This window comes from Ranitomeya variabilis, chromosome 6, assembly GCF_051348905.1.
Source record: "Ranitomeya variabilis isolate aRanVar5 chromosome 6, aRanVar5.hap1, whole genome shotgun sequence".
Taxonomy (NCBI): Eukaryota; Metazoa; Chordata; class Amphibia; order Anura; family Dendrobatidae; genus Ranitomeya; species Ranitomeya variabilis.
This window is the reverse complement of record NC_135237.1, coordinates 93,308,439-93,452,617: the sequence shown is the minus strand read 5'-3', so window position 1 is coordinate 93,452,617 and position 144,179 is coordinate 93,308,439. Positions and strand designations below refer to the sequence as shown.

At 45.0% G+C, this 144,179-nt stretch overlaps 2 protein-coding genes across 4 annotated transcripts; one reads left to right on the top strand and one right to left on the bottom strand.

Annotated features, from left to right (window-relative positions):
- The first annotated feature begins 15,448 nt into the window (after positions 1–15,448).
- HNRNPA2B1 (heterogeneous nuclear ribonucleoprotein A2/B1) lies at positions 15,449–28,061 on the top strand. 3 transcript variants are annotated; one of them, XM_077268796.1, is made up of 12 exons: positions 15,449–15,612; positions 15,907–16,017; positions 20,784–20,930; positions 21,011–21,221; positions 21,298–21,399; positions 21,479–21,565; positions 21,803–21,868; positions 22,948–23,076; positions 23,442–23,576; positions 23,742–23,830; positions 25,013–25,118; positions 27,907–28,061. In XM_077268796.1, the coding sequence occupies exons 1-10, from the start codon at positions 15,607–15,609 to the stop codon at positions 23,810–23,812; spliced, it is 1,065 nt and encodes a 354-aa protein (XP_077124911.1). In that variant the 5' UTR covers positions 15,449–15,606; the 3' UTR covers positions 23,813–23,830; positions 25,013–25,118; positions 27,907–28,061. The 3 variants fall into 3 exon arrangements, with proteins under 3 accessions (XP_077124911.1, XP_077124909.1, XP_077124908.1); XM_077268794.1 differs by having other exon boundaries at positions 27,904–28,061; XM_077268793.1 differs by having other exon boundaries at positions 23,997–25,118; positions 27,904–28,061.
- A 46,578-nt stretch (positions 28,062–74,639) lies between these two features.
- Positions 74,640–120,633, bottom strand: NFE2L3 (NFE2 like bZIP transcription factor 3). The gene is made up of 5 exons (XM_077268792.1): positions 119,804–120,633; positions 88,224–88,385; positions 87,567–87,647; positions 83,775–83,876; positions 74,640–81,182 (listed from the first exon to the last, which is right to left on the bottom strand). Exons 1-5 carry the CDS (start codon positions 120,311–120,313, stop codon positions 79,950–79,952), a joined length of 2,088 nt encoding a protein of 695 aa, XP_077124907.1. The 5' UTR covers positions 120,314–120,633; the 3' UTR covers positions 74,640–79,949.
- Between the last annotated feature and the right edge of the window lie 23,546 nt (positions 120,634–144,179).

Below are 144,179 nucleotides of genomic sequence, written 5' to 3'. Positions count from 1 at the left end.
CGTTTTTTGGATGGATTCTAATAGATATTCGTTAGATCCGGTTTGATCAGCAAAAATTAACGTTAGATCTCCTTTCCTTCCCGAGATATTGGGGGTGTCAGGTGGGGGGGTTAGCTACGGGTTACCCCCCCCTACTTTTAAATTTGCCATTTTTTGGATGGATTCTAATAGATATTCGTTAGATCCGGTTTGATCAGCAAAAATTAACGTTAGATCTCCTTTCCTTCCCGAGATATTGGGGGTGTCAGGTGGGGGGGTTAGCTACGGGTTAGCCCCCCCTACTTTGAAATTTGCTGTTTTTAGGATGGATTGTAATAGATATTCGTTAGATCCAGTTTGATCAGCAAAAATTAACGTTAGATCTCCTTTCCTTCCCGAGATATTGGGGGTGTGAGGTGGGGAGTTAGCTACGGGTTAGCCCCCCCCCCCCTACTTTGAAATTTGCCGTTTTTTGGATGGATTCTAATAGATATTCATTAGATCCGTTTGAGCAGCGGTCTGAGGTGTAGATGGAGAAGAGGAGGGGTCCAAGGACAGAGCATTCGGGGAAGACCAACAGAGAGAGAGTGAAGTGAGGAGTTGGTGAGTGAGTGGTACAATCTGAAAGTTCGGTCAGTGAGTCATTGTCGCCCCCCGTGATGCCTACAGGCCCGCCTCTCCACAATTATCGCAGCACACTGCTCCCCTTCCCCACCGCGACACATCCTGATGCTGCCCACAACTGGCCCCTGCCGAAGTCGCCGCTGCTCAAACAGATCTAACGAATATCTATCAGAATCCATTAAAAAAACCAGCAAATGTCGGGGGGTAAAAAGTAGGGGGGTAACCCGTAGCTAACCCCCCACCTGACACCCCCAATATCTCAGGAACGGCAGGAGATCTAACGTTAATTTTTGCTGATCAAACCGGATCTAATGAATATCTATCAGAATTTAGAAGAAAAAATGCAAATTTCAAAGTAGGGGGGCTTGTTTTTTGCGTAGCAAGTTGTATTTTTCCTTGACACCACTTTGGGGTGCATATAATGTTTTGTATAACTTTTATTTATTTTTTAGGAGAGGGAAAATTAAAAAAAAAATAATTACGCTAATGTTTTTTGAGTTTTATTTTTAGTTAATTTCCCGTGCGTTAAAAATAACAGAATTACTTTATTCTCCGGGTCAGGTCGGACACACCAATACCAAATTTATGTAATTTTATTTTTTTTTACTACTTTTAAAAAGTAAAACCGTTTTTTTTAAATAATAAGAGAGGATTTTGCCTCGCCGCATGCGCAGCCCCGTAGCGCTTTTATTAGTCTGACTACAGAGCTGTTGGATGCCTCATTTTTTGCTGGAAGAGCTGTAGTTTTTATTCGGACCATTTTGGGGTATATCCGATTTGTTTATCGCGTTTTATGACTTTTTGACTCAAACAGAGAAAAAAAATAGAAATTATGGCTTTTTTTTTTTTTTGTGGCGTTTACCGTGTAGAATAAATATTAAAATATTTAATTTTGGGGGGTTGTGATCCCAGCTGACGGTAGGACAGCTGGGATCCTGCGATTGCCGACGGGGCTAGCTGGGGCTGCCATTCCCGCGCCCGACATGAAAACTCTATGTCGGAGGAATAAGGCCCGACTAGCCTCGTCGGCAAAAGTCAATGGCCGGTCATCAAGGGGTTAAAAATGCCTGTACATAGACTAAACAAAAACTCATGTGGTCTCATTTTTAATCAATTTAATTATCAGAAAAATAAATCTTACTTATTAGTACAGTGAAAAACACAAGTAAAAGTAATACCTTACAGAAATAGATATTTAACAATGGAAACCTGAAAGTTTAGGACTGCAAATCCCTGTAATATAAATAGAACACATATATTTTAACATCTAGACGGAGTTCCTGAGTTATCGGTGTTTGACTTATACAAAAAACAGAGAAAATTACTAATGTGACTAGATATAAATGTATTCAAATGTTTAATATCATAGCATACCAATAATAATTTACAATAAATATTCACGAAAGATGTAGGCTGTATCTAAAGAATAGAAGGACTGAAAATTCCCATGAGTGCAAAGTAACTCAAACAAAAGAAAGAAGAACACCATAAGACCCCAACACCGGGGTGTTACTGTTTTTCTTCTTCTTTCCTTTGTTTGAGTTATTTGGCACTCATGGGAATTTTCAGTACTTCTATTCTTTAGATACAGCCTACATCTTTCGTGAATATTTATTGTAAATTATTATTGGTATTCTATGATATTAAACATATTTGAATAAATTTATCTCCATTTCCCTTATAGTTTTTATCCACTCATACAAAAACCCTACTTAGGAATGGAAAACAGTCTTTGGATAGAAAGAAGTGCGTGGCGGTCAGAACGCTCCGAGGCTGGCTTTAGCTCCTAGTAGATGCTGTAGCTGTGCTCAGCCTGTGAGGAGCTGATTCAAGCAAAAGTCTTTGTTTTGTTGTATTCAGCCTCTTCTTTTTGACAGAGGAGCTGAATGAAACCCCCCTGACCCCCAGCCTTAGCTTTACAAGAAGTGTTTTAAAGAATAGCTTAACTTTCAAACCAGTTTAACTCAATTGGCTTCCCCACCCTCATTATAACTTACCTTAAGGTACCGTTACACTAAACGACTTACCAACGATCACAACCAGCGATCGTGATCGTTGGTAAGTCGTTGTGTGGTCGCTGGGGAGCTGTCACACAGACAGCTCTCTCCAGCGACCAACGATCAGGGGAAAGACTTCGGCATTGTTGAACCTTCTTCAACGATGCCAAAGTCCCCAGGTAACCAGGGTAAACATCGGGCTACTAAGCGCAGGGCCGCACTTAGTAACCCGATATTTACCCTGGTTACCATTGTAAAAGTAAAAAAAGAAACACTATATACTCACATTCTGAGTCTGTCACGTCCCCCGGCATTCACGCGCTGCTGCCGAGAGCTTTTCTGCACTGCACGCCATAAAGCAGAGCACAGCGGTGACGTCACCGCTGTGCTCTGCTTTACGGCCGGCGCTGACAGTCATTGCAGGGAAGCTGATGGCGGAGGACGTGACAGACATCGGGATGTGTGTATGTAGTGTTTTTTTTTTTTTTTTACTTTTACAAAGGTAACCAGGGTAAATATCCGGTTACTAAGCGCGGCCCTGCACTTAGTAACCCGATGTTTACCCTGGTTACAAGTGAACACATCGCTGGATCGGTGTCACACATGCCGATCAAGCGATGACAGCGGGTGATCAGCGATGAAATAAAGGTCCTGATTATTCCCTACGACCAACGATCTCCCAGCAGGGGCCTGATCGTTGGTCGCTGTCACACATAACGAGATCGTTAGCGGGATCGTTGCTACGTCACCAAAAAGCGTGACGTTGCAACGATATCGTTAACGAAATAGTTATGTGTGAAGGTACCTTTAGTCCTGCCAGTTTTGTGTTCCTACACTGTGGTATCAGCCATGGTTCTTGCCATTTACACCCACTCTGTCTACCTGACATCCACCCAATATTTTCTCTGGCAAGTGTCTACATGTGTAGTCACCCAAGATAGCATCAGCCCCAATCGGAGGCTTCCTTTCCTCTGAAATCTGATTACCAATAAGGAAAGGAAGGCTCTGATCACTTCTGGTGCAATCTTGGGTGACTGACTACATATGTAGTCACCAGCAAGATGAAATATCTGGTGGACATTGGGGAGACAGTGCAATGCAGCGGCCAGTTGCGCTGTACTGCTGCAGGACTAAGTAAAGTCATAACAACAAGGCCCGAGGAGACAATAGAGGTAAACTTGCTTAAAAGTTTAGCTACTCTTTAAAGAGCGACTGTCTTTACTCATTTGTTATACCTGTAAACAGGAAAAGCTACATTTTAACATATATTACAACTTCTGCATTTCCACATAATTTATTTGGGTCTACGTTTTTTACAGAGTAGCTCATGTCGTCGTAAACTTCCCAACAACTGTCCTTTCTTCTACAATAAGAAATGTAATGGTTTCCTTGAACATGCATTATAATGGCTCCTAATGTATAACGTATATCTGATATGATCACTTGAGTGGGGAATTCAGAGATCCGTTGCTTTATCGGTAAACCAACACGTGGCTCTATTATAAGATGTGGTCCTGGTTTGTAGATAATCGTAGTACGTTGGCTGCAGTTGGGTGTACATGGTTTATTAATGACCTTAGATGAAATTTGCATAGCATGCTCAAAACCATGTTTTACATCATTAATTCAGAAAAAGGAGGAGGGGGGAAGAGGAAGGGTTGAAGCTTGACACGCCGAGACATGCATCTAAGAACCGTTGCAAATAAATGTAACTGATGGGTGCCGTACCTGCCGGTGATTAACAGCTGCTGTAGACGAAGGGAAAAATGGGGATTTCCAGCACATCCATCCAGTTTGAGTAAAATAATCAAAATTTATTTAGAACATTTTAAAAAACAACATTAAAAAGAAAGAGAGAGTTCCTCTCTCTTTCTTTTTAATGTTGTTTTTTAAAATGTTCTAAATAAATTTTGATTATTTTACTCAAACTGGATGGATGTGCTGGAAATCCCCATTTTTCCCTTCGTTTTACATCATTAGTGTTGATTGGCCAAAAGATATTGCATCGTTCTTTGTTGTTTTTACATGTGACATTTTGACATGTAGATATTTCTGTTGAACTGGGGATGTCTTTTAAAAACACTTCTACTGTATGGCCAATGTAATCTTCTGCATCCAAACTCGTAATTCCACCTACAAGTGTGTGGCTTGTGTAATTTTCCAGTATCAACTGAGCTCTCTTTCTGTACATGTTTTGATTTGCTCCAAATTCCACAAAATACTTAACAACACCCAAAAATGGGTTTTTAGAGTTAATTATGAAGTTTCTGTATGAGTCATAATCAACAAACATGGTTGACAAACTATGCAGCAGAGAGTCAAATGGACATGTATTATTGACCTTATACACGTTATTATTTATATTAATGGTGTTCAAGAGATTCCCATTGCGCAGGATACCTAAAACTTTTCGTGTACAAGGATCATCAATTATTTGACATATATTTGGATACGGCGTTAAATATGTTGGTCTCTTCTTGAAAGGTATATTCAGTGGGGAAAGTAAATCCTTGGACTTCAATGATTTATCACCTTCATTTTGTGCTATGGGAGCATGTACAATTTTCAATTGAGAGTTGGTTTTACCCCGCCAACATTCTTCTTCCCTAAGCTCTACCACACTCTGTTCTGTGTTCCTACTTTCTAAAACACTTGTTTCTTTCGTAGATTGTTGAAGAGGCAGGAGAGTGTCTGTCAGTTTCTTTATGTTTTCACTAACCACTTCTTTTTCATTACTTTTTTCCTGCTGCCTATGTTTGTCTATGGCAGATTCATCGATGACCTCTTCCTTTTGCAATGTTACTAAACTGTTACTTTCTGTGACATGTACAGCAGCTGCTATTTTTGAGCGCCCACACAGAGCACTTAAATGTAATGCAACAAATTTGTCAACTCGCATTGGAGTTTGAATATGCTGAAGAATGGAGTTCTTCAAAAGGCCAAAATCTCCCTCAACTGATGCAGAAGAGGCTGTTTTATTTGGTGATTTAAAAACTGGTTGCATCACAGATGTCCAAATAGGAAAATACTTCAGAAGCTGAACTAGTTTATGAGAAAAATCTGGACAGAAGTAAGGGTTTGGCTGTTCCCCCTGTTCTAGACTTGCAGTTTCTGCTTCTTGCACAATGTCATTTAGCCAACCTGACAGTGGCTCACTATAGTTCTTTTCATTTTCATCACTGAGTATTTCAGTCTCCTGACAATTCTCCATATACTCATCAATAATTCTCAAGTTCCCAGTCTCGATGCAATGGCAAAGGTATGCCTTTGATGTTTTATATTTTGATGTTTCACGATCACTGACATTACCTGTTGTCTCAGATACACAAAGAATAAAGGTACTGAGAACAAGTTGTTTAAGAATGTCAAATGATTCACACTTGACCAGAAGTCCAACACATCGTATATAGAACTTCCTCACAAGTTTTGCATTTTTTGGAAAGCACTTCCACCGACATACAGTTTTAATCAGGTGGGCAACATCTCCTCGTATATAGCATTTCGGTTTTTCACTTCTATTGCCAAGTAAGAGGAACAAGCAAGTCCTCAAGTATGTGTTAAGGCTACAGTCATTTAGAGCTCGTGACAATGCACCAAGTAATGCATGAGAAAAGTCACAGACACATTCTTTAGGCAATTTCTGTACATCCTTTATCCATTTTTCCAGCCAAAAAGTTATAGTTGGAGTATCTTGAGTTTCACTCAACATTTGAGATACACTCATTTGTGTATTCTCAAAGTTAATAACAATCTCATATAAAAAAATATGAGCAGACAATTTTTTTTCTCGTTTTATTTTGCATACCAAACTCCCTGTGGCATCTACTTGAATGCGAGGGAAGCAATGCTTTGAACAATACTTCTTAAAAATATATATTTGTTCCTTTGACCAATAATGAACAAAAAAAACCATCATATGAGATAGTATGAATATCTCCTGCATACTTATGAGTACTCTTCATCTGAGACAGTGATAAAACTGGATCTTTCAACTTTGGTGTACCAAACATCCTATCCATAGCTTCTTGCCTAGCATCTTGACAAATTCTTAGTGATGGTATGGTTGGTGGTTCCTTTTCTCCAAATGCTATTTCGGAATCAATTGTTTCTCGTCTCCAATTGGAGGGTAAAGTTTTTAACATTTCTTCTCCAAGTTTCCTTCTCTTCTCACCTCTCAACTGATTTTTTTTGGAATGTGGTATGGGTCTTGTGTCAGGGGCTCGAACATGAAGAATTAAAGGGTTTCCCAGATCAGGTTCCTCTTCTGCAGAAATATGCACTGCTGCTTTGCACTCTGTGCAATGCCCATCTGCAGTTAAGAACTTTCTTGCTTTGTCTTCACCCATATGAACTTTGTTCCTCCTAAAGGAGAAGGCACATGGGAGTCCATGCTGTTTATAAAGAACCTCTGTTATAATAGAAGTCCATGCGTGTTTTTTGAGCACCCTGCGCCTCTTTTTGCTGTCACCCTCATTATAGAACACTGTTTTGGGCTTGATCTCTAAGTATTGGTCATAAGGGATTAATACATGCCATAGAAGTGTTGGTTCTTGTCCCTGTGTGCGCACAAAGCCACCCTCTGAAGAGTGTTCGTCTGAAGAGTTTTCATCAGATGTGCTTGTGTCAGGCCACAACTCCTTAGGTTCTGTATCTTTTGATTGAGGCAAGATGTTATGTTCCATACGTAAGAATGTCTGCAAATCATACCTATTTTGAAATACATAGTCATGTATCTGTTTGGGTTTAAATATAGCCTGGGAAGTTTCTGATTCCTCCATCAAGGAGCTATATTTCTGCAAGGAGGGGTGAGAACATACTTCCCTCCAGATAGGATCAGAGGCTGACTTTAACTTTCCATTAGCATTGAAAATGCCAGGATAAGATTTTAATGTTTTTTTTAATGTCTGACTATCAATAGAGGGTTTTCGTGGCATCTAAAAACAAAAATAGGAAAACAATTAAATGGATAAGCTAGTATGTTTTTTTTTCTTGTCACTATTAAGATATTAAAAGGTATATGTCTAGTTTCAAAAAACATTATTATTGCATGTAACATGGAAAGTGATCCTACTTAATCGCCAATACACCAGGGACATCTCAGTGTTTTGGTTGGAATGTCATTGTAAAGTTGAACTGTCATCAAAAAATGGATTTTGTTAAAAGGGTACCGGAACCTTCTTTTAATTTTTCATTTTTTTTAATTCTGTCATGCTTTGGCTGCTGGCCACAGCATGACAGTAAGGTATGTGCTTTAGTGCTGTGGGACATCTGTCCCCAACGCCGCTGCACTGGTCGGGGGCCCCCCTAACCCGCCGAATCTGGTGAGTGGAAACCTTCAATGAGCTGGTGATGAACCAGGTCATTAGGCATTACACCGCCGCTGAGGCCCGCCCACCCACAGCCATTGAACGGGCCAAGAGCCGACGTCGCATGACGCGGCAGTCTGCTGCATCATGTGATGTTGCAGGGGGCGTGGCCTTCATTCCAGGAAGCGGCCACATCGCAGCCACTCCTGGCCTGCCCCCAGCGCGAGGACCTAGACTCATTTATCATTTTGCCAGATCAGTCAAGCGATTCCTGGCTCTGGCGGTGGGAGGAGGGGTGATGTGGCATTTGCAGCAGCACTGCGGGCTGCAGGAGGCCTGGAGCACAGCTGCAGCTGCACACAGTTTTCTGTCATGCTGTGGCCATCAGCCACAGCATGACAGAATACAGAGTAAAGGTTCAGGTACTCTTTAAGGCTGTGTCCATGCTCACAATTTTTCCCCATCAATGACTGCCATCATGGCAGGAAAAAAAAAGGCGACGTGACGGTCCCATTCACTTTAAATAGGACTATCATTACCTTTTTTTCCCCCACTACTTCACCGTCCCGTCATGTCATCGTAAGACTGGGTGGGAAAGTAGTGGGGAGAAAATGCTGCTCGCAGCATTATTCTTGCCGTCATTCCCTGATGGTCAGAGCACTGCCTGTCGTCTGCCCCTCAGAGAATTAATAAGTTTCAATGCAGTTTCAGGCCGCCGACTATCATTTCTCTGGCATCTCCTCTGGTCCATGAGCTGGAGGTGGTTGGATAGCTGACATCTGGCACACTCTTGTGTACTTGCAATCTGCACATGAGCCTGCATGGAAGTAAACAGTGCCAGCAGGGGAGTTCCTCAAGTATAGTGGATGATGTCGGCCATCTAAACACATAAGCTGGAGGAGGAGACAGATAAGATAATTAGCTGCCTCAGACTGCATGCCTCTGCACACCCATCAGTCTGGGAATGCCTCTTTAATGGGCATCATGCTTCTTCTTATTATTATTATTTATTTATATAGCACCATTAATTCCATGGTGCTGTACATGAGAAAGGGTTATAGATATCACTTACAGTAAACCAGTTTACAGTGACAGACTGGTACAGAGGGGAGAGGACCCTGTCCTTGCGGACTTAGATTCTATTCTTTTTCTTTTGTATTTATATATGTTGGTGTGCTTAAAGGGAATCTTCCACCTAATGCTACCCTATGCAGCTGTCAGCAGGCCTGTATTGTCCTGCAGACACACAGAAGAATGACACCAGTGGCGCTCCACTCCGAGGTGCCGTCTGGGTGCTGCAGTGCCCGGAACTGAGCGCATGCCAGCTATCTAATAGCACGATTAGGCTGGCCATGTGGTCTGTGGTCACTAGACCCAGCTCTGCTGCCAGTTCTTAGCATTTCAGTGAAGCATTTAACACTTGTGTGAATGACTAATATTCTATATATGAATAAATTGGCCAACACAAATAACGTAATGGAGAAGCTTGAAGTAAAGGACTGGTTTGCAGCTACTTGGCACATTTTCCTATTGTGCACTTATGTGCTTAAGGCTACTTTCACACTAGCATCGGCCCGTCGCAGTGCGTCCGCCCAACGTACTGATGCATACTGTGAAATTGCAGCACAACGGGGGCAGCGGATGCAGTTTTACAACGCATCCGCTGCCCCATTGTGAGCTCCGGGGAGGAGGGGGCAGAGTTCCGGCCACGCACCCGCGGTCGGAAATGGGGGACACGACACACACAAAAAGTTACATGTAATGTTTTTTTGTGCCGACGGTCCGCCAAAACACGACGCAACCGTCGCACGACGGTTGCGACGTGTGTCAATGTGTTGCAATGCGTCGCTAATGTTAGTCTATGGGGAAAATACGCATCCTGAATGACGCATAGCGACGTGCGTCGTACGACGCTAGTGTGAAAGCAGCCTAAAGTGGGATTTAATTTCCTAACACACAGCTCTCTACATCCATTCTCCTGCTGCCATCCATATCTGCATACATTGATCAGCAGATCCATACACACACTCATGCACAGATAAAGATAGGATAGTTACAAACAGTAGATCAGACCTTCCTGCATAGAAATATGCCATACATAGGAAATCAATACCTACCTTCACATTTAGTTAGTGAACACACTTGTATGAGGATGTGTTTCTCTGCCTGCTCTTATGACTGAAGTGAAAATGAGCATCCAAAGAAAGGGTCAAACAGAGGGTGGGATCAAAATCACTCAAAAGTTGATACATTGTGTTGATAAAACTACATGCAAATGTAAAAGGAGCTAAGTTGGTTTTCAAGCCATTGCCCCACCTGGTTTTTCCATATATGGTTTTCAATGGCATCATGCAGTGCTTAGGGAGCTGATAAGCATGTGATCGGCTCCATCATGCTGTGTTCCTCTGTTCCACTGCTATCCCACCTGTTAACTTTCAGGTAACTTTTGATATGTCATAGTGGCATATTAAAGTTTATCTGCTGACTTAAGGTACCGTCACACTCAGCGACACTGCAGCGATATAGACAACGAGCCGATCGCTGGAGCGTCGCTGTTTAGGTCGCTGTAGAGACGTCAAACACAGCAGCTCCACAACGATGCAGGAGCGATCCTGTGACGTAGCGGTGACGCACTTACCGTTCTCACAGGTCGTTAGCTCCATGTAAAACATTGCTGACATCGTTGCTTTTGCTGTCAAACACGACGATACACGCCGACCTGACAACCAAATAAAGTTCTGGACTTCTAGCTCCGACCAGCGATATCACAGCAGGATCCAGATTGCTGCTGCGTGTCAAACACAACGAGATCGCTAACCAGGACGCTGCAACGTCACGGATCGATGTCGTTCTCGTTGTAAAGTTGCTGAGTGTGAAGGTACCTTTAAGCTACTTTCACACTAGCATCGGTACGGGGCCGTCGCGCTGCGTCGGCACGACGTACCGACGCATACTGTGGAAGCGCCGCACAACGGGGGCAGCGGATGCAGTTTTTATACGCATCCGCTGCCCCATTGTGGGAGGAGGGGGCGGAGTTCGGAAATGCTGCACACGACACACCAAAAAAGTTTTTTGGTGCCGACGGTGCGACGCAACATGACGCAACCGTCGCACGACGGTTGCGACGTGTGTCAATGCGTCACAATGCGTCACTAATGTTAGTCTATGGGGAAAAAACGCATCCTGCAGACAACTTTGCAGGATGTGTTTTTTCCCCTTAACGATGCATTGCGACGTGCAGTGCACAACGCCAGTGTGAAAGAGGCCTTAGGCTAAGTTCACACTGCTTAAATATGACACCTGTTTTGTCTGAGCCGGAATTAACCCCTTCTTAACTTTTGGATTTTCCGTGTTCGTTTTTCGCTCCCCTCCTTCCCAGAGCCATAACTTTTTTTTATTTTTCCGTCAATATGGCCATGTGAGGGCTTATTTTTTGCGGGACAAGTTGTACTTTTGAACGACATCATTGGTTTTACCATGTCGTGTACTAAAAACGGGAACAAAATTCCAAGTGCAGTGAAATTGCAAAAAAAGTGCAATCCCACACTTGTTTGTTGTTTGGCTTTTCTGCTAGGTTTACTAAATGCTAAAACTGACCTGCCATTGATTCTCCAGGTCAGTACGAGTTCATAGACACCTAACATGACTAGGTTATTTTTTATCTAAGTGGTGAAAAAAAATTCCAAACTTTGCTAAAAAAAAAAAGTGCCATTTTCCGATACACGTAGCGTCTCCATTTTTCATGATCTGGGGTAGGCTGAGGGCTTATTTTTTGTGTGCCGAGCTGGCGTTTTTAATGATACCATTTCAGTGCAGATACGTTCTTTTGATCGCACATTATTGCAGTTTAATGCAATGTCGTGGCGACCAAAAAACGTAATTCTGGCGTTTCGAATTTTTTTCTCGCTACGCTGTTTAGCAATCAGGTTAATGCTTTCTTTTATTGATAGATCGGGCGATTCTGAACGCGGCGATACCAAATATGTGTACGTTTGATATTTTTTTTTTATTTATTTTGAATGGGGCGAAAGGGGGGTGATTTAAACTTTTATATTTTTTTTACTTTTTTCACATTTTTTTTAACTTTTTTTTTTACTTTTGCCATGCTTCAATAGCCTCCATAGGAGGCTAGAAGCTGACACAACTCGATCGCCTCTGCTACATAGCAGCGATCATTAGATCGCTGCTATGCAGCAGAAATGCAGGTGTGCTGTGAGCGCCGACCACAGGGTGGCGCTCACAGCTAGCTGGGATCAGTAACCATAGAGGTCTCAAGGACCTCTATGGTTACTATAAAGAAGCATCGCTGACCCCCGATCATGTGACGGGGGTCAGCGATGCGCTCATTTCCGGCCACCTGGCCGGAAGCGCCGGTTAAATGCCGCTGTCAGCAATTGATAGCGGCATTTAACTAGTTAATAGCGGCGGGTGAATCGCGATTTCACCCGCCGCTATTGCGGGTACATGTCAGCTGTTCAAAACAGCTGACATGTCCCGGCTTTGATGCGGGCTCACCGCCGGAGCCTGCATCAAAGCGGGGGTTCTGACCTTGGACGTACTATCCCGTACAAGGTCAGAAAGGGGTTAAACTCTGAATGTGGTACTGCAGGGGCTCCTTGGTGTCTCCTGCTGGTGGGGTGACGTCGCCCCTCCAGTGTCCTATGCCAGGGAAACGCCAGGGAACCACAGACAAGCCCTGCAGTACAAGACCCACAGGTAGCCGACAGCAAGGGAGGCCGTGAGTACCCGTGCCGCTGCAGTGAAGTGGTAGGACGATATGCAGGGGAGCACTGCTCACCGGCATTTCTCTGTTGTGGCAGTGTAAGGATTACCTGAGCTTTCCCGCTGGCAGGGTGACGTCAACCCACCAGCGTTCTGCAGTCTGGGGAAATCCCAGGGAACCCCTTCAGCACCATACATCACATGCTCACATTGGATTACAGATCAGGTACTACCAGGGGTCAAGTTCTGGGAAAAAAGTGTGGGAACTCACCCAAGATTTCCTACTTGCCCCCACTCTGATGAGAGTTACACCAACGTAGTAATAAAATAATACTGCCATACTGTGACTAAATAAAACACCATGCAAAGACCAATATTACCCCCTTACAGTGACCATAGATAGGCAGAAACTAGCTCCACAGGCGCTCTGCAGACCGCACTAGTGATTGTTACCTTTAGGCCTCTTTCACACGATCATATGCGTATTGCGCGCGTTAAAAATACAGCGTTCTCACTGCGTATTTACCGTCGTATTTCACGCAGCCCAGTGATTTGTATTAATGGGCTAATCGTGTAATATGCTACAAAATAGAACATGCTGTATTTTTTTTTACACGCATTTGCGTATGCGTGAAAATAACACATGAGAATAAACGCATCGGTTTCAATGGGTACATTTCATCGTGAAATACACATGCGTGAAAAACAGAGTATTACACAACAAATCTAAGATCATGTGAAAGAGGCCTTATATCGAATGGTCACATGCGATGTTTGCTGTTACTGGGGTCATTTGCTTTTCCTATTTCTAGTCCAGACCGCCACAATGAATTTTCCCAGCCGCTACTTGTCTCTGTAGGATTTTGCATTCAGACAGCTACGGGTTAGCCCCCTCCCCCAGAAAAAGATTGTAAATATCTCGGGAAGGAAAGGAGATCTAACAATAATTTTTGCTTATCAAACCGGATCTTACGAATATCTATTAGAATCCATCCAAAAAACGGCAAATTTCAAAGTAGGGGGGCTAATCCGTAGCTAACCCCCCACCTGACAACCCCAATATCTCGGGAAGGAAAGGAGATCTAATGTTATTTTTTGCTGATCAAACCAGATCTAACGAATATCTATGAGAATCCATCCAGAAAATGGCAAATTTCAAAGTAGGGGGGGGCTAACCCGTAGCTAACCCCCCACCTGACGCCCCCAATATCTCGGGAAGGAAAGGAGATCTATCGTTAATTTTTGCTGATCAAACCGGATCTAACGAATATCTATGGGAATCCATCCAAAAAATGGCAAATTTCAAAGTAGGGGGGGCTAACCCGTAGCTAACCCCCCACCTGACACCCCAATATCTCGGGAAGGAAAGGAGATCTAACATTAATTTTTGCTGATCAAACCGGATCTAACGAATATCTATGAGAATCCATCCAAAAAATGGCAAATTTCAAAGTAGGGGGGGGGGCTAACCCGTAGCTAACCCCCCACCTGACGCCCCCAATATCTCGGGAAGGAAAGGAGATCTATCGTTAATTTTTGCTGATCAAACCGGATCTAACGAATATCTATTAGAATCCATCCAAAAAACGGCAAATTTCAAAGTAGGGGGGGCTAACCCGTAGCTAACCCCCCACCTGACGCCCCCAATATCTCGGGAAGGAAAGGAGATCTATCGTTAATTTTTGCTGATCAAACCGGATCTAACGAATATCTATTAGAATCCATCCAAAAAACGGCAAATTTCAAAGTAGGGGGGGCTAACCCGTAGCTAACCCCCCACCTGACGCCCCCAATATCTCGGGAAGGAAAGGAGATCTAACGTTAATTTTTGCTGATCAAACCGGATCTAACGAATATCTATTAGAATCCATCCAAAAAATGGCAACTTTCAAAGTAGGGGGGGGTAACCCGTAGCTAACCCCCCACCTGACATCCCCAATATCTCGGGAAGGAAAGGAGATCTAACGTTAATTTTTGCTGATCAAACCGGATCTAACGAATATCTATTAGAATCCATCCAAAAAATGGCAAATTTCAAAGTAGGGGGGGCTAACCCGTAGCTAACCCCCCACCTGACGCCCCCAATATCTCGGGAAGGAAAGGAGATCTAACGTTAATTTTTGCTGATCAAACCGGATCTAACGAATATCTATTAGAATCCATCCAAAAAACGGCAAATTTCAAAGTAGGGGGGTTAGCTACGGGTTAGCCCCCCCTGAAATAGATCGTAAATATCTAATTTTGTAGGGGAGATCTAACGTTAATTTTGGTTGATCAAACCGGATCTAACAAAGATCTAACGAATGGAATCATTTTTTACCCAAATTCTCAATAAGGGGGGGCTAACCCGGGGGTGGTCATTTTCTCTGCAGTACATTTATACCATGTAATGACCCTGTAGATCAGCGCTCACATTGCACTGAGAATGGTATGTCCTGACATCAGGTACACGCTGCTCTCCATTGTACCAGTGCGGTAATGTGATGGACCCTGCACAGATAACAGTAAATACACGAGCGTCAATCAAACAATGGACGACATTAGCCCCAGTCCCCGTCCCATAATCCCGCCTCCCCCACGGACACGGACAGACGTAGACCGGTCCTCCTCTGTAGCGTTAGGGCGTAGCCTTATTCACAGAGCAGCCAGCGCTGTTTGTATCCCGCAGCCTCCATTTCCCGGCGCGCTCTTACGTAAACGGCGCGGCTCCTGCTCTGCTGGGAAAGATATTAGAACGGCAGACGTGAGAATGACAGCGGTAGGACACGCCCACTGCCCTAGTCTTCGCTCGTATTGGCTGTGCAGACACAAGATATGGCCGCTTATGGGCGTGACTAACCGTCGGCTAGGGAAAGTTCTAGAAGGAGGTCTGTCCGGGCGCCATTAAGCGCAGAGCCGTCGCTGGGGAGAGGCGGACTCGTCGCTTCATCGCATAATTTATTTTCTTTTTATTTATCTCCGCTTGTGTGTGGGCCGCCATGGAGGTGAGTTATGTTGGCTCCGCCGGGTTTTCCGTTACTCCCCTCAGGGCTGCTGTGAGATACCGGGGTGAGAGCTGTCGTGACGCGGCAGGTAGTGGCTGATGCTACACCGGCTCCGCTTGTTCCTTCTCAGTCGCCATCTTGTCTCCTCAGCCCCGTGATGGCGGCCGCCCGCCCGCCCGCCGCGTTGTGCTCGGCTTTTCCCGGTCTCCTCAGCTTCTCCTGACAGGAATTCTCTTTATAATTTGCCCTTTATTATAACACGCGGCGACTTGTTTATTCTGTGTTGTTTTGCAGAGGGAGAAGGAACAGTTCCGTAAGCTGTTTATCGGGGGCCTGAGCTTCGAGACCACCGAGGAGAGTCTGCGGAAGTACTACGAGCAATGGGGGAAGCTGACGGACTGCGTGGTAAGCGGAGCAGCCTGCTGGGGTGGGAGGCTGACCATCCAACAGTAACGGAGCGTTCTGGTCCTACAGTGACCGTCATCAGTCAGATAGCAGTGTGCACAGGGCTACAGGCAGAAAACAACGCTCAGGATCAGCTGCACTAAATAAGAGATCTGCTTCCAGCATTTACCTAGTGCCAAGTTTTCTACAAGATTTACATGGAATAGGATGCTACTTGGGCACCAACCACATGAGTGCCGTAATTACCAGTTTTGATGGGGTTGGTAGTGGTGGCTGTGGTTGGCCCTGGCTGTCACTACTGGCCGGCGTCGGACACTTTGTACTATTGTGTCTGGGGTAGAAACTGCTCTTGTGCTGTTTTTACAATACTTTGAAGTAGAACCACTCATTGGCTCCATTTTCATCCACCCTGTACCCCGGTGTCAGATGGCCATAAGCCAAACCACGACTCTTGACTCCCCAATTTCCCTGACTTCTGACTCCAATCCACAGCTCTGGTCGCTACTGAGCATGTACATAAAGTGCAGCACAGATTCATCTCCGCTAAAAGCCCAGATCATTAGATCAGGAACAGAACAGACATTTATAGGACATTTCACAACTTCCCTAAATTATGAAAACATTTACAGCACACCCTGCATTATACTACTGAACCCTATTTATTATATATTTTATGATACAGTCCATTTAATACTGATTCCGCCACTACCTGACTGCTGCCAGCTTTCTCCAGTAGATCAGTCCATGCGTGCCCAGCACATAATACCGTACTTTCCCTGCAGAGGGAGCCGAAGATTTCTCTTGACCTGCTGCTCAGTCCCCTTCCTATAACTGCAGCTTGTTTCCTCTCGCTTGTGCTTTGCTTTTTGGCAGATACTTTCCTGTACGTAATCCTCCGGTGTTACGTTTATTCCTGCTTATATGGTGCACAGGGTGTAAATGTAACACAATATAATGCAAGCTTGAAAATCCTCAGCATCCGGTTATGTCCACTGGTCCTTGTGTTTGTAGTGTTATTTATGTCTTGCGTATGAATTGTAAATTCTACACGTGGTGTATGAGAATAGTGACTTCTGTTACTGTGTCGCATGTGCTTTTATTTTAAGGTCACGTTCACATCACGTTTGGCATATAATGCCTCTCGCAGCATACTAACTCCCAACGCATGAAGACGGAAACTCCCTCGTCTTCTCCAGGCTTTGCTCAGTGGACAATTTAACAAACTACCCTCTCCCGCTCTCTGACCACAATCTTCTTTCATTCTCTATCAAGAACTGCTATCCCGCTCAGGTCACCCCCACGTTCCACACTTATATAAACATATCGGCCATTAACACCCAGAAACTTATGAAGAACTTGCAGTCCTCATTGGCCCCTATCTCCTCCCTCTCATGTCCTGATTCTGAACTGAAACATTACAATGAAACCTTGCAAAGTGTCCTGGATGAAATTGCACCTCCTATACATAGAACATCTCGGCACAGACTGCAACAACCATGGCACACGCTGCAAACACGTTTCCTGCAGCGGTGCTCCAGGTGCGCCAAAGTCTGTGGAGAAAATATAATCTACCTGAAGATTTCATCCATTATAAGTTTATGCTTAAAACATACAACTCTGCCCTTCACCTCTCCAAACAAACCTATTTCAACACCCTCATCACCTCGCTGTCCAATAAACCTAAACTTATCTGACACTTTTCATTCCCTACTCAACCCAAGAGTGCAGGCCCCAACCACGGATCTCTGCTCTGACGATCTGGCCAATTACTTCAAAGAAAAAATTGACCATATCAGACAGGAAATTATCTCCAAATCCCCTCATACCATGCACTGTCTTCCCTCCCCCACTGCATGTAGCTCACTCTCTGACTTTAAACCAGTCACAGAAGAAGTAATCAGTCTCCTTGCATCTTGCCCGACCACTTGCACCAGTGACCCCGTTCCGTCACATCCCCTGCTGTCACCTCTCGCAAAAAAAAAAATAATAATAATTCAACCTCCTTTTTTTTTCCCTGTAGCTTTCCCTCCTCATTTAAGCATGCCATCATACATTCATTACTTAAAAAACCATCCCTCGACCAAAACTGTGCCGCTAACTAGAGACCTGTCTCTAATCTTCCCTTCATCTCTAAATTATTTATTATAAACTCCTCAAACGCCTGGTCCACTTCCGTCTTATCCGATATCTCTCAGATAACTCTCTTCTCGACCCTCTTCAGGGTATGTGCACACGTTGCGGTTTTTACTGCGGATCCGCAGCGTTTTTCCATGCGGTGTACAGTACCATGTTAACCTATGGAAAATAAAAACCGCTGTGCACATGCGGAAAAACGCATGGAAGCGCAGCGGTTTAATTTCCGCAGCATGTGAATTCTTTGTGCGGATTCTGCAGAGGTTTTACACCTGCTCCATATTAAAAAAAAAAAACCACAGGTGTAAAACCGCAGTAGAATCTGCACTAAATCCGCAAGAAATACGCAGTGTTTTTGCCCTGCAGATTTATCAAAATCGGTGCGGAAAAATTCGCACACCAGTCCGCAGCGTGTGCACATAGCCTCAATCTGGTTTCTGCTCTTTACACTCTACTGAAACTGCCTTCACTAAAGTAATGATCTACTAACAGCTAAATCTAATGGTCACTACTCCATGATAATTCTCTTGGATCTCTGCAGCATTCGACACTGGATCATCAGCTCCTCACTATGCTACACTCCATCGGCCTCAAGGACACCGTTCTCTCCTGGTTCACCTCCTATCTGACCGATCCTTCACTGTATGTTTTGCTGGTTCCTCCTCCTCTCACCTTCCCCTTACTGTTGGGGTTCCTCAAGGATCAGTCCTAGGCCCCCTCTTTGTTTGTCCAATAGGGGTGGTATACAATCAGTAGATTTGGTTTCCAGTACCATCTCTATGCTGATGACACCCAAATATACACTTCTCCTGATATCACGCCTGCCTTTTTAGAAAACGCCAGTGATTGTCTTACCGCTGTCTCTAACATCATGTCTTCTATCTGAAACTGAACCTTTCAAAAACTGAACTCGTGTTCTTTCCCTCTACTAACCTACCTTTGCCTGACATTGCCATCTCCGTGTGTGGTTCCACCATTACTCCCAAGCAACATGCCCTCTGCCTTGGGTCATACTTGATTTCGAGCTTTCATTCACCCCCCACATCCGATCACTGGCTCGCTCTTGTTATCTGCACCTCAAAAACATTTCTAGAATCTGACCTATTCTTACTTTCGACTTTGCAAAAACTTAGTGTTTTTACTGTCTCCCTTATTCATTCTCATCTGGACTATTGTAACTCTCTACTAATCGGCCTCTTACCAAACTCTCCCCTCTCTAATCTGTCCTGAATGCTGCAGCCAGGATCATATTCCTCACCAATCATTACACCGATGCTTCTACCTTGTGCCAGTCATTATACTGGTTACCCATCCACTCCAGAATCCAGTAGAAACTTATTACCCTCATCCACAAAGCACTCCATGGCTCCGCACCACCCTACATCTCCTCCCTGGTCTCAGCCGACCACCCTACCTGTGCTCTCCGTTCTGCTAATGACCTGAGGTTAACATCCTCAATAATCAGAACCTCCCACTCCCGTCTCCAAGACTTTTCACGTGCTGCACCAATTCTTTGGAATGCACTACCCAAGTTAATACTATTAATCCTCAGTCTTAGGCTACTTTCACACTGGCGTTTTCTGCAATGCGTCGTTTTGCCGAAAAAAACGCATCCTGCAAAAGTGCTTGCAGGATGCGTTTTTTTTTGCATTGACTTACATTAGCGACGCATTGCCATCAGCGACGGTTGCGCTGTGTTGTGGCGGACCGTCGGGACCAAAAAACGTTACATGTAACGTTTTTTGCTCCCGACGGTCCGCTTTTTCCGACCGCGCATGTGCGGCCGGAACTCCGCCCCCACCTCCACGCACTTCCCCGCACCTCACAATGGGGCAGCGGATGCGCTGGAAAAATGCATCCGCTGCCCCCGTTGTGCGGCAGAGACAACGCTAGCGTCGGGGACCTCGGCCCGACGCACTGCGACGGACCGAGCCCGACGCTAGTGTGAAAGAAGCCTAAAGCGTGCCCTAAAAACGCATTTGTTCAGACTGGTCTACGCCTCAACGCATTAACCTAACTATACCTGTGGGACCCATTCAAATTTTTTTTACCATAACCAGGTTCCTCGCATCATGTTCTCACATGCTTCATGCATTTATTAGCCCTCTGTGTCTGTACTGTTACATACTTAGGCTGATAACCAGTTCATGCAGCTTTACATGAACACCCGATTCTTACACTATGGCTGGTCTGAACAACAAAAGCAGTTGCCATCCACCTCTCGTGTCTCTCCTTTTTCCTCAGTTTGTAAGCTTGCGAGCAGGGCCCTCATTCCTCTTGGTATCTGTTTTGATCTGTGTTTATTGTTATGCTGTAATGTCTATTGTCTGTGCAAGTCGCCTCTATAATGTAAAGTGCTGCGAAATATGTTGGCGCTATATAAATAAAAATTATGATTGTGTGAAATGGATGCCTCTGAGGAACACCATATAGTCATCTAAGGGCTTGGGCTTTTTTTTTTTTTTTTTGTGTGTGCATCAAAATTGCCAGTGTTGATTCAAATTCCAATATGCTTATTTTTTGTGCCTTTTTGGAATAAAGAATAACACAATAATTTCAATAAGCATTAAAATATCAGTTGTCTAAAATTAAAATAGAGATTGTATATAGTATAGTTCTTTTTCCTCCTATAGGTCATGAGGGACCCTGCAAGCAAAAGATCCAGGGGCTTTGGGTTTGTGACTTTCTCCTCTATGAATGAAGTTGACGATGCCATGTCCTCCAGGCCCCATTCTATTGACGGAAGAGTTGTGGAGCCCAAGCGAGCTGTAGCAAGAGAGGTAATTACATGTTTACATCTTCTGATGTCATGAGGTCTCCTGTTGCGTCTATTTTGTCTCACTTGGGTTCTCTTTCCCAGGAATCTGCGAAGCCCGGAGCACATGTTACAGTTAAGAAGCTCTTTGTTGGCGGCATCAAGGAAGACACTGATGAACATCACCTCAGGGAATATTTTGTAGAATATGGAAAAATTGACAGCATTGAAGTTATCACAGATAAACAATCTGGCAAAAAGAGAGGCTTTGGCTTTGTGACATTCGATGACCATGATCCTGTGGATAAAATTGTCTGTGAGTGTCTTATTCTTTGCTCTTATGTTATTGTCTCGAAGATGCTATCAAGCAACCTAAACGGAATCTCTTGTAGTGCAAAAGTATCACACCATAAACGGACACAATGCAGAAGTCAGGAAGGCGTTATCAAGGCAAGAAATGCATGAAGTACAGAACACTAGGAGCAGCAGGGGAGGTATGCATCCAGCCATTATGTGCAGGTTTACAGTCTTCAGGCTTATGAAGCACATTCTGAATGTATATTTATTTTGTAGGTAACTTTGGTTTTGGTGACTCCCGTGGTGGCGGCGGTGGCGGAAACTTTGGCTCAGGACCTGGCAGCAACTTCAGAGGGGGTTCTGGTACGTCACAATATATTATTTACGATTATAGACCTGTTTATAGCGCAAATAATGCATTTGAAGTCTCCAAACTAAAGAATATATTGAAATCTTAACTTCCTAAAGCATTGCGTCGTGAAAATGTATGTTGAAACGGGTGATACTAGCTCCTTTACATGGAGACTATACATAATTTAGCATTGAAGTGAAATTTAATAATTGCCAAACTTTAACACCATCACTCTTTTCCTCTGATAGATGGCTATGGTGGTGGTGGTCGTGGATATGGTGACGGCTACAATGGATACGGTGGTGGTCAAGGAGGTAAGTTTTATTTTTTTCCTGTAGCTAAATTCTTAAGTTTTAAATTCTCCTCAAATTCTTGTATGCTTTTCATGAACTGTAAATTAAATGGCAAGGAGTTGATCTAAGTTCTAAAAAAATCGGAAAAACTGTTTCAAAATCAATATCTGATATAGTCCTTGGCAGTAAATCTACACTTCAAGTGTGGAGCTATAAGCCTGATATGTGTACACACGCTTGTACAAATGCTCTTACCTACTGTACTGTATATTAATATGTGACAGGTTTTTCTGAAATTTCTGCAAGTTCTCCAGTGACCTGGCTTGGCTTTGATTTGACATTAAAGGGAACCTGTCACCCCGCTCAGGCGTTTGTAACTGAAAGAGCCACTTTGTGCAGCACTATTGCTGCATTACGACAAGGTGGATTTTTACAAACGCCTGTACACGCTGAAATAGACACTTATAAAAAGTGTCCCCTCATACCATTAATCCGTACCGGAGGCGGGACTTTGTTTCCTAATGAGACGCCGCACAGCCGTCACTCTGGGCCTGTGCGCGCCGCCTCCTCTTCCTGGATTATCGTCCCCGGCGCCTGCGCTTTAACTAAGAAGGGCAGCGCAACTGCGCATGCCCGGAAAAAAAATTACAGTGCAGGCGCCGGGGACGATAATGCTGGCAGAGGAGGCGGCGCCCGGAGTGACGGCTGTGCGGCGTCTCATTAGGAAGCAAAGTCCCGCCTCCGGGACGGATTCAAGGTATGTGGGGACACGTTTTATAAGTGTCTATTTCAGCGTGTACAGGCGTTTGTAACTAAAAAGCCACCTTGTCAGAATGCAGCAATAGTGCTGCACAAGGTGGCTCTTTTAGTTACAAACGCCTGAGGGGGGGGTGACAGGTTCCCTTTAAGGACAGGAATTTCTTCTAAATCGATTCCTAATAGTATCAGAATTTTCTACTGCAAAACTGTAGCTCTCTACAACACGAACTAGCAGCAGGTCACAAAGTGTCCTATAAATAAATGTTTATTGGCTCTGCTCTTAACTCAGTGCAGTAAGAAGATTGTTGTATTGTGTTACTGACATTGTTACATTCATCCAGGTGGAAACTTTGGTGGCGGACAAGGTTATGGTGGTGGACGAGGTGGATATGGTGGTGGTGGCGGCGGCGGCCCTGGCTATGGAAATCAAGGTGGTGGCTATGGCGGTGGATATGACAACTATGGTGGAGGTAATGTGGTGACTTCAGTGATGAAGGGACACGAAGCATAGAAAACGCACACAATGAGCCATTTCTGTGATCTTTGGCTTTAATTGAAAAAATAAAATGATAAATGCATAAAAAAATAAAATCTTAAGTTGTTCAGAGATGTCCTTACTACCCCTTGTCTGATAACTAGCTGCAGCAATAGCTGCCTCTATCTTACTGCAGTAGATAGTTAAGCCCAGACTCAAAGCTGGGGAATAAACCCCTGCAGGATCTCGTCTACAAGCCTTTGTAAAGTTGGGACCGTGCAGACCGTTTAGGGGGGCAAAACTATCCCTTATAGTTTCTCTGCAAAGTCAACTTTGCTGACAACTCGCTTGTCACCTTAGGAAACTACGGTGGTGGTGGTGGAGGAAACTACAATGACTTTGGAAACTACAATCAGCAGTCATCAAACTATGGCCCAATGAAAAGCGGAGGTAACTTCGGTGGCAGCAGGAACATGGGAGGACCATATGGTGGTGGTAAGCTACAAACACTCGTGATTGCCACTTGTGTGACAATACCTAAAAGAAAAAACATGAATTTGGGGATGTTTCAGAAATTTTGTAACTGGAAATGTATTAGGTGTGTTACCCCAAAATAGTCAATGGATTTCTGTGTATATGTATTTGAATTATTTTTCCTAGGAAACTATGGTCCAGGAAGTGGAGGTGGAGGCAGCGGCGGTGGATATGGAGGAGGGAGAAATCGCTACTAATTTCCAGTCAACACCTGGGTGAGTGAGGTTTCTAACTGGGCACAGTAGCTGTAATTGAATTTTGTTCATATAAACACATTTGGTTAGCTACAGGCTAAGCTTATCAGGATAGTATTGTCTTTTAACTGGCTAGATGGATCATATCATAACCTATTCTTTTTACTCTTTACTTCTGTTGAAACAGGCTTCACTGTATAAATAGGAGAGGATGAGAGCCCAGAGGTAACGCAGCTGCAGGTTATCGAGATTACAAAGTTTAAGGAGTCATTATCTCAGTCATGCATAGAACATGCAGTGATATGACAGAAGACACCAGAGCAGATGCAGAGAGCCATTTTGTGAATGGATTGGAATATATTTAAGTACTTTACCTTACAATGGAGGAAGGACTGTAAAATACGCCTTTTGAGTCAGTTTACTAGGTTTTTAATTGTTTCTTTGTAGTGGTCTTTGTAAAGAGTGCAGCAGCATTGCTTTTTGATAATGTTAAATTTTTAAGTTCCAGGTAACGTGAACCTTTTTTTAAGATTTCTGAACAGTTCAAAACTAGCCAGGATCATGGTGTAATATGAGACTTTTTATGTTTCCTTTAAACTTTCAGTGTGTGTGTAGTTAAGCTGTTGTACACTTTCATTTAATAAAATAATTCGAAAGGAAATCTTGTCTCTAGATGTATGCCTTTGTCATGCCAAAGGAAAGGAATAGCCATGAGTATCGTGTTACCATACTGTTCAGTGTTTGTGTTCTGCAAGTCTTAGAAAAGTATTTAGATAACAAAGGGGATCTCTGCAAAGAGAAGCTCCTGTTCAGATCTTTTAGATGCAGCTGCTTCTTCCGTGGCAAGTAAAAGGCGATATTTCCAGCGAGGTACTCAACCCAGAGACACAGGTCTAGTAGAAGAGAAGCCTTGAACGATTTCTAAGTTCAGTCGTTATACACTGAGCTAAAGTTCTGGAAAAAAAGTTTGTGCTACACTAGATTAAGGATGTCTGCGAAAGCTGAGGGGGTAGAGCAAAGTAGTGCTAAGCTTCAGTTAAACCTCTGTAGGTAAGATCCTATTTTCTTTTATTCAAAGAGATGATTGAGTTTACAGTTTAGCTAATGAATTAGCTTTTAACCATTAATTTGTCATTTTTTTTAAAGTCCAACATAACCATTTGCAAGATTCTTAGTACGGTTTTTCTTTTGCTGGAATTCTAGCAGTGACTTGAAAAATGGACAAGCAGTCTGACATAGGCTGACCTACGTCGCAACCAGTGAAATAGTATACATGTGAATGCGGCCCAAACCTATGGAATTCTTACAGGTAAATTTTCTCAGCATGCTGTGTTGTGTGTTCATGCGCCCTCACCTTGCTTTTGATCCACATTTTTAAGTCAGGTGTGCATGATTTCAGATGGCATCTGCCTTTAAAGCCTCCTACAGCACAGGCTGGGCTTCTTGACATTGCTATGGTTTAGCTGAAGACTTCCTTCTTGGTGTAGCAGTAAGCATGCTAAAGACTACTGCTTGCATATAAAATAATGGAAACCTTAAAGAGCCACTCCTCTATTTTGTTTTTATTGCAACCCTGGAGTGGTGCTACTAATCTTAAGTTACCTGCCCCTAGTTTTACACTTATCAGTCACACTCTTCATCTTTTATCAGCAGTTTGTGACCTGCCGGATCACTCCATTGTGTGCTGGGCAATGCGAAAGTCATAACTCAATTTAAGTCTGAGAACCAGACGTTCGCAGACTTGCATTAAGAACTTGTGACCGTTACTTCTAAGTCTTTTGTACTCTCCTTCCTCTGCTCTGGCGTGGAGTCTGCCCCTTCTCCCGGGGTCTGTTATTGTCGAGAGCTCTGCAGACAATAACTTATCTTGGCGACAGCCAGAGTTGATGGCATGAGCTGCTGGGCCCAGGTATTGTCTGTACGACTGTCGACGTGACGCCAGAGCTGCATACAATAAGGTACCATGAGCAGCCGTGGAGACTCGGCGCTGGAGCTGAGGAAGGTAAGTGACAATTTGTCACCACAGTAACACTCTTGCAGTTGGCCCCTGGATAAAAGGAAAAGGCTTGTTAAATATTTACAATCTGAAATGTTTAATATATGACCCTGACTGGTGAGGCAGGTTTGGTGGTGTGGGGCTCCACCAACATCTTGTGAAAGCCTGGAGCCCCCCGCACATCCATTCCTGCGATGCAGTTATTTCCTGAAAATCCCATCCCAAGGCTGGTGCTACAGGTTCGGTGGTGTGGGGACTTCGGTGACGTTTTGTGAAAGCCTGGAGCCCCTGAACTTCCATTGCCTTGATGCTGTGGCCTCCGGGAAAATGGCCTCCGGACGGAGGTGGCGCATGTGCAGATAGAGATCATTGCTGAGATCTCAATCTGTGCATGCGCTGCTTCCGGTGGCCATTTTCCCGGAGGCCACGACATCAAGGCAATGGAAGTGCAGGGGCTCCGAGCTTTCCCAATGTCGCCGGAGCCCCCGCACCACCGATCTGCCGCATCGGGATAGGAGTGAGATTATCGCCCTGCAGCGTCAGACCACCAGAAGAATCGCCCGACTCCTGCTGCCACCTCGCTAATTGTAAGTATGTTACATTCCGACTATAAGATGCACCCGTTTTCCCCCAAAATGTGAGGGGGAGGAAGTGTGTCTAATAGTCTGAAAAATACAGTATATTGCACGTTAAGAGTAAGACTCAAAATTGTTTAGGAAACCCTCCCATCAAAACTTGTATCTTCTTAAAGGGCACCTGTCACCCCCAAAATGGCTGGTGAGGTAAGCTCACCGGCATCAGGGGCTTATCTACAGCATTCTGTAATGCTGTAGATAAGCCCCCGATGTTACCTGAAAGAGGAGAAAAAGACGTTAGATTATACTCACCCAGGGGCGGTCCCGCTGCGGTCCGGTCGGATGGGTGTCTCCGATCCGCTCCGGCGCCTCCCATGTTCATTCCATGACGTCCTCTTCGGGTCTTTACGCCGAGGCTCCGGCGCAGGCGTACTTTGTCTGCCCTGTTGAGGGCAGAGCAAAGTACTGAAGTGCGCAGGCGCCGGGCCTCTCTGACCTTTCCGGCGCCTGCGCACTGCAGTACTCTGCTCTGCCCTCAACAGGGCAGACAAAGTACGCCTGCGCCGGAGCCTCGGCGTAAAGACCCGAAGAGGACGTCATGGAATGAACATGGGAGGCGCCGGAGCGGACCGGAGACACCCATCCGACCGGACCGCAGCGGGACCGCCCCTGGGTGAGTATAATCTAACGTCTTTTTCTCCTCTTTCAGGTAACATCGGGGGCTTATCTACAGCATTACAGAATGCTGTAGATAAGCCCCTGATGCCGGTGAGCTTACCTCACCAGCCATTTTGAGGGTGACAGGTTCCCTTTAATATATTGCAGTCATCATATTATGTAGCACTGTGTACTTACAATTGCTCATTGTGCCCTTCTACCCAGCTAATTCTTCTTTTCTATTAGGTCTATGACATCATGTGACTAAAAACTGACTAGCTGACTCCTTCTAAGCTCTAGGTAGAAACAGGTACATTTTCACTGTAGGAGTCAGTCACTGCAAAAGTCCCATTCAGATGGGAGGAGGGAGCAGCTGGGTCAGGAAGTGAAGAGGTGAATGATCAATGCTGGGACAAGACTTCCTGTTTCTACAGAGCAGATAAAAGAAGAATTAATTGGGTAAAAAGGCAAAATGCGCAATTGTAAAGTACACAGTGCTATATTAGATGAACGACAATATGTTAAGACAATAAAAACTCTAAAGGAGTGCTTCTTTAAGATGGGCACATTCCACTTTGTTCTCATGTTGCTCAAAATATTTGTAGTGGAAGAATCGAAAGTATTACGTGTCATTTGGCAGTACACCATAAACCCCCTGCCTCGGTTCAGATGCAAAAATTGCACAAGACTTCTGGTGTCCCAGCAAGTTATACAAACTGAGGTTATATTGTACTGGGCTACAGGCAGTTCTCTTATAGAAGGAACATTTATTGCAGTTTATTACAGATTTTATGATTGTGGATGTGATTGTACTTGTGGTCCCCCCCCCCCCGCCAATATAACACAATATTATGTTCTTTGTCTAGCAGGTAACGAGGTTGAAGATCTGAAAGGGAATGCAAATAACAGATTTGACCTATTTGTCAATGTAACAGAAGAAGCATGCCATCATAAAACATTGTGCATACATAATTTTTATAGCTGTGAAAATTTTTTAAATAAAGAATTTTATATTTTCCTTACAGACGGAGTAAGTGTTTTTTTTTTTTTTTTTCTTTACACATGGTAAATTCAGTATTGCCAAATCTTACTTCCTTTGCCATATTTAGGTTGTCTAGCAAATCATGCAAGGATATCGCTATTCAAGGAGCCATTTGCATGGAAGTGATGTCTTAAAACTACAAAAAGTGGAATAAAAGCGCACACAAATAATCCCAGTAATGGCACAAAATATTGTTTCATTTTACTAGTAGTAAAACTGCGAATGAAGATTGTCTCCTGCGATCATTTACTCCCTCTCCATACCCTGTTTTGTTGCATTCAAATTTCATCCCTGGGCCTGTTTTTAGTTTTTTTTTTTTTTGTGCAAATATGTATGGGAATATGTGGGGGAATGCTTCTGTTTGGGCGCACGGCATGACTTGGAAGGGAAGGTGCGCCATTTGACTTTGAATGCTAAATTTGATGGAACAATTAGTAGATGCCATGTTGTGTTTGAATAGCCCTCGGATGGGACCTTATCTAGATGTGTATGTGAAGCACCTGTGGGTTTCAAGGTGCTCAATAAGTTTATAACGTTAAGCCGTGAAAATAAATTAATATTTTTCCCACAAAAATCTATTTTAGCTACAAATTTTGTATTTTCACAAGGGCAAAGGGAGAAAATAAACCCTGAAGTTTGTTGTGCAAGCTCTCCTGAGTTCATCGATGCCCCATATGTGGTCAAAAATTACTTATGAGGCACAGTGCAAAGCTCAAAAGGGAAGAGGCAGCATTTTACAGTGCAGATTCTGCTACACTTGTTTGAGGGTGCCATGTCACATTGGCAGAGCCCCCGAGGTGGCAGAGCCCCCGAGGTGCCAGAATGGGAAACCCCCCCCCCCCACCCCCAATAAGTGACCCCATTTTACCAATGAAACCTCTCACTGAATTCATCTAGGGGTGCAGTGATTATATTGACGCCACAGGTGTCACAGACTTATACCATTGGGCAGTGAAGAAAAAATAATTTACATCTTTACTAGTGATGAGCAAGTATACTCATTTTCCCGAGCACGCTCGGGTGATCTCCGAGTATTTGTTAGGGTACCGTCTCACAAAACGATTTACCAACGATCACGACCAGCGATACGACCTGGCCGTGATCGTTGGTAAGTCGTTGTGTGGTCGCTGGGGAGCTGTCACAGACAGCTCTCCAGCGACCAACGATGCCGAGGTCCCCGGGTAACCAGGGTAAACATCGGGTTACTAAGCGCAGGGCCGCGCTTAGTAACCCGATGTTTACCCTGGTTACTGTCGTAAATGTAAAAAACAAACAGTACATACATTCCGGTGTCCGTCAGGTCCCTTGCCGTCTCCTTCCCACACTGACTGACTGCCGGCCGTAAAGTGAAAGCACAGCGGTGACGTCACCGTTGTGCTCTGCTTTCACTTTACGGCGGCACTCAGTCAGAGCGGGAAGCAGACGGCAAGGGACCTGACGGACACCGGAATGTGAGTATGTACCTTTTTTTTTTTTTTTTTTTTTTACATTTACGACGGTAACCAGGGTAAACATCGGGTTACTAAGCGCGGCCCTGCGCTTAGTAACCCGATGTTTACCCTGGTTACAAGCGAACGCATCGTTGGATCGGTGTCACACACACCGATCCAACGATGACAGCGGGAGATCCAGCGACGAAAGAAAGTTCCAAACGATCTGCTACGACGTACGATTCTCAGCAGGGTCCCTGATCGCTGCTGCGTGTCAGACACAGCGATATCGCTGGAACGTCACGGATCGTACCGTCGTAGCGACATAAGTGCCACTGTGAGACGGTACCCTTAGTGTTCAGAGATATAGTTTTTGTTGATTCAGCTGCATGATTTATGACTGATAGCTTGAATACATGTGTGGATTCCTTAGCAACCAGGCAACCCCCACATGTACTTAGGCTGGCTAGCAGCTGTAAATCATGGAGCTGCTTCAACAAAAACTAAATCTCCGAGCAGTCACAAATACTCGGAGACCACCCGAGCAAAGAGTATAACTCGCTCATCACTAATCTTTACCACCAAGATTGTGTTAGGCCTCTTTCACCCTTCTGTTTTTTTACAATCGGTCACAATCCGTCAAATGTTGAAAAGACAGATCCTGTGCAGATTGTAAAAAAAAAAAAAAACCGGGTGCACTGGGTCCGTTTTTTGACAGATCCGTCGAGGTTATGTGCACATGTTGTGTATGCATCTTTGCCGCGTTTTTCCGCTGCGAAAACGCATACACAACCCAGGTTAAAAACAAAAAAATCGTGATATTCTTACCTTCCGGCGTCACCCACGGCCTTCCCGATGCTCGCGATGCTGCAGGCAGCTCCCATTCCCAGTAATGCTACATCAGCGGGTCATTTCGTAAGGCATTACTGGGAACGGGAGCTGCCGGCAGTATCGGGAAGGCTGCAGGTGACGCCGGAAGGCAAGAATATCACGATTTTTTTAATTTTTAACATCTTTTTACTATTGATGCAGAGGCAGCATCAATAGTAACATAGTAAGGCCGAAAAAATACATTTGTCCATCCAGTTCAGCCTATACTCCATCATAATAAATCCCCAGATCTACGTCCTTCTACAGAACCTAATAATTGTATGATACAATATTGTTCTGCTCCAGGAAGACATCCAGGCCTCTCTTGAACCCCTCGACTGAGTTCGCCATCACCACCTCCTCAGGCTAGCAATTCCAGATTCTCACTGCCCTAACCGTAAAGAATCCTCTTCTATGTTGGTGGAAAAACCTTCTCTCCTCCAGACGCAAAGAATGCCCCCTTGTGCCCGTCACCTTCCTTGGTATAAACAGATCCCCGGAGAGATATTTGTATTGTCCCCTTATATACTTATACATGGTTAGTAAAAAGAGAGAATTTCCCTGACGGGAAATTCTTTCGCGCATGCTCGGTTTCAAAAGACTGCATCAGTCGCTGGATTCCTGCTTTTGACAGTCACTGAGCGATTTTCTGACATATAGAAAAAGCTTTCCTCTGTGCTTTGTCTCCGTCTCACGGACAACAATTTTACGACGGATGCATTGCACAACAGATGAAACGGAAGGCCATCCGTCGCTAATACAGGTCTATGAGAAAAAAATGGATCCTTAAAAATTACACCAACCCAGTGATCTCTCGGCAGAAAAAAAAAGAGATGATCTGCCAAAGATAATAAAATGACCAAGGTCTAGCGTATACCCTGTAGATATTCCTGTCACCTGCCTTACTGTGGGGGTTGGCACCCTAGATAACGATTTTTTGGTGCCCCCACTCAACGTGGACTACCCCTCACTGCCCTATCACCCTATTATAAAGGTGGGAAAACAATAATATAAGAACAGAGATGAAGAGAAGCAAAAAAATGGTCACAAAAAAAATTCAAAAAACACAATATAATCAAAATTAGCAAAAAAGACAAGAGCAGGACAAATTACTTCAGAGTTACAACCCTTACACTACGATAGTTGCTAATTACCGCTAAATTGCAGTGTGTATACTGCCAGATTTGCCATATATGTATGCCCATTCGGCATCCAACAATATCAAAGAAAAAAAGTGCCTACATCGCACATCATAACATCCTTTATGCCACCCAACTGCAGTCTGTCATCTGTCAGTTTAGACTGTGCCCATAAATGGGGGCTGACAAAATCAGTCAACAATCCAGGATATATCCTTAATAGAAGGAGAGGGTCCACGGATCAAAGGAGACGAGATGATGGTCATAAAAGATCCAAAGGGTTCCTGTTCGTTACATCTTCCCGAAAGGATTGGAAGCCCTCCAAATGACTTTTTTTTCCCCAGGTGGGAGGAAGGCTCTCCAACTTCCTTCCAGCCTGGGAAAGAATATTGTCCAGTCCCTGTATCATCAACCTGATGGGGACAGGTTTGAGGCTAGAGTTCGGGAGATATCCCCCAAATAACTTTATCGTTACGGCCCCGCGGGTGTCCATGTCAGAACAAAAAACCCTAGAGACGGAAGTTCTATGCCTCTTAAGAAAGAATGTCCTGCAGTATGTGCCAGCAGGGGAAGGGTTATATTCTCCGCTGTTCCTAATAAAAAAGCCAGATGGTTCTTACAGAACCATCTTCATCTTAAGAGGCCTGAACAAATATTTAAGAATCCCGAAGTTCAAGATGGAGTCGATAAGGTCGGCGATTCAGCTGCTCTTTCCGGATTGCTATATGTCCGTCCTGGACTTAAAGGACTCGTATTATCACGTGCCACTTCATGCAGCGTTCAGAAAATTCCTCAGGGTGGTGGTGGTATCGGTGGAAGGCGTTGTAAAGCACCTCCAGTACAGGGCACTTCCACTTGGCCTTGCAGTGGCTCCTCGAGTTTTCACAAAATTAATAGCGGAGGTTACTGCCCGCCTGAGGCAGAGAAACAGATTAGTCATCCCGTACTTGGACGATTTCCTAATAGTAGGCCGTTCCTTTACTCACTGCCACAGTCAGGTGGAGGATATAGTCGTTATCTTGAGAAACTTAGGTTGGTGTTTAAAACTGGAAAAATCAAGGTTGCGGCCGCAGAGGATGCAGGTCTTTTTAGGACTCTTGCTCGACTCCCACCAGCAGGAATGTCGGCAGCCGGAGCAGAAGAATGAAAAGTTGTCCAATCTCATCTCCAGGGCAGTAAAAAATCCAGTAATGGCTCTCAGGAGTGCGATGTCACTCCTAGGTTCCTTAACTTCATGTATCCCAGCAGTGAAGTGGGCCCAGATCCATTCAAGAGACTTACAGGGATTCGTTCTCAAAAGCCAGCGCGTGTTGCAGGGGCATCTAGACTGTACGCTAACTCTACCACAAGAAGTTGTGGATTCTCTTCACTGGTGGCTGAGGATAAAATCCCTTCAGGAGGGGGTCCCGTGGTTTCCCCACATCTCCAGGATAGTCACCACAGATGCCAGTCCCAAGGGGTGGGAGGCACATCTGGAAAGCCACTTCCTTCAGGGAACATGGTCACTGTTAGAGAAGAAAGCCTCCTCAAATATGCTAGAACTTCGGGCAGTCGAGAATGCATTACATGGTCTTCTGCCATTCCTGCAGGGCTGTGATGTAAGAATACTGTCGGACAACCAGGTCATGGGGTCATATTTAAATAATCAGGGGGGTACACGGTCCCAGACCCTAATGCAGGTATCCAAACGAACTTTCGACCTAGCAGAAAGCAACATCCTTTCACCATCGGCCCTCCATATCAGAGGGACAATGTGACAGCAGACTTTCTGAGCCGCAGGCCGCTGCTACAAGGCGAATGGTCCCTCAAGACGGCAGTATTCAGACATTTGGTAGAGATGTGGGGAGAACCGGAGATCGACCTTTTCGCCACCAGACACACCCAAGGTAGAAAAATTCTGCTCATTAAATCCGAGAGAAAAACCCCATGCAGTAGATGCCTTCCGGATCAGATGGAAGTTTTCCCTGGCATATGCTTTCCCCGGTCTGTCTCATACCAGCGGTTATGGCCATATTTAGAGATTATGCTGCCCTAGGCACTTTTAGTTTTGCCTCCCCCATTGGTGAGTATGACACTATCGGCAGTGACTTTGGCAAAAATCGCTGATGTGAAAGTAACCTTTTGCAGCAGTTCCGGCAGTTTTTCCACATCTGCCGCGTAACGGATCACTTACGGCAACAGTTCGGTCAGCCTCATTGATTTCCTATGGGACTTGCAGACATATGCGGTTTTGCCGCGATCCGGTAAATGCGGTACTTGCAGCAATGGGGAAAAAAACGCTACTAGCAGTGGTTTTTTTTTGTCTCACCACAAGTGCAAAACTGCAAGTGCTGCACATGTCCGCAAGCAGCTATCACTACCTGTCCCTGCACCTTGCTAGCTCATCCCTCTCTGACCTAAAACTACACTATAAAGCTTTAGAAAAACAAGTAATTAACTGACATATTCCTACGATAATGAGGGCTCCAGGCTACGGCGTAGACTGGGGCCGGCTTTTTCTGGGTCTCCATTCTCTCTGTGTGCACACCCTCAGTCCCTGCCTCCCTGCCTGTGCTGCACTGTGCACAGACATCCCTCCACCGGACCCGGTAATCGACGCTCGCAGTAGCATACCCGCAGAGGTGTAGCTCAGTGGCGTATCTAGGGGGGGCAGCCGGGGCATTTGCCCCGGGTGCAGCCGGCAGGGGGGCGCAGCGTCTCCCCCGGCGGCTGCATTCTGCCGCCCCCCGCACTGGGAGTCAGCTGTTCTCTGTGCCGACTGTCAAGCTGACAGCCGGCACAGAGAAGCTGCGGCGCGCCGGCTCCCAGTATTCAATTGTACTCGTATCTGTGATGCGAGTACAATTGAAGCTCTGACTGCCGGGTCAGAGCGAAGCCAGCAGCGTGATCAGGTCATGTGATCACGCTGCTGACGTCACTCACCTGCGCGGCAGAGCAGGAGCTGCAGATCGAGCAGGAGACACAGAGCGGTGGTAAGTGCTCCAGTGGAGCTGAAGACACCGAAGGTGCAGGGGGGGGGATTTACTGTGAGTGGGGATGGGGGGCATATATTGTGGGGGGGATTTACTGTGAGTGGGGATGGGGGGCATATAATATTGTGGGGCAGGGATTTACTGAGTGGGAATGGGGGGCATATATTGTGGGGGGGATTTACTGTGAGTGGGAATGGGGGGCATATATTGTGGGGGGGATTTACTGTGAGTGGGGATGGGGGCATATATTGTGGGGGGGATTTACTGTGAGTGGGGATGGGGGCATATATTGTGGAGGGGATTTACTGTGAGTGGGGATGGGGGGCATATAATGTGGGGGGGATTTACTGTGAGTGGGAATGGGGGCATATATTGTGGGGGGGATTTACTGTGAGTGGGAATGGGGGGCATATATTGTGGGGGGGATTTACTGTGAGTGGGAATGGGGGCATATATTGTGGGGGGATTTACTGTGAGTGGGAATGGGGGCATATATTGTGGGGGGATTTACTGTGAGTGGGAATGGGGGGATATATTGTGGGGGGGATTTAGTGTGAGTGGGGATGGGGGGCATATATTGTGGGGGGAATTACTGTGAGTGGGGATGGGGGCATATATTGTGGGGGGATTTACTGTGAGTGGGGATGGGGGGCATATAATATTGTGGGGGGGATTTTCCTCTGTACCGTTTCCTCATACATGCCCCCCATTCCCCATACTGTTTCCTCATACATGCCCTTATTCCCCTGTACTGTTTCCCCATCTCCCCCTTTGCTCTTCATTTTGTGTCCTCAAAACTCCCCCACACATTAAATCCCCCCATCCCAACTCCAATTCTCCACACACATAATAAATCCCCTCATCCACACTCAAATTGTCCCCACACGCAATAAATTCCTCCATCCCCACTCCAATTCTCCCCATACATAATGAATCTCCCCATCCCCACTCAAATTCTCCACACATAATAAATCCCCCCATCCCTACTCCAATTGCGCCCCTGTGCACTTAATCTTTGATGTCTTCAGCTCCACTGGAGCACTTACCACCATTGTTCGCCTCTGCAGCGCGAGTGAGCGACGTAGCGTGATCACATGACCTGATCACGCTGCTCACATCGCTCTGACCCGGCAGTCAGAGCCTCAATTGTACTCACTTCTGTAAGATGCGAGTAAAATTGATTCCTGGGCAGGGGCGGACAATGATAGCTTGGGGCCCCTGTGCAAAAACTGTGTCTGGGGCCCCCCTCCTTTTATGGCGACAAAGCTATATATAGCCACACACACGTGTATATGTACGAGTATAAGCCGAGGCACCTTATTTTGCCACCGAAAACTGGGTAAACTTATTGACTCGAGTATAAGCCGGGTATGTATTGTCCCCTCATTCCTATTCCGGTATGTGTGGTTCCCCCATCCTGTCCTGCTCTATGTGGCTCCCCCTGTTGTATGCATGGCTCCCCTGTTGTATACATGTCTCGGCTCCCCCATCCCATCCCTGTATGCATGGCTCTGTTCCCCCTCCTCCCATCTTGTATGCATGGTTCGGCTCCCCCTCCTCCCATCTTGTATGCATGGCTCGGCTCCCCCTCCTCCCATCTTGTATGCATGGCTCAGCCCCCCATCTTGTATGCACGGCTCAGCTCCCCCCATCTTGTATGCATGGCTCAGCCTGCCCGCAATCTTGTATGCATGGCTCAGCTCCCCCCATCTTGTATGCATGGCTCAGCTCTCCTCCATCTTGTATGCAAGGCTCGGCTCCCCCTCCTCCCATCTTGTATGCATGGCTCGGCTCCCCCTCCTCCCATCTTGTATGCATGGCTCAGCTCTCCCTTCTCCCATCTTGTATGCATGGCTTGGCTCCCCCCTTCTCCCATCTTGTATGCATGGCTCGGCTCCCCCCCATCTTGTATGCATGGCTCAGCTCCCCCCATCTTGTATGCATGGCTCAGCTCCCCCCATCTTGTATGCATGGCTCAGCTCCCCCTTCTCCCATCTTGTATGCATGGCTCGGCTCCCCCTTCTCCCATCTTGTATGCATGGCTCGGCTCCCCCCTTCTCCCATCTTGTATGCATGGCTCGGCTCCCCCCCATCTTGTATGCATGGCTCAGGTCCCCCCATCTTGTATGTATGGCTCAGCTCCCCACATCTTGTATGCATGGCTCTGCTCCCCCCATCTTGTATGCATGGCTCAGCTCCCCTCATCTTGTATGCATGGCTCAGTTCCTCCCCATCTTGTATGCATGGCGCAGTTCCCCCCCATCTTGTATGCATGGCTCAGCTCCCCCCCATCTTGTATGCATGGCTCAGCTCCCCCCCATCTTGTATGCATGGCTCAGCTTCCCCCCCATCTTGTATGCATGGCTCAGCTTCCCCCCATCTTGTATGCATGGCTCAGCTTCCCCCCATCTTGTATACATGGCTCAGCTCGCCCCCCCATCTTGTATGCATGGCTCAGCTCTCCCCCATCTTGTATGCATGGCTCAGCTCCCCCCATCTTGTATGCATGGCTCAGCTCCTCCCCCATCTTGTATACATGGCTCAGCTCCCCCTCATCTTGTATGCATGGTAACCCCAGACCTTAATAAAAAAAAAATTAAAATTGCTGAGGTGCCGCCCCCCGCATCCTGGCGCCCTAGGCACGTGACCTCAAGTGCCTAGTGGCAAATACGGCCCTGCCAGCGGTCCTCAGGAAGATCAGGCAGGACAGTGCGAGGGTAATACTCGTAACCCCCTTTTGGCCCAAGAGGCCCTGGTTCTTCTGGCTGAGGAGTATGTTAATCACGGATCCCTGAATGCTTCCGGAGATCCAGGACCTTCTGGCTCAAGGACCTGTGCTTCATCCTCAGGTGACTGGGCTGCACTTAACAGCCTGGAACTTGAGAGGTCGGTGCTAGAGGATAAGGGATTCTCGGCCAGCCTGATTTCCACCTTGCCTGCTTGTAGGAAACCGGTCACTACAAGAATTTATGGTAGGGCGTGGAAAAGATTTTTGTCATCTACGGGGTGTTCTCCAGAAGGGAAAGTGCCCATGAAAGAGATTCTGGAGTTCCTTCAGAGAGGGCGAGATCAGGGTCTGTTGCTAAGCACGCTAAAGGTATTGTTGTCAGTGTTGGGGGCATTTTATAATTACAACTTAGAGGGCATTCGGTGGGTGGTTAGATTCATTAAGGTGTGCACTAGATCCAGAGCAGCCCAGATAGCCAGGGTCCCTCCATGGGACTTAAACTTGCTCCTAAATGCCTTGACTGAACCCCCATTTGAGCCTTTAGCAGATGCATCCATAAAACTGATTACTTTTAAGACCATACTCCAGGTTGTCCTTATGTCAGCACATAGAATTGGAGACATACAGGCCCTTTCAGCAGATCCTCCCTTCATGGTAGTAATGAATGATAGGGTAGTCCTGGAGCCTGATCCAGCCTATTTGCCCAAAGTAGTGTCGAGGTTCCATAGATCACAAGAGATAGCCTTACCTTCCCTTTGTCCTGACCCAAAGAATGATAGGGAAAATAAATTTCATACCCTAGATGTCAGGAGGTGCCTTCTTCACTATTTGCAGGCAACAAAGTCTTGTAGGAAGGATAGGGCTTTGTTTATCCCCTTCCAGGGTTCTAGGAAGGGGATGAAAGTCTCGAAGGGTTCCTTGTCCAGATGGATAAGGGAAGCGATCAAGTTAGCTTATATATGTGTGGGAAGACCGGTCCCGGAAGATCTGAGGGCCCACTCCACAAGGGCGATGGCAACTTTTTGGGCAGAAAGGGCAGATGTGTCTATCGAACAAATCTGTAAGGCAGCTACGTGGTCATCACCTTCCACTTTCTATAGTCACTATAGACTGGATCTTTCCGCCCCTTCTGATTTAACTTTTGCAAAAATGGTTCTACAAGCTGTGGTCCCTCCCTGATAGAGTAATTCTCTGTAATTCTCTCGGTGCTGTCATGGGTGCTAGGAAAACACGTATATTACTTACCGGTAATGTGTTTTTACGAAGCCCATGATAGCATCCGTATATTCCCTCCCGTTACTAAGCTTTTCACCCTTTGGTTGGTGGGTCGTTGTATATAGTTACCACTTTCGTCGCCGCAGCTGCATGATTTCGGCCGGCAGAGTCATGTGAGGGCTTGTTTTTTGTTTTTTAAGCCGACGTTTTTATTGGTACCATTTTCTGGGACATTACATTTTTTTATTGCATTCTATTCTGATTTTTGGGAGACAGAATGAACAAAAACACCTGCAATTCAGGAATATATATATATATATATATATATATATATATATATATATATATATATATAATATAATATATATATTAGATGGTGGCCCGATTGTATCACAGCAGGTATTCTAGAGTATGCATGTCCACGTAGTATAATGCTCCATGCAGTTATGGCCCCATAGATGCCCCATATAATGCTCCGTGCAGTTCTTTATGGCCCCATATAATACCCCATATATTGCTCCATGCAGTTATGGACCCATAGATGCCCCATATAATGCTCCATGCAGTTATGGCCCCATAGATGCCCCATATAATGCTCCATGCAGTTATGGCCCCATAGATGCCCCATATAATGCTCCATGCAGTTATGGCCCCATAGATGCCCCATATAATGCTCCATGCAGTTCTTTATGGCCCCATATAATACCCCATATATTGCTCCATGCAGTTATGGACCCATAGATGCCCCATATAATGCTCCATGCAGTTATGGCCCCATAGATGCCCCATATACTGGTCCATGCAGTTATGGCCCCATAGATGCCCCATATAATGCTCCATGCAGTTATGGCCCCATAGATGCCCCATATAATGCTCCATGCAGTTCTTTATGGCCCCATATAATACCCCATATATTGCTCCATGCAGTTATGGACCCATAGATGCCCCATATAATGCTCCATGCAGTTCTTTATGGCCCCATATAATACCCCATATATTGCTCCATGCAGTTATGGACCCATAGATGCCCCATATAATGCTCCATGCAGTTATGGCCCCATAGATGCCCCATATAATGCTCCATGCAGTTATGGCCCCATAGATGCCCCATATAATGCTCCATGCAGTTATGGCCCCATAGATGCCCCATATAATGCTCCATGCAGTTCTTTATGGCCCCATATAATACCCCATATATTGCTCCATGCAGTTATGGACCCATAGATGCCCCATATAATGCTCCATGCAGTTATGGCCCCATAGATGCCCCATATACTGGTCCATGCAGTTATGGCCCCATAGATGCCCCATATAATGCTCCATGCAGTTATGGCCCCATAGATGCCCCATATAATGCTCCATGCAGTTCTTTATGGCCCCATATAATACCCCATATATTGCTCCATGCAGTTATGGACCCATAGATGCCCCATATAATGCTCCATGCAGTTCTTTATGGCCCCATATAATACCCCATATATTGCTCCATGCAGTTATGGACCCATAGATGCCCCATATAATGCTCCATGCAGTTATGGCCCCATAGATGCCCCATATAATGCTCCATGCAGTTATGGCCCCATAGATGCCCCATATAATGCTCCATGCAGTTATGGCCCCATAGATGCCCCATATAATGCTCCATGCAGTTCTTTATGGCCCCATATAATACCCCATATATTGCTCCATGCAGTTATGGACCCATAGATGCCCCATATAATGCTCCATGCAGTTATGGCCCCATAGATGCCCCATATACTGGTCCATGCAGTTATGGCCCCATAGATGCCCCATATAATGCTCCATGCAGTTATGGCCCCATAGATGCCCCATATAATGCTCCATGCAGTTCTTTATGGCCCCATATAATACCCCATATATTGCTCCATGCAGTTATGGACCCATAGATGCCCCATATAATGCTCCATGCAGTTATGGCCCCATAGATGCCCCATATACTGGTCCATGCATTTATGGCCCCATAGATGCCCCATATAATGCTCCATGCAGTTATGGCCCCATAGATGCCCCATATAATGCTCCATGCAGTTATGGCCCCATAGATGCCCCATATAATGCTCCATGCAGTTATGGCCCCATAGATGCCCCATATAATGCTCCATGCAGTTCTTTATGGCCCCATATAATACCCCATATATTGCTCCATGCAGTTATGGACCCATAGATGCCCCATATAATGCTCCATGCTGTTCTTTATGGCCCCATATAATACCCCATATATTGCTCCATGCAGTTATGGCCCCATAGATGCCCCATATAATGCTCCATGCAGTTCTTTATGGCCCCATAGACGCTCCATACAGCATTGTGCCACATGTAATACTGCTGCAATAAAAAAAAAAAAATCACATACTCACCTCTTGTTGCTGCTCCTCAGCGTCCCGTCTCTCCGCACTGACTGTTCAGGCAGAGGGCGGCGCGCACACTAATACGTCATCGCGCCCTCTGACCTGCACAGTCACTGCAAGAGGACGGGAAGACGGAGCGGAGCCCGGCGGATGGAACGCGGACAGGTGAATATGAAATACTCACCTGCTCCTGGCGCTCCTGACGCTGTCCCTGCCTGTCCTATGGTACCGCAGCTTCTTCGCGCCTGCGCGAGAAGGACCTGCCATGACGTGACGGTCACATGACCGCGACATCATGGCAGGTCCTTCTCGCGCAGGGCCTGTGATGACGTCACGGTCACATGACTGTGACGTCATGGCAGGTCCTTGTCGCACACCAACCTTAGCACCGGAACCTGCTGCTTGCATGGACCGGTCACCGGAGCGTCGGAAAGGCGGCCGAAGGTGAGTATATAATGATTTGTTATTTTTTAAAATTATTTTTCACATTAGATGTTTTTACTATTGAGGCTGCATAGGCAGCCTCAATAGTAAAAACTTGGTCACACAGCGTTAATAGCGGCGGTAACGGAGTGAGTTACCCGTGGCATAACGCGGTCCGTTACCGCTGGCATTAACCCTGTGTGAGCCGGGACTGCAGGGAGTATGGAGCGGGCGCCGGGCAGTGACTGCAGGGGCGTAGGGAGGAACTAATCGGACTGTGCCTGTCGCTGATTGGTCGTGGCAGCCATGACAGGCAGCTGGCGAGACCAATCAGCGAATGAATAACCGTGAAGGAAGTTGCCGACAGAAAGACATAAGTATCCCTTAGACAATTATATATATATATATATATATATATATATATATATATATATATATATACAGTATATACATACATACATACATACATACATACATACATACATACATGTGAGGAATGCCTGTTTGTTAGGGAACAACAGCCGTAAATCATGCAGCTGAGGCGATGAAAACTAAATCTCCGAGCACTAACAAATACTCGGAGATCACCCGACCGTGCTCGGGAAAACCTGTGCAACAAGTATACTTGCTCATCACTAATTTTATATGCCGTTCATCGTGCAGTGTAAGTGATTAGGCGACTTGATTCTTCGGGTTTGCACGATTACAGCAATACTAGATTTATATTGGGTTTTTATGTTTGGCTGCTGTCACACACTAAAAGACACTTTTTATTGCGAAAACTAGTTTTTGCATCACCATATTTTGAGAGCTATAATTTTTCATATTTCGGCCGACAGAGTCATGTGAGGGCTTGTTTTTGTTTTTGAAGCTGACATTTTTATTGGTACCATTTTCGGGGACATGACATTTTTTGATTGCATTCTATTCTGATTTTTGGGAGACAGAATGAACAAAAACCTGCAATTCAGGAATATATATATACATATATATATATATATATATATATATATATATATATATATATATATTTTTTTTTTATTTTTTTTTTTTTTTGCATCGCTTTATTCTGTGAGCTATAACTTTTATTTTTCTGCTGATGGAGCTGTATGGTGGCGTGTTTTTTGTGGGACAAGATGACGTTATCAGCGGTTCCATTTTTATTTACATCCATCTTTTTGATCACATTTTATTGCACTTTTTGATCAGCGGTATGATGATAAAGCATTGCTTTTTGCCTTGTTTTTTATCCTGATGGAAGACCGCAGGGAGCCCCCTGCACAATGCCCCTCTATGTCGCTGTCACTAGTGACAGCGGCATCAGAGAGGTTAAATGCTAGCACCGATCGTGGGCGTTGTCAACCCTTACCCGATTGCCGAGGAGGTGCTTAGCGTGAGGCTGCACAATCGGTGCGCCATACTAGTACTTCTGTTTGTGGGCACGCATCTCCTACAGAGCAGTACTCGTTAGAGGTTAAAGTAGTTTTCTGATGGAGAGCAGACATATGAAGTGTGTGTATACAGAGTAATTAACAGGTGTTGGCAGGCAGGGCGGTGGAGTCGGTAAAGGTACCTTCACACGAAGCGACGCTGCAGCGATAGCGACAACGATGTCGATCGCTGCAGCGTCGCTGTTTGGTCGCTGGAGAGCTGTCACACAGACCGCTCTCCAGCGATCAACTATGCCGAGGTCCCCTGGTAACCAGGGTAAACATCGGGTAACTAAGCGCAGGGCCGCGCTTAGTAACCCGATGTTTACCCTGGTTACCAGCGTAAAATCTAAAAAAAACAAACAGCACATACTTACATTCACGTCCCCCTGCGTCCACTTCCTGACTGACTGAGCGCCGTACAGTGAGAGCAGAGCGGTGACGTCACCGCTGTGCTGCTTTCACTTTGCGGCGCTGAGTCAGAGGAGGAAGCAGACTGCAGGGGACGCATGTAAGTATGTGCTGTTTGTTTTTTTTACATTTTACGCTAGTAACCAGGGTAAACATCGGGTAACTAAGCGTGGCCCTGCGCTTAGTAACCCGATGTTTACCCTGGTTACCAGTGTAAAATATCGCTGGTATCGTTGCTTTTGCTTTCAAACACAACGATACACAGCGATCGGACGACCAAATAAAGTTCTGGACTTTATTCAGCGACCAGCGACATCACAGCAGGATCCTGATCGCTGCTGCGTGTCAAACGAAACGATATCGCTAGCGAGGACGCTGCAACGTCACGGATTGCTAGCGATATCGTTATAATGTCGTTTCGTGTGAAGGTACCTTAAGCCAAACTTCCAACTCCTCAATTTCCCTGGCTCTGACTCCAACACACTGCCTCACTACTGAGCACGTACATAAAGTGCATCACAGATTCATCTCCACTAAAAGCCGAGATCCTTAGATCAGGAACAGAACAGACGTGTATAGGACATTTCATAACTTTCCCAAATTATTATGAAAACCCTAATAGAACATCCTGCATTGAACTACTTACTGTACTCAATTTATTTATTTTTGCAGTTGGTCCATTTTATATTGACTCCTCCAAAATGGACACCGACTCTACAGCCCTGTTTGCAGGGCAAACTTTGACTGTACAGCCTAATTATCAGGTGCTAATCAATGCAAGGTGACACTATCTGCCCCAAGGCAGACAGTAGGGCTACATGTCAGAGACCGCATATGGCAATGGTAGGGCATGGAAAATATTGCAATATCTATAAAATCAGAGTTTGACACAATCCATGAATATATCTGATCGGGGTCCATATTGGCACCTGTGAGTAAAATAGCTAAAGTGCTGGTATCTGCTGACCCACAAGAGTGCAATAGCTCCCCAAATTATGGGTTTATCATATTCATGTGTTGTATGTATACAATTGTAGAAGAACGTATGGCCATATTGTTTCACTAGGAGGTTCCTGTGCAAACATATCGGCTGTTCGGTAATGTGTGACCCAGTGCAGACATGTCTGTCCTATCTAAACGGAAAATACTGGGAGCAAAAAACATGGTGTGGATGTGAGAACTGACTGAGCTCAACTCATCATCAGCCTATTGCGATAGGTGAATAGATGAGCGACTGTGGAAAGCGGAGTCACCCTTTACAGTATCATCCAAGCTGAGTGGTGTTTGTAATAATTTGGTGGCAGCGGGAGTGCTGTTCATGAACAAGGCTGAAGCAGCTCAGACTCTAGTCAGCACGTGACAGCAGATCGCGTACTTGTGGTGGTGTGATGACCCCTGGAACCAGAAAGTGGATCCAGATGCTAATGGTGGACAGTCCCTTTCATGACTGTGGATTTAGAATGGGATGTAACAGATTGTGGAGGCGCCCTAATACTTTTGTCCATTTAATGTATGGTACATACAAAGCTTCTGGTGATTGTACAGATACTGGGTCCACCCAAAGTAGACCCATTCACCTTATTTGGTTGGCACAGGATAAATCCTGTTGTGCCTCATTCATTAGCCCATAATAATAATAATTATTATTATTTATTTATGTAGCACCATTAATTCCATGGTGCTGTACATTAGACTGGGATACATCAAAATAAAAATATCACTTCCAGTAAACAAAACTAACAATGACAGACTGATACAGAGGGAAGATGGCCCTGCCCTTGCGGGCTTACATTCTACAGGATTATGGGGAAGGAGACAGTAGGTCGGGGGTTGCAGTAGCTCCGATGGTGTTGAGGTGACCGTGTGGTCATTACAGGTTGTAAGCTTTTTTGAAGAGGTGGGTTTTCAGGTTCAGTTTGAAGGATACAAATGTGGTGGATAACCGGACGTGTTGGGGCACAGAATTCCAGATGATGGGGAATATCCGGGAGAAGTCTTAGAGGCGATTAGGTGAGGTGCGAATAATCATGGGGGAGAGAAGGAGGTCTTGGGAGGGCTGGAGATTACGTGAGGGAAGATATTGAGAGATTAGTTCGGAAATATACGGAAAAGTTATGGATGGCTTTGTAGGTCAGTGTTAGTAATAATAATAATCTTTATTTTTATATAGCGCTAACATATTCCGCAGCGCTTTACAGGTTGCATATATTATCATCGCTGTCCCCGTTGGGGCTCAAAATCTAAATTCCCTATCAGTATGTCTTTGGAATGTGGGAGGAAACCGGAGTACCCGGAGGAAATCCACGCAAACACAGAGAGAACATACAAACTCTTTGCAGATGTTGTCCTTGGTGAGGTTAACCACTGCGCCACCGTGCTGTTAGTAGTTTAAACTGGATTCCTGGGAAATTGGGAGCCAGTGAAGGGATTTGCAAAGAGGGGAAGCAGGAGTGTAGCGAGGAGAGAGATTAATTAGTCGGGCAGCAGAGTTAAGGACGGACTGGAGGGGTGCGAGAGTGTTAAGGCCCCGTCTCACACAGCGACGCTGCAGCGATACAGACAACGATGCTGATCGCTGCAGCGTCGCTGTGTGGTCGCTGTGTGGTCGCTGGGGAGCTGTCACACAGACAGCTCTCTCCAGCGACCAACGATCAGGGGAACGACTTCGGCATCGTTGAAACTGTCTTCAACGATGCCGAAGTCCCCCTGCAGCACCCGGGTAACCAGGGTAAACATCGGGTTACTAAGCGCAGGGCCGCGCTTAGTAACCCGATGTTTACCCTGGTTACCAGCGTAAATGTAAAAAAAAACAAACACTACATACTCACCATCTGTTGCCCGTCAGGTCCCTTGGCGTCTGCTTCCTGCTCTGACAGTGCCGCCGTACAGTGAGAGCTGAGAGCAGAGCGCAGCGGTGACGTCACTGCTGTGCTCTCACTTTACGGCGGCTCAGTCAGAGCAGGAAGCAGACGCCAAGGGACCTGACGGACATCAGATGGTGAGTATGTAGTGTTTGGTTTTTTTTACATTTACGCTGGTAACCAGGGTAAACATCGGGTTACTAAGCGCGGCCCTGCGCTTAGTAACCCGATGTTTACCCTGGTTACCAGTGAAGACATCGCTGGATCGGTGTCACACACACCGATTCAGCAATGTCAGCGGGACCTCAACGACCAAAAAAAGGTCCAGGCCATTCTGACACGACCAGCGATCTCGCAGCAGGGGCCTGATCGCTGGTACGTGTCACACATAGCGAGATCGCTACTGAGGTCGCTGTTGCGTCACAAAACTTGTGACTCAGCAGCGATCTCGCTAGCGATCTCGCTATGTGAGACGGGGCCTTTAGAAGGTAGGCCACAGAGGAGGATGTTGCAATAGTCGAGGCGGGAGATGATTAGGGCATGCACAAGCATTTTGGTAGAGTGAGGGTTGAGGAAAGGACTGATTCTGGAAATATTTTTGAGCTGGAGGCAACAGGAGGTGGCGAGAGCTTGGATGTGCGGTTTGAAGGACAGGGCAGAGTTAAGGGTTACTCGGAGGCAGCGGATTACCGGGACAGGGGAAAGTGTGAATTCATTTATTGTGATAGATAGATCATGTAGGGAGGGTATGCGACAGGAGGAAAGATAATTAGTTCAGATTTGCCCACATTGAGTTTAAGGAAGCGAGAGGAGGAGGAGGACATGGCTGACAAACTCTGGGATTCTGGAGAGCAGAGAGGTGACATCTGGGCCAGAGAGGTAGATCTGAGTGTCATCAGCATATAGATGGTACTGGAAGCCATAAGACTTTGAGTTGTCCCAGGCCAAGGGTACAGATTGAGAAGAGAAGGGGTCCTAGGACAGAGCCTTGAGGGACACCAACAGAGAGGGGGTGAGATGAAGAGGTAGTATGGGAGTAGGAAACGCTAAATGTGCGGTTAGTAAGGTATGAGGAGATCCAGGATATTGCAAGGTCTTTGACATCAAAGGAAGAGAGGATCTGTAGTAGGAGGCAGTGGTCAACTGTGTCGAAGACAGAGGACAGGTCTAGAAGGAGGAGTATAGAGAATTGGTTGTTAGCTTTGGCTGTAAGTAAGTCGTTCATAAGTTTGGTCAGGGCAGTCTCAGTGGAATGGTGGGGACAGAAGCCAGATTGTAGGTTGTCGAAGAGCGAGTTAGATGCAAGATGAGAGGAAAGTTCAGCGTGGACGTGCTGCTCAAGGAGTTTGGAAGCAAATGGGAGCAAAGATATGTGGCGGTAGCTGGACATAGCGCTCGGGTCAAGGGATGGCTTTTTGAGGATAGGCGTGATTATGGCATATTTGAAAGCAGAGGGGAAGGTACCAGAAGTTAGTGATAGACTGAAGAGATGGGTTAGGGATGGGATTTGTTGTGAATTTGCTTTTTGGCTCCCTCTAGTGGTTACTAGTGATTTGACTCTGGATATGTCAGTCATCCCTTGTATGCTCACCTGGGCCGTTAGTTCAGGGGTGTTGCTATATAAGCTCCCTGGACCTTCAGTTCAATGCCTGGCAACGTTGTAATCAGAGCTAATCTGTTGTGCTCTTGTCTACTGATCCTGGTTCCTGCTAGATTAAGCTAAGTCTGCTTTCTTGCTTTTTGTTATTTGTTTTTGTTTGCATTTTTGTCCAGCTTGTACTTAATCTGTATCCTGTCCTTGCTGGAAGCTCTAGGGAGCTGGTGTTCTCCCCCCGGGCCGTTAGACGGTTCGGGGGTTCTTGAATTTCCAGCGTGGATGTTTGATAGGGTTTTTGTTGACCATATAAGTTATCTTACTACATTCTGCTATTAGTAAGCGGGCCTCTCTTTGCTAAACCTAGTTCATTTCTATGTTTGTCATTTCCTCTTACCTCACCGTTATTATTTGTGGGGGGCTTGTATCCTACTTTTGGGGTCCTTTCTCTGGAGGCAAGAGAGGTCTTTGTTTTCCTCTTCTAGGGGTAGTTAGTTCTCCGGCTGGCGCGAGACATCTAGCGACCAACGTAGGCATGTTCCCCGGCTACTTCTAGTGTTGGCGTTAGGAGTAGATATATGGTCAACCCAGTTACCACTGCCCTATGAGCTGGATTTTTGTACTTCACAGACTTACCTATTTCTCTGAGACCCTCGCCATTGGGGTCATAACAGTTTGCCAGGCCAGTATTAAATGTTAAATGCATTGCAGAAGCGGGATTATAAGAAAGAAAATTCTGAGTTTTTTTTTTTCTCTCTCTCATTTTTTTTTCTTTTCCCCTTTACCTCTGAGTGGCTCAAGCTTGCTGCAGACATGAATGTCCAGACCTTGATTACAAGTGTGGACCAGCTTGCTGCTCGTGTGCAGGGCATACAAGATTATGTTACCAGAAATCCTATGTCAGAACCTAAGATACCGATTCCTGAATTGTTTTTCGGAGACCGATTTAAGTTTAGAAATTTCAGGAATAATTGTAAATTATTTTTGTCCCTGAGACCCTGTTCATCTGGAGACTCCGCTCAGCAAGTGAAAATTGTTATGTCTTTTTTACGGGGCGACCCTCAGGATTGGGCCTTCTCGCTGGTGCCAGGAGATCCGGCATTGGCGGATATTGATGCGTTTTTTCTGGCGCTCGGTTTACTTTATGAGGAACCCAATCTTGAGATTCAGGCAGAAAAAGCCTTGCTGGCTATGTCTCAGGGCCAGGACGAGGCTGAAGTGTATTGCCAAAAATTTCGGAAATGGTCCGTGCTGACTCAGTGGAACGAGTGTGCACTGGCCGCAAATTTTAGAAATGGCCTTTCTGAAGCCATTAAGAATGTGATGGTGGGTTTCCCTATTCCCACAGGTCTAAATGATTCCATGGCCCTGGCTATTCAAATTGACCGGCGGTTGCGGGAGCGCAAAACCGCAAATTCCCTTATGGTGTTGTCTGAACAGGCACCTGATTTAAGGCAATGTGATAGAAAAACCGCAAATTCACCTATGGTGCTGTCTGAACAAACACCTGATTTAATGCAATGTGATAGAATCCTGACTAGAAATGAGCGGAAAATTCATAGACGCCAGAATGGCTTGTGTTACTACTGTGGTGATTCTACACATGTTATCTCAGCATGCTCTAAACGTCTAACTAAGGTTGTTAGTCCTGTCACCGTTGGTAATTTGCAATCTAAATTTATTCTATCTGTAACTTTGATTTGTTCACTGTCATCTTATCCTGCCATGGCGTTTGTAGATTCAGGTGCTGCCCTGAGTCTTATGGATCTGTCATTTGCCAAGCGCTGTGGTTTTGTTCTTGAGCCATTAGAAAATCCAATCCCTCTTAGGGGTATTGATGCTACGCCGTTGGCAGAAAATAAACCGCAGTTTTGGACACAGGTTACCATGTGTATGACTCCTGAACATCGGGAGGTTATACGTTTTCTTGTTTTGCATAAAATGCATGATTTGGTTGTTTTGGGGTTGCCATGGTTGCAGACCCATAATCCAGTCTTGGATTGGAAGGCCATGTCAGTGTCAAGTTGGGGATGCCGTGGAAATCATGGGGATTCCCTGCCCGTGTCTATTGCTTCTTCTACGCCTTCGGAAGTTCCGGAGTATTTGTCTGATTATCAGGATGTTTTCAGCGAGTCCAGGTCCAGTGCACTGCCTCCTCATAGGGAGTGTGACTGCGCAATAGAGTTGATTCCAGGCAGTAAGTTTCCTAAGGGAAGATTATTTAACCTGTCGGTAGAGTTGATTCCAGGCAGTAAGTTTCCTAAGGGAAGATTATTTAACCTGTCGGTACCTGAACATACCGCTATGCGTTCATATATTAGAGAGTCTCTGGAGAAGGGGCATATCCGTCCTTCTTCTTCCCCTCTTGGTGCGGGATTCTTTTTTGTGGCCAAAAAGGACGGATCTTTGAGGCCTTGTATTGACTATCGGCTCTTAAATAAGATCACTGTCAAATTTCAGTATCCTTTGCCGCTGTTGTCAGACTTGTTTGCCCGGATTAAAGGTGCCAAGTGGTTCACCAAGATAGATCTTCGTGGTGCGTACAACCTTGTGCGCATTAAGCAAGGAGATGAATGGAAAACCGCATTCAATACGCCCGAAGGTCATTTTGAGTACTTGGTGATGCCTTTTGGGCTCTCTAATGCGCCTTCAGTTTTTCAGTCCTTTATGCATGACATTTTCCGGAAGTATCTGGATAAATTTTTGATCGTTTATCTGGACGATATTCTGTTTTTTTCTGATGATTGGGACTCGCATGTAGAACAGGTCAGGATGGTTTTCAAGATTTTGCGTGAAAATTCTTTGTTTGTTAAAGGCTCAAAGTGTCTCTTTGGTGTACAGAAGGTTCCCTTTTTAGGGTTCATTTTTTCCCCTTCTGCTGTGGAGATGGACCCAGTCAAGGTCCGAGCTATTCATGATTGGACTCAGCCCTCGTCAGTTAAGAGCCTTCAGAAGTTCTTGGGTTTTGCTAACTTTTACCGTCGTTTTATCGCTAATTTTTCTAGCATTGTTAAACCTTTGACGGATATGACCAAGAAAGGCTCTGATGTAGCTAACTGGGCTCCTGCTGCCGTGGAGGCTTTCCAGGAGTTGAAACGCCGGTTTACTTCGGCGCCTGTTTTGTGCCAGCCTGATGTCTCACTGCCCTTTCAGGTTGAGGTGGATGCTTCGGAGATTGGGGCAGGGGCCGTTTTGTCTCAGAGAGGTCCTGGTTGCTCTACTATGAGACCTTGTGCCTTTTTCTCTAGGAAGTTTTCGCCTGCAGAGCGAAATTATGATGTGGGCAATCGGGAGTTGTTGGCCATGAAGTGGGCATTTGAGGAGTGGCGTCATTGGCTCGAGGGTGCTAAGCATCGTGTGGTGGTTTTGACTGATCACAAAAATCTGATGTATCTCGAGTCTGCTAAACGCCTGAATCCTAGACAGGCCCGCTGGTCATTGTTTTTCTCCCGTTTTGACTTTGTGGTCTCGTATTTACCAGGTTCGAAGAATGTGAAGGCCGATGCTCTGTCTAGGAGCTTTGTGCCTGATGCTCCTGGAGTCGCTGAACCTGTGGGTATTCTTAAGGAAGGAGTTATCTTGTCAGCTATTTCTCCGGATCTGCGACGTGTGTTGCAGAGATTTCAGGCTGGTAGGCCTGACTCTTGTCCACCTGACAGATTGTTTGTGCCTGCTAGGTGGACCAGTAGAGTCATTTCCGAGGTTCATTCCTCGGTGTTGGCAGGGCACCCGGGAATTTTTGGCACCAGGGATCTGGTAGCCAGGTCCTTTTGGTGGCCGTCCTTGTCTAGGGATGTGCGGTCTTTTGTGCAGTCCTGTGGGACTTGTGCTCGAGCTAAGCCTTGCTGTTCTCGTGCCAGCGGGTTGCTCTTGCCCTTGCCTGTCCCGAAGAGACCTTGGACACACATCTCTATGGATTTCATTTCTGATCTTCCGGTGTCTCGGGGCATGTCTGTCATCTGGGTGATATGTGATCGTTTCTCCAAGATGGTCCATTTGGTTCCTTTGCCTAAGCTGCCTTCCTCTTCCGATCTGGTTCCTGTGTTCTTCCAGAATGTGGTCCGTTTACACGGCATTCCTGAGAATATTGTGTCGGACAGAGGATCCCAGTTTGTTTCCAGGTTCTGGCGATCCTTTTGTGGTAGGATGGGCATTGATTTGTCGTTTTCGTCCGCTTTTCATCCACAGACTAATGGACAAACGGAGCGAACTAATCAGACTCTGGAGGCTTATTTGAGGTGTTTTGTCTCTTCTGATCAGGATGATTGGGTGACCTTCTTGCCGTTGGCTGAATTTGCCCTTAATAATCGGGCTAGTTCCGCCACCTTGGTTTCGCCATTTTTCTGCAACTCTGGTTTCCATCCTCGTTTTTCCTCGGGACATGTGGAGCCTTCTGACTGTCCTGGGGTGGATTCTGTGGTAGATAGGTTGCAGCAGATCTGGAATCATGTGGTGGACAACTTGAAGTTGTCACAGGAGAAGGCTCAGCGTTTTGCCAACCGCCGCCGCGGTGTGGGTCCCCGACTTCGTGTTGGGGATTTGGTATGGCTGTCTTCTCGATTTGTTCCTATGAAGGTCTCCTCTCCCAAATTTAAGCCTCGCTTCATTGGTCCGTACAAGATATTGGAAATCCTTAATCCTGTGTCCTTTCGCCTGGATCTTCCGGTGTCGTTTGCCATTCACAACGTATTTCATAGGTCCTTGTTGCGGCGGTACGTTGTGCCTGTGGTTCCTTCTGCTGAGCCTCCTGCTCCGGTGTTGGTTGAGGGCGAGTTGGAGTACGTGGTGGAGAAGATCTTAGATTCTCGTCTCTCCAGGCGGAGGCTTCAGTACCTGGTCAAGTGGAAGGGCTATGGTCAGGAGGATAATTCCTGGGTGGTCGCCTCTGATGTGCATGCGGCCGATTTAGTTCGGGCCTTTCACGCCGCTCATCCTGATCGCCCTGGTGGTCTTGGTGAGGGTTCGGTGACCCCTCACTAAGGAGGGGGTACTGTTGTGAATTTGCTTTTTGGCTCCCTCTAGTGGTTACTAGTGATTTGACTCTGGATATGTCAGTCATCCCTTGTATGCTCACCTGGGCCGTTAGTTCAGGGGTGTTGCTATATAAGCTCCCTGGACCTTCAGTTAAATGCCTGGCAACGTTGTAATCAGAGCTAATCTGTTGTGCTCTTGTCTACTGATCCTGGTTCCTGCTAGATTAAGCTAAGTCTGCTTTCTTGCTTTTTGTTATTTGTTTTTGTTTGCATTTTTGTCCAGCTTGTACTTAATCTGTATCCTGTCCTTGCTGGAAGCTCTAGGGAGCTGGTGTTCTCCCCCCGGGCCGTTAGACGGTTCGGGGGTTCTTGAATTTCCAGCGTGGATGTTTGATAGGGTTTTTGTTGACCATATAAGTTATCTTACTACATTCTGCTATTAGTAAGCGGGCCTCTCTTTGCTAAACCTAGTTCATTTCTATGTTTGTCATTTCCTCTTACCTCACCGTTATTATTTGTGGGGGGCTTGTATCCTACTTTTGGGGTCCTTTCTCTGGAGGCAAGAGAGGTCTTTGTTTTCCTCTTCTAGGGGTAGTTAGTTCTCCGGCTGGCGCGAGACATCTAGCGACCAACGTAGGCATGTTCCCCGGCTACTTCTAGTGTTGGCGTTAGGAGTAGATATATGGTCAACCCAGTTACCACTGCCCTATGAGCTGGATTTTTGTACTTCACAGACTTACCTATTTCTCTGAGACCCTCGCCATTGGGGTCATAACAGGGATTAATGTGGTGATGAGGAGGTGGGATGGGGTCAAGTGCACAAGTGGTGAGGTGTGATTTGGAGAGAAGATGAGCAAGCTGTCCTTCAGTGATTTTGGAGAGTGAAGTTATGGGGTTTGGGCATTTGTCTGGCATACAAAGGGGTTGTGGTGGTCGGACAACAAAGACTTGTCTTATTTGGTCTATCTTATTTTTGAAGTGCGTGGCAAAGTTCTCGGCAGAGATTAGGGAAGTCGGAGGGGGCAGTGGTGGGCGGAGGAGGAAGTTAAAAGTGTAGAACAATTGTTTGGGGTTGTGGGATGAGGAAGATACAAGGGATGTAAAGAAGGCCTGTTTAGCAGAGGTAAGAGCTGATTTGAATGTGAGTGTTGCTTGTTTGAGTGCTGTGAAATCATCTTGCGAATGCGTTTTCTTCCAACGCCGTTCTGCAATTCTGGATACTTGCCGAAGCTTTTTAGTGATGTTCTTGTGCCAGGGTTGTCTATTGATTCGTTGCACTCTGCTATGCATGACCGGGGCGACTGTGTCGATGGCTGATGCAAGAGTGGCATTGTAGAAATTAGTGGCCGTGTCTGTGTCATGGAGTGAAGCTATGGAGGACAGTGGCCGAATAGTCAGAGAGTGTGCGAGTGTCTAGATGTGCGAGGTTTCTGCAGGGGTGCACATGCTGCTGGGCATGGGTGACAGGTGTGGAGGACAGTGATGAGAAAGTGAGTAGATGGTGCTCAGATAGAGGGAGAGGGGAAGTTGTGACGTTAGATAGGGAGCAGAAACGGGTAAAGACCAGGTCTAATGTGTGTCCGTCTGTGTGGGTGGCTGAGGAGGACCACTGAGTAAGTCCAAAAGATGAAGTAAGGGACAGGAGTTTGGAGGCTGCTGATTGGTGGGTGTCAATGGGGATGTTTAAGTCACCCATGATGACGGTGGGAATGTCAACAGAGAGAAAGTGAAGAAGCCAGGTGGAGAATTGGTCAATAAAGGTAGTGGTCGGGCCCGGAGGTCGGTATATGACGGCCATTTGGAGGTTGGAGGGAGAGTAGATGCGGACATAGTGGACTTCAAAAGAGGGGAGGATAAGGGAGGGAAAAGGTGGAATTGGGTTAAAGGTGTAGTTAGAAGAAAGGAGAAGACCCACTCCTCTACCATGTCTGTTGCCAGGGTGAGGAACGTGGGTGAAGTGCAGGCCGCCGTAACATAGCGCAGCAGGGGAGGCTGTGTCAGAGGGTGTCGGCCATGTTTCAGTGAGGCTCAGGGAGGAAAGATGAGAGGTAAAGAGGTTGTGAATCACGTGGAGTTTATTGCAGATGGAGCAGGCATTCCAGAGACAGGGAGCAGGGTGGTGGGTGTCAAGGGCACAGGTGTGAGGTGGGCAAGATTTTGGGTGTTTATATTGGGTTGGGAGCGATAGAAGGGGATAATAATGGGAGGTATGACATGTGGCGGTCCAGGATTGGGAGATATGTCACCAGCAGTGAGGAGAAGCAGAAAGAGACACAGCAGGTGGGAGAAGAGTGGGCGGCTTGTTTTGTGCTTTAGTAGGAGAGATCTGAGGTTGAGGAGCAGGTCAGCGGAGGTCAGGTGGGGAGGCAAGAGGGATCGAGAGATTATTACTTGGTTAGAGGGTGCTGGGGTTTGGGGATAGCGAAGGAGAGCGAGGAGTAATGGAGCCAAAACTGTTAGAGCATGTGTCAGCATGGTGAGAGTAAGTTTGGAGGAAAGAGAAAGAAATGTAGTATATTTAATAACCGTGGTTAGGAGTACCTTCTGTTCACTTCTGGCATATTTTTGCTGTATCCTTTCAGAGACATCCTTATGGAGACAGACCAGTTATATATATAACCAGTTATATCGGTTTTAATTTCACCAGAGTAGTTTAAAGGGAATCAGTCATGTGCTTCATACTGCAAGAACCATGGGTAGCGTGGTCAGACAGGATCCCTTATTGCTGCCATCTATGTTTTACTCTAAGTCACTGCAGTTTTGAAGAACAAAACAGCAGGCAGACGGAGACCTGTAACAAAAGGGATGGCCGCAAGTAGGGAGCCTGTCTGATTCATGCTGTCAGTGGTCCATAAAGCATACATTGCAAGACAGGTTCTCTATGAGCATGGCCAACATGGGAACAGGTGAATCCCCCATGCAGGAATGGTTCCTCTAGCTCCCTAACTGGCACAGATAACGGCAACAGCTCATCATCCGGGATATTCTATAGAAATGGGCAAATTTCTGGAGAAGGAAAAGATATTTGCATGTGGCTGAACAGCACTGCCTTCTAGTATACAAATAAGCACCCATTGTAGCCATCCCGGCCAGATGAGCGGCAATCTGCGGAGAACGTTACTGTTGTGAATGTGTCCAACATGCCAGATTCGATTTTAAGGCTGAATTAAAAAAACAACAAAACAACATTTCGTTTGTGAATTTTCACCTTTTCAGTTCTTGCACAAATAGTAATATTGTTTGCAGAAAGAACAGGACCTATGCACGACCTCTGCCAATTGTGCACTGTGGCCCCACTCAGTTGCATAAGTAAGCGGAGCTGGAATACCCTTTTAATTCGCAGAATGCTTTGTACTAGCATATAAAAAATTCACAAGACCAGCCTGTTCTGACCCCAATGGCGAGGGTCTCAGAGGAACGTGGAAGTCTGCAGAATACAAAAATCCAGCTCATAGGGCAGTGGTAACTGGGTTGACCATATATCTACTCCTAACGCCAACACTAGAAGTAGCCGGGGATCATTCCTACGTTGATTCTAGATGACACGCTCCAGCCGGAGAATCTAGCTACCCCTAGTAGAGGAAAACAAAAGACCTTTCTTGCCTCCAGAGAAGGGGACCCCAAAGCTGGATAGAAGCCCCCCACAAATAATAACGGTGAGGTAAGAGGAAATGACAAACACAGAAATGAACCAGGTTTAGCACAGAGAGGCCCGCTAACTGATAGCAGAATAAAGAAAGGTAACTTATATGGTCAACAAAAACCCTATCAAAATCCACACTGGAAATTCAAGAACCCCCGAACCGTCTAACGGTCCGGGGGGAGAACACCAGCCCCCTAGAGCTTCCAGCAAAGGTCAGGATATAGATATGGAACAAGCTGGACAAAAATACAAAACCAAAACAAATAGCAAAAAGCAAAAGGCAGACTTAGCTGATATAACTGGAACCAGGATCAGTAGACAAGAGCACAGCAGACTAGCTCTGATAACTACGTTGCCAGGCATTGAACTGAAGGTCCAGGGAGCTTATATAGCAACACCCCTAACTAACGACCCAGGTGCGGATAAAAGGAATGACAGAAAAACCAGAGTCAAAAAACTAGTAACCACTAGAGGGAGCAAAAAGCAAATTCACAACAGTACCCCCCCCTTAGTGAGGGGTCACCGAACCCTCACCACGACCACCAGGGCGATCAGGATGAGCGGCATGAAAGGCACGAACTAAATCGGCCGCATGAACATCAGAGGCGACCACCCAGGAATTATCCTCCTGACCATAGCCCTTCCACTTGACCAGGTACTGAAGCCTCCGCCTGGAGAGGCGAGAATCCAAGATCTTCTCCACCACGTACTCCAACTCGCCCTCAACCAACACCGGAGCAGGAGGCTCAGCAGAAGGAACTACAGGCACAATGTACCGCCGCAACAAGGACCTATGAAATACATTGTGAATAGCAAACGACACAGGAAGATCCAGACGAAAAGATACAGGATTAAGGATTTCCAATATCTTGTAAGGCCCAATAAAACGAGGTTTAAATTTGGGAGAGGAGACCTTCATAGGAACAAAGCGGGAAGAAAGCCATACCAAATCCCCAACGCGTAGTCGGGGACCCACACCGCGGCGGCGGTTGGCAAAGCGCTGAGCCCTCTCCTGTGACAACTTCAAGTTGTCCACCACATGATCCCAGATCCGCTGCAACCTATCCACCACAGAATCCACCCCAGGACAGTCAGAAGACTCCACATGACCCGAAGAAAAGCGAGGATGGAAACCAGAGTTGCAGAAAAAAGGCGAAACCAAGGTGGCGGAACTAGCCCGATTATTAAGGGCAAACTCAGCCAACGGCAAGAATGTCACCCAATCGTCCTGATCAGCAGAGACAAAACACCTCAAATAAGCCTCCAAAGTCTGATTGGTTCGCTCCGTCTGTCCATTAGTCTGAGGATGGAAAGCAGACGAAAACGACAAATCAATGCCCATCCTACTACAAAAGGATCGCCAGAACCTGGAAACGAACTGGGATCCTCTGTCTGACACAATATTCTCAGGGATGCCGTGCAAACGAACCACGTTCTGGAAAAACACAGGAACCAGATCGGAAGAGGAAGGCAGCTTAGGCAAAGGAACCAAATGGACCATCTTTGAGAAGCGATCACATATCACCCAGATAACGGACATGCCCTGAGATAGCGGAAGATCAGAAATGAAATCCATGGAGATATGTGTCCAAGGTCTCTTCGGGACAGGCAAGGGCAAGAGCAAACCGCTGGCACGAGAACAGCAAGGCTTAGCTCGAGCACAAGTCCCACAGGACTGCACAAATGACCGCACATCCCTTGACAAGGAAGGCCACCAAAAGGACCTGGCCACCAGATCTCTGGTGCCAAAAATTCCCGGGTGACCTGCCAACACCGAGGAATGAACCTCGGAAATGACTCTGCTGGTCCACTTATCCGGGACAAACAGTCTGTCAGGTGGACAAGACTCAGGCCTATCAGCCTGAAATCTCTGCAACACACGTCGCAGATCCGGAGAAATAGCTGACAAGATAACTCCATCTTTAAGAATACCAACAGGATCAGCGACTCCAGGAGCATCAGGCACAAAGCTCCTAGAAAGAGCATCGGCCTTCACATTCTTTGAACCTGGTAAATACGAGACAACAAAATCAAAGCGGGAGAAAAACAATGACCAGCGGGCCTGTCTCGGATTAAGGCGTTTAGCAGACTCGAGATACATCAGATTTTTGTGATCAGTCAAGACCACCACACGATGCTTAGCACCCTCGAGCCAATGACGCCACTCCTCAAATGCCCATTTCATGGCCAACAACTCCCGATTGCCCACATCATAATTTCGCTCGGCAGGCGAAAACTTCCTAGAGAAAAAGGCACAAGGTTTCATAACCGAGCAACCAGGGCCTCTCTGCGACAAAACGGCCCCTGCTCCAATCTCTGAAGCATCCACCTCAACCTGAAAGGGAAGTGAGACATCGGGCTGGCACAAAACAGGCGCCGAAGTAAACCGGCGTTTCAACTCCTGGAAAGCCTCCACGGCAGCAGGAGCCCAGTTAGCTACATCGGAGCCCTTCTTGGTCATATCCGTCAAAGGTTTCACAATGCTAGAAAAATTAGCGATAAAACGACGGTAGAAGTTAGCGAAACCCAAGAACTTCTGAAGACTCTTAACTGACGAGGGCTGAGTCCAATCAAGAATAGCTCGGACCTTGACTGGGTCCATCTCCACAGCAGAAGGGGAAAAAATGAACCCCAAAAAGGGAACCTTCTGTACACCAAAGAGACACTTTGAGCCCTTGACAAACAAAGAATTTTCACGCAAAATTTTAAAGACCAACCTGACCTGCTCCACATGCGAATCCCAATTATCAGAAAAAACCAAAATATCATCCAGATAAACAATCAAAAATTTATCCAGATACTTCCGGAAAATGTCATGCATAAAGGACTGAAAAACTGAAGGTGCATTGGAGAGCCCAAAAGGCATCACCAAGTACTCAAAATGACCTTCGGGCGTATTGAATGCGGTTTTCCATTCATCACCTTGCTTAATGCGCACAAGGTTGTACGCACCACGAAGGTCTATCTTGGTGAACCACTTGGCACCTTTAATCCGGGCAAACAAGTCAGACAACAGCGGTAAAGGATACTGAAATTTGACAGTGATCTTATTTAAAAGCCGATAATCAATACAAGGTCTCAAAGATCCGTCCTTTTTTGCCACAAAAAAGAATCCCGCACCAAGAGGGGAAGAAGACGGACGAATATGTCCTTTCTCCAGAGACTCCTTGATATATGAACGCATAGCGGTATGTTCAGGTACCGACAGATTAAACAGTCTTCCCTTAGGAAATTTACTGCCTGGGATCAAATCTATAGCACAGTCACAGTCCCTATGAGGAGGCAGTGCACTGGACTCAGACTCACTGAAGACATCCTGATAATCAGACAAATACTCCGGAACTTCCGAAGGCGTAGAAGAAGCAATAGACACAGGCAGGGAATCCCCATGAATACCCCGACAGCCCCAACTTGAGACTGACATAGCCTTCCAGTCCAGGACTGGATTATGGGTCTGTAACCATGGCAGCCCTAAAACAACCAAATCATGCATTTTATGTAAAACCAGGAAACGTATCACCTCGCGGTGTTCAGGAGTCATGCACATGGTAACCTGTGTCCAATACTGCGGTTTATTTGCTGCCAATGGCGTAGCATCAATACCCCTAAGAGGAATAGGATTTTCTAATGGTTCAAGAGTAAAACCACAGTGCTTAGCAAAAGACAGATCCATAAGACTCAGGGCAGCACCTGAATCTACAAACGCCATGACAGGATAAGATGACAGTGAGCAAATCAAAGTTACAGACAGAATAAATTTAGGTTGCAAATTACCAACGGTGACAGGACTAACAACCTTAGCTATACGTTTAGAGCATGCTGAGATAACATGTGTAGAATCACCACAGTAGTAGCACAAGCCATTCCGGCGTCTATGAATTTTCCGCTCATTTCTAGTCAGGATTCTATCACATTGCATTAAATCAGGTGTCTGTTCAGACAACACCATGAGGGAATTTGCGGTTTTTCTATCACATTGCACCGAATCAGGTGTCTGTTCAGACAACACCATGAGGGAATTTGCGGTTTTGCGCTCCCGCAACCGCCGGTCAATTTGAATAGCCAGTGCCATAGTATCATTCAGACCTGTGGGAATGGGAAAACCCACCATAACATTCTTAATGGCTTCAGAAAGGCCATTTCTAAAGTTAGCGGCCAGTGCACACTCGTTCCAATGTGTCAGCACGGACCATTTCCGAAATTTTTGGCAATACACTTCAGCCTCGTCCTGCCCCTGAGACATAGCCAGCAAGGCCTTTTCTGCCTGAATCTCAAGATTGGGTTCCTCATAAAGTAAACCGAGCGCCAGAAAAAACGCATTAATATCAGCCAATGCCGGATCTCCTGGCGCCAGCGAAAAAGCCCAATCCTGAGGGTCGCCCCGTAAGAACGAAATAACAATTTTTACTTGCTGAGCAGAGTCTCCAGATGAACAGGGTCTCAGGGACAAAAACAACTTACAATTATTCATGAAATTCCTAAACTTAAACCTGTCTCCGGAAAACAGTTCAGGAATCGGTATTTTAGGTTCTGACCTAGGATTTCTGATAACATAGTCTTGTATGCCCTGCACACGAGTAGCCAGCTGGTCCACACTTGTAATCAAGGTCTGGACATTCATGTCTGCAGCAAGCATAGCCACTCTGAGGTAAAGGGGAAGAAGTAAAAAAAAACAACTCAGAATCTTCTTTCTTATAATCCCTCTTCTGCAATGCATTAAACATTTAATACTGGCCTGGCAAACTGTTCTGACCCCAATGGCGAGGGTCTCAGAGGAACGTGGAAGTCTGCAGAATACAAAAATCCAGCTCATAGGGCAGTGGTAACTGGGTTGACCATATATCTACTCCTAACGCCAACACTAGAAGTAGCCGGGGATCATTCCTACGTTGATTCTAGATGACACGCTCCAGCCGGAGAATCTAGCTACCCCTAGTAGAGGAAAACAAAAGACCTTTCTTGCCTCCAGAGAAGGGGACCCCAAAGCTGGATAGAAGCCCCCCACAAATAATAACGGTGAGGTAAGAGGAAATGACAAACACAGAAATGAACCAGGTTTAGCACAGAGAGGCCCGCTAACTGATAGCAGAATAAAGAAAGGTAACTTATATGGTCAACAAAAACCCTATCAAAATCCACACTGGAAATTCAAGAACCCCCGAACCGTCTAACGGTCCGGGGGGAGAACACCAGCCCCCTAGAGCTTCCAGCAAAGGTCAGGATATAGATATGGAACAAGCTGGACAAAAATACAAAACCAAAACAAATAGCAAAAAGCAAAAGGCAGACTTAGCTGATATAACTGGAACCAGGATCAGTAGACAAGAGCACAGCAGACTAGCTCTGATAACTACGTTGCCAGGCATTGAACTGAAGGTCCAGGGAGCTTATATAGCAACACCCCTAACTAACGACCCAGGTGCGGATAAAAGGAATGACAGAAAAACCAGAGTCAAAAAACTAGTAACCACTAGAGGGAGCAAAAAGCAAATTCACAACACCAGCCATTTGATCCAAATATCCGCTTTTGACTTGTAATTATGGGTAATACGACACTATAAGACCATTTTCAGTATGTGTAAGCCAAAATCATAAAAGGAACAATCAGAGGAAAAGTATAATAGAAACACGTCACCACTTCTGTATTTGTCACCCACTCCTGGTTTTCAAATACTGATGCAAAATACTGAACATGTGGACGTGGTCTAAAATTGTGCTAGCAAAGGGAGTCGATCAGCCACCCAAAAACTTTTTTAAGTACCTACATAGCCATGGAGGGGGGATTGCTCCTAAAAAATAAAAAAAAATCATACCTTTGTGTTCATAATCTGTCCATTTTTATCTTCAAATCTTTAAATGGAACCAGCCAGTAGATTCTGCTGCCAAAACAATGAGCAACTTGACTCGGACACTGACTGCTCTATGGCAGCCAGGTATGTATTACTTTGAAACATGGTGGTTTCGGCGGAAACCGAGTTTGAAAAACCAGCCAGGACCACGCGTCTCGGATGACCAGTTTAAAAGGCAGGTTCCTCGCGACTTCTCCCTACCCACTCACATAGATTCATAGATCCCTCCCTATGTGTGTGTGTAGGGAGAGATCTGTAATTGTAGGTCTAGGTGAGCGGAGTATGAAGGAACTGCCTCTCGGATTAGTCATCCAAGACACATGGTCCCCCGGATGGCTTTTGAAAGTACATTTTCTCGCAAATTTCCCACGCAGCATTGCCATAAAGCGAGAGAGTGAACTACAGTAACCTCTTCAGTGATGCACTGCAGGAGCCATTGTCTCCTGTCAGTTCATCACTGGGAGGCCCTATAGTGCAGTGACATCACCCGATGTCACTGTTCTATAGGGGAGATCATCCTGGGACACTCGTTATTAATTGGACTGCGTTGGACAGGGAGTATACGGTTGATTTATTTTAATTTTTTGCAGGCGAACGAGGGCGTCGCAGGAATTAGGCATGTTTGCAAGTATGGCGAAATTAAGAATATTAAAATACTTTATTCTGGCTGTGTCTTTTTTTTTTTTAACTCTTTCACTACTCTTTCTTTAACTCTTTCACTGTCTTATTGAGACCTCTCCATTATTAACCCAGCTTAATGTCACCTTACAATACAAAGGTGACATTAACCCCTTATTACCCCATATCCCACCCCTATACGGGAATGGGGAGAGGCTAAGTGCCGGAATTGGCACATCTTACAGATGCACTATTTCTGGGGCGGCTGGTATTTGTAGCCGGGGGGCAATATCCATGGCCCCTCTCTAGGCTATGAATATCAGCCCGCAGCTGTCTGCGTAGCCTTTCTGGCTATAAAATATAGGGGGACCACACGTCATTTTTTTGGGGGGTCCCCATATTTTAATAGCCAGTAAAGGCTTTTCAGACAACTGCGGGCTGATATTCATAGCCTGGGAAGGGGCCATGGGTATTACCCCATTCCCAGGCTACAAATATAATGCCCCTGGCCATCGGCTTTCCCCTCTGGCGCAGATAATTGCGCAGGAGCCCACGCCATTTTTTTTCCTGTTTTTTTAAAAAATGTAACATATTGATCATTAACCCCTTCCCGACCCATGACGCCACGTAGGCGTCATGAAAACCCGTGCCAATCCGACCCATGACGCCTATGTGGCGTTATGGAATGATCGCGTCCCTGCAGATCGGGTGAAGGGGTTAACTCCTATTTTACCCGATCTGCAGGGAGAGGGGGAGTGGTACTTCAGCCCAGGGGGGGTGGCTTCACCCCCCCGTGGCTACGATCGCTCTGATTGGCTGTTGAAAGTGAAACAGCCAATCAGAGCGATTTGTAATATTTCACCTAAAAAACTGGTGAAATATTACAATCCAGCCATGGCCGATGCTGCAATACCATCGGCCATGGCTGGAAAACCTGAAGTGACCCCCCCCCACCGATCGCCCCCCCAGTGCTCCGTTATGGGGTCCGGTCCCCTCCGTCCTGTGCTCCGCTCCCCCGTCCTCCTGCCCGCTCCCCCCCTGCTCCTATGTCAACCCCCGGTGCTCCGACGCCCCCCCCGTGCCCCGATCTCCCCCCTTATACTTACCGAGGCTCCCGGTGTCGGTCCGTCTCCTCGCTGGGCGCCGCCACCTTCCAAAATGGCGGGCGCATGCTCAGTACGCCCGCCGAATCTGCCGGCCGGCAGATTCATTACAAGTACATTTTGATCGCTGTGGTAGGTTCTATCACAGCGATCAAAATAAAAAAATAATAAATAAACCCCCCCCCTTTATCACCCCCATAGGTAGGGACAAAAATAAAATAAAGAAAATATTTTTTTTTCTTTTTCCACTAGGGTTAGGGTTAGAACTAGGGTTAGAACTAGGGGTAGGGGTAGGGGTAGGGTTAGGGTTACGGGTAGGGTTAGGGGTAGGGTTATGGCATGTGCACACAGAGCGGATCGGCCGCGGATCCGCAGCGGATCGGCCGCGGATCCGCAGCGGATCGGCCGCGGATCTGCAGCGGATCTGCAGCGGATCCGCAGCGGATCCGCAGCGGATCGGCCGAGGATCCGCAGCGGATCGGCAGCGGATCCGCAGCGGATCCGCAGCGGATCGGCCGAGGATCCGCAGCGGATCGGCAGCGGATCCGCAGCGGATCCGCAGCGGATTGGCAGCGGATCCGCAGCGGATTGGCAGCGGATCCGCAGCGGATCCGCAGCGGATTGGCCGCAGATTCGCAGCGGATTGGCCGCGGATCCGCAGCGGATTGGCCGCGGATCCGCAGCGGATTGGCCGCTGCGAATTCGAAGCAGTTTTCCATCAGGTTTACAGTACCATGTACACCTAAGGAAAACCAAATCCGCTGTGCCCATGGTGCGGAAAATTCCGTGCAGAAACGCTGCGTTGTATTTTCCGCAGCATGTCAATTCTTTGTGCGGATTCCGCAGCGTTTTACACTTGTTCCTCAATAGGAATCCGCAGGTGAAATCCGCACAAAAAAACACTGGAAATCTGCTGTAAATCCGCAGGTAAAACGCAGTGCCTTTTACCTGCAGATTTTTCAAAAATCGTGCGGAAAAATCTCACACGAATCCGCAACGTGGGCACATAGCCTTAGGGTTAGGGTTGGAATTAGAGTTAGGGTTGGAATTAGGGCTAGGGTTTGAAATAGGGTTAAGATTAGGCTTGTGGTTAGGGTTACGGATAGGGTTAGGGGTGTGTTGGGGTTACAGTTGTGGTTAGGGTTGGGATTAGGGTTACGGTTGGGATTAGGGTTAGGATTAGGGTTGGAATTAGGGTTACGGGTGTGTTGCGGTTAGGGTTGTGGTTAGGGGTGTGTTGGGGTTAAGGTTGTGATTAGGGTTATGGCTACAGTTGGGATTAGGATTAGGGGTGTGTTGGGGTTAGTGTTGAAGTTAGAATTGAGGGGTTTCCACTGTTTAGGCACATCAGGGGTCTCCAAACGCAACATGGCGCCACCATTGATTCCAGCTAATCTTGCGTTCAAAAAGTCAAATGGTGCTCCCGCCCTTCCAAGCCCCGACGTGCGCCCAAACAGTGGTTTACCCCCACATTTGGGGTACCAGCGTACTCAGGACAAACTGGGCAACAACTGTTGGGGTCCAATTTCTCCTGTTACCCTTGCAAAAATAAAAAATTACTTGCTAAAACATAATTTTTGAGGAAAGAACAATTATTTTTTATTTTCACGGCTCTGCGTTATAAACTTCTGTGAAGCACTTGGGGGTTGAAAGTGCTCACCACTAGTGTTGAGCATTCCGATGCTGCAAGTATCGGGTATCGGCCGATACTTGCTGTATCGGAATTCCGATACCGGGATTCCGATACTCTTGTGGTATCGGGTATCGGGTATCGGAACAACATTTTATTTTAATTCTCTCTTTTACACATTTTAACATTGTTAAAATGTGTAAAAGAGAGAATTAAAATAAAAAATATCGCTATACTCACCTGTCCGACGCAGCCGGGACCTCAGCGCAGGAACCGGCAGCGTTGTTTGTTTAAAATTCCCGCTTTTACATGGTTACGCGAACTCCCGGCTTGTGATTGGTCAGGGCGCCCATGTTGCCGGGCCGCGGACCAATCACAGCAAGCCGTGACGAAAATACGTCACGGCTTGCTGTGATTGGTCCGCGTCCCGGCAACATGGCCGCCATTAACCAATCACAAGCCGTGACGTCACGGGAGGCTGGACTTGCGCGCTTTTGAAAAAGCGCGCGTGTCCAGCCTCCAGTGACGTCCCGGCTTATGATTGGTTGCGCCGCGATCAACCAATCACAAGCCGGGAGGCTGGACACGCGCGCAATTTTAAAATGCGCGCTTGTCCTGCCTCCCGTGACGTCACGGCTTGTGATTGGTTAATGGCGGCCATGTTGCCGGGCCGCGGACCAATCACAGCAAGCCGTGACGTATTTTCGTCACGGCTTGCTGTGATTGGTCCGCGTCCCGGCAACATGGCGCCGTGACCAATCATAAGCCGGGACGTCACTGGAGGCTGGACACGCGCGCTTTTTCAAAAGCGCGCAAGTCCAGCCTCCCGTGACGTCACGGCTTGTGATTGGTTAATGGCGGCCATGTTGCCGGGACGCGGACCAATCACAGCAAGCCGTGACGTATTTTCGTCACGGCTTGCTGTGATTGGTCCGCGGCCCGGCAACATGGGCGCCCTGACCAATCACAAGCCGGGAGTTCGCGTAACCATGTAAAAGCGGGAATTTTAAACAAACAACGCTGCCGGTTCCTGCGCTGAGGTCCCGGCTGCGTCGGAGAGGTAAAGTATAGCGATATTTTTTATTTTAATTCTTTCTTTTACACATTTATATGGTTCCCAGGGCCTGAAGGAGAGTTTCCTCTCCTTCAGACCCTGGGAACCATCAGGAATACCGTCCGATACTTGAGTCCCATTGACTTGTATTGGTATCGGGTATCGGTATCGGATTGGATCCGATACTTTGCCGGTATCGGCCGATACTTTCCGATACCGATACTTTCAAGTATCGGACGGTATCGCTCAACACTACTCACCACACATCTAGATAAGTTCCTTCGGGGGTCTAGTTTCCAAAATGGGGTCACTTGTGGGGTGTTTCTACTGTTTAGGCACATCAGGGGCTCTGCAAATGCAATGTGACGCCCGCAGACCATTCCATCAAAGTCTGCATTTCAAATGTCACTACTTCCCTTCCGAGCCCTGACGTGTGCCCAAACAGTGGTTTACCCCCACATATGGGGTATCAGCGTACTCACAACAAACTGTGCAACAAATATTGGGGTCCAAATTCTCCTGTTACCCTTGTGAAAATAAAAAATTGCTTGCTAAAACATCTTTTTTGAGGAAAGAAAAATGATTTTTTATTTTCACGGCTCTGCGTTGTAAACTTCTGTGAAGCACTTGGGGGTTGAACGTGCTGACCACACATCTAGATAAGTTCCTTGGGGGGTCTAGTTTCCAAAATGGGGTCACTTGTGGGGGGTTTCTACTGTTTAGGCATATCAGGGGCTCTGCAAACGTAACATGATGCCCGCAGACCATTCCATCAAAGTCTGCATTCCAAAACGTCACTACTTCCCTTCCGAGCCCCGGCATGTGCCCAAACAGTGGTTTACCCCCACATATGGGGTATTAGCGTACTCAGGAGAAACTGGACAACAACTTTTGGGGTCCAATTTCTCCTGTTACTCTTGCAAAAATAAAAAATTCTGGGCTAAAAAAATATTTTTGAGGAAAGGAAACACATTTATTATTTTCACGGCTCTGCGTTATAAACTTCTGTGAAGCACTTGGGGGTTCAAAGTGCTCACTACACATCTAGATAAGTTCCCTTGGGGGTCTAGTTTCCAAAATGGAGTCAATTGTGGGGAGTTCCTACTGTTTAGGCACATCAGGGGCTCTGCAAACGCAACCTGACGCCCGCAGAGCATTCCATCAAAGTCTGCATTTCAAAACGTCACTACTTCCCTTCCGAACCCCGACGTGTGCCAAAACAGTGGTTTACCCCCACATATGGGGTATCAGCGTACTCAGGAGAAACTGGACAACAACTTTTGGGGTCCAATTTCTCCTGTTACTCTTGCAAAAATAAAAAAATTCTGGGCTAAAAAAATATTTTTGAGGAAAGGAAACACATTTTTTATTTTCACGGCTCTGCGTTATAAACTTCTGTGAAGCACTTGGGGGTTCAAAGTGCTCACTACACATCTAGATAAGTTCCCTTGGGGGTCTAGTTTCCAAAATGGAGTCAATTGTGGGGAGTTCCTACTGTTTAGGCACATCAGGGGCTCTGCAAACGCAACCTGACGCCCGCAGAGCATTCCATCAAAGTCTGCATTTCAAAACGTCACTACTTCCCTTCCGAACCCCGACGTGTGCCAAAACAGTGGTTTACCCTCACATATGGGGTATCAGCGTACTCAGGAGAAACTGGACAACAACTTTTGGGGTCCAATTTCTCCTGTTACCCTTGGGAAAATAAAAAATTGTGGGCTAAAAAATCATTTTTGAGAAAAGAAAAATTATTTTTTATTTTCATGGCTCTGCGTTATAAACTTCTGTGAAGAACTTGGGGGTTCAAAGTGCTCACCACACATCTAGATTAGTTCCTTGGGAGGTCTAGTTTCCAAAATGGGGTCACTTGTGCGGGAGCTCCAATGTTTAGGCACACAGGGGCTCTCCAAACGCGACATGGTGTCCGCTAATGATTGGAGCTAATTTTCCATTCAAAAAGCCAAATGGCGTGCCTTCCCTTCCGAGCCCTGCCGTGCGCCCAAACAGTGGTTTACCCCCACATATGGGGTATCATCGTACTCAGGACAAACTGGACAACAACATTTGGGGTCCAATTTCTCCTATTACCCTTGGGAAAATAAAAAATTCTGGGCTAAAAATCATTTTTGAGGAAAGAAAAATTATTTTATTTTCACGGCTCTGCGTTATAAACTTCTGTGAAGCACCTGGGGGTTATAAGTGCTCACTATGCATCTAGATAAGTTCCTTGGGGGGTCTAGTTTCCAAAATGGGGTCACTTGTAGGGGAGCTCCAATGTTTAGGCACACAGGGGCTCTCCAAACGCGACATGGTGTCCGCTAACGATTGGAGCTAATTTTCCATTCAAAAAGTCAAATGGCACGCCTCCCCTTCCGAGCCTTGCTGTGCACCTAAACAGTGGTTTACCCCCACATATGAGGTATCGGCATACTCAGGAGAAATTGCCCAACAAATTTTAGGATCCATTTTATCCTGTTGCCCATGTGAAAATGAAAGAATTGAGGCTAAAAGAAATTTTGTGTGAAAAAAAAGTACTTTTTCATTTTTGCGGATCAATTTGTGAAGCACCTGGGGGTTTAAAGTGCTCACTATGCCTCTAGATGAGTTCCTTGGGGGGGTCTAGTTTCCAAAATGGGGTCACTTGTGGAGGAGCTCCAATGTTTAGGCACACAGGGGCTTTCCAAACGCGACATGGTGTCCGCTAACGATGGAGATAATTTTTCATTCAAAAAGTCAAATGGCGCTCCTTCCCTTCCGAGCCTTACCATGTGCCCAAACAGTGGTTTACCCCCACATGTGAGGTATTGGTGTACTCAGGAGAAATTGCCCAACAAAATTTAGGATCCATTTTATCCTGTTGCCCATGTGAAAATGAAAAAATTGAGGCTAAAATAATTTTTTTGTGAAAAAAAAAGTACTTTTTCATTTTTACGGATCAATTTGTGAAGCACCTGGGGGTTTAAAGTGCTCACTATGCATCTAGATAAGTTCCTTGGGGCGTCTAGTTTCCAAAATGGGGTCACTTGTGGGGGAGCTCCAATGTTTAGGCACACGGGGGCTCTCCAAACGCGACAAGGTGTCCGCTAAAGATTGGAGCCAATTTTTCATTCAAAAAGTCAAATGGCGCTCCTTCCCTTCCGAGCCCTGCCGTGCGCCCAAACAGTGGTTTACCCCCACATATGAGGTATCAGCGTACTCAGGACAAATTGGACAACAACGTCCCTGGTCCAGTTTCTCCTTTTACCCTTGGGAAAATAAAAAAATTGTTGCTAAAAGATCATTTTTGTGACTAAAAAGTTAAATGTTCATTTTTTACTTCCATGTTGCTTCTGCTGCTGTGAAACACCTGAAGGGTTAATAAACTTCTTGAATGTGGTTTTGAGCACCTTGAGGGGTGCAGTTTTTAGAATGGTGTCACTTTTGGGTATTTTCAGCCATATAGAACCCTCAAAATGACTTCAAATGTGAGGTGGTCCCTAAAAAAAATGGTTTTGTAAATTTTGTTGTAAAAATGAGAAATCACTGGTCAAATTTTAACCCTTATAACTTCCTAGCAAAAAAAAAAAATTGTTTCCAAAATTGTGCTGATGTAAAGTAGACATGTGGTAAACGTTATTTATTAACTATTTTGTGTCACATAACTCTCTGGTTTAACAGAATAAAAATTCAAAATGTGAAAATTGCGAAATTTTCAAATTTTTTGCCAAATTTGTTTTTTTCACAAATAAACTCAAAAATTATCGACCTAAATTTACCACTAACATGAAGCCCAATATGTCACGAAAAAACAATCTCAGAATCGCTAGGATCCGTTGAAGCGTTCCTGAGTTATTACCTCATAAAGGGACACTGGTCAGAATTGCAAAAAACGGCAAGGTCATTAAGGCCAAAATAGGCTGGGTCATGAAGGGGTTAATAAACATCGGCCTTGCTATTATATATCTATGGATATATCTATAGAGATAGATATGATCTATCTATCTATCTATCTATAGATATATGTATAGATAGGCAGATATATCTATAGGTACTTAGATATATCTATCCATATATCTAACTATCCATATATCTATCTACATCTATCCATAGATATATCTATGGATAGATATATCAATAGATAGATTTATGAATAGATATATCTATGTTTATATAGATCTATCGCATTCCTTCTATCTATCCCATATCTATCTAGCTATCTATCTAACTATTTATGTATAGATAGAAGAAATGAGATAGATAGATGGATAGAAGAAATGAGATAGATAGAAGGAATGAGATAGATAGAAGGAATGAGATAGATAGATCTATACATCGATGATATTATCTATAGATCTTTCTATCCCATATCTATCTGTCTGCCTGTCTGTGTGTAATGGAGTGTGGGTTGGACAAATGTAAAAGAGGAGGTTGGACAAGAAATGACATCATAAATCTTTTTTTTTTGTTCAATAAGAATCCGCATTAAAAAAAACTCATAAAAACTCACCTGTGTTTTCTGCCAAGAGGTGCGGAAAAATCCGCAAGCAAATCCGCAACGTGTGCACATACCCTAAATTGTTAACCTCTGTGCATCCACGGTGGTTGGGCCCTTCTTGGTGTGAGGTCGCAGTTGTCTTGTGACCCCAACAGTTGCCACTCACATAAGTAGTCTCGCACTGGCACATAGCCTAGAGGTCCATTTACACTGCACAATGTACAGCATTAAATGACTGCTGACATGTTTGCTGCTCAGCAGTTAATGGCCTGTTTAACCCCTTAACCCAATGGCCGTTTTTGCGTTTTCATTTTTTTGCTCCCCTTCTTCCCAGAGCCACAACTTTTTTTATTTTGTGGTCAATATGGCTGACCTGCCATTATGATTCTCCAGGTCAAATCCCAAATTTGTTTTAAAAAAAAAAAGGCGCCATTTTCAGAGACCTGTAGTGTCTCCATATTTGTGATCTGGGGTTGGGCGAGAGCTTATTTTTTGCACGCTGAGCTGACGTTTTTCTTGATACCATTTTGGTGTGGATACGATCTTTTCATCGGCTGTTACTAGTTAACAGCTGCGGTTGTATCGCGATTCCACCCATCGGCCATTGCGGGCACAGTGCCGGAGCCCGCACCAGAGGGAATATAACATGTGCGTATTATTACGGCACATGTTGGAAAGGGGCTAAAGGCTAAATAGATTGCTCAGTGCACATAAGCTGCCATTGTCCTCAGCAATACAGATCCATATGCTGCTGACAATAGGATCTATCCTGTAAATCAAAAGATCATTTTACCTGATGAACAAGTGTTTTTCTCGATCATTGCTTGATTGGCAGGCTGCTTAGAGTGCACAATTATCATGAAATGAGTGATCCAAAAGAAATGTTTTTTTTTTTTTTTTTAAACTTCAGAATTTTTTCTCAACATAAAAATAATAATTAAAAAAATCTATGCAAGTATGTGATCTATGTGAAAATACTGACCTGTAGGATCATCTTACCAGCTCATTTTTATCACACAATTACTGCCGTAAACAAGTTCCCTCAAAAAACAGAGGAATTGTGTATGATTGACTGTGGGGAGGAACGCCATTTTAATTTTTACCTCAGCAGGAGAAAGGATTGGCGCCGACAGCCGTCCTCAGTGACACCATCTACATCTCAGTAACACACAAGCAAAACTTTATTTTTTCCCCTCCTATTGCAGACACTTACGAGGGGGAGAGGAGGAGTGACGTCAGACCCATACCTGCAAATCCCGCCCACTTTTACTGCAGTCGTAAAGCAAGCCAACAGTACACTAGCTTTTCATGATAAATGACAGCAGATGCTCCCCCTAGTGTTTAAAAGTAGAAACTATCAAAACTTTCTAAATCATTTCTCATTTATACCATTAAAAAACAAAAATATATTTTTTTTTAAGTAAAACTTTTTTATAGATCCATTCCCTTTAGGACACATAGATTTAACATGAACCCCTTCCTCTCCATCTCCTGGAAGAGACACTGAATATTTCCCACAGGAAAAGTGGCACTACAAGTTATGGTATAATGTTACAGCGCAAATTAAGACTCAGGACACAATATTTTCAAAGAAGCAGTTTATTGGTTACTTTTTTTTTTTTTAAACATACCCTTAAAGTAGTACACCAAGAGTTTACAGTAGCAGTCAAGTAACCGTGTCCCCGCACACAGCACTACAGGCTTTCACTCACAGCCGATAGCATCGCCATATACAACTCCTAATAGGTGATGGCGGCTATCATGTGTAGTGAGTGGTCGGGTGTCAGAGACAGTAGTGCACACAACATCCAGAGCTGGATATTTGATACCTGATCTTTAGATTATTCATGACATATCAGGTTAAGATTTCCCAGACCGAAGTCTGTGTTTCCCCCAATGCAATCCACTACTTTTAGTGCAGTAATATAGAATATTGATCTACATGGCACAGTAATGTCCACCAACCAGCGTGAATGTTCATGCAAGAATGCATCAATTCAGGCCATCAATAAAACCCCAAAAATAATAAATGCATCTCACTATCAATAAAGATCTCATCTTCATAGAACTACTGATGTCAGCAATCCCTGTTCTCTCCATCATGTAAGAGTGTGAGAAAGTGGGTCAGATGTCAGATAGCTTCACGTCCCTCCATTAATAATACTCTGTAATAATTCACAAACTACCCACGGTATCTGTACCGCAAAGCGAAGACTGGCATCATACCCTTCTCAAGTAGTTGTACGAATCTATACAGGTCTCATGGTCTCCTTAGGCACCACAACGTCAGCAAATAAGAACGTCCCGTTTTCTTCTAGAAACGGGCTGATCCTCCCAACATAGCAGTAGAATGATTGGTAGAAGTCATTGCTTCTCTATGGTTACTCAAGAATAGTATCTACCCGTCAATAAAATAAAACTGGAAATCTGACTTTAAAGAACAACAGCCGCTTTAATTTTTGTGTCACAGGTCAATAATACACCAGAAAATTAAAAACTTTGGAATATATCTTATGAGAGAAATCGGCTTCTTTATACTCTTGGGACTGATGATTTTCAAAATTCTCAATTTCCTGGTAAAATCGGTGTTCGGCAAAGACAGATTGTTATATTACGGAGATAGATGGCAGTTGGTGCTCATTTAAGACTCTATGTAGAGGGGAGGAGATGATGAGGAGGAGCAAAAGAAGATCACCTCCCTCCTCCCCTTCAATTTGCACTGAATCTTACCAATATCAGCTGCCAACTCCTATCTCAGTAATGTAAAAATCTGTCTTCACGGAGTACAGATTTTATCCGGGAGCTGAGAATGATTAGTCCATGCAGGAAGAGAGTAGAGTGGATTTCTCTGATAAGACATATTACAAAGATGCTTATTTTCACTAGTACCATTGATTCATGAAATACAAATGTAAACGACAGGTACTCTGTAAGGGAATGTATCATTAGAAAATGTCCTGTTGGATAAATCAGATTCAATTACACAAATCAGGTTTTATATATATATATATATATATATATATATATATATATATATATATATATATATATATATATATATATATATATTTGGCTTTTTTTAATCATTTCACAATCTGCTATAAAAAGATCAGGCCCAAGTCAGTCTATTGCTGCCAATGTTCTGTATATGTGGAATTGCCGAAAGAACAGGAACTATGGGTTTGATTCATCAAAGATTTTACGACAGTGTTCTGGCTACAAATCTTTGAAATCTATGTTGTGACTTCTGGTCTTTTCACACTATTTTTACAAAGCTCCAACAAAGTAGGTGACCCCTGCTTGTCAATTTCAGGACATACGGCAGAGTTGCTTATGCCACAAATCTTACTGCAGTCCCCGACTGGAGTAGGATTTGTGGAGAGGCGCACAGAGACGCCACTTGTCACACGCTCCTGATTCATTAGGGGTCGAGTGCCACTTAGGGCTGATCCAGATGTCCGTGAGCGGTGCCATGTCGGATCACAATGCACAGGCTGGCCGCACATCTCCTGACCTGAGCGTGATAGCTTCATATATTTCTATGAAGCTGTCACGCTTGGGTCAAAAGATGTTTGGCCAGCCCGTGCTTTACGATCCAACATCGAAGCAATTATCATGGACATCTGGATCAGCCCTTAATGAATCAGGAGCGTCTGGCTCTACACATCTCCTCATTAAGACCTGCATGAACAATACCAGATTGTGAATCAGGGCCAAAGAGTTCAGAACAGCCTACAAAGGACAGTATAAAAAAAAAAAATACAATTTAAAAAAAAAAAATGCAATTTTCTTTTTTACCAAAACGTACAGATAAAGTACATGTAACACAAAAAAAACTGATTTAAACAATGGCTAATTTTCTAATGACACATTTCTATTAAGTTAGGCCCTTCAGGGTACGCGCCCACGATCGGGAACTAGCAGTGATTTGGACGCAGTGTATGTTCGCTAAATCCAAAGTGCTGCCATTTATTGAACACAGGTAAATCTGCATGTGATCACTGAACCGTGCGGATTTACCGCATTTAATACATTCTGTTGATTGAATTTCTGTTGCGGAGACTGGCGTACCCAGAAGAGAAATTGACATGCTGTGGTCTTGAAAGGCGTGCCGCCTGTCAGTGTCCGCGGGTGATCCACAGGCGCACATAGACGCACAGTGGACATGGGATTTCTAGAAATCCCATTCACTATGCTGTAACATCTGTCTGCTGCATAAATACGCACCGTCCAACCCCCAGCAATTCCTGATCGTAGGCACATACTCTAAATGGTAAAAAGAAGGTTATTGTCATGATGGGTGTCAGAAAACCTATACTGCGCTAAGGGTGTTTTCAAGTTGCGTTCTGTGTTCCCGTCGGGGAATAAGTCCGTAATCTCCTGCAAAACCGAGTCTGGACACATGCACAGATGAGGCCATAGACTGTAATGGTGACGGCAAAAAGCGCACTTTTTTTGGGAGTGTATACATACAGGAGGCAGACACTCAGATGGAGCCTGCTTGTAGGCGTACACTCTCGAAAGAAAGTGCATGGCAGAGCTCATGTTTGCTATGTCATCATCATTACAGTCTATTCGCCCCGTCGGCGCACGTGTCCGGACCTCATTTTTACCAGAATTTCGGACATATGCCCAAACGGGGACACAGAACGCAATGTGGAAGGCACCCTTAGATTTATCCAGGAGCCAATAGTATTAAGCAGCTATAAGGAACATGCCAAACTGGCCGGAGACGTAACACAAATGTGGGCAGCCACATATTCTTCCTAATTTCATTAGACAATCAGACAGGCACTTTGTAAATCGTGTCTGTAGCCAGCTTCATCAAATCCTACAGTCCTAGAACATTTTTTAAGATTTAAAAGAGTTGCATGGAATCAGGAGGTCTTTTTTTTTTCCCCTTCACAAAAACAGCGCCTCTCTTGTCTATGGTCTGTTTCTGGTATTGCAGCTCAGTCCCATTCAAGTAGTCAGAGCCAGTAATCTCTACGAAATGCTTTCAGGTCTTTTTGGCAAGTACAAATATTATTTTAGGGTTACCAATCTGTTCAAGAATACTGTGACATTTAGAGGCACTATCTAAGTAATTTACCAAAACGCCTAAATGCCACCTTGTAAGATTTATTTTTTGGTTTGAACACTTTAGTAATTAGAGGTCTTCACTTTTTTCATTTCTACCACATCTGACAAACATATTTTGGAAAAGGTTTACTGTGAGTCACGTACCAGAGTTGCCGTTGTAGATAGGATATGCGGTGATACTCGTGATATCCATTATAATATAGAAAGCGCTCATTAACTGTAATCTGGGATTAATTCTATATAAAAGAGACATCCATCACCCCACACAACACCATGCAATGAAAATACCTTATGGATATAGGCTCGCCTTAAAGCAGAATATATATCTGTACAGCCTATAGAAATGCCCCCATTTGTTTAATCTTTTCGTCTTTAGAATTTATTAATTCATACTGATATTTGCGTTTCCCCTGATATAAGGCAATAGTACCTCCGAATACTTATATATAGGTGCATCTACTGCTAGCATCTGGGAAACTACGGTTGTATCATCTGCAGACAATGTAATATGTACGCAAAATTGCAATTAGTATTTAAAGGACTTGTAGAATTTCATCTTAAATCAATCACATGGATGAGATTGGGCAACAGTAACACTGGGTGCCAAAAATACTGCAATACTTTGGGGAAAAATTTCTTGAAGCTACGGTATATTAACAGCACTTAGAAACTAAAGCCAACCATACACATTAGATGGCTGTCAGCCGAAAAATGCTTCAACCAATCATTCAGCCTACAGCCATCTTTCCCATACACAGGAGCGCTCGTTTGGCTGAGCACTCCTTTGTTTTATATGAAAAAGTGGTCACCGGACATCTCTGCTGATGGTTTATCTACAGGAGAACAAAGTGATCAAATGTCCAAAATTGGGCAGGCACGATCGACATCTCACCCAACGATCGGTTGTCCGGCGCCCCCATACGTATTAGAGTGTCGACCAAACTCATCGATATTGACGGGTTCAGTCAACATTAGTCTAGTGTGTACTGGGGGCTTAAGAGTGACAATACCCATTAGACTAGGGTTGGCTGAAGATTTCAGAAGGCAAGCTAATGTGTGTTAGGTTTTCATCTGACCTTGGTTTATTCTGTGGGAAGGATCAGACATGTTACATTTCAACATACTTTTGCTCTTCTTGGAGATGAGTTGCCACCACAGTGTTTAACAGCAGTTAACACCCCTCTCCCCATTAAGAACACATGCATGCTCGACTGAACCAAGTGTGCACGTGTAAGGTAGAGTTAAATGTGTCGTAAATATGGCCACCAGACCAGAGCTCCAACACATAGTGACAGCCTGCGAGACATCGGTTCTCCTACCAATGCTCCTCAGGCGATCCCAGCAGCCCTGGTCTTACTTGGACAAGAAAAGAATTGTACTAGCTATCCATATAATTAAAATGCTTCATTAGCAGACTGCTCATTTTCCCGAATCCTCCATAAGCAGGCACATTTGACAATGGGGGGCTGCTGTGACCTCTCTCAAGTCTATGACAAGTGCTAATGAGCTTCCGTTTTCAGTAATGTTTTCTACACTGCTAAATTGTCCCAAAATTTGGATAGGTCACAAGAATGAAGGGATGTCTGCCACTTCTGGCAAAATAGGTCTTAATTAAGTTGTTGTTTTTACATCTAAATAGCACCATGGTCCTGAACCATAAAGCACGCCACTTCAGTGCTGTATGAGTCACATCAAATGTCAAATGATTGCATTTTTTACTGAAATACATGGGTACTTTTTATCTTTAAAAACAGTTCAAACTTTAGCTGAAATTCTTTGGTGTATGTTCCAAAATTATGCAGAAAAGGCACGCAGCAGTGACAGCTGATAGATCTGGTTCCATGCTTATGACATGTTGATGTTTATTTGGTATACCAATAGATATTAATAATAAAGTTCTCAAACAGTTTTCAGGCATAGATAAAATGCATTTTAGGCCTAGGCTGCGTCAAACTTAAAACCTACCATGGCGTGTACATAGTGAGTGATCACATCCCTTAGGCCAGTGTTCACATCACATTATGGGAATGTTTGGTGCACGCACCAGAGAAGCCTTCAATGCTGAACGTAACCATAGGCCACAAATTTCACTACAGGCCGAAAAAGAATGACAAGTTGGCCTTCAACAGGGTCATATATGTGGGTTTAGGGGCTTACTTTATAGAAAAGCATAGTTGACCATGCTTTCCACTCCACTACATAAATAATCATCCCACAAAATACTGTAGACCACGTGGTATAAGGCTGATGTTATGGAAGCCACAGTGTCCTCTATCAGAGCCTTCCTGATGTCTACCTCTTACCGATGAGCCAAACGCAACCTGAACATTAAGGTGGCCATGCACTTTGGATCGTTATTGGCTGAGTTCACATGTGTTCTCAATGGGCAGAGGCAATTCGGCAACTCCCCAAAACTTCTGGCAGCAGCTTATACCCTATAGGAAAAAAGGATCAAGCATGCTAAAATCCAACATGGCCAAACCTTCTTTCTCCAAGAATACCTTCCACATTAGATCATTAGAGAGATGACTGGTGCTGACAAAAAGCCCCACGGTTGGTTGACTTTAATCTAATGTGTATGTCATACACATCCCGTTTTTCTCGAATGAATACATTATTGTGGATGGTATTGAGAAGCCTTCAAAGATATAGGATTTTTGAGCATGGAACTAGAGGGGCGTACGAGAACAGAAGTCCAATATTAACATTCTGTACAATACTTGTACTATTTATATTTCACTACAACATGCGACCCCCATATTGTAGTGAGACAAAGTTTGGTTGGATACATCAGCTTTTTTGTCTGTATATACGGTAACTTAACGTGGTGCAAGTTACTATGTCATATTTAAATGGCTTAAACATCATCAGAAAAATAATATGCTTAAGGGATTAAGTTATTATGAGCATAAGTTATATTTAATATGTTGCAGTGATATATGTCTCTTTTTAATCATCCTAGTCTAAGAAAAATCTCCCAGTGCTGACAAACAAACTTAAAGGAGGGATTCACTTCTAAGCAACCCTCCCTCCAATAAATTGTAAGCCTCTCCGACCCATCACTTTTTACCCTATGTGAAACCAAGAGTCGACTTACTAAATTATCAGAGTTGACAGAAAAAAAAAAATTAGGAAGGAAGTGAAGATAGGGGAAGGAGGTTCCATGCTGGATTTCTGGAACACAATTATTTGTGAATATCCCTGTAGTATAAATGCAAAATAACATTATCGTAAATTAAAAACTCTTTAGCAAATATTCTCATGGTACAAAAAAAATACTTTTGTGAGCCAACATGTTCACTGGAGAAATCACATACAAAGTAATATAAAAGAAGCAACTCCAGCTTGCTAGAAATGATCATCTTAAACACATGACAAATAAAAAAGAATAAAAAAAAGAATGATCAGCCACCAGGACCTATTGAAAAAAAAGTAGAACAAGAACCAAAGTGTAAAAAAAAGTCCACATCATAATTTATAGCTCCTTACACACCATACGTATAAATAAAAACGTACATAACAGAATAAAAATGTTTAGCCAGAACTTTACGTGAACAATGTGCTCCAGTGCGACAGACTAAATCTAAGGTCACTTTGTATTTTAAAGATTTTTTCTGGTGGCAAGGTCTTTTGTCGATATGCCAAATGTCCAGATTATATATATTAAAAATCCAATTTTACCAGAAAATTGGCCCGATTTCTACTTAAGAACAATCATTTCTTTCAATAGAGGTCTTATCGTACGTTATATCTACTCTAGAAAGGAAAGAAAGCTGCATCTAACGGGTAATAGTGTACGACCATGCAGATATTCATATAGGAGGTCCGTACAAGTTTAGTGCCAGTTTAGGAGAAAAAAAAGCAGCTTCTTTGTGTCATTTTTACAAGGACCAGGAAAAATGTTCAGCTGCCACCTGAACTGATAAGATCTCCAAAAGTCTGATCCAGTTTTTAATCTCTCCCAGTTTACAGTATTTTTAGTTCATGCCACCACATGTTTTCTCATTTTTGTTTCTTGTCCTTCTGTGTGTCTTTTTTTGGCTCCGATTTGAACAGTCTCCTTGGGACAACCATGATGCTGCCATCGCTGTTACAGTGCAAGGCATAGTGGTTTGGATTGACAGGTCGGCCCTGCTCGTCTCGTAACCGGTTGAATACATCTCGGTACAGATCATTTAGCTTCTGTTTCATGTGACTCATGGATTTACTACACTGAGCTTGCTCTTTCAGTAGTTTCTCCTTTTGAACCTTAAGCTGATTTACATCGTCTTCCAAATTCAAAATGACGTCCAACTTACGCTTACGACAGTTCTGTGCGGCCACCTTGTTCTTACCCCGACGCCGAATATCTCGTATGATAGACACCTGGGTCTCAGTCAGGTAATGCTTGGACAACAGACTATTAAACATCTCTACAGGCATACTTACAATTTCCTCCACTGAGAATGGTATTTTTAAGGATTTGGCTCTCCGTTCATCTCGACTGAGGCTTTTATCCATTGCATTGACACATGGGCTCCTTATTTTGCTGGATTTCACTGACCAGCTATAATGATGTTCTGGACTAGGATCCACCTGATCAGGCAACTGATTATATGTATGGTTGTGATGAACATTGTGTAGAGACATCTCACTGTAATAGTCTGAATCATCAATTTGACAAAATTTGTTGATTTCGCAACCACTTCCACCTACTGCTCCCTCTAAACCATCATATGAGGTGGATTCGGAGTCGCTGCTGTAGCCAGCTGCACCTTCTTCCTCCCCAAAGGTTATAGATGAAGTGTCAGATATACTTGCCGATGTTGGGCTATGGCTTGAATTTAAGGAAAGTCCAGAATCTGAGTCTGGTTCTTCAAATAACTGAGAGACTTCTAGAGGATCAAATCCTTCTTCCAGGGCTAAAGACATTAAATTAATTTCATCAAATACATTCTCATCAAGACCAGAAAAAAGATCTTGATTAGTTGAGTTTCTGGAGTTATTGTTAGTAGCTGGAAATAGATTGGTCAGATTTGTGGCACTTAAGGGATCTTCAGGAATAGCACTTGAATTTAAGAGCAGCAAGTTCTCTGATTCCTGGTCCTCATTGGACCTGGCGGTGGGACTTGCAAACATGGCCTCCGGTAGGCTGATATCTTGGCTTATTGTCTCTGTTAGATGTGGACTGAATGGTCCTGAAGTATTGATGGCATTGTTGGTATTAGACATGGACTGAATGTCCTCCAGTGTAATCTACAGAGGTAAAATAAGTATGAAAAAGGTGAGCTACACTGCACTTATAATTCATCACTATTCCTTGCAACATAAAATATAACTTTCCAAATCTACCACTTTGCAATAGGACATTGATGAAGCAAGGAATAAGTTTGTTAGGAGCACGGTACCTACTGTCCCTTAACTAGTGATGGGCAGTCCGGCTCTTTTTGGGGATCTAGCTCACTTGGCTCCACTCATCAAAAAGAGCCGGCTCTTTTGGATCTTAAATGGATCCCTAATAAATATGAGTTCACACTAGGTGAACACATAATTAAGATAACGTTAATGGGGCCAAAACCCTGCCCACTCCTGGCCGAAACCACACCCACTTGAAGATATCCAATTAAATTGATGAGTGAGCGGGGTTATTTTTGATGGGCGGGGCTTTGTCAGCCTAATACTTGAACTTTACACCCAGTGTGAGCCAATAAGAGAATTCAGTGGCTCACTGGCATGCTCGCTCCTGTCGTGCACAGCAGGGAGCCGGCTCTTTGCCTTGGTTAGTTCCCAAATGATCCATCACTACTTAAAAACAGTCTCACATAAACAATGGTCAAACTCTGCACAGTAACTGTAATACTACCTTCACTGGTAAAATCCAGTTGATCGTTTCAAAAGACTTTTCTTATTCCGAAATTGCTAAGCAGATGCTCAGTGACCCCTCAGAGTGACCAAAGTGGTTTGGTGCACATCCTTGCCTACATATTATCTGGCTATTGCCACCCTCTCTTCATTGATTGACAGTGGTGCCTGAGGGTACCACCCTGCATTCATTGCTCAGAGTACATCCACAGCTCTGAAAGAAAGGGTCACACGAGCGTATAACAAGGCCGAGTGCTATCTGATGTTTTATCGGATAGCACTCGGCCCAATGTTATACTATGGGGCAATGCAAATCACCAATTATTTTCTCTTGCCGAATCGGCATGAGAAAACATTCACAGCATGCTTCGATTGGCAGCGACACTTGGCTCACATGCCCCCATACAAGCCTACGGCTGCGTGTGAAACATCGATGTCCGATATCCAATATACGCGGAGACAGGCAATGGAGGAGATGGAGAAATTACTTTCTCCATCTCCTCCGCACCTGTACTGCGATTCTCTCATGAGAGAGGATGGGAGCACAGAGCACTGATACTCTGATCACGCTCGCAGCAGAGTTTGAGCTGAGTGTCTTCAGCATATTGCATCGGATGCTATACATTAGTGTGACCCCGGCCTATGGCTGTTCTTCGCATGAGCTGGTACTGACGATTGGAGCATGCCCAAGATTTCAGAATTGTCTTCTGAAGTAAAAGGGGAAATCAATGAAGAGGGAGGAATAGCTAGAAGACATGTAGGTGTGAAGACACACTGAACAGCTCAGAATTTATTCAGACAAAGAATGATTTCTAAAAAAAATAACCTATTTTTAAGATAAAAAGTGTCATTTTTCTTAGGGTACTTTCCCCTTCAAAGAGCTTTGATTAATTTGATAGACGTCCTTTAATTTGGATTGGTTTAATTGCATGTTATGATCGACGATGTCATCTTATAAAGTCTACCAGTTTAAAAATGGAAACTAACATAAGCTCCTCTTCATGGACTTCATGAATCATGCAATCAGTTGCTGTCCCCTAGAGAAAGATGTTGGCTGCCATGAAGCAAATGTAGTATTATACGGAAGCCATTCACATGAAGAGCTCTTTGATCAATGCACAGATGAGTCGGCGGCCCTCCAACTCCAACTTTTATTTACTGTATTGGTACATATTCAGGGGCGATCTCCATGAGATAACAAATTAAAAGGGAATCTGTCAGTAGGATCGTTCTTGCTAAACTGTCTATATGGGCATGTAGGTCAGAGGAAGCTGAATATCATTATACCTTGATATTGTATTATTCTGGAGAAATCTACATTTTTCTTATATATGAATAACCTCTTCCAGGCTCTGGGGAGGACACCGGGAGATAACTCTGCCTCCAGAGATTATTTTACACAAAGGGAGAGTTACAAGTGTGAGAAAAGTAACTAACCAAAACAGGAGAAATTAAATTTGTCTTCTTGCAAACATATTTTTGCTTCTCTCTCAGCTCTGCTGTAACAATATTGCAGCCCTGTCTGCCTGTGAAATGTTAGCTGAGAGGAACCTGCAGATGTGTCAGGTATAATCACACACAGCTCTGCAGTGAGATCAGGAGAGCGGCCATTACATATCACCCGGGTAAGTCCCCTTACTGCAAAATAATCTCTGGAGGCAGAGATATCTTACAGGCAGTGTGCCCCATAGCCTGGAAGAGGTCATTTGCAAAAAGTGATAAAAGATGATTTATCCACAACAACACCTCTGATATGAAGCATACAAGTTTCACTCTTTTCAGCAGCCTATAACCTATATGCTCATGTTAATAGTTTAGATTAGATAGGTCAATGTGGTAACAGATGCTCTTTAAGTGTTGGTACCTTGCTGTGCAGTCCTGAGGCATTTGGTAACTTTAATTCCTATTCATCCTAACCACACAGACTGATGTGCACTAGTGAAACCAATAATTAAAAAAATGAATAAATGAATAAAATAATCTTACATTTAAATCAGGCAAAGAGAGGAAATCTTGCCACAATTCTCCTACTGAGTTCCCAGGTCTGGAGGACGGTTGCACACTTTGTAGAGAATTTTCACTTGTGCCCTATAAGATGCAAAGAATATCATGAATGACATGTTCTGCGATAGTGTGAACAGCATGTACAGCCATAAGATACAATACTCTATAAAGTCCCATTACTTGGTAAATACTCTGCAACACAACAGCTTTAGCTGATAAGAGGTTTCTCATAAACTGATGGTGTATCACTGGGATATGGCATCCCTTAGTTACTCACCTGTTCTGGCTTTAGCGCCGATTTATAACATCCACTTTACCCGGCGGCCGGCTCCTTTGATCTCATGCATTTGGGGTTACTCATCTATGTCAGCGTGCACACTTGGCTCTGCTGTATCAAAGTGCCTGACTGCCAACCCAGATCTGCTCTACTAAAGCACCAGAATGTATATCCACCACCACTTTTCCATGCCATTCCAGGTGCCAACCTGAGAATTCAGCTCGGCTTTCCTAATTTGTGCCTGTGTTTATAGATGTTCAGCCAGACGTACCGCTCAGAAAATCCACCCCAACCGGTGAGCCACTCTGTATGATCGGTAGTGACCTAACCGCTAGAACCTACACAATCCTGAGAATCTAAGAGACGCAACATTATAGCAATGTGTCTCCTTCACCGATTCTCCCCTGTAACGTGTCCCCAAGCCGGAAACTGCAGTGTGGCCAAATTAAAGTGACTAGATCCTCCTGCAGTCCCCTGCGCCGCCTGGAGCACCATGTGAGAAAATAGCAGAGGGCGCAGGACAACACCCCAGCATCCCATATACTCTTAGGATCGGTGGAGCTGCCTAACGTCATACCCCACCAACATAAAACCCCCTTAAGGAATTTTAAGCTTACTTTACTCAAATCAAGCCTCAAAATTCTTAATTAAAAATTAAAATCAGACGTTTGGCTATAAGACAGGCTTCACTAAGCTGCCACAAACGTTACCTTGGCACTTCCCAAAAACACCTTGTCTTTTGTGAAGGGCTTGCAAATAGCACAAAGTGATTTATACCAACCTGAGTTTTGATAACAGATAATCTGTGGTCGCAGAAAAAACTACTACTCCTATGGTTTTAGGCTACGTTCACATTTGCGTTGTGCGCCGCAGCGTCGGTGCCGCAACGTACAATGCAAACAAAAACGCAGCAAAACGCATGCACAACGCTGCGTTTTGCGCCGCATGCGTCCTTTTTTTCATTGATTTTGGACGCAGCAAAAATGCAACTTGCTGCGTCCTCTGCGCCCGGACGCGGGCGCCGCAGGGACGCATGCGGCGCAAAACGCAAGTGCGACGCATGTCCATGCGCCCCCATGTTAAATATAGGGGCGCATGACGCATGCGGCGACGCTGCGGCGCAGACCGCATATGTGAACGTAGACTTATTTAGCTCTAAAACACGAGACCCCAAACTTAATAAATCTGTTCCATCGGTTTCCGGAAAACATAAGACATGGAGGTTCCCTTTACATTGTATGAATAAATTTGCTTAAAGTGTTTTTTCCTTACATTTTCCTGCTGGAGTGGTATCTCTAATGTAAGTTCCCTTACCCCTGGTACTATACTTACTAGCCGCCGGCTTCTTCAATACGTTACCTGCCAGATCGCTCCAGTATTTGCTGGGCAAACCAGAAATCACTTCTCAACATCAGTCTAAGAGAGCCAGTACGAGGGTCTTATAGACTTACATTGAGGGCTTGTGACGTGACAGCTACCTCTGGCTTCCGGTCAGTCAGAAGCTGCACAAGATGGAGCAACGGGACTGGAGTGACGCCGGGAGGAGCAGAAGATGGCGACTAGTAAATATATAAATAGGGGCAGGGAGCATGTAATATTGATACCACTCCAGTGGTGAAAAAACACAAGAATGGTGCCTTAGGTTCCTTTGTTTCAAGCTTTGTCTATTTATTGTACTTTGCTTATATAGCATATTCCGTATCGCTTTACAGGCATCATCATCACAGTCCCCATTGGGGTTCCTTCAATTTCCCTACCAGTATGTCTTTTGGAGTATGGCAAGAAACCAAAAAACCCGGAGGAAACCCACGCAAACACGGGGAGAACATACTGACTCCTTGCAGATGTCATCCTTGGTGGAATTTGAACCCAGGACTCCAGCGCTTCAAAGCAAAAGTGCTAACCTCTGAGCCACCACGCTGCCCAGCTAAGGGTGCTTTCACATTGCATTTAGGCATCCATTCGGAGGCTCACGTCGGGACTTACGTCTGACCCTCCTGCAAAACGGGATTCAGACGTATGCCCTGACGGGGCCATAGACTATAATGGTGCAGACACTGCCATGCATCATTTTTTCGGGCATGTACACCCACTGGAGGAGGACCCTCAGAGGAAGTAGACTACTATCTATGCATGCATGGTAATACAGGGAAGACTGTCAATCACTGAACTGGCCTCATATACATACAAACACGAGGGCATTCAATGAATAAAATGCTAATTGTATTAAAACTTTTCCCACAAAAAAGTATATCAATCAAATCTGATCTGTGTCTCTTGCTCTATAGCATCCTGCCTGTCCATCAGACACCATTTTCAACATGACAATTTCCCTTCAAAGAACATATTAGGCAGCAGGTGAACAATCAGCTCTACCAGTTGATGTGTTGGAAGGAGGAAAATGGGTGAATGTAAAAAAACTCTGATATTGCTTATATTAAGATGACTGGGTCTGAGCTTTTCCAAAATGACAGGTCCGGTGAAATGTTCCCAGTATGCAGCTTTTAGGACCTACTAAAGGAAGTACAGGCAAAGGCAACCAGTAAACTAATGATGGAGGTCAAAAGCTCATTGATATGAATGGGGAGTGAAGTCTAGCCACAGAAAAGTTACCACTGACAAGGATAAAGGTTTCAGAACGCACAACACATCACGGCTTTCTATGTTCAGAAAGTGACTTCATAGCCACAAATGTCAAAGTGCCCAAGCCAACCCCTGTCCACTGCCGATAGTGCCTACGATGGACATGTTAGCATCAGAACACAATCATGGTGCAGTGGTAGAAGGCGGCCTGGTTTAATGAATTATGTTTTACTTTACATCATGTGGATGAACAGGTATGTCACTTATGTGGGGAAGTAATGGCACCTGAATATGCTATGGAGAAAAAAGCAAGCTGGTGGAGACACTTTAAGGACCTGGACAATGTCTACTAGGAAACCTTGATTCTTGGCAGTCATAGGGATGGTACTTTGATACGTTCCATCAACATAAACCTCGTTGCACACTAAGACCATTCCATTATGACAGCATTATTCTCTAATAACCTCTATCTGTAGGATACCGTGCTCTGCTATACTGCAAAAACTGCTCCAAAATGGTCTAAGAAACAAAGAGTTCAATTGGTTGACTTGGCCTCTAAACTCCCCAGATCTGTGCCCCACGGAGCATCTAAGGGTTGTGTTAGAAATGCAAATCTCAATCCATGGAGGTTGTTCCTCACACCTTTACAGGACTTTTCTGCACCTAACAATCTTGTTGACGAAAGGTCGGAGCTGTTTTGGTAGCACAACTATGTCCTACACAATATTGGGCATGTGGTTTTATTGTTATGGCCTAACAGTGTTGTGTATGCCCATATATCCAGTATGTACAGGACAAATCTATAATTGCACAATATCTTTTCTCTCTTTTTCAGTGGTACAATAAATTAATTACACAGAATTTAGTTATGACAGCTCAGTGTCTGTAAGCAGCAGCCACAGAACGTGATTTACCTCCAGTGCGTTTTCAGTTTGCGCCAGCAGTTGAATAAACTCTTCAAAGAACAGAGACGGCTCAGTCGTGTTCTGGTCAATCTGCAAAATTGGAAAGCGTTACCATAACAAAAAATGTCAGCGTGGCCTGGGTGCAGATGGGAATGAAAACAGCTCAGACTATGTTCATTTGTCCAGTATCATCAGTTAGAATGGATCCAGCAGGGTCACGTCTGACCCGAAAAGGATGTCGGCCTGATCTTGGGAAACGAGCCAGCTCCTGCCCGTATGCCGAAATGTGCCCGATATGTGAATAAAAGCCTCTGAAGAGGAACAGCTGACAGCCACGTCGTTCCTATCTGTCTCACAAGACTAAGTATGATATTAATTATTGTGTATTTATATGGTAACACATCTTGTTTTCGATTTGCTGGAAGTGGAGGACATAATAAACAGAATATAGGCTGCTCTACAGGGCGCCACCAAGATCTCTTTTAGAATATGTAAGGTTATTGGGGCCAAATGGATGCTCCCATCACATTCACCAGCCTTATAATGAACATGCTATGTGAACACTGACTTATAATGGATTTAAGTTCTCTCTAGTTTCTTAAACTCATCTACATATTCTGAATGGGGTTAGTCCACAGACCACTGGGAGACACTTCATACTAGTACCTCTGCTCCTATGTCATGGCTGTCACTTGCTCCTGTATTGCTGGGGTCACCTTCTTCACCACTCTGAGCTACCTCCTCGTCCAGGTCCGCCTTCCCATTGTCATTGTGAAGGTAGCTATAGCCGTAGGGTTCTTCACTGTATCCCAGTTTATCTTCTTGTTTCTGAAACATTGAGGAAAACATCTCTTCACAATGGCTGTATTTAGGGAGTTACTACAGGATTGATAAAAGTAGACTCTACTTTGTAAGTACCGCTATCATTATCTACAACATTGCGCCACTGTGTTACTTGATGCACCTCCAATTGGCAGACATGGTACAATAACGAAGACCGGCAGTGTCCAATCATACCATTATGTTAGAAAATTCCAGCTAATACTGCATGCTCTATTCACAGCCTATAGGATTAATGGAAATAGCTGAGGGCATTAACTCAGCTTTTTGTGAGGGTCCTATAGACAAAGATGATATGAAGGTCGAGCATGCGCACATCCATTTCATTCAAGACAGGGCTTTGCAAAGCTCAATTTTCCTAGTTCCAGAGCCCTGTACTCAGGATCACTTTGGCTTCCAGGCTGCCGCGATGGATTTGCAATGAAAATTGAGTAATGTCACAAATCCTTTTGCCTGATGCTGGACTTTGTCTCTAATGTTTGCGACATTAGAGGTGTCTCCTACACTTTGGTGCTTCTGGTCAATGGGTGAATGAGATGGACTTGTATCACATTTTAGCTGCACAAATTCGTGGGCAAAATCCTCAGATTTTCAGTGCCATGTGGATCAACTGAAATAGTGCAGATTTTAGCTCCATTTTCACCAAGACCTCATGTGAGCAGGACAGGACTTAGGAATGATGCTTATAGCTACAAAAATATACAGTACAGACCAAATGTTTGGACACACCTTCTCATTTAAAGATTTTTCTGTATTTTCATGACTATGAAAATTGTACATTCACACTGAAGGCATCAAAACTATGAATTAACACATGTGGAATTATATACATAACAAAAAAGTGTGAAACAACTGAAATTATGTCTTATATTCTAGGTTTTTCAAAGTAGCCACCTTTTGTTTTGATGACTGCTTTGCACACTCTTGGCATTCTCTTGATGAGCTTCAAGAGGTAGTCACCGGGAATGGTTTTCACTTTACAGGTGTGCCCTTTCAGGTTTAATAAGTGGGATTTCTTGCCTTATAAATGTGGTTGGGACCATCAGTTGTGTTGTGCAGTAGTATGGTGGATACACAGCTGATAGTCCTACTGAATAGACTGTTAGCTGCTTTTTTCTTGCCATAATACAAATTCTAAGTAAAGAAAAACGAGTGGCCATCGTTACTTTAAGAAATGAAGGTCAGTCTGTCCAAAAAATTGGGAAAACTTTGAAAGTGTCCCCAAGTGCAGTGGCAAAAACCATCAAGCCCTACAAAGAAACTGGGTCACATGAGGACCGCCTCAGGAAAGGAAGACCAAGAGTCACCTCTGCTTCTGAGGATAAGTTTCTCAGAGTCACCAGCCTCAGAAATCGCAGGTTAACAGCAGCTCAGATCAGAGACCAGGTCAATGCCACACAGAGTTCTAGCAGCAGACACATCTCTACAACAACTGTTAAGAGGAGACTTTGTGCAGCAAGCCTTCATGGTAAAATAGCTGCTAGGAAACCACTGCTAAGGACAGGCAACAAGCAGAAGAGACTTGTTTGGGCTAAAGAACACAAGGAATGGACATTAGACCAGTGGAAATCTGTGCTTTGGTCTGATGAGTCCAAATTTGAGATCTTTGGTTCCAACCACAGTGTCTTTGTGCGGCGCAGAAAAGGTGAACGGATGGACTCTACATGCCTGGTTCCCACCGTGAAGCATGGAGGAGGAGGTGTGATGGTGTGGGGGTGCTTTGCTGGTTACACTGTTGGGGATTTATTCAAAGTTGAAGGCATACTGAACCAGCATGGCTACCACAGCATGTTGCAGCAGCATGCTATTTCATCCGGTTTGCGTTTAGTTTGACCATCATTTATTTTTCAACAGGACAATGACCCCAAACACACCTCCAGGCTGTGTAAGGGCTATTTCACCAAGGAAAGTGATGGGGTGCTACGCCAGATGACCTGGCCTACACGGTCACCAGACCTGAACCCAATCAAGATGGTTTGGGGTGAGCTGGACAGCAGAGTGAAGGCAAAAGGGCCAACAAGTGCTAAGCATCTCTGGGAACTCCTTCAAGATTGTTGGAAGACCATTCCCGGTGACTACCTCTTGAAGCTCATCAAGAGAATGCCAAGAGTGTGCAAAGCAGTCATCAAAGCAAAAGGTGGCTACTTTGAAGAACCTAGAATATAAGACATAATTTCAGTTGTTTCACACTTTTTTGTTAAGTATATAATTCCACATGTGTTAATTCATAGTTTTGATGCCTTCAGTGTGAATGTACAAATTTTCATAGTTATGAAAATACAGAAAAATCTTTAAATGAGAAGGTGTGTCCACACTTTTGGTCTGTACTGTATATGTGATAGTAAACTGGATACAATTAGGTAACAGCTCAGTAAAAATATATCCAAATATAACAGTAATATAACAAGACTACGTACGTAACGTGATTATATAACGAGTATTCAGGTTTAAAGGATAAAGAGAAAATCTGAGTCTGTAAATGATAGGGCAGGAAAATGCTCCTTCTGGGTATCCAGATAATGTTTTTCTCAGACCCATCCTCACTGAGTACAACCACATGAAATATCACCTTATGGATCTCATTTTGTAAACTGCACAAAGATATCTTTTGAAATCAATGTGTAGTCAGGAAACTAAAGACTCTGCTTCTGAAGACACTGTGGCTAAGAGCCCCCAAGCACATTAGACTAAAGTCGGCTGTACTCGCAGATCTTGTCGGTTCGGCTAATGGTCTACTGGGTATGGGGGCACCGGCTGAGGATGGTTGAGATTGATGTCGATCACATATGTCCGATTTAGAAATGCCGATCACATTTTTTTTCCCCGAGATAAGCTACCAGCCGACGAGTAAGTTATCGGCTTTTTCATAGAGAACACAGGAGCACTCGACTGGGAGTGTTGGTTGGGATGAAAGTCAGTTGAAGCATTGTTCAGCCAAGAGCCATCTAATATTTATTGCCGGCATATAGGTCCCTGAGTCTTTCATTAATTGTGGGCATGGAGGGCACTGTGGTGTGCCATTACGTATAGCAGTGCTACTTTGTACCAGTGTAGAATCAGTCATTTTCACAACTGTGATGTCCTATACGCAACCAGTAAGTCATCTAAGTGACATTAAAACAAGGAGTTTTCGCCAGAATTCTAGTTTAAAACGGATTGAAATGTTATGAATTTATTATTTATTTTTGGATCTCAATGTTGAACAAAAGTTTTACAATTTTTGCTGTTTTTATGACCTTCTCTGCCAGCTTTACCAATTTTACCAAAGTAGGCAAAACATGGGGCCGAGGACGTCCGACAAATTCATAATAATTTTCAATGGAAATTTAAGCCAGACTCTGCCTGGTGTACATTTCTGGCAGTGGCATACAACATATTAAAGATGCACCAAGTTCATGAATGAGGCATATTCCTATTAATGAATTTGGCACAACTTACTCGGGTGCTTACTTCATTAAGACTGGTATATACAATGCTGATCGTAATGAATCCGGGTCTTTATCTGTGTTCTTTGATACAGCAGGTGTTAAAAATCTTTGTCAATGTTCTTTAAAAAAAATTCCCTGAGTACTGTGATTGGGTTGACTTATTTAAGTAATGCAATGAATTGGTCAACTATGGTGTGCAACAAGAGGTGGCAATGTGGGGTGGTCATCCCGAGAAGCCGAATCTTCAACAGATGGATCCCTCCCCCACACAGCTTATAGGATTTAACATTTGTTCATTTTTCCATCAGTTATCATCTACTGTACTGTCCTTCTCTATCTGTTCTCCTGCCAAACACAACCTACCAATTACCTAAGCTACAACACATGCAGTGACAAACACAAAGTGACGAGGAGCACAGCAGGGTTTAGAATATATTTTTGGAATAATAAATTACATTTATTACACATCCATTGCTGTCAGTTTGGTCGTGATCTGGTTTTCCATTTGTCAATATTTTAATTTTTTTCTTCTCCATTTTACATTTTTAAAAAAGCGTTGAAAGTGACACTATCCATTGTTATCCTTTATAACAATGACTATCATGTAAAAATCTAAATAAAAAGAAACTAACGAGCATGTTCTAACACCAATGGGCACTCTTATGACGCCCATATGCCCTAATACGGTAAATCATATGGAATGAGTTTACCAAGTTGAAATAACCTTTTAGAAAGTTATAATATTAAACCCCAAAAAATGCTGATAATGATGGCAAATTCCCCAAACAGAACTAGGAGTCTTGTTTTGGGAAATACAAGGACTAGACCTGAAAATGTGTTCCGATACTTTAGTGGAAAGACATGAGAGATCATGAAAGTAGAGGATCACAAGACTCTCTGCTTCCGTATTACAGGTAACTTAATCTTTAGGGGGAGGGTGGAAATTTGCACATCACAAGCCCCCCATGATTAGCCCACAGCAGATGTTAAGTTGCCTTCTAAGCCTATTGTTCTTAAGTATTCTGCAGCAGCTGCTCCCATGTCAGTAAGACAGCTGTCCCTCCAGCCCGGCTTCCTGTCTTACCGGGGAGGGGAAGGTTTGTTAAAAGAGTCTACAAAGAAAAGTTTGTATCTCATAAAAGAGAGAAGGGCAGGACGGACATTCACCCATCCAGAGAGATTACTTTTCAGTTACCTATACAGGAGAACCAGATGTAGGTAGAACCTGTAGGAATGGTGATAACAGGACTCAATGTGAACCGGAATAGGCATACAGACTATGGATACAAGTTCTATAACTGTTGGCTAAATGATGGTTCGGCAGCTACCTCTCCTGTACCTCCCATACACGATAGCACTTGTTCTGCCGAGCACTTTTGTGTTCTCTACGAGTCACTGCCAGGCATCTCTACCAGCGGCCTTTCTCTTGGAGAACAAAACAATTGGCAGTCCGAACTTAGACTCATCTGTCGGGGAGCGTCCCCCATACACAGTAAACTATCTTTCTTCTGACGCTAGTCTATTGTATATGGAGACCTTAAAGCTGGTCATACACATGAGACAGATGTCAGACAATAAATATCTCTCCTGACTCCCCCATAATCGGCCAAGCATGGAGTTTTCAATAGGCCAAGGGGAAAAAGTTGTTGCTCAACTCCCCTGACAGTGTTGTATCTTCTCTGAAAACAAAAGCATCTGCAATTTGACTAGTGTTAAAGAACCCTAACCGCCCCTATACCTTTTATCTAAAAGTATGATTGGGGGTCCTCATGTCTCTTCTCGTGACAGATATTGTCAGGAAAGTTAAAGTGAACCTGTCACCTGATTCATGCTGCCCAAACCGCAGGCAGCATGAAAAAGCCTGACTGCATATTACCAACCTAGTGTATTTTTCTCTGAAACACTCTGGCATTTCAGAGAAGGTATACTGTAAAAAATCCTGCTGGGCACGATAGAGACCTGGCTAGTTCTGGCTCTTCCCCCGGCGGGCTCTTCCCAGTGCCACGCTTGATGATTGACAGGTCTCTTGAACAGCGAGGTATCCTTCCAACATCTCTTGTAGCGCTGCGTAGATCTGTTTGACGGCATAATTTAGTAGTCTCCAGCCATGATCCGGGTACAGCGTATTTTCTCTAAAATGCCCCTGCGTTACGCATTTCAGAGAAAATATACCTGGCAGCAATCGTGCACCCAGGGTCCGATTCACGTTGCCTCCTTTGTGCTACATGAATCAGGTGACAGGTTCTCTTTAACTTTCCTGACACAAAGAAGAGTCATGAGACCCCCATACACATCAAACTTTTAGATGAAGTGTATAGGGGCGTTTAGGGTTTTTTAACACTAACCGATAAATTGCAGGCAATAGATGTTGATCACAGATATAGGTAGTCAACTGGCGCTCGTTTCATTTACTTGCAACAATATTTGGAGTGTGGTTAGTACAAGCCATTCTTCGTGTGATCATATGCCCCCACATTCACATTATATTATTAATGGTGTTACATCCAGAGTTTAGATTCGGTGAAGAGCTGCTGACAAAGGTGGTTTCCAGTACTATGATGTTGATGGCCTTTCAGAAACGTCATCAATATTTTAGTGATGGAAAACCCCTGTAAACCTATGGAAAGAAAGATAATAGTTGTGTACTCGGTAATGCACAGTACTGGGGTGGGATGGCGAAGAGACCTTACTCAGGTAGAGTACTCGTGTATTATTGATCTACCATCATGCATGCCACAACTGGGAGTGGATGAAAGAAGCTGGAGCCAAACTGATGTTCCCCTACCTTATACTGAAAGCGTAATATTGGTTTTAATTCGACAGGATCATATTTAGGCCACATTCATACCTCTGAATTTTAATGACGATGCAAACACCGGCCACGTGTCTCCTGACCTAGACTCAACAGTATGAGGTTGTCAAATTCGGGTCAGCGCATCCGTGCAATGGATCGCAAAACACACGTGTGATTCCAACCTAAGGATATGCATACGAGGAGTCTTTAAGACGCTGGTTGGACCACATCAGTTTTCCTTGGCGAAGCTGCTTCAGAAAAGAGCTGGCGGTATTTTACCTGAAGTGGCTTCAACTATAAGGATTCCAAACAAAGCCTCCTGAAGAATTAACACGTTACTTCTTCCAACCACTTTGTGGTTTCCGAACTCCAAAGTGGTTAAAAGAAGTTACTGAAGAATGAATATGTGCACAGCAATGTTGTTTTTACATTTTTGTGCTTTGTGTTCTTTATTTGTGGGTGGAATCTGCCTAAATTATATTCCACCAGGGTTAGCTGTGGCAGAAGGTCTACTCAAATCGTTAGTGAACACAGTAATATTACATGGTGGGTCAATGCCTGAGGTGAAATCCTGGCATGAACTGTAGTTTACTAATATATTAAGGTGGGTAACGGCCCAGGAACATTGTGTGCCCAATAGTTCAGGCAATAGGCAAAAACCTGTTCTGATATACAGTACATACACATCTGAGAAGGGAGGCACAAAATAACAAATCTGACCTTAGGTAACCATAGGAAATTATGAAGCAACCACATGGGTAATTACAATACAGTACAGTCATAATACATAAAAACATGACTGCATTTAATAATTAGGAACTCCTTACCATAAATTACACAGTAATATAATGGGAACAAACCATCATCAGAGGGTATGATTATTATGACCTCAAAAGGTCCTGGATTTTTGGGGGCATTTAGAATTTTTGCAACCTGGAATACCTGAACACCCTGAATATTTGAGCAAAAATGTGCAAGTCGAAAGCAAACAGACAAAAAAAGCAATAATACACGCTAAAGGCCCCGTCACACATAGCGATTTACCAACGATCACCACCAGCGATACGACCTGGCCGTGATCGTTGGTAAGTCGCTGTGTGGTCGCTGGGGAGCTGTCACACAGACAGCTCTCTCCAGCGACCAACGATCAGGGGAACGACTTCGGCATCATTGAAACTGTCTTCAACGATGCCGAAGTCCCCCTGCAGCACCCGGGTAACCAGGGTAAACATCGGGTTACTAAGCGCAGGGCCGCGCTTAGTAACCCGATGTTTACCCTGGTTACAAAAAAAAACAAACAGTACATACTCACCATCTGATGTCCGTCAGGTCCCTTGCCGTCTGCTTCCTGCTCTGACAGATCCGGCCGTACAGTGAGAGCAGAGCACAGCGGTGACGTCACCACTGTGCTGTGCTTTCACTTTCACTTTGCGGCGCTCAGTCAGTGTGGGAAGCAGACGGCAAGGGACCTGACGGACATCAGATGGTGAGTATGTACTGTTTTTTTTTTTTTTACATTTACGCTGGTAACCAGGGTAAACATCGGGTTACTAAGCGCGGCCCTGCGCTTAGTAACCCGATGTTTACCCTGGTTACCAGTGAAGACATCGCTGGATCGGTGTCACACACACCGATTCAGCAATGTCAGCGGGACCTCAAGGACCAAAAAACGTTCCAGGCCATTCCGACACGACCAGCGATCTCACAGCAGGGGCCGGGTCGCTGGTACGTGTCACACATAGCGAGATCGCTACTGAGGTCGCTGTTGCGTCACAAAACTTGTGACTCAGCAGCGATCTCGCTATGTGAGACGGGGCCTTAAGGCTATGTGCACACGTTCAGGATTTCTTGCAGAAATTTCCTGAGCAAAACCGGACATTTTCTGCAAGAAATCCGCATGCGTTTTTTTCACGTTTTTTTCCGGAGCTTCCCACTGCATTAAATAGCAGGAAAAACGCAAACAATCCGCAAAATTAATGAACATGCTGCGTTTTTTACCGCGATGCGTTTTTTTTGCGGAAAAAAAACGCATCATGTGCACAAAAATTGCGGAATGCATTCTAAATGATGGGATGCATAATGTATGCGTTTTTATAGCGAAAAAATGTGAAAAAAACGCAACGTGTGCACACAGCCTAAAATTAGCCAATAAAACATGGTAACTTGTGATCTTGGTGTAACTTCGGTTCTTCTACATGTGACAATCACAAGAAGTGGAAATTATTTCAGGTCTTGTTGCTTACAACTACGTATAAAGCACGGAGGTTGCACAATGGTAGAAACCTGAATGACCGAAAGTCTCCTTAATTAGGGCTGAGCTGCTGTACAAGGCACAGTGAAATGGACAATGAGGTCTTGAGTTATTTGGAGAAGCTGCTTTGTTCTGCAGATCACTTTGTGTTCTGAGGGTTGGACCACTACAGATCACCATTAAAAGCCTATTCTAATGGATACAGAGACGGTATTACCATTAGGCTGTGTGCACACGATGCGGAAAACGCTGCGGGTCCGCAGCTGTTTCCCATGAGTTTACATTACAATGTAAACCTATGGGAAACAAAAAACGCAGTGCCCATGCTGTGGAAAAAAACGTGTGGGAAAGCAGCAGTTTACATTCCACAGCATGTCACTTCCTTCTGCGGATTCCGCAGCGGTTTTACAGCTGCTCCTATAGAAAACCGCAGTTGTAAAACCGCAGTGAAATCCGCAGAAAAACCGCGGTAAATCCGCAGCCAAAAACACAGCGTTTTTACCCTGCAGATTTATCAAATCCGCTGCGGATAAATCCGCAGTGGACCATTATACGTGTGCACATAGCCTTAGGATACTCACAAATGCATGTAATAAAGGGATCATTGCTATCCTGTCTGGCAGACTATGCTATAGTATGGGCTTCATTCAGACATCCGTGAATTTAGTACATGTTCTATCCGTGTTTTCCATTGATAAAACATAAACCGATTTTTTTCTTTTTTTTTTGACGAGAAAAATCACTGACGTCTGCATGAGACCTTACATTATTTGTATTGGGCTAGAGGAGTCACGGCCGTAGTACCTGGTCACAGCCGCTATGCAGCCGACAGAGCTCCACAACTGAGCACAACCAGCCGCCGCCGGGAACAGCTGATGACCTACTTGCCAGGATAAATACCAGTCAATATCTCATTACACCTGCATATTAAATCATCAACACAAGCAATACTTTGAGGTATTCCAATATCCAAGATCCTATTCCAATATGTAGTAGGTATAATAATATTAGCAAACACCTCCAATTAGAAATGTAGTGCAGTTTTTCTGATTTGCTATGTCTCTTTCGTCATGTATAGACATTGCAGGACCAGTTGGCGCAGAATAAGAGCATCGATTTGCAGATAGATGCCACTATGCATGCGCCTCCGGAGCCATTTTGTTGGGAGAAAAAAAAATTGGCTCCAGCAAAGTGGTGCTGGCGCAGTAGCATCTATAGCTTATCGATAGATGCTAATGAGCATGCGCCGCCATTTTGTTGGAGCAAAAAAAAAAAATGGAAAAATGGCTCCAGCAAAATGGCGGTAACACATGTATAAAATAGCATCTATTGGTAAGCGGGTTGATCTCCTCTGGACACTCTCGACATAGGTACATTGTCGCCTTCATGGTGAGACATTTTTCTATATACACTATGGGAGACCAGAGCATGATACATCATGGGGAGTACGGATATTTTAATTTGCCAGGACAGAATAGTTAAAAAAAAATACATCCCTTTCAGGTATAAAGTAAATGTCATAAGAGATTTGTCTTGGCTTGTATCTTCCTTGCAGAAAGACACGAGAGAAAACTGACAATAATTTATTCGGTTATTTCCAAGCTACTCAATTTTAGTGTATACCTGCCGGATTTTGATAAGGCAAATCAGAGAGATTGCGAAGAGGAGAATAGAAACTAAAAATGTAATGGCCTTGTACCCCACCCAATATACAACATGGCAATCGCTAATGGACACATGACACACAACATTTTTATATGAATCCTGACCAACTCATCAGGGTATGTGCACACGTTCAGTATTTGCAGCAGAAAAATGTGCTGCAAATACTGATGTGTCGGCAGAAAAAACACTGCGAAAAAATATGTGTGTTTTTTGACAGTCTTTTTAAGCTGCGTTTTTCCTATGAATTAGAATGGGTGAAAAACGCTGAAAGAAAGACACATTGCTGATCTGAAACTGCTTGAAATCAGCAAGGAAAAAATATGTAAAGTGTGCATGAGACTTCAGAAATCTCACTTTACTGGTACTATTTCACCACAGTTCATTGTGTGGCTCACGGTGAGCTGCCATGGGGAACCACAGCTTCAGTGACCTGCGGTAACCTGAATGACATCACCGCAGGTCACTGAAGCTGCGCTCTGACGCTCAGCGTCTCCTGGATGCCAGGCTGAGCGGTCGCATAATGCCAGCATTCAGCAAGGCATCCAGATGAAGTAGAGATGGATTACGGAATGGGACAAATGGATTATAGTCGGACAGGTGAGGAATATGGTGTTTTTTATTTTTAATTTATACTGTAATTATTGGGGAAAAAGGGTCGGGAGCATTTATTTCAAATAAAGAATTTGATTCTTGCTGTTTATTTCAAAACTTACTACTATGGGGTTAGTTATGGGGCTGTCTTATAGACGCCTCTACATTACGGACCTCTGGGCTTGATGTCAGCTGACTTCAACCCCAACCCTATTACCCAATTTTCCACCACCACAGGGCAAATGGGAAGAGTGGAGGCTAAGCGCCAGAATTGGTGCATCTTATGGATGCGCCATTTCTGAGGCGGTCAAGAGCTGATGCTTTTATTCTGGGAGGAGACCAAAATCCATGGCCCCTTTCCAGGCTATTAACATCATTATAGGGGAGACCACACGTCTTTTTTTGTCGGGGGAGTGTGGGGGGGGGGGGGGTGATTTCTGGTAGACAATTCAACAATGACGAGAGCTGTTTTCAGCAACTGTTTGCAACAGCAAACTGTATTGCTTTTCCCAGGCCCCGGTATGTGTCATACGGGTTCACGGACGGCAGACGCATGTGACACAAGGACACAGACAGCAAACGGATAAGCGGACCTTACCAGTACTGGTTTATCCAGTACAGGAATCACCACGACATGTGAAGTGAGCCTTATACTGAAGCTCCAGAAGCAGGTACTGGGGAAACTATATGTAGATGAGTAAGCACCTGGCTAAAAGGCAGGAAACAAAGAGTCATCATAAATGGTACGTTCTCTAAATGGGATATAGTCAGCAGTGGGGACCACAGGGATCTGTGCTAGGACCGATTCCTTTTAACCTCTTTATTAATGATTTTCAGGATGGGACCGAGGGTAAAGTGCCAGTCTTTGCTGAAGACACCAAACTTAAGTAAAATATTAAAAAATGACTTTGACATTGCAATATTACAAAACGATCTGGATAAGATGTCTGAATGGGCAAACACTTGGCTAATGACGTTTAATGTAGATAAATGTAGAGTAATGCACCTAAGACAGAGTAATGCTATAGCTGTATATACACTAAATGGGACCATTCTTGGGACTACAGACAAGAAGAAGGACTTGGTATTCTGGTTACAAGTAAGCTGTGGAGCAGTACTCAATGTCAAGCAGCAGTTGCAAAGAAATCAAGATTTTAGGGTGTATAAAAAGAGAGATAAAATCTGGTGATCCCAATATATTGTTACCCCTCTATAAATCACCAGTGAGACCACATCCAGAATATGGGACCCAGTTTTAGGCTCCACATTATAAAAAGGATATTCAGAAGATATTCAGTTAAAAGGCAGGCAACTAGATTACTACAAGGGATGGAGGCCTCTCATATGATGAGAGGTTGGAAAAGTTTGGCTTGTTTTGCTTAGAAAAAAGACGTCTCAGAGATCTTTTTGACAGTGAGGGTGATCAATGAGTGCAATAGGCTGTCACAAGAGGTGGTGAGTTCTCCTTCAATGGAAGTCTTCAACAGAGGCTGGACAGACATCTGTCTGAGATGGTTTAGTGACTCCTGCATTGAGCAGGGGGTTCAACTCGATGACCCTGGTGGTCCTTCCCAACTCTAACTTTCTATGATCTCATTTATATGTATAAATACCTGTGTGGCCAATACAAAAAACTGGCAGATTACTTATTCCTTCCATAGACCATACTGAGGATCAGGGGGCACTCATTACAGGTGGAAGAAAGGAGATTCCGGCAGCTAAATAGGAAAGGGTTCTTTACAGCTAGAGCAGTCAGAATGTGGAATGCTGAACCACAAGAAGTAGTAATGGCAGACACTATAACAGCTTTTAAAAAAGGGCTGGGTGATTTCCTCAGTACATTGTGGGTTATAGTTAATTTAGTGACAAAAAATATATAATTGTGGAGGAAGGTTGAACTTGATGGAACCTGTCTTTTTTTTTTCAACCAATGCAACTACGGTATGTATCAAGATCCTCCGCTGGCAGCTTCCTTTTGCAGTCCCTGAATAATGACATCCCAGAAGTGCTGGATGGGGGCGCGTGGCACTCACACTCAATACTGAATAAATTGAAATGTTTGAAAATGTTGCCATTTTCCTATCATTTGCATGCCTATAAATTTTGTGATTTCTATAACTCTACAACTTTTCTTTCTTGGTGTTGTGATTTCAATACTGAGTAGTGTATGTTCAAGGGGAGATATATATAGATATAAAGAGATATTGATTCCAGTGTACAGCCGCTATCCTTTGAGGAAAACAGACTGCTGCTTTCTTTTCTGTTCCTTCCGGACCATAGAACCAGCATCTAATGGCCTCTGATGAGAATTCCCCTATACATCATAGCGCGCCAGTAGCACAGACCAGACCATGCCCAGTAGGGTAACACCTCATGCATCTATATAGAAGATGGGTCCGGATGGAGGCACAGATAGCTGGTGCCAGGCTTAGTAGGGTCTCGGACATGCTCCTCTCGCATTGACACATACATCTTACTATTCTGATTCATGGCGAATGGCAGGATGTAACGTAAGGGAGGTTGTGATGACCAGATCTCAAACCGCTCCTGCTATATCCCGCTGTGTTCCCCTATGTGTAGGAAATTAAACTCATTTATACCTGAGAATAAGCGAGAACTGCACCTCGCCTCATCCTCTATAGCGTGAGAAGAGCTGCAATACAGGGAGCTGTACCGGAATAATGGTGACCTATATTATCATCTGGATAGAAATAGCAGCAATGGATCACACGTCTCCGAACAAAATACAACGATACGAAGTACTAAGATGATAAAAGAGGTTCTGCAGCAACTGCATGTTATCCTAAGGGCCCATGCAGACGAGCCAAACGCAGCCTTTAAACAACCCAACAAACGGCTATATACAAGCCAAACGAGGTTGTAGCCTGAACTCTATGCGCACAGGGCGATCGTTAACATGATAGTTCTGTGTGCATAGATTATCATTATTGTTGACAGCACATGGCCTGTATACACAGGGTGATAGTTTGCCAAGAAGGATGATTTTAACGTCAGCAAGAACGCTGTCGAGCTAAGGACTTTCTCCTTCATCAAGTGATTGTGGGCATGTTCACCGGAGCGCTTTTTCCTGATTATCAGCTCGTCTAGATGAGCCTTATCGCTGCAGAGCCACAGGATGTGGCCCAGCAGCTGCAGAACCTCTCAGAGAAAAGAAATCAGACACAGCATTAAAATTTTGTTGCTTATATGGCACAGATATGTTATCCAAAAATGTAACCAGAGCTGCTTATTTCCGCATTGGAAGGTGAGAGGAGCCGACGTTCCATCTGCAGACACCCGCCGGGACGTGTGTGCAATCGGCAGGTATCTGTAGACGTGAGGTCACTGGCACTGCTTCCCTCCCGATGTGTGAGTGACACTGGAATAACCCTTTAAGGCTACATACATATTCAATGGTCATGGTTCACATCTTCTGTCAGGGGAAGGTCAGGGGGCCAAGTCTCCTAAATCATGAATTCGGAAGAGACAACTAAACAAGACGGGTATCTCAGGTGTATGGCACTATTTCTGCTGTCTGGTGACTCCTTCAGCTGCCTCTGTAGCATTACATGGCAGTTTGGGGTCATAAGGGGTCACACAGGTGGGACCCTTCTATAACGTCCATATGTCCTATGGATGGATTGTCCTCACGATACCTCTCTAAACTACAGTGCCCAATGCTTTCTACCCTCCAGGTGCGGGGCAGCGTCTGCCGGGTCTACTATCCCTAAATACTTTACATTAGAATTTGCATTTCCGCCAGACACTTATAGAAGTCGTTATGCCCGAGGGCTGACAAACTGGATTTTGTACATGTCAGAGGCGGCCTTAGCAGGGTTTTACGCTTTATGTAATGAAGCTTCAACTAACCTGAGCTTCAAAAACTCAAAAGAAAGAAAATTCTAGTAAAAACACAAATAACTTTTCAGCAGTTTATATATTTTAACATCTGTAGAGATCAAGAAAAAAAAAATTGTACGGTATTTATCAGTTAATATTAATATATTGTAGGATCCAGCTAACTAAGGGTCCAGTACACCGCCCAATAATCACCCAGCGCTCCTAAGAATACATGTTTCCTGATAATAGTTCGGTATATACAGACTGTCAATCATCCCACAAGTGCTAAAAAAAATCTCTCGGCAGCACATTGTTCTGTGCAAACAGGACATGTGCTACCGAGAACAGTGACAGTAAACAATCTATTGTGTGCATCAGAAGTGCAGTCGTCCTGTCTAAGCAGGCTATGTGAGGTTATAACTCTGGAACGCTTTAACAGATCCCACTGATTCTGAGAATGATTTTTCGTGACATATTGTACTTCATGTTAGTGGTAACATTTCTACAACATTACTTGCGATTATTTATGAAAAAAACAGAAATATGGCGAAAATATTTAAGATTTTGCAATTTTCAAACTTTGTATTTTTATGCCCTTAAATTAGAGAGATATGTCACAAAAATAGTTAATAAATAACATTTCCCACATGTCTACTTTACATCAGCACAATTTTGGAAACAATTTTTTTTTCTGTTAGGGCGTTATAAGGGTTAAAAGTTGACCAGCAATTTCTCATTTTTACAACACCATTTTTTTTTTAGGGACCACATCTCATTTGAAGTCATTTTGAGGGGTCTATATGATAGAAAATAACCAAGTGTGACACCATTCTAAAAACTGCACCCCTCAAGGTGCTCAAAACCACATTCAAGAAGTTTATTAACCCTTTACGTGCTTCACAGGAACTGAAACAATGTGGAAGGAAAAAATGAACATTTAACTTTTTTTTTGCAAACATTTTACTTCAGAACCATTTTTTTTTATTTTCACAAGTGTAAAAACAGAAATCTAATATATAAAGCTGAATGTGTGTGTGTGTGTATGTATGTATGTATGTATGTCCGGGATTGGCATCTGAACCGTCGCAGCTACAGCCACAAAATTTTGCACAGTCACACGTCTGGACCCCGAGAGCGTCATAGGCTATGTTGTGAGGTGAAATTTTAACCCCGCGCTTTCCAATTCACCAAACAATTTTGCCCCTACCTACATAATGGGGAAAAAGTGAAAGGAAAAGTGTTGGAGGCGTCGCAGCTACAGGCACAAAAATTTGCACAGTCACACGTCTGGACCCCGAGAGCGTCATAGGCTATGTTGTGAGGTGAAATTTTAACCCCGCGCTTTCCAAGTCACCAAACATTTTTGCCCCTATCTACATAATGGGGAAAATATGAAAGGAAAAGTGTTGGAGGCAAATTAACAGCTGCCAGATGTGAACAAGGGGGACTTAAAGAATGAGAGTGATGGCGCCAAAGAGTATATACTGTACAGTTGCTAAGGTGGGGCCCCGACATGGGATAATCACCACACCACCACGGGGATATGAACACACACACAAAATGCGCCACACACTACCACGTGCTCGAACACATATACCACCCTCAGCGCACATTTCACCACACATACACCAACCTCACCACATAAAAGTAGAAACACAAAAGTCGCCGCTCAAAACTCGCCACGCGCAAAAATCTCCACATGCAAAATTCGCCACACGTGCAAAACTCACCTCATGGAAAACTCGCCACACGCAAAACTTGCACACGCAGAAAAATTGCCACACGCAGAAAAATTGCCACATACACAAAAGTTGCAACACATGCAAAAGTTGCCTCACACAAAACTTGCACATACTCAAAAGGCACCACACATAAAACTCGCCACGCGCAAAACTCGCCATGCGCAAAACTTGCTGCACACAACTTGCTACACTAACCTGTCACATGCAACTCGACACACAAAAAGTTGCTACACACATGTCGCCACACAAAACTCATCTCACAAAAGTCCCTACATGCATGTCGCCACACGCAACTCAACACACACAACTTGACACACGAAACTCGCCCTAAAACACACACAAGTCTGGTATTATCCTTCAAAAATAAAAATCTGATTAATAAGCAGACAAACTACAAGAGCAACAAATGTACCATATAGGAATCCGGCAGCTGTCAGTCACATGACCAGTCTATTATGTGTATGTGTGAGCTAATATATACTGCCAGGGGGAGGGCTTACTGTTGGCTGGGGATTTATCAGGCTGCCATTTTAGCTTACAAATACTGAGGTAAAAATACTGACCAAATAACGTGTGAACGAGGGCTAATACAGGAGGAGATGACATACAGTTATATACTATATACAGGAGGAGATGACACACAGGTATATACTATTTACAGGGGAGATGACACACAGGTATATGCTATATACAGGAGGAGATGACACACAGATATATACTATATACAGGAGAGATGACACACAGGTATATACTATATAGAGGAGGAGATGACATACAGGTACATACTACATACAGGAGGAGATGACATACAGGTATATACTATATACAGGAGGAGATGACACACAGGTATATACTATATACAGGAGCAGATTACCTACAGGTATATAGTATATACAGGAGGAGATGACATACAGGTATATGCTATGTATAGGAGGAGATGACATACAGGTATATACTATATACAGAAGGAGATGACACACAGATATATACTATATATAGGTGAGATGACACACAGGTATATACTATATACAGGAGATTACATACAGGTATATCTAATATATAAAGCTGAATGTGTGTATGTATGTATGTGTGTATGTCCGGGATTGGCATCTGCACCGTCGCAGCTACAGCCACAAAATTTTGCACAGTCACACGTCTGGACCCCGAGAGCGTCATAGGCTATGTTGTGAGGTGAAATTTTAACCCCGCGCATTCCAATTCACCAAACAATTTTGCCCCTATCTACATAATGGGGAAAAAGTGAAGGGAAAAGTGTTGGAGGAAAATTGACAGCTGCCAGATGTGAACAATGAGGACTTAAAGAATGAGAGCGATGGTGCCAAAGAGTATATACCGTACAGTTGCTAAGGTGGGGCCCCGACATGGGATACTCACCACACACTGGGATGTGAACACAAACACAAAATGCGCCACACACTACCACGTGCTTGAACACATATACCACCCTCAGCACACATTTCACCACACACACACCAACCTCGCCACATAAAAGTCGAAACACAAAAGTCACCACTCAAAACTCGCAACGCGCAAAACTCGCTACATGCAAAACTCGCCATATGCAAAACTAGGCTCACGCAAAACTCGCCACACGTGCAAAACTCACCTCATGGAAAACTCACCTCATGCAAAACTTGCACACACAGAAAAATTGCCACATGTACAAAAGTTGCACCACATGCAAAAGTTGCCTCACATAAAACTTGCACATACTCAAAACGCACCACACATAAAACTCGCCACGCGCAAAACTCGCCATGCACAAATCTTGCTGCACACAACTTGCTACACTAACCTGTCACATGCAACTCGACACACAAAATGTTGCTACACGCATGTCACCACACAAAACTCATCTCACAAAAGTCGCTACATGCATGTCGCCACACGCAACTCAACACACACAACTTGACACATGAAACTCACCCTAAAACACACACAAGTCTGGTATTGTCCTTCAAAAATAAAAATCTGATTAATAAGCAGACAAACTACAAGAGCAACAAATGTACCATATAGGAAATACGGCAGCTGTCAGTCACATGGCCTGTCTATTATGTGTATGTGTGAGCTAATATATACTGCCAGGGGGGAGGGCTTACTGTTGGCTGGGGATTTATCAGGCTGCCAATAGCAACCAATCACAGCTCAGCTTCTATTTTGCTACAGTTAATTAACCTGAGCTCTGATTGGTTAATATAGGCAACAAAGACATTCTCAGTATAACAAAGCTAATATATGTTGTGAAATTCTTCTATTAGCTTAGTTTTTGCCTTTTAATAATTACATTTCTATCTATTTGTTTTGTGGTTTTTGTGTGCAGAATAAATTTTTGTTAACACATTCTATTTTGCTAACAGCAGTCATTAACCCGGGCGAAGCCGGGTAGTACAGCTAGTTTAACCATAAATTTTGTTGTGCAATTTCTCCTGAGTACATCGATACCCCATTTGTGGGGGTAAACCACTGTTTGGGCGCACCGCAGAGCTTGGAAGTGAAGGAGCACCGTTTTACTTTTTCAATGTAGAATTGGCTGGAATTGAGATCGGACGCCATGTCGCGTTTGGAGAGCCCCTGATGTGCCTAAACAGTGGAAACACTCCACAAGTGACACCATTTTGGAAACTAGACCCCTTAAGGAACTTATGTAGATGTGTGGTGAGAACTTTAAACCCCCAAGTGCTTCACAGAAATTTATAAAGTAGAGCCGTGAAAATAAAAAATCCTTTTTATCCCCCCTCAAAAATGATATTTTAGCCTGCAATTTTTTTATTTTCTCAAGGGTAACAAGAGACATTGGACCCCAAAATCTGTTGACCAGTTTGTTCTGAGTGTGCTGATACCCCATATGTGGGGGGGGGGGGGGCACTGTTTGGGTACCCATCGGGGCTCGGAAGAGAAGGAGTGCCGCTTGGAATATACTTTGATGGGATGGTCTGTGGGCGTCATGTTGCATTTGCAGAGCCCCTGATGTACCTAAATAGTAGAAACCCCCCACAAGTGACCCCATTTTGGAAAATAGACCCCCCAAGGAACTTATCTAGATGTGTGGTGAGAACTTTGAATGCCCAAGTGCTTCACAGAAGTTTACAATTAGGAGTAGTGAAAATAAAAAATATATTTTTTTTCCACAAAAAAGATTTTTTAGCCCCCAAGTTTTTATTTTCACAAGGGTAACAGGAGAAATTGGACCCCAAAAGTTGTTGTCCAATTTATCCCGAGTACGCTGATGCCCCATATGTGGGGGTAAACCACTGTTTGGGCGCACGGCAATGCTCAGAAGGGAGGGAGCACCATTTGACTTTTTGAGCGCAAAATTGGCTTTTGTGTTTGGAGACTCCCTGATGTACCTAAACAGTGGAAACCCCCCCCCACTTCTAACTCCAACCTTAACCCCAACACACCCCTAACCCTAATCCCAAACCGATCCATAATCCTAATCACAACCCTAACGATAATCACAACCCTAACCCCAAAACAACCCTAATCTCAACCCTAACCATAACCCTAATCAAAACCCTAAATCCAACACACCCCTAATCCTAATCTCAACCCTAACCTCAAACATAACCGTAATCCCAATACACCCCTAACCCTAATCTCAACCCTAACCTTAACCCTAATCCCAAACCTAACCCTAATCCCAAACGTAACCCTAATGCCAACCCTAACCCTAATACCAACCCTAACCCTAACTTTAGCCCCAACCCTAACCCCACAATTTTCACGTGCGTCGGGCCGACGCATTGCGACGGCCCCATACCGACGCAAGTGTGATAGAAGCCTAACCCTAGCCCTAAATTTAGCCCAAACCCTAACCCTAAATTTAGCCCCAACCCTAACCCTAAATTTAGCACCAACTCCTCTAGCTGCCGGCCGGCAGATTATGGCGGGCGAACTGCGCATGCGCCCGCCATTTTCATACCGGATGAAGAAGCCGGCATGCAGGAGGGGACGCAGGAGGACCCAGGGACACCGGTAAGTATAACATGGTCCCCGAATCGCCCTATTTCTCTGTCCTCTGATGTGCGATCACATCAGAGGAGAATCACACATCGCTTTTTTTTTTTGCGGCCGCCGGTAAAGTTAATTACCGGCGACTGCAAAATAGGGGTCGGTAAAAACCGACCCCGATCATGTTCTTTGGGGTCTCGGCTACCCCCGGAAGCTGATACCACAAAGATCTTCCGGGTGCCGGCCGGCGGGCACACTACACATGCGCCCGCCATTTTTTTGGCCGGAACAAGATGGCGGCGCCCATCGGGAGCACGAGGAGCTCCGGGGGAGACAGGTGAGTATCGGGGGTGATCGGGGACTCCATTTCTCTGTCCTCTGATGTGCGATCACATCAGAGGACAGAGAAATTATATGGGAAATCGCAACTCTGGGGGGCGCTATTCACTTTTTCCACAGCGCCGTTAATTAACGGCGCTGTGGTTTAAGTACCCTTAACTGCTGCCGTTAAAAGGCGTATCGGTGGTCGTTAAGGGGTTAAACAGCCAACACAGCTGATCGGCGGGTGTGCAAGGTGTCGCACAGCCATCAAATAGTGATGATCAATTAAAAAGTAGTGGCCAACAACTATATTCTACAGAAAATATAAACTTTCAGTCTTTGTTCAGTTCTCCTTCTTGCTTTTTGTTTTCCTTCCAGAGGCAGATTTGGACCCTATACTGAGAAATTGTACAATTGATTGGTGATTATTCAAACCCCAAAGCACTCTTAAAAAGGCTGTCCGGTCTAAAATGACAAGTCTGCAGTCATTCTGTGTAGCTGCAGACTTTTGAATCCTCCCAGCACGTGAACAGCAGCGATGTATGCGACATACATACTCCTGGGCACAGCCCGACTAGTAGGCACGGGCTAGCTCAATACACAGGTGACTGCACTTTTAATTTTACACTGGACAAATGCTTTAAGCCCCCCACCATTCAGCTGTCAGCTCTGCCGAACTCTCCCATATTCTCTATGAATGAGCCGCTGCCATGTTCCTCTGGCGGAGGCTTATTTATCTCTTACAGAACAAAAGGCTCGGCTGTCTGAAACTGGACATGACAGATCGCTATCTCCCCCAACATCATCTGTTGGGAGCACCATACACATTATACTGTCATCTGTACCCGTCCATATCGATAGGTTGGGTTGACATTAGTCATGTGTACGGGGGGCCATAAGGCACCACCCAGGCTGCCCAATAGTGAACGCCAGTAATGATTCCTGACAGTACTCATTGTAAGGCCTTGTTGGTTTTTTCACCCGGATTATGCATCTGTGTGAAACAGAAAGCCCCAATTTCTTACGTTTTTCACAAAAGAATCGCCCATGGAATTCAATGAGTTTGTAAAAAAAAAAAATAATGCCATACTGAAATGATCCATATGACATCCATTGCAAAAATTAAATAGGAAACAGTTTTAGGCCTTATATTTTTTAATTGTTGATGAAAAGAACAAATGTCATCCTGATGACCGAGATATAAAAACAGACATATAGAAAACCATATACGTGAAAATGATGTTCCATAGGCTTGTCTGAACCTGGTCTAAGCCAGAGAGCTCCACCCGCTGCCATTAATATCGGTAGGGTTTAGATCTGGCAGTGTTGTAGATGCCATCATTCCATTATACACAGAAGATAAACCACAGATGTGAGCTATGCCATACCCCCTCAGCATTAAATACTAAAGCTCCCAATCACAGGATGGCGGCCGCCGCTGTGGTCAGAGAGGTTAGAAAGTGCTCTTAGTGCATATAAATAAAACAATGGGATCTGTGCTCCTACGGCAGAATGACAGCCATTCTGAAAAGAAGACGTTCGCTTTTCCAATGCATGCCATGTGGGATGTTGTTTCCTAAAGCAAAGCATGACATTTCCTTCCAGGAAATCTGCTTTTGTGGCGTAATGTCTGTATTGTTGAAATAGAAAGGAATCTGTTAAAAATGTGAATTATTTGTCAGAGTACCCAAAAGGCTCAAAGTATCACTATTTATAACAGAACAGGACCCATGTACAAAACAATGTGTGACTGGTCTTTAAAGCACCACTACAATGATTTTTTTTATTGCACCTCTGGAGTGGCGCTTTAAACATAATTCGCCTGCCTCATACTCACCCGCCGCCGCCTTCTTTGGCCACGTGCACACGTTACGGAAAGGTGTGCGGATTTTTCCGGACTGATTTTGGTAAATTCGCAGGTAAACCGCCCTACGGATTTCCTGCGGAATTACCGTGATTTTTGTGTGGATTTTGTGCGGATTCCTCCTGCGGTTTTACACCTGCGGATTCCTATTATGGAGCAGGTGTAAACCGCTGCGGAATCCGCACAAAGAATTAACATGCTGCGGAATAAACAACGCTACGTTTCCGCACGTTTTTTTTCCGCAGCATGTGCACTGCAGATTTTGTTTTCCATAGGTTTACATGGTACTGTAAACTCAGGGAAAACTGCTGCAGATCCGCAGCAAAATCCACAACGTGTGCACATAGCCTTCCTTTTCCAGCATCGCTCCAGTTGGTCTCTGACGAAGAGTGAACTGCTGGCAGCTCCAGTGGTTCATGGAGCGGCTCAGAGGTCACTTTTCAATACAAGTCTGAGACCCTCGTTCTGGCGCACATAGACTTGCATTGAGTTCTTGTGACGTAACTTCTGTCCGCCAGCCAATCACGAGTTATAGGCACAAGGCGCCGCGAGACTGGAGCGGCATCGGTAAAAGGTGAAACCGCTGGAAGTTGAGTATAGAACGGGGCAGACATTTAAAGAGCACTGCAGCGCTGATAGAAAAAAAAAGGTGAAGTCTGTGACAGCTATACATCATATTACCGCACTGATGTGTAATGTATGATGCCGCTGCACTAGAAGTGAGTGGTGTCTCACGGTGACATCAGGGCCGCCTATTGTTTCCCCGGTAGGGTCTCCTTCATGGAACAGTACATTGGATTGCTCCCAAATAATAATATGCATCACTACGAAACAAATCTTCTGGGACAAGTCATTTGCATCAGTCCTTTGTACACGATCAATATACCTACTGGAAAATGCAAATTGCTTTATAGGAAAGACCTATTAATAACACAACTATGTATGGAGACATCTGGAGCTTATCAGGGCTTTCAAAGGAACCAAGAATCAGGTCTGCATCACCTCCCTAAATAAGACAAGGCGATGATCAGATCATTCTGTTTGCACAACGCACTTCACAAAGCTTCTAATAGTATAAAACGTGTACACAGTATGCAACTTATACGCCCCAAACACACATCACCAACACAAAGGAAAAACAAGTCGTACAAGTAACTACTGTACATTCCTGAGATCAATGACCTCGAGCTCCATCACATCCAAAAACATAAATGGACAATGAACAGGTCACTTTTAACCATTCATGCAGGTGGAAAGATAAATATATATTCCATGCACATTTCCATGCAGAAGAAACTTAGCTTAGTACAGTATCCGCCAAGTTTATGAATGTGAAAACTGGGAAGTTTTCTGCAGTATGTTAATTCTTCGCACGGATTTTATAGCCTTGGAATGTACAGGGTGAAATTCACAACAAAATCCAGTGGATTTTGATGCAGAAACACAGCAGATTTGCAGAAGGAAATTTGCATCGAACCCACAGCGCGTGCAGACGGCCTTAGAAGACCTATTCGACTGCTCTATTCCGCAGCTATTGCAAAATTCCTGGACTGAAGAGGAACACTGCTATAAGGTCGTGTAGGAAACTTTGCAAAACATATCATGTACACAGCTCATCTGCAGACCTATGTACAGATGGATGCACTATGGGCATACTGCCTCCACGGTAATGTAGCCTTCTTCCTGTCGTAGCCGGATCGGTGGTCACAACAGGTCAGTGTCACTTACATCAGGCTATGTAATCTTAAGGAGACTACACTACAGCATTTTCTTTCAGACCCTACACCGACATGGCTGCACAAGCTCAGACAACCCCCTTCAGAACGCAGACCCCAGGGTGATTAGCTACTTTCCTTGGTTCCAGTTCCCAGCAAACTCCTGATTTTGCCAGAGGAAGAACTGATACTAGCGGCATCCAACAAAGACATCTTAGGTCCACCAAAATAGGAGCCACTGTCTCAGAGGGGAGTGCTGAGTGAGAGCTCCCTTTCTCTATTGTCCATATACCTTAAGAGGACACATGGACAAGGGATGTGTTGAAGATAGAAAGAGGAGAGACAAGGCCGGCTTACACTGAACTTCCTGCACTCTGTAGTGCTAAAGCATGTAAATATGTAACATATGAAATATGAATAGCATTACTGCTCTAGATAATAAGAAAAAATGGAGATACTTAGCACATAATTTGTCCAATTCATGCATGCCCAACAGCCAACGACAAGCTGGTCTCAGATCTGCTGGGAACCTACGTGTCTAGTGTAAATGTATATTACATATTTACATGCTTTAGCACTAGAGTGCATCTTTATTTGTTTGTTTTATATAGAAATAGCTAGTCCTAGTTTGCACTTGTACACATCAGTTTTCTGATTTGGAAGTGCCAGTCAGTGTTTTGTTATTTATCAGCTCTCTGACCGTGTACTCCGCCATCCAGCCTTTGGCGGTGTTAATTGCAGCAGGATCCTACCTACCCATAAATTCAGGCTTTACCCTAAGAGAGGTACTCATACCAGACACATAGGTTCCCACAGGGCCGGTCCGAACGTATAGGCGAACTAGGCGGCCGCCTAGGGCGCCTCCCTAAGGGGGCGCCAGAGAAAAAATAGAAAAAATTATAAAAAATCTTTTCAAAAGGCAAAAGGTGTATGGAGCGGAGCTGAATGTGTATGAGGTGTATGGAGCGGAGCCGTGTGTGTATGAGGTGTATGGAGCGGAGCCGTGTGTATGAGGTGTACGGAGCAGAGTCGTGTGTGTATGAGGTGTATGGAGCGGAGCTAAATGTGTACGAGGTGTACGGAGCGGAGCCGCGTGTGTACGAGGTGTATGGAGTGGAGCGCGTGTGTACGGAGCGCAGCCGCGTGTGTAGGAGTAGCTATGTGTGGCCATTATACGGTACAAAGTATCATGTGTGGCCATTATACAGTATGGAGCATCATGTGTGGCCATTATACAGTATGGAGCGCTGTGTGGCCATATTTTTTTGTTTATAATTATTCTTTATAAAACAGTGTGATCAGCAGTGCTAAATGGGTGTGGTTGGGACGTGGATATGGGTGTGGCTAGTTATGAATGGGTGTGGTCAGAGCCGTGGCCTAAAATTTGCCGCGGCACGCGAAGCGCGCCGCAAACTTTGTCCCTCTTTCCCATCTTCAAAAGTTGGGAGGTATGTTAAAAGTAGTAGGGGCGCAACAAAATAGTTTCGCCTAGGGCGCCGTAATCTCTCGGGCTGGCCCTGGGTTCCCAGCAAATCCCCTTGTCGTTGGCTGCTGGGCATGCATGAATGGGACAAATTATTTGCTAAGTACCATATCTCCATTTTTTCTTATTATCTAGAGCAGCAATACTATTCATATTTCATATATCACATATTTACATGGTTTAGCTCTACAAAGTGCAACTTTATTTGTTTGTTATATATACAGATGGTTACAACTTACTCCTAGTTCGCACCTGTACACACCAGTTTTCTGATTTGGAAGTGCCAGTCAGTTTTTTGAAGTATATAAAGCAGATCATGAAGATGATTGTAGTAATACACAAAGCAGAAAATAAAATGCAGAAGATGTGCTGAAATCACAAAAGTACTTATAGTTCTAGTTTTATCCAGCACCACTGCTCCACTGCTCTTTGTAGCTCACTATTCCCTGGGCTTCAGTGATGACTTGCTGTATGCACATAAGACCGCTGCAGGCAATCACATGAGTGGCTGCAGAGGTCATGTGTAAATGCAATGTCTTCAATGCAACCAAATAAATGAAGATTGTCAGGGAGCAGTGGGGTAACCTGAAGCTCGTCGGCCACAATGCAAAAAGCTCTAATAGAGCCATCAACTATCACAGGTCTTTTTTTTTCTTAAATCATTTTATTGACGATTATACAACGTAACAAGGTCACATCATAGAACAAACAGTATTTGTCACTGCTGTCTGGCAAATTGAACCTTGCCCTTAACTTGAGCGAACCTGAACTGTTAAGAAAGAGAGTTTCCAGTTCCAAAGCTTGGGTCCTCATTGATTTCTATGTCGTTCAGGTTCAGATTCAAGTACAGTTCTGGTACCCGAACTGAACTTGGGACTAAAGTTCAGTCGAACACGACGAACCCACAGGTCTGCTCATCCCTACCCTTAACTTATTATGGGTCTCATATCTTTACCAAAAGCATAAGACCCCCATGGCAGGCACAAAATATCACATAGAGACCCTGAAGACTAATGTGAGTGGTGCAGGGGGTTGTATGATATTGATGAGGATAGCTTGGACCTCCTTCCAGAAGCCTGGAGGACAATACCACATCAGGTGTGTAAAGCCTACTGTCTCCTCCCCACATATGGCACTCTGTAGTGGTGGATGTACCCATTTTATATAACCTGCTAGGTAGCATGGATGGACTGTATACATTTGGATAAGCTTGTTATTAATTGCCGGTGAAATATATTGAGGGGAGGTTGAGGCCTTGCTCCAATCCGCCTCTGATAGGGAGGGTATTACTGTCCTCCATTTGGCCTCAACAACTATCACAGGTCTTTAATAAAACTGTTCCGCCCATGTGGGGCAAAGGGACCTTTTGGGCTGCAAGGTCCAGATGTAACTGCATCCCCTGCACCCACTATAGTTAGGGGCTTCAGAGGCAACTGTACGCTAGGTGGGTATAGAGATCGCCTGCGCATTGCCTGCCTTGGCCAGATTATTTCGTTGTGGTCTCCACTATAGAGCTCTTTTGCTTGTGCATCATCCATAAATTAACAGAGAATACGCGAAGCACAAGTTGTTATATATAGAGGTAGAAAAGTAAGAGCAACTAGTATTACCCCAACAGTGGGAGCAAAGAAAAGGAAACTTGTCCTTCAAGTCAGGTTGGGAGTATTATGGAAGCATCCCTAGAAAAATATCCGAGATTTCAACTGCTGGGAATAGGGTTCGTTGGGTCAAAGCCGGGCAATGCTTTCACTTTAAGGCTATGTGCACATGTGGAATATTTGCAGCAGATTTTTCTGCATCAAATCCCAAAGTGTTGGCAGGAAAATAAAATAAGAATGTTTGATGCATTTTTACTTATGTGTTTTTACCCCGTTCATTGGGGAAAATGCTGCAAAAATGGCCATGCCGCACTTTGATGGTTATAATACGTAAAGAAAAAAGCCGCATGTGATTTCAGAAATCTAATTTAGCTGTCGCTGTGAACTGCAGTGTTTTTCCCCTTGAAATTTTTTTGGCAAAAAAACTAAAAAATGTGGCAAAAATGCATCGTGTGACCAAGCTTACTGTCTATCAATACATTTTGGATTTTTTTAAATTTAAAAAAATCTTTGACTTACGGTATTTAATTGAAAGGATCTGAAAGCAGATGACAGACGTGCCGTAAGTTTCACTATTAGAAACTTTACAAACTAAAATAGAAACTAAATGTCTTCTGTGAAATTCTCTGCACATGAGCAATTAATAGTAGATACTTCCTTGTAGATTTCTTGCCTTGGACTTTGGGACGTTTTACAGCTCGCTCCCCCATTCTTGCATTACTCGGGAAATAACAAACAGAAATCTCTTTTCTTGGAAATCTGCATTGAACTCCTCTGTTATTCCTCTTGTAAATGCAAGTCCCGGCCTACATACACATATAACTAAGAAAATAAAGCCACACTCTGAAATGGCAAAAACAGCAAATATGGAAAATAGGAGCTGCATTACTGCCATAGAAAATAGGTAAACGCTACTCTATGTACATATTGGAAAAATTGAATTGTGATATTGCGGTATTAATCAGCTGGGTCCTTCCTGCCCTATATATTGTTAACTTTTCAGCCCAGGAGAGGTGTCATAATCGGGTTAGGTCCCCAACAATGAGGTACGCACTGTTGATGGCTGTTGGGCTCCAATGAATTGGCCAATTTATGCACTAATTACCTTCTCCTTTTTTCTGTCATTTTTTTTTAGCAATATTGCAGTTCCATTTTTCCAATATGCCATATGTACACAGAGTGTTATTAGATTTTCAGCAGAGTTTCATCAGTTTTTTACACTGATAAGGAAAAAAAAAAAAAGAGTCCCTTCACCTTTTATCAGTGAAAAATGGACAGCACCCGGATGGCACTGACCCATAGACTCGCATTGTGACTTTGATCCGACACTCTGATCAATAGCGGACATGTCTCTGCAATTTTGCAAGGACCACTCGAAAAAATCTGACTTATGAACAGTTCCATAGACTGTCATAGATACGAGCGCTATACCTGAAATATTGATGTGTATAAGAGCCCTAAGGACAGGTCAGCAGGCCCGTGGCCACAGTATGACCGCTGTATATATTTCTGTAAGGATGTCACACTAAGGTCAGGAACGCTGGGGCCAGGCTGTGCATTGCGGTCTGTGCTCAGATCGACACCCAAGGACGTCTGCTTGATATTATTTGTCTGGAAACCCCCTTTAAGCTCAGGATGAGCAATGCTATGTCTTTTCCTGGAAAAACCCTTTTAAGCCCAGGAAGGCACTGCAGCATATCCGATTATCAAGCAGAAAAGGGAGTTTAAGTGGTAGATGCTTATGTTGTGATGCAGCCATACTGCCTGAAGGGGAGGCCTCCATGTATACCATGAGATTGGCTGCAGTGGTCATGTAAATGATGGCAGGGTCAGCATCATCTTCAGTACCAGCAGAGGATATTCATGGAGTAAGAAATGCTTATTTCTAAATTTCAGAACAATCCTTACACTTTTCTTACTTTTGGAAAACCCTGTAGGCACGCGGCCATATTAACGATGCACAGGGACTCTGTGTGACCAATACAGACACTATATGGGCGAGTCTTGTGTCTAGGTCACCCGATGACCCTTTTGAAGTTTATTAGTCATGAGAGATGTGTATTCTAAAAAAGACATTTGTACAATATCCATATTAAAGTGAAGGTTATGTCCACAAATATTTTTATTATTAAAATGATACATTTAAAATGAATAAAAAATATCTACTTTGCAATATAAGGACAGTTAAACTGCCAAACTGTTTTGTGTATACAGCTCCAATGCAGACAATGTGTCTCCATGGTAACAGACCGCAAACAATCCCAACGTAATCTGATCCTGCAGTCACATTCCCTTCTATCTGTCCGCTACTTATGGGCGACCTATAAAATGTACATCAGCGAAAAGTCGAGTAAAGTATTAGACAGTAAGATTGCAGAACTCAGGGGGTTTCATCAGTCCAACATTCAGCGCCCCACAGCCAGCTACGAGAGGCCGAGATTGGGTCAGGAGACCCATGGCCAGACATGGCGGTCCATCTCAGAACCTGAAAGTCGGACATGTGAAGGCTGCACAGAATGTCTTCACAGGAGATGGAGACACAAAAAACAGTTTGACATTAATTAAAATCTATGAAAAGTGACCTTTTCTCTCATTTTAGATTTATTAAGGCAATAAAAATTAAATTGTCTGAGAAGGTGGCGCCAGCTATCAAAGGGTTATTCTCCTGATAGCCCGCTATCACCTATCCATTGGCGGACGCAGACAGAAGAAGCAAGATCAATTTATGGGCCTGTTCCAGTCCTATAGCTCATCATAATGCAATTCCACCTGCTTTGAAGGTAAACATGGCCCCCGAACCCTTCGGGCCCCTGGGTAGGCTGCACCAATGGTATGTCCGCCCCTGCACCTATCCACAGCGGTCAGACCTTCAGCGATCTGCGAGTATCACCTATTATTGGTGATGCCAAGGTAAAGGCCCCACAAGCACAACCAATAATATCAATGGCTCGTCAGCAGTCTCCTGTATATAGGGGCCTCTATAGCCCGGCGGATGTGTCGGGCAGAGGTATCCGGCACGGCCAATTTCAGGCTGCCGATCCTATGGTTCCCGGTGATACAAACCACTGGCAGAGGCATGGCTCCCATAGAGAACACAGCGCTCAGCTGTACCGCTGTATGAAGGAATCGCCAAATGCCATCTATCATGTATGGCGGATAAACCCTGACCGGAGATATGGGTCATATATATATATATATATATATATATATATATATATATATATATATATATATATATATATATATATCAATGGTAATTTTTATGGTTTTTACAAGGTGGCGGAGCTCTCAAGAAAATCCTGTAAGCACTGACCCTTGGAAGAGACCATAAAGATTAGTACTGAATAAAGAAGCCCCCTGGTACTGTGAGGGAGATTAACCCCCCCTAATAAAAATAAATTACAACATGAGAAAAAGAAATGGAATGATCATGGGAGCAACATTAATGAAATCAGGGCATAAATTGGCCGTGTCGGAGGGCCTGAGGATGCACGTGGTGATCTGAATTTTTAGGATGTCTGTGTCTAACGTGCACCTGTCCCCACCGGATCAGACCTGGGGGATGGAGCGGACCCTCTATCCCTCCCCCAATAATGGAGATTTCCTAAGATAAACCTGAGATTTCTTAAAGTTTGAGAAGTGATGCAACTCCCTGAAGAACTGAACCTTCTAGTTCCCAGGAAGATCCCCACCCAGGGTGGCAGATGTGCCAACTCCGCCGCGCAGCCACAATGTGGCACCCACAGGCCTGGAAAGCAACACATTATTATTATGGGACTGGATCAACAGCTGAATACAAAGGGAGAGTGTGGAGGAGGCAGATGATGGGGGTTGTGCTCCTGCTGCCATCCAGGATGATGGGGAGTAGGCGCAGAGCTGGGCAGGGCGTGGTGCTCACACATCATGCCTCCATATTGCTTCTCTGCCCAAATAAGCAGCCTGATGTGAGGGGCAGGAGGTGATGAGCTGCCCCAGGTACCAGCTGGTCACCACATAGGGGCTACCTGTCCCCTGCAACTGGGGGGCACAACACAAGGAGGAGAACACATTCCATGACCTTGTTCACACCACACATCGCCTCCTGTCGCACAAGTCATGCGACATCTCGTGCTGCATGTGGTGACAGTGGCCATTATTACCTCTTTGGTATAGTCTCCGGGGCTGGCACCGCTGCCCGCGGGCGGCGCTGAGGGGCTGCCATGGCTCGGCTGTAGGCTGCTGCTCCCTGCAGGTGGCTGGCTCGGGCCTTCGCCGTGGCTCGGGGTCTCGGTGCCGCCGCCGCCGCCCTCCTCATTGGAGCCCGTGGGGAGCAGGGCACTGGCCGCGCCGGTCTCCGCAGACACCGTGTGCACCAGCCAGGCGCTGACCTCCGTCCGGGGCACCCGTGTGTCCCCCAGCGCCCTCACCTCCAGCAGCCTGCGGGCAGTGAAGAAGGAGTCCAGGTCTGGGCTCTTGGGGTGCAGGCTGGAGCCCTCCCAGGTGTCCCTCAGGCTGTGAAAGGGGATCTGCGAGTAGGCAGAGCTGGTGCCCAGGATGATCTCCCTGATGGGCGGCAGGTAGGAGTCCAGGTCCACCCGCACCCCGGCCAGGCTCAGCAGGATGGCGAACTGCAGCAGACCTTCTGTCATATACTTCTTCAGATCCTTCATTGTATCCCTGCCGGGCCGAGAGGACGAGCGAACTTCCCAGCAACCTCTGCTACCGCTCAGTCCGCTGCCAGGGGCCGTGGGCACAGGATGCAGGCGGCGGGCATAACCGGGCGGGCAGCCGAGGGGCAGCGGGGAGCAGCCGGGGGATCCCTGCACCCGGGAGAAGACAAAGAGCTCGCCGGCTGCTCCGCCAGACACAAAGGCATCAGTGCACACAGCCACCGACAATGCCGGGCATGGCTGCACTTCCCACAGGCAGGCCGGCAGGGCGGTGGGCAGAGCCGCGGGGAGGAGCTGAGGGAGAGGAGGTGGGTGCAGGAAGGTGTGAACGGCGGCACCCTGAGCCGCTACTGCCGGGAGGACACGTGCTGCCCCCATCATCACCGGCAGCTCCGCGCCCACTACTCCCATCATCACCGGCAGCTCCGCGCCCACTACTCCCATCATCACCGGCAGCTCCGCGCCCACTACTCCCATCATCACCGGCAGCTCTGCTCCAACTACTCCCATCATCACCGGCAGCTCTGCGCCCACTACTCCCATCATCACCGGCAGCTCTGCTCCAACTACTCCCATCATCACCGGCAGCTCTACTCCAACTACTCCCATCATCACCGGCAGCTCTACTCCAACTACTCCCATCATCACCGGCAGCTCCGCGCCCACTACCCCCATCATCACCGGCAGCTCCGCGCCCACTACTCCCATCATCACCGGCAGCTCCGCGCCCACTACTCCCATCATCACCGGCAGCTCCGCGCCCACTACTCCCATCATCACCGGCAGCTCTGCTCCAACTACTCCCATCATCACCGGCAGCTCTGCGCCCACTACTCCCATCATCACCGGCAGCTCTGCTCCAACTACTCCCATCATCACCGGCAGCTCTACTCCAACTACTCCCATCATCACCGGCAGCTCTACTCCAACTACTCCCATCATCACCGGCAGCTCCGCGCCCACTACCCCCATCATCACCGGCAGCTCCGCGCCCACTACTCCCATCATCACCGGCAGCTCCGCGCCCACTACTCCCATCATCACTGGCAGCTCTGCTCCAACTACTCCCATCATCACCGGCAGCTCTGCGCCCACTACTCCCATCATCACCGGCAGCTCTACTCCAACTACTCCCATCATCACCGGCAGCTCCGCGCCCACTACTCCCATCATCACCGGCAGCTCTACTCCAACTACTCCCATCATCACCGGCAGCTCTACTCCAACTACTCCCATCATCACCGGCAGCTCTACTCCAACTACTCCCATCATCACCGGCAGCTCTACTCCAACTACTCCCATCATCACCGGCAGCTCTACTCCAACTACTCCCATCATCACCGGCAGCTCTGTGCCCACTACTCCCATCATCACCGGCAGCTCTACTCCAACTACTCCCATCATCACCGGCAGCTCTACTCCAACTACTCCCATCATCACCGGCAGCTCTACTCCAACTACTCCCATCATCACCGGCAGCTGTACTCCAACTACTCCCATCATCACCGGCAGCTCTACTCCAACTACTCCCATCATCACCGGCAGCTCCGCGCCCACTACTCCCATCATCACCGGCAGCTCTGCTCCAACTACTCCCATCATCACCGGCAGCTCTGTGCCCACTACTCCCATCATCACCGGCAGCTCTACTCCAACTACTCCCATCATCACCGGCAGCTCTGCTCCAACTACTCCCATCATCACCGGCAGCTCTGTGCCCACTACTCCCATCATCACCGGCAGCTCTGCTCCCAGTACCCCCTTCATCACCAGCAGCTCTGCGCCTACTACTCCCATGGTCCCCAGCAGGTCTGCTCCCAGTACCCCCACCATCACCAGCAGAAATACAAAAAGTGAAGCTCATATATTATATAGAGTCATTCTAAACAGAGTCATCTATTTCAAGTGTTTATTTCTGCTAATATTGATGATTATGGCTTACAACCAATGAAAATCCAAAAGTCATTATCTCAGTAAATTATAATAATTAACAAAAACTACCTGCAAAGGCGTCCTAAGCTTTTAAAAAGGGCCCTTAGTCTGTTTCAGTAGCATCCACAATCATGGGGAAGACTGCTGAATTGACAGATGTCCAGAAGGCCGTCACACTCCACAAGGACGGTAAGCCACAAAAGGTCATTGCTAAAGAAGCTGGCTGTTCACAGAGTGCTGTATCCAAGCATATTAATGGAGAGTTGAGTGGAAGGAAAAAGTGTGGTAGAAAAAGGTGCACAAGCAACCAGGATAACCACCGCCTTGAAAGTATTGTTAAGAAAAGGACATTCAAAAATTTGGGAGAGATTCACAAGGAGTGGACTGCTGCTGGAGTCATTGCTTCAAGAGCCACCACACAGACGTATCCAAGACACGGGCTACAAGTGTCAAGCCACTCATGACTAATAACGCCAGAAGCATCTTACCTGGGCCAAGGAGGAAAAGAACTGGACTGTTGCTCAGTGGTCCAAGCTGTTGTTTTCAGATGAAAGTAAATTTTGCATTTCATTTGGAGATCAGGGTCCCAGAGTCTGGAGTAAGAGTGGAGAGGCCTCAATCCAAGCTGCCTGAGGTCTAGTGTGAAGTTTCCACAATCAGTGATGGTTTGGGGAGCCATGTCATCTGCTGGTGTAGGTCCACTGTGTTTTATCAAGACCAAAGTCAGCGCAGCTGTCTACCAGGAAATGTTAGAGCACTTCATGCTTCCCTGTGCCGACAAGCTTTTTGGAGATGGAAATTTCATTCTCCAGCAGGACTTGGCACCTGTCCACACTGCCAAAAGTACCAATACCTGGTTTACAAACAACAGCATCACTGTGCTTGATTGGCCAGCAAACTCATCTGACCTTAACCCCATAGAGAATCTATGGAGTATTGTCAAGAGGAAGATGAGACACCAGACCCAACAATGCAGGCAAGCTGAAGACTGCTATCAAAGCAACCTGGGCTTCCATAACACCTTCCACAACAGCAGTGCCATGTGCTATGTAGCACAAGCGATCGGATAATAATAATAATCTTTATTTTTATATAGCGCTAACATATTCCGCAGCGCTTTACAGGTTGCATACATTATCATCGCTGTCCCCGTTGGGGCTCACAATCTAAATGATTGCACCTTCAAGTCTCCCATGGAGACTATCGAAGCAAGTAAAAAAAAAATGTTTTAAAAAATATAAAAAAAAATAAAAGTTCAAATCACCGCCCATTCGCCTCATTCAAAATAAAACAATAAAAAAATCAAATACACACATATTTGGTATCGCCGAGTTCAGAATCGCCCGATCTATCAATATATAAAAATAATCTGATCGGTAAACGGCGTAACAAGAGAAAAAATCAAAACGTCAGAATTAATTTTTTTTGGTTGCTGCAACATTGCAATGATGATCAAAATGGTATCAATAAAAACATCAGATCGGCGCGCAAAAAATAAGCCCACACCCAGCCCAAGATCCCGAAAAATGGAGACGCTACGGGGTTTTTTTCACCTCTTAAATAAAAAATAACCTATACAAGTTTGGTGTCTATGAGCTCGTAATGACCTGGAGAATCATAATGGCAGTCAGTTTTAGCATTCAGTGAACATGGTAAAAAGAAATCCAAAAAGCAATTGTGGAATTGCACTTTTTTTGGAAATTTCACCGCACTTGGAATTTTTTTCCCGTTTTCCAGTACACAATGTGGTAAAATCTATGGTGCCAATCAAAAGTAGAAATCGTCCCTCAAAAAACAAGCCCTCACATGGCCATATTGGTTGAAAAGTTATGGCTCTGGGAAGAAGGGTGCAAAAAATGGAAACGCAAAAATGGAAATACCCTTGGTCCTTAAGGGGTTAGATTCATTTTTCAAGCTGGTGTTAAATTTAGACTTTAAGGCTAGTGTGACAGGGTCACTGGCAATATATGTAAGGGAGAGATATGTATCACAAAGGTTGATATCTTCCGTGATGTGAAACCCAGAAGTTTCTCTCCAGTATGTTATGTGCTGAGGGGCTAATCGGCCACGACAGGTTAGGATTTTTTGTGAGTAGTTGTAACAGATGGGTGCGACGACTACTCAGCATATCTCCACCTCAAGGGTGTGGTTCGGCAGGTTAAATGTCCGGCCACTGAGGTTTTTTTTGTGTCTGTGGGGCTGGAAGCAGCAAGAGAGCGCCAGAGAAAACGTTCATGTGCAACTGTGCGGGACTCTGCTGATTGTACCCTGAGCGGGCAGATTCCCTCATTCATATAGACTGATATACATTATCTTTTTTTATCTTTTTGGTTTCCCGTTTACCAGAATGGCTGTGTTTATTTTGATGAACTCTGCATTGGTTTATTGGTTCATGCGATGTTTTTAAAAAACACAGCAGAAGAAACGTTCCTCTGTAAACTCTAAAGCAGCTGAGTGAGTTGCATTGCCACAGTTGGTATTTTGAATGCGGGCAATGTTCCAGTAACACGTGTAGCTGCTACAGACAGACTGCATGTTCTGAGTAAAGGCAGCTATAGGAATGGAACAGCGCACAGACAGAATGGAGGAGCTGATCAAGCACTTGATCCTAAGCCAGCAACAACAGCTCTAGCAGCAGCACCAAGTACAACAGCAAGTACAGCAGGAGACAAATAAACTCTTGATGCAGCAGATCCAACATCAGCAATGGCAGATAGAACTCCTGGCAGGGTATGTCCACAGCAGAGAAGCCGCTCCTTCCCCCAGTCGAGGTGACGACTCACGTGCGGAAGATGGTAAGACGGGCTATGCAGAAGATGACCCCTAGGGATGTTGTGGAAGCCTTTCTCATGGTTTTCAAGAGGCAGACTGATCATGAAAGTGTTCCTCCAGAGAAGTGGGAGGAGGGGTTGGCGTGTTATGACTTAGCACCTCAAGATGCCAAGGAATATGCCAAGTTAAAAAACAAAACCTTGGCATGTCTGGGAGTAACTGTCGGTAAGAGCTTATCGAGTCTGCCACTGGACAGCCAGCGACAAACCTCCTTGCTCATAGATGTTTGACTTGCTACATCAAATCCAGAAGTGGTTGCAGCCAGAGTCTTCCACTCTTGCCCGGATAGTCGAGTGTGTGGTGATGTACAGATTCATCCACTCCCTTCCCAAGCCTGGGTTGCTCAGGGTGAGCGCCTTCAATAAGACCTTAAAAGCTATGCTCAAGAAGGTAATTGAGAACTATAGTTGAGACTGGGACTTTCTGCTTCCATTTCTGATCTTCTCTGTCAGTTATCTTCCTCAAGCCTCTACTGTTTTTTCTCTGTTTTAGCTCCGGTATTGTCCACATACATGAGGGCTCCTGGAATATCGCTAAGGAAACCTGGGAACCCGAGGTTACACCCCACTGGAACATCATAGAGCACATCGCTCAGATGCAGGAGAGAATGTTGAAAGTGATTCTTATCGTGAAAGTGCATCTCCTCCCTGGGAGCCAGTCCCAAAGCCAAAGTGGAGGATTTAATGATTGCAGAGACTCTGTTGTCTGCCAAAAGTAACAGTGTTAAGAACTGGTGCAGCAGGACCGTGACCTGTTCTTGGAGTTGCCAGGGTTATGCAGGTAGGGAGCATCATCTGCTGAGGTTCTCCACTATTAAGGTAAGTCACCAAGTTGCAATCATGGTTACCTGGTTAGGGGCCCACTTAAAAGTTTCGTCCCCCCGAATCAAAAACCTAGCTAAGCCTCTGCTACTCAGCATATCTCCACTTCAAGGGTGTGGCTCCACAGGTTAAATGTCCGACCACTGAGTTTTTTTTGTGTCTGTGGGTCTGGAGGCAGGAGAGCTGCAGAGAAAACGTTTTTGTGCAACTGTGCTGGACTCTGCTGATTGTACCCCCTGAGCGGGTGGATTCCCTCAGGCATATGGACTATGATATACATTATCTTTTTGGTTTCCCGTTTTGCCAGAACGGCCGAGTTTATTTCTGTGAACTCTGCACTGGTTCAGGCCATGTTTTAAATAAACCAGCAGAAGAAACGTTCCTGTGTCTACCTCTGTGAAGCGTGGAAAAACAGATGAAACAGGCTTCTCAATGGCACCAACAGGCCTAAATATAAAAGTCACTAAAGGCATATAAGAGAGGCAGATAGTATAACAATTACAACCCCTGGCAAAAATTATGTAATCACCTTGGAGGATGTTCATTGAGTTGTTTAATTTTGTAGAAAAAAAGCAGATCACCGACATGGCACAAAACTAAAGTCATTTCAAATGGCAACTTTCTGGCTTTAAGAAACACTAAAAGAAATCAAGAACAAAAAATGTGGTAGTCCGTAATGGATACTTTTTTGAACCAAGTGGAGCGCCCCCACTGCCGCAGGGCCGAGGGGTACCCGGTACCGGGGTCTCTCTGTCTCGGTTCTGGGATTGTCACGGTGGCTAGACCCAGTCCGTGACCCTGCTGAGGGGCGTCCAGTGAAAGTGGAGAGTGAGGATGGTGTGGTGCAGGTCGCGATGAATAACGACACCAGGTTGCAGTCTCTTTACCTCTTTACTGAAGGCTTCAGGATCCTCAATCCGAAGTACGGTTAACAGGGCTGGCTGAGACCGGCCGGTCCGATGGCACCTCCAGAGTTCCCTTTGCAGGTGGAAATCTGTGCCTACCTTCTAGCGCTTGTGTGTTGTAGTCCTTCCCTGCTTAGCACCACGGGATAGTCCTCACAACTGTTGTGTCTGTTTCTGAAGTTCCCTCACAACTGATTCTGATGTTCTTCTCCGTCCCCCAGATGATATGGCTAGGACGCACCCGTATGACGGGTAGGCTTGGAGGTCTTCCGGGACCCTAGAGACGCCCCTCTCCAACTGTTGCCCCCTATGTCTGCTTAGGTGATTTGGGTGAGACAGCCCGCCTATAACTGACTGTCCTGCCGTAGGTTTGAAGTAAGGCCTGGAGCTCAATACTTCCTTGGCGTTTCCGGCCACCGGCTACGCGCCTCAGTAGGATGTTGCCTCGGTCTTACAGCACGACTCCTACTGGTGTTTTCTCCTTGTTGCGTTGATCTCGTTTCTCACTCTTCACAATAAACCTCGCTTCTTGTCCTTTCTTGGGGTACCGCCGCAATGAAGTGCAGGCGCGGTCCCGTAACGTTCTTTCTGTTCGCTACTCCTGGACTGGGAAAAAAACAACAATACATGTCAGCAAAAAGACATACAATTTTTAAAATGCAATAACAAGTAAATTTTGAACAGAGCTTCCCTTTATGGGAGGTGAGGACACTTGAACGTTACAAACATGGTTAAATATTTTAAATAACATACTATAAATAACTTCTGTTACCCAACCGGGTATTCTACTTAGTGCAATCACTGAACAATAATTTAACTTTGCCTCTAAGGACGTATAAGCTGAATCCACTAAAGGCTGACTATAAAACACTATAAGGCTAATCAACTTTTCTTCATTTTCCAACTTTACATTCGCAGGACCGCCTGTCTATCTGCCCCAGGCCTACTGCCTCTCGCTCCGTTGCAGGACCGCCCCATTCCTCATCCGGGCCTACTGCCTTTCTGCTACTATACACAGTATAGAACTTATCTTCCTTCTCTCAGTTCAAGATCACCGAGCCATCTCTGTATGGCTCCCAGGAGGACTCGCCGACTAACCCCATATGGGTTCACTTCCTGTCCTCATTCTCTTAACACATTACTAAACATTTATTACAATCAACTGACTGACTACATATAACTTTTACATGTAAGCATTACTACTACTTCTTTTAAGGCATTATTATACTTTAAGTGCTTTTGGTGAATGTTCCCTTTAAGAGAGAACCAAGTCTCTTGGAGGTAGTGCAACTTCTCAAGCTGCAAGTTCGTGTAAGGCAGGGACACCTGTACTGTTTCCAGGAACAGTTTCTTCGCAAAGAGTCCTTTTCCTTGTAAAACCAGTAGGGAGCACCTTTAAGAAGGTGCAAACTATTTACAATAAGTTTGTAATCATGCAGTGTTCATGATCCAGCAGTTCTTTTCAACAGTGATGAACAGGAAACAAAACCAAAAAGGGAAAAATAGGAATCCCGGGTAAACTAAGGGATCCCTTTAAGAGTTAACCCTAGTCGGGTTGTAGCAGCAGAAAGACACATAGGAGGACAAACAGTTAACTATATACAATTTGTAAAGCACTTCAGAGCTTCATAGTAAGTTGCAAGACATCAGCCGATAGTGGACGTCTCCTGACCGCGGAGGCTTCGGTCCCTGGTCTCCGGCTGATGCGGTGTCAATGTCGGTGGTTGGTCTCTCGGGTGCAGTTAGATCACCCGGTGTCTGGATTCGAAGGCTAACCCTGGTTGCTAGCTCGGTGGCCGCAACAAGGCGTACTGTGGCGATAGTAGCAAGATCTGTCAAGTCCGGATCGGTCATGGTCGGGGCCACAGGTGACGCCTCCGCAGGCCCACATCGTTGGACGTTCCAAGCGCACCATCCTTGTGCACTCCGGTGGCGGGTGTAGGTCACCTGGTCCCCCCTTTGCAATAGTGGATCACCATAACGGTTGCGGAAGGGAGTCTTCACATTGTAACTGGTAACGAAGACGTCAGTCGGTAGTCCTGGTTCCTGTATGGAGCCCCAACCCCGCTTTGGGTGAAAGGCCAGCACAGTTCCCCGCTTTACCACGTCTTTCCTGCCATGCGCAGGCTTTGGGTGTTGCACTTTTGGTGGGTCAATTTGTTCTGTCTCTTTTTGGTTTTTCCAATGCAGGATCAAGCATTGTTTATATTGTTCCCAAGTGAGCACAGCAAGGGTGAGGCCCTCCTCCCGGGCTCCATCTAGCCCAATCCGGGGGGTGTCCCACTGGAAGATCACCCCCTCTGAGCTCACATCTAGGGGTTCCCCCATCTTGGTCGGTAGCGGAGGCACCAGCTTCCCCATCGTGTCGGGGGTGAGTACCACTAGCTCCGCTGAAAGGAACCGGTCATTGTCGGGGTGAGGAGCGGTCGCGAGAGCGGGATCGGTCAGGAGAGCAGGATTGGTCGGGGGAACAGGGACGCTTCCCATACCTGCGTCTGATGTGATTCCACCGGTGTCGATCTGTTCCGTTGACAAGGACACTGGAATCGGCTGCAGCCCGGACCGCGGCTCCTCCCAGGCGGCCTCCCGACATGGCTCCGCTCTCCATGGCTCCGCACCTGCCGGCTCCGTGGTCGGGATAGGTGGGCTCGGCTCCTCCGCCGGCAGCTCCAAGGAGTTTGTGTCCTTCAACTTCGGTGGGTTCGGGCCCGTCTCCGGTCGGTGGAGATAATCCGGGATCGCTGCATCGTCACTCAGGCACTCGCTGGTCACCTTCGCTGTCTCGAGATCGGCAGCCGTGCATGCACCTGACTCTGCCATTTCTTCGAGGCCGAGGCCACTCTGGTCTTGGCTCTTGCCGTTGCAAACCAGGGGGCGATTCCTCTCTAGTTCTGGGCAGGTCGTCATCTCGCAGCAGAAGTCGGAGGGGGTGGTCACCACTTTTGGCGCCGTTCCGATAGTCTCCGCCCATGACACGCCCTTCTTCTTAGGCACAGCAATGGCGGCGGTTTTGGCGGGAATTTTTGGCGGCAAGTGGCAATACACAGTCTTTGCAATTAGTCACCGTCCAAGCACAATAAATCACAGTTCCAAGGCACACATGACCTGATTCTTCAGGCTTAAGTAGATCCTGTTTGTGACGCCAAATTGGAGCGCCCCCACTGCCGCAGGGCCGAGGGGTACCCGGTACCGGGGTCTCTCTGTCTCGGTTCTGGGATTGTCACGGTGGCTAGACCCGGTCCGTGACCCTGCTGAGGGGCGTCCAGTGAAAGTGGAGAGTGAGGATGGTGTGGTGCAGGTCACGATGAATAACGAGGACACCAGGATGCAGTCTCTTTACCTCTTTACTGAAGGCTTCAGGATCCTCAATCCGAAGTACGGTTAACAGGGCTGGCTGAGACCGGCCGGTCCGATGGCACCTCCAGAGTTCCCTTTGCAGGTGGAAATCTGTGCCTACCTTCTAGCGCTTGTGTGTTGTAGTCCTTCCCTGCTTAGCACCACGGGATAGTCCTCACAACTGTTGTGTCTGTTTCTGAAGTTCCCTCACAACTGATTCTGATGTTCTTCTCCGTCCCCCAAATGATATGGGTAGGATGCACCCGTATGACGGGTAGGCCTGGAGGTCTTCTGGGACCCTAGATTCGCCCCTCTCCAACTGTTGCCCCCTATGTCTGCTTAGGTGATTTGGGTGAGACAGCCCGCCTATAACTGACTGTCCTGCCGTAGGTTTGAAGTAAGGCCTCGAGCTCAATACTTCCTCGGCGTTTCCGGCCACCGGCTACGCGCCTCAGTAGGATGTTGCCTCGGTCTTACAGCACGACTCCTACTGGTGTTTTCTCCTTGTTGCGTTGATCTCGTTTCTCACTCTTCACAATAAACCTCGCTTGTCCTTTCTTGGGGTACCGCCGCAATGAAGTGCAGGCGCGGTCCCGTAACGTTCTTTCTGTTCGCTAGGCCTCTGTCAGGATCCCACCCCTGACAGGGACCCCCTGAATCTTCCCCTGCAACACCCTCTGCCACAGGATGTTGCCTGGTTCCAACCCAGTCAGCTTCTGTCTAACTTCCTATCTAACCCCCAGTTTTACCAGATTGTGAGGAGTGGCCTAATACATAGCACCCTTAGCTCCCCCTGGAGGCCAGACTGTGAAGTGTATTGGTGTCTGTGATACCTGGTCAGGTGAACTCCTTCAGTGCCATCAGACGTACCAACACTCCCCTTAGCGGCGGAGCATCAGCACTGCAACGACCAGGACTCTGGGGCGCTGCACTAGCATAAGGGAAAAATTATGGAATCACTCAATTCTGAGGAAAAAATTATAGAATCACCCTGTAAATTTTCATTCCCAAAACTAACACCTGCATCAAATTAGATCTGCTCGTTAGTCTGCATCTAAAAAGGAGTGATCACTGATCACACCTTGGAGAGCTGGCTGTTGCACCAAGTGGACTGACATGAATCATGGCTCCAACACCAGAGATGTGAATTGAAACAAAGGAGAGGATTATCAAACTCTTAAAAGAGGGTAAATCATCACGCAATGTTGCAAAAGATGTTGGTTGTTCACAGTCAGCTGTGTCTAAAATCTGGACCAAATACAAACAACATGGGAAGGTTGTTAAAGGCAAACATACTGGTAGACCAAGGAAGACATCAAAGCGTCAAGACCGGAAACCTAAAGCAATATGCCTCCAAAACAGGAAATGCACAAAAAAACAAATGAGGAACGAATGGGGGGAAACTGGAGTCAGCGCCTGTGACCAATCTGTAAGAAACCACCTAAAGGAAATGGGATTTACATACAGAAAAGCTAAACGAAAGCCATCATTAACACCTAAACAGAAAAAACAAGGTTACAGTGGGCTAAGGAAAAGCAATCGTGGACTGTGGATGACTGGATAAAAGTCATATTCAGTGATGAATCGCGAATCTGCATTGGGCAAGGTGATGATGCTGGAACTTTTGTTTGGTGCCGTTCCAATGAGATTTATAAAAATGACTGCCTGAAGAGAACATGCAAATTTCCACAGTCCTTGATGATATGGGGCTGCATGTCAGGTAAAGGCACTGGGGAGATAGATGGCTGTCATTACATCTTCAATAAATGCACAAGTTTATGTTGATATTTTGAAAAATATTTAGAATTGAGAGTCCTCGGTGGTTGATACCTTTTAATGGCTAACTGAAAAGATCTTTTCAGTTAGCCATTAAAAGGTATCAACCACTGAGGACTCTCAATTCTAAATATTTTTCTATCTACTGGCTAATACGGTACCAAGATATATATCTTTCCTGTATGTTGATATTTTGGACACTTTTCTTATCCCATCAATTGAAAGGATGTTTGGGGATGATGAAATAATTTTTCAAGATGATTATGCATCCTGCCATAGAGCAAAAACTGTGAAAACATTCCTTGAAAATAGACACATAAGGTCAATGTCATGGTCTGCAAATAATCCGGATCTCAACACAATTGAAAATCTTTGGTGGAAGTTGAAGAAAATGGTCCATGACAAGGCTCCAACCTGCAAAGCTGATCTGGCAACAGCAATCAGAGAAAGTTGGAGCCAGATTGATGAAGAGTACTTTGATACTCATTAAGTCAATGCCTCAGAGACTGCAAGCTGTTATAAAAGCCAGAGGTGGTGCAACAAAATACTAGTGATGTGTTGGAGTGTTTTGATTCCATAATTTTTTCCTCAAAATTGAGTGATTCCATAATTTTGTCCCTATGCTTGGTTAAAAAAAGTAACCATTACTGACTACCACATGTTTTGTTCTTGATTTCTTTTAGTGTTTGTTAAAGCCAGAAAGTTGCCATTTGAAATGAGCCAGAAAGTTGCCATTTGAAATGACTTTAGTTTTGTGCCATGTCTGTGATCGGCTTTTTTTCTACAAAATGAAACAACTGAATGAACATCCTCCAAGGCTGGTGATTCCTTAATTTTTGCCAGGGGTTGTAGATATATTAAGTGCAAAGTGCAAAAAAGGACAAATATAAAACCATTTATAAGGTGGAAAAGTTTGAGCGGAACAAAGACTCAGCCACCAGTACAAAGTCCATATAATGATAATAAGTCTCCCACAAAAAATACAATATGGAAAATTCACATAGCAATATAAAATAGATATACTGTACATGAATGCGTACCATGGTATATACATGTATTGCTTTACGCATTATTATGACATCAACTAAAGGACAGCAAAATGCATAATAACAAACCCATCCAACAATAATACAAGATTCAAAGAAAAAATGAATGGAATATATGTGAGATTTCCTGTAGTGTAAATACCTGTGATACCAATCAGATCAAGGAACTAATGAATAACCTGAAGGTGAAAAAGGAGATCAACAAGGTCATATAATAGGAATGAAAGGAAGGCCCCACACATTATGCCCCACTTGGGGGTTTCATCAGGGATATTGGGAAAAAAAAATTTCTCTGCATGTTTTTTCTGTGTTTATTTATTTTTCATACTGTGCGTGGTTTACTATTGTTCATGGAGTTATGCCCCTCCTTTTGTTCTGTTCCCCATCCAATTGTGCCCCTCTATGTGTTTCAATATGAAACGCATGGGAATTGCCTTTGATGGTTTATGGGTATATTGTCACCCACAAATGTGCAACACAAGGTGAAGGAAGCCCAAATGCTACGGAAAAGGGGAGTGGAGACCCTTAAGCATATCTAATAGCACCCTGCCTCCCCTTACCATCCCTATATTGGTACTACACCAATCGCCGAGCAGGAACCCTAAGCCCTGTATAGCCCTAGAGCTCGGCCCTGAATAAGGAAGGGGGTGAACATTAGTCAGTCCCCACTGTAGACTAAAAACAAGAAGGGAGACAAACAAGGGGGAAGAAAACCAGGAGTGGAACAGTCAGAGGAAAAGTATAATAGAAACACGTCACCACTTCTGTATTTATCACCCACTCCTGGTTTTGACTTACAAATACTGATGGAAAATACTGACCAAATACCGATCTTGTGAATGTGGCCTTAACACTCAGCCTTTCTCAGTGTTACAGATGAAACTTTGCACACCTTGGGCATGTAATAGATATTTTTCTATGTTTTATTGAAGGACATGCTGCCTCCATTTTTGTTATATGGATAGATACATTGATGTGCAAAAGTTTACATATATATTTAAATTAAAATAAGAAAATGATCAAATAAATTATCCAAAGGTTAAAGGAAATTTCACAGTGGATAAATGCAGACATCGGCTGTATGTTTTTAGCATTGTATATTTGAAAAAGATACTTTCAAAGCCGCCGGGGACCAAGCCGCACTAGACATTATTTGGACAGACAGGTACCCAATGGCTTCGCCCCTCCCAAGTCCCCAAGATGGCTTTTAAAAGGAATATGCCATCAGATCTTTGCTATATAATCTGAGGGTAGCATGATGTAGGAGCAGAAACCCTGATTCCAGCGATGTGAAAAAAGCCAGTGAGCTAGGCAGAAGTATCAGCAGTCATATCTGCCTTGGAGCATGTGGAGGACGCCGAGACACTGCCCCGATGAGGCTATCTTGTATAGCGATACGTGTGGGCTCTCCCCCACACCACTTCTTTTCATTTTGACTGCCCATTATGGCAGTGTCTTGGTGTCCTCCACATGCTCCAAGGTCGATATGCCTGCTGATACTTCTGCCTAGCTCATTGGCTTTTTTCCTACCAAAATCTTTTACCTCTCTCGATGCATACACACAAATTCTTGTGCTCACCATTTTTGATTATAATCTATTTATTGCTCCGTGACCTCCATACCATGCAATCTTATATATAACCTGTATACAGGGATTTCTGTGGTGCAATCTTTCCCCAGATTTGTGGGGCACTATGTGTACCTTATAGATATAATGAGTGGGCTGTTTTTTGTAGGGAGGTTATTTTGCATACTCTGGGACTAACCTCACATATCAGTCCCTGACTCTATTTGCATTTATTACTGATTGTTAATTATTTACTGTTGGCCATATCTTGATCGTTAGGGGTGTTGGCTGATCACCATGTTGTATATGTGTTTTAATTGTTTTTATGTGTTTGTGGTTTTGTATGTATGTTGCCTCTTTTCATACTTGGCTGCTTGCTGAAGTGTTGATTGAATCCCTGATTTCTCTGAATGCTGACCTCTGTATAATCCTGCCCCTACACCAATGATTGACTTTTTTCTGTGAACACTGTGGATAGGCAGGAAATTGCCGGCAATCACTGGTAGTGGAGGAGTTAAAAAGAGCAGAAGGACAACATGGCATTAGACAACCAATCCTCTAGTGATAATCTCCTGCTGATAAATCACTAATTTTATTGAAACTACAACAAGCAGCTCAGTAAGTGATACACTGCAGGAATCAGGGTCTCTGCTTCTACATTATGCTGCTCTCAGATTACATAGCAAAAATCTGTCAACATTCTTTTTATAGTTTGTTTTTATTCAAACACCGCAGCTTTTCAATATCAAACACACTTGGCTGAAATCACACGGCCAGCGTCTTGATACATGCTGACTGGATCGGGCGGCATGTATCCGCTGTCAGGTTCTCTGTAAATCCCCTGATGTCCTGTGCGCTGCAGATGGAGCATGTGGAGGAGGAATCTGCTTCGCTGCTTAGTTTTTGGTTTTTTTTTAACTTCTTTTGTCAGTTTTTTGGGGAGTTTTCATAGTTACGTTTATTATACGAGTATAATAATAGAAATCCTTAGGTTACAGCTGCATCTGTTGCTGGTTTTATATTTGGCGAGCTTCCTTTATATTTCTTGTAATGTATGGTTCAGCAAGAAAACAAATACCTGGCAAATTAGTGCCAGGTCCATAAAATCTGTTGATAGTCCCCGATTGTGGAAGCATCCCAGCTAATCATACTTTGACTGTAACAGTCATTTGCACAGCATGGATACATGTACCATAGAGGATTCTGTACATAATGGCTTCTATTCCAATACAATGGCAGTTTATGCCTTTAGTGTATATTTCTTTTGCTGGAATAATCCATTCTGTAATATTCCCTGCTGATGTCTATAACGAGAACTCACGTTTAATAAAATGTGGATTTGCTTGTAAGAGGTTTCTTTATGTCACACCGTTTAGTAACCTGCTGCTGTACTGGGCTCCTTCATGCCAAAGGGTTTCCCTTCTCTATTAGATCACATGTAAGAGGCTCTGTTCTTTTCTACATGTCTCATAATTACTGGTAGATTAATAATTGAATGAAGGTCTATAGCAGGGATGAGCACAAAGATTTGCAGGTGCCTGGTGGTCTAGTGACCATGTCAGTAGTCCATGGCTGCCTGACCAGAGCCCTGAAAATCTCTTTTTTATGTGCACACGTCCAGATTTCTTGCAGAAATTTCCTGAAGAAAACCGGACATTTTCTGCAAGAAGTCCGCATTTTTTTTTTGCGTTTTTTTTCCGTTTTTTTCGCGTTTTTTTAGCATTCTGCAAGCGTAATTAGCTTGCAGAATGCTAAAGTTTTCCAAGCGATCTGTAGCATCGCTTGGAAAACTGACTGACAGGTTGGTCACACTTGTCAAACATAGCGTTTGACAAGTGTGACCAACTTTTTACTATAGATGCTGCTTTTGCAGCATCTATAGTAAAAGATAGAATGTTTAAAAATAATAAAAAAAATAAAAAAAATGCTTATACTCACCCACAGACAGCTGATCTCCTCACCGGTGTCCGTTCCGTATAGCTGGTCTGTGCGCGCAGGACCTTCCATGACGTCGCGGTCACGTGAGCGGCACATGACCGGTCTCGACCAATCACAGGACAGTGACGTCATCGGCAGGTCCTTCACCGCACACCAGCTACAGGAACCGAAGCGACAGCGTGCAGTGGAGAGGCGGGAAGACATCGAGGGTGAGTATAGGACTATTTTTTATTTTAATTCTTTTATTTTTTACCACTTATATGGTGCCCAGTCCGTGGAGGAGAGTCTCCTCTCCTCCACCCTGGGTACCAACCGCACATAATCTGCTTACTTCCCGCATGGTGGGCACAGCCCCGTGCGGGAAGTAAGCAGATCAATGGACTCCTAGGTGTGCGGAATCCCCTGCAATTCCGCATTTTAATGAACATGTTGCTTTTTTTTCCGCGATGCGATTTTTTTGCGGAAAAAAAGGCTACATTTGCACAAAAAATGCGGAATACACTGAAAATAATGGGAGGCATATGTTAGCGTTTTTTTCGCGTTTTTATCACGTTTTTATAGCGAAAAAACGCGAAAAAAACGCAAAAAATACTGAACGTGTGCACATGGCCTTAACCTATCAGTGTACATTGCGCAAGGCCTACTAATCCGAAGAGACCTAGGGTTACTGGCAGGTAGGATGATGTTCACAGAGCTCTGGTCCCGTGGCTGGGGACTACCATCGTGACTGCTGGATCAGGGTCCTGCAAATTTATTTGCTCCACTCTAGTCTAAGGATAGTGCCACACTGCCATCAGATTAGCAGTTGGAGCCATATATTGTTTAGCAACAAGGAGTCCACTGTTGTTGGTTTGTGACATCACAATTAGTTTTTAGTTAGAGAAGTTACTATGCTATAAATAAGAGTTTCTGTTTGAACTTCTGATTCCAGCGTTGGCATGTGAGGATGCAGAGAACGCAGTGCCTTGCTACCCCCAGCTAAAAACGTCACTCCCGCTATAGCTACAGCAAGAAATTAACCACTATTTCTGGCATTCATCAAGTAGGAAGTTAAGCTGGACGAATCCAAATCAAGATCAGTCTATAAGCAACTAGATAGTGAGGTTGTGGCTCAGCTGGCTCCTGATGTTAAGGAGATACTAGCCATCCTCCAGGAGACTTGTGATCAACCCGCACCTCACTATCCCACCTGACGTCACTATTATGTCAGATGGATCACGTAATGCGGTGTCCCACTTTCACCAATGTGACGTTGCGCACCTCCTGGGGACATGTAAGTTCAGCTTGGCACAGTTTTACAGAGACGCTCCCTGTCCACACTAGCCCAGGAAGGCACGGTGAGTGAGAGGATGTGGTCAACGCAGTCACTGACGTGGAGACATAATCTCATAACCCAGATGGGCTGAGAAGCTCCTTTCACTAGAACCAGTGAAGCAGAGTGCTGCCAGCCCGGTAGGACTGCCACCAGTCTGTTAATGGGATTATATCGGCCCAGGAATGAGCCCCAGTAGCAGGGCAAGTTAAGCCAAGATATGGACATGTGGATTGAGATAAAAGAGCAGCTCAAGGTTATATATTTAATCACCTTAAGGGCACATTAGACAAGGCACTACATACACGATGATTTCACATATACAATGGTCAATACAGATAGTGGTAGGACAAAAGATATAAGCAGATCTCCTGACTATCAAGAAGGAGCAAGACCCAGAGACACTTACGAGACTGATAGGCACGTATGATGACCAAAATCCTAAAGTCATGCAGATCCTCAGAAAACACTGGGATGTGCTGAGGACTGATACGGATATTGCCAAATGGATTACACCAAGGCCCTCTGTCACGTTTAGGAGGGGTAAATCAATAAAGGACCAACTTGTTAATAGCCACTTTGCCCTACCAAAAAAACAGGGTACGTGGCTTGATAAGAGGTCCACAGGGACCTTTAGGTGTGGGCACTGTAGCTATTGTCGGTATGTAACACCATCCAATACATTTACAAGTGTTGTGACTAAGAGAACATATAACAACAAACAGTTTGCAAACTGTAAAACAGTGGGTGTTGTTTATCTGTGTACGTGCTCCTGTCCGTTAAATTATATTGGAAAAACGAAGAGACAATTCAAAATTCGTATTGGGGAGCATCTTGGTGATATACGTAACAAGAGAGATACACCTTTGGCGCGACACGTAAACATGTATCATGAGGGGGACCTAGGGTCTATTGCGTTTAGGGTGATAGAGGTGGTTGAATCTTCGGTCCGTCAAGGAGACTGGGACAAGAAGATCCTACAAAGAGAAACGAGATGGATCTTCTGGATGGATACAGTCCATCCGAATGGTCTGAATGAACAGTTGACCTTCTCGAGCTTTATCTAAGACATAATGGTTGATAGATTTCCTATGACAAGAAACAATATAGCCTATGTAGACACACTGTTAGTGGGCTAATGAACCAGGTGGGTAACCCCCCTGGCTGAAACATCCGATAACGATGAGTATTATACTTATAGGTAACCATAGATACGTTAATACTATGTCAGTTTACCTACACAGGTGATCCTTTTAATAAAATATGACAATATCTGGCTAACAGAAGAATTTAATAACCATTTCATGTGATACTGTGATGATTTGAATGCGTGGATATACTGGCACACTGGTGATGTGGCCGATCTAGTAATACATGATCTATAGGACATATTATCTGTCTAAAACATGATGGGGACCAGCGCACAGAAGTTATCTTTGTAGCCGCGATTATCTTTTAAATTGCTGGATATGAAATTGAATATAGAAGTCTAATACGGCTTCATTATAGCGCCGTGAGAAATGAGGTTCTGTGCGGTTGCGCATTGGATCTAGGCATGGCCGTGCGTTTCAGAGCATAGTAGATCCGTCATTAGAATGCGCATATGCGGTCCAAAGACGTCATCAGTGGTGGCGCATGAGCGCTGCAATGAGGGGCTGGTCGGTATTTCACTTCCGGTTGTAATGAAACACGTGGATTATGGTGCCGGACATAGGAGGACGCCGCTGCCATGGATGGGTGGGTGGAGCGTCTACTATTATGTTATATAAAGGATTGGAGTAGATACTAGTTAGCACAGACTGTGGAACCTAATATCGTGATTGCTGCGAGTGGCTCTAGAACCTACTATGGTCCACTAATTCAAGGTCCCCTGATGAACCCCCGGAATGAATAGAACGGGGGAGAAACGCGTCGGGACAGCGTGTACATGAGCCGAGGGATTTGCAGAGCGGCCATGAGGGAATATCTTAGGAAAAAGGAGCTAAGTGGATAACTGCATTAATCTTGATATTATGATGCAATTACTGGGATACTGAACACTTGACCTGGCTAAAAAAAGGGAAGCATAAAATACTTATATATTGCCCGTTATTTGCAAAAGAGTGAATTGCTAGTATTTATGTGAATTACCTATAGTTAATATAACATGGTGATAACCAGTCCCTTGAGCGTTTTTTATCAGAACTTTAGCTAGCAACTATAACAGATTTTTGTGACAGATGACAGCTATATGAGTATGCCTTTGCCTCTAAACATATATGTGAGGATTGATTGAGAATTTATTTATACTCTGGGTATACTAGAAGTATGGTGGTCAACTATTGGTAGCACATATACACAAAAACTAGGGGCAGTTCCAGGCCCTATTGCATATCTACCATATAGATTTACTACAGGTCAGATATCGGGTGTATCAGTATTTTTAAATGTGTGTTACTATGGATCTTTTCTGATCCATATCTGTGTGGGGTTTTGATATTTAAGGGTAGATTTGGTAGGGGTCACCTAGGGAAATAAGGGACAGCCGCCGTTGAGCGGGGGCGCCATGTCGATATGTAGGGTGCCAACCTCCGCTGCAAGGAAGGATATCAGACCTTAGGGCTCATTAGGGTCAATATAGGCATACTATATCAATTTTTTCATTTTTTATGTTTTTTTCATTTTTCTGGTTTTTTATTGTTATTTTTCACGTTTTGTTCATTTTTTCTATTGTGTTATTTTTTGTCTGCAAATTAGATATAGATAAGCGGAGTCCCTCATTCCCAGGATAGTGTGGTCCCCTAATTGGGATGTTGTGTATCGGAAATTGTTAAATTATTGTATATTTTTATACTGGATTATTAATAAAGACTAATGGTTTTAAGGGGTAGGATTGTTTTCTTAGTTGTTGGGTTTTTGCTCAATACAGATAGTGGTAGGACAAAAGATATAAGCAGATCGATCATGTCAATTACAGGTTCGATGTTAGACCATATGTTAGCTGGGCCGCTGTTCTATGTATCTCCATACCCCTGGGTGCTAGAACAGGTAGAGACCCAGGCAGGCATTAGCCATGTTCTGGGGATCTTGGAAATATACACAATGTATGGTGAGGACATATAGTGTATCCATAACTCCTTATGGAATTATGTTTCTGGAATGTTCTAGGTGTCTGCAGCTTCAGCAGGACTCTATATTGCAAGCAAGCCTTTGTCCTGCTCTGAGCTGATAAAGGTGTGAGATCTGTCACTGACAGTTTTTGAAACGTTGCCACACTGCTGAGCTAGGTGCCAGCTTTCTACTTGAGGCTTTGAGAGTGTGGGCTTCCTGCTGAGCCTGGTTTCCTGTCAGCACTGGACAAAGGAAGGGGTTTTATAATCCCAGGCAAAATAAGATACAAATGATTCGCATTAAATTATATCTTCAATATTCTTCCCACCTCCCCTCTTTAGAGGGCGCTAGGGGCAGAACTTTCCGGTGTTGCCCCTCGTGCCCATCTGTAACTTCCCCTCACCAGGATAACCTGTCGGCATTACTGTGGTCACAGCACTTCTTGTGGCGGATGGAGGACTGCTGGAGCACAAGGCTCTAGCGTAGCAACCTCCCATTCTTTCTGGATACGGTGTGTAACCGGCTGAATGGGTTGTGGTCCATTTCCACTGTGAATTGGAATCTGTACAAGTATGGCTGAAGGGCCCACACAATTTCCAGACATTCCTTCTCTATCGTGAAGTAGGCCACCTCCCTTGGGAGGAGCTTCCAGTTAATGTACAAAATGGGGTGTTTTGGCCCGTATAGTCGACCTGGATGAGCACAACACCAAGGCCAAAGTCACTGGCGTTGGTCTGTACTACAAATGGCCATGTAAAGTCGGCTGCTTGTAGTACCGGGAAGCTCTTAAGGACCATCTTCAGGACCTGGAAGGCCGACTCACAGTCGTTTGTCCAATCAACTGTGGAGGACAGCTTCTTCTTGGTGAGGTCCGTCAGGGACTTCGCCAGGCTACTATAGTGGGGGACGAACCTATATTTTCTGCCGTTGTCTAGAAAGGGCATCACCTGTTTGTTGTGCCTGGGGTGGGCCAGGATGTGATGGCATCCACCTTCCCGGGCTCCGGCTTTATAGCCCCCCGTCTATGCAGTGTCCCAGGTAGTGGACTTCACTCATACCCAGCTGACACTTTTCTGGCTTAATGGTCAAGCTTGCCCAGCGGATTCACCCAATCACCTGTGCCAGATGCTCTAGTTGATCCTCCCAGATAGGACTGAAGATGCTAATGTCCAGGTATGCAGCTGCATACCCTTCAAATCCCTGAGCAGAGTGTTGACCATCCGCTGAAAAGTGTCAGGGGCATTCTTCATGCCAATTGGCATCACTGTGGACTCGTGCAGTCTGAATGGGGTGATAAAAGCAGTGCATTTCTGTGTCTTGTGGGTCAGGGGAACCTGCCAATAGATCCATGATGGTCAGGTACTTGGCCCCAGCCATCTGATCAAGCATGTCATTGATGCGCGACATTGGGTATGCATTCTTGATCGTGACAGCGTTAAGCCTCCAGTAGTCCTTGCGAACCGAGTTGTCCAGTCCTTCTTTGAGACAAGGACTACGGGTGAGGTTCTAGCGCTGCTGGATATTTGACCCCCAGCTCCAGCATTTTGTCAGTCTCAAGTGCTGCTGCACCTCTAGGGAGACCTGATATGCTGAACGCTGGATTAGGGGGTGATTCCCAGTGTCCTCGTGATATATGGCTGACTCGGTCCTTCTGGGCTTGTTGCTGAACAAATCCTGGAAGGGGTGTAGGGTTGCCCACAGCTGGGAACGTTAGTCCCACAAAAGCTAGTCACAAATCTCCACATCCTTGATGGTGCCACTCTCCCTATCCCAGGTGAGCATATCCGGGAGGGTCTCTGCCTCTCCTTCTTCTGTCAGATTGCATACGGGGAGGCCCCCCGCTCATAATGTGCCTTCATCATGTTCATGTGAAAGGCCTTCCCCGGGCATGGTCCAGGGTGACCAGGTTCATTATGGCGTTGAGCTACTGGCGCACGAGGTGTGGGCCTTCCCTGGCCACCCGAAGCTTGTCCTGAGTTATGGGGACCAGTACCCACACCTTTTGACTCACCTGGTAGGTTCTCACACAATCATTCTGGTGGTGGCATCACTTCTGGTTGGCCTGGGCTCGCGTAATATTATCGCGCACAAGCTGCGCCAAGGCCTGCATCTAGTCATGGAGTTGCACTACATACTCAGTGACCAACACTCCAGGGGTGGTTAAGCCTCCTTCACCAGAGCCAGGGCCCCCACACACTTCGCCAGTAGAAGAGCTCGAAGGGAAAGAATCTCGTTGAGATCTATGGACTCTCCCGGTAGACAAATAGCAGGTGAGAGAGGTACCGCTCCCAGTCGCGCCCATGGGGTTCGACCAGCATCTTAAGCATCTGCTTCAGAGTGCTATTGAACCATTTGTACAATCCGTTGGCCTGTGAGTGGTACAGGTTGATCATCAGATGTTGCAACTGTATCTGCTACAGAGGGACACCATCAGCTGCGACATAAACTATAATGCTAAATTTAAGCAGCCCCCTCGATTTGATCTATATGAGAAGAAAAATAACTTATTATACTCAACTGGGGGGGGGCAGTCCAGTTCGATGGGTGTCGCTGGTCTTGGTCCGGCGCCTCCCATCTTCTTGCGATGCCGTCCTCCTGCTTTCTTCATGTGGATGACGCATCCCTGCGTCATCCACACAGGCTTCCCGGAATCACGCTCCTGCGCAGGCGTACTTATCTGCCCTATTGACGTCTGAGCAAAGAACTGCAGTGCGCAGGCACCGGAAAACCGGAAAAGGTCAGAGAGGCTCAGCGCCTGTGCACTGCAGGACTTTGCTCTACGCTCAACAGGGCAGATCGTAATATATTCAATGTGAGGGTGATCTGTCCTCTCTCCGGAAATGTCTTTATGGATTTTAATTTTTCTCTATGACAACATGATACAGACATGAGGTGGCAAACTTGTAAAGAGCTTATAGATAAATATGAGTTGTCACCTTTTCAAACTATACAATATGCCCAAATTAAGAAATGCATTATGCAGTCTTTACAAAATTTTCATCATGAGGTGGGTTATAATAACATAGACAATGTTATCCTTATGGACATAAATTGTGTGTCAATTTCCATCATATAGAGTCAAAATGAGAAGTTGTCTGGTTCCATCATGTCAGGATTCAGTTTTTGTGGCTTGGATAAAATAACTGGGGTGGACAGATGTAGGAGAAAAGATATTGAAAGTTTGGAAAATGGTTAGAAACTTTACCAACAATAAAAACTGGAAGGATGTGCGATATCGTATAATCCACTGAGCCATTTTAATTTAATTTACCACCCTGCATTCTTCAACATGACAGAATTTCACACTGCCT

Excerpts from the sequence above, each read along its gene's own strand:
- HNRNPA2B1 (XM_077268796.1), top strand. Across the intron at positions 21,869-22,947 it reads ATACGGTGGTGGTCAAGGAG|GTGGAAACTTTGGTGGCGGA; the intron begins GTAAGTTTTATT and ends ACATTCATCCAG. Across the intron at positions 23,577-23,741 it reads GGGAGGACCATATGGTGGTG|GAAACTATGGTCCAGGAAGT; the intron begins GTAAGCTACAAA and ends TATTTTTCCTAG.
- NFE2L3 (XM_077268792.1), bottom strand. The coding sequence starts at position 120,313 with ATGAAGGATCTGAAGAAGTATATGACAGAAGGTCTGCTGCAGTTCGCC. Across the intron at positions 88,386-119,803 it reads CCGGAGACTATACCAAAGAG|AAACAAGAAGATAAACTGGG; the intron begins GTAATAATGGCC and ends TCAATGTTTCAG. Across the intron at positions 81,183-83,774 it reads TCTCTTTGCCTGATTTAAAT|ATTACACTGGAGGACATTCA; the intron begins GTAAGATTATTT and ends TTACCTCTGTAG.